We start from the raw sequence: 122,171 nt of genomic DNA on the forward strand, positions 1-122,171 counted from the left end.
GGCAAATTTTCTTGGATTGGATGGATGGAGGTACAGTAACTGGTAAGTACATTCCTAAAACAAAAAAAAAAAGAGGTGAGGCTGGTCTTGGGGCTTGCCAGTTACTACCACTGGTTTGTGGTCAGACCTGACCAAAAGGTGCCAAGGATCTTGTCCAGTGAATGGAGCAGTACCAGCTGGCATTTGTACAGGTAAAGAAGGCCCTCTATGGGGAACCCTTACTCTACACTACTCAATTTTCTCTCCCTTTTATTCATGAAATGCCTTGAATAGAGGGGTGGGGGCAGTTTTGTCCCAGCAGGTACTGGAGGTCGATTGCCTGGTCGTTTGTATCAGCTGAAAGCTGTCAGAGTGGGAAACCTTGTAGACTTTACTTTGCAGCCATTTAACACTCTAATAAAAGTTTACCAAGTTAACAATCCTTGAACCAACATTCTTTTAATAGCCAGCAGAGGGTGACTCCTGTGATTTCAGAGACACTTTTGATTGTATGTAAATCTATGAGAAAAGGGGCAAAAGTACTCTAGGTCTCCAAAACATGCATCTCAAAGCTTCTCTAACTAATTTTCTATGGTAGCTATCAACATCTTTTTTCCAATGACAGCTTTATCCTACCCTTATTAGTGAACATATAGTGCTTAAGAAGCAAACTTAGCTGTTGTAGCCATCCATTTTGTAGCTTTTGTCAAAAAGGTAATATAAAATAAAACTGATGATGTAGATCAGTGAATCAATTTGTTGTTCACGCTTGGCATTCAGCTTGGTGAAAGGGATAAAAAAAAAAATCTAGAACATCTTATACAAGATTTCAAATGTATTTCATTTGAATAACTATAGAATTAGCAACAGTAAATTCCTTGAATATCAGCAACTGAAATCCATCGTACAGGAAAAATTTAATCCCAGTCAACACAATCTATAAAAAGCTACTTGGGTAACAAAATCTCTGTATCCCCCAAATGGTAATCAAAAATGTATAAGGTGTTGTTTAAAATTGACAATTGTTCTTGCAAAAGCAAAATGTGTTCGTCACCACTGTGCATTCAGATCAAAATTCTGATTGCAAAAGGAAAGAGGACAAAATAATAAATAAATTAAACAAGTGACTTTCCAGAAGCCACAGTTGCACTTTATTTTGTTTACTTTGCTGTGACACATTTATGAGAAAAGAGATCAGAGACTACACCTTTACATACCTCTTCCTTTTCTAAGATCATTCATTACTTGAAGAAAACAAAACTGAACAAACTCAAATCAAACTAGATCTAGTCCCAGCATCACTTCCATCACACCTGTGAAGTGTGGTGGGTCAATTCCAGTACTACTTAACACAGGTTTGTTTTTGTTTTCCGCCGTCTGTTCCAAACAATAAGTCCAGCATTTACATAATGGTGATCATTTACAAATCACATCAACTTTTTTGATTTCTGCGTTGCCTCATCATTCCTGGATGCTCTCATAGACTTCAAATCGGTACTGAATCCCATTCTCCTCCTGCAGCTCATGTGGTACATCTGGAAACCTGTAGGAGAAATGATCTTTAACCTTTAATGCATCTTGATTCATCTACAAATGAAGTTTAGAGGCAAGTGCATTATTTCACATTCAAATACCCAATTTCAACATCATTCACATAACACTTTATTATATAATCAACCTTCAACATTTTCCTTACTTTGTTATGTGTGTACCAAGGAGTATTAGAGCTATTGATCATTTTGAGAAGGAGGTACAAATTTTGAGATAATTCTTGAAATAGTATTTTGACTATAAAGTTGAAATGTGTTGATTAGTTGTTTTTCCATGATGAACTGCCACGGCTGATGTGACCCTATACAAAATGCCCGGTGTAGAGGATCAAACAAATTATTTTCCATATAAAAAAAATTGTACTGCGATGATGCACTGCACTGCATTATTATTTTTTGTGTAGTGTCAGATACTCCCTCTCGACACTTGCATGGACAAAAATAGTCACACGGCTCCATTATAGAACTTGCAAAGATACAAGAATTTCATGCACTGGCCCACAATGGGACAAATGGGATTCTGGTGGAATACAGTAAAACTTCCAAATATCAGTGGCTCATGGTAGTGCCAACTCCAAGCAACAGTTACCTCAAGCTTTATATTATAAGGTAAAGACCCTACAATAATACAAAGAAAATAGAGAAAACAATCAGATGACCCCATTTGAGCAAACACTTTAGCAAGAGTGGGAAGGAAAAACTCCTTTTTAACAGGAAGAAACCTCTGGCAGAACCAGGCTCAGGGAGGGGCAGCCATCTGTTGCGACCTGTTGGGGGTGAGGGGAGGAAGACAGGACAACGACACACTGTGGAAGAGAGCCAGAGATTAATAATAACTAATCATTAAATGCAGAGTGGTGTATAAACACATAGTGAGTGAAAGGGAAACACTCTGTCCATCATGGGAATCCCCCAGCAGCCTAGACCTATTGCAGCGTAACTAAAGGAGGATTCAGGGTCACCTGATCCAATCTATATGCAAAAATATTCAAAATGAGACCTGGTTCCACAGAAGAGGGGCCTGGAAGCTGAAGTCTCTACTTCCCATTCAGTACTATATTTCAAAGATTTTCAGGGCCGAGTTCAATAACCTTAGTTTTATCTGATTTTAGAAGGAGTAAATTAGAGATCATCCATGTCTTTATTTCTTTAAGACATCACTGAAGTTTAATTAATTGGTGTGTGTTATCTGGCTTTATGGATTGAAAAAGTTGGATATCATCTGCATAGAAGTGAAAACGTTTGCTATGCCTTTTAATGATAGTGCATAAGCATAGTGTAAACAGAATTGGTCCTAGCACAGAATCCAGTAGAACTCCCAAAATTATCCTCTTTACACACAAGTAATTAAGTGTGTGAAGAGGACTCTCAATACAAACAAACAAACTGGAGACTGTTAGATAGATATGTTTCAAACAACTGCAGTGCATCACCTTACCTATCAGCATGCTCTAACCCAGGGGTGGGCAACTCCAGGCCTCGAGGGCCAGTGTCCCTGCAGGTTTTAGATGTGTCCTTGATCCAACACAGCTGATTTAAATGGCTACATTAGCTCCTCAACATGTCCTGAAGTTCTCCAGAGGGCTGGTAACGAACGAATCGGTTGATTCAGGTGTGTTGACCCAAGGTGAGATTTAAAACCTGCAGGACACCGGCCCTCGAGGCCTTGAATTGCCCACCCCTGCTCTAACCACTGTAATAAAATATAAGGATAAGCACAGAGACAAGTAAACTGACAGAGGCCATAAGAAGATCATTTTCCCTTCACTAAAGCTGTTTCTGTGCTGTGATGAGCTCTGAAACCTGACTGACTGTTTGACAACTACTCTTTCAAGAACCTTTGAGAAAAAACAAAGGTTGGAAAATGGCCTATAATTAGCTGACAGATGGGTCAGGTGATTGCTACTGCCAGCTCGACAGCCTGTGGTACGTAGCCAATTAATAGAGATAAGTTGATCATATTAATATTAATTGAAGCATTAATTAATGGTACGACTTCTTCGAGTAAGGGCCTGGTGGACGATAAATAAGAAATAAAACAGTTTTCTGGATTTTCCAGCTAGGGTGGACAAAGCTAAGCATCAGGGAAACTCCTCGGCCTGTTCTTCGAGGATTCCCGACAATTAGTGTGACTCAGGGGTATTTTAGTTCTGTTTAATGATTTGAAATGTGTGACAAATATGCATAAACTAGTGCCAAGCATGTGTGATGGTCTTACTCTGGCAGCAGACGATATTTGTCCAGACTGATCTCAGGTAAGAATGTGTCGCACTGAAACTGCTTCAGAATTTGAGTGACAAACAGTCTTCTCATTCCCGTGCTCCCCATCATCTCCTGGATGATCAAAACATAATTAAAGAGAAAGGTGTGTAGTTGCAGCTTCTCTTGAAGTGCTTCACTATATAACCATCAATAGTAGCAGTCACCAGTGTGACAGTAAAAACCACTTTGGAGTAACTATTTAGAGTCCAGCTGACTATTAATATGTAATCAGTTAGCCTGGCCTACTCTTTTTTGGTTAATTCAAAATGACCAATTTCTGACTCTAAAAAAAAGTGGAAGTGAATACAAACATACCTTGTAGAGAGAACTGCCCCCTATAACCCAGACCTGATCGGCCTGATCAGCCAGTTCTGTTTCGATTAGCCTGAGGGCTGAGCTGAAGTCTGACGCCAAGTAGTGTGCTCCTGCAGGGGGCACTCTGGACCAGAATGACCAGTTACAGCATGTCAGTTAGAACAGGGCAATACTTTGTGTAGCAAAACTCTGCACTGAGTAATAAAATATCCCCCCCACACACACACACACACTCACACAGACACGCAGGAAGTCAATGCACTGCACACTGGGCATTATGATAAAACGTGACACCGTGAAATGGCACTGTGTGTGACAAATACTTGCACTTCCTGCTGAGGACAATGTTGACTCTGTTGCTCAGAGGTCTGTTCTTCTCTGGGATGGAGTACCACGTCTTCTTGCCCATGATCACCACATTCTGCTTGCCTGCACAAAGACAGGTTTTGAATTCATTTAATCAATTATTATTATCACATGTTTTAGCGTGCAATCTCCAGTGCATGGAGTGTCAAACTCCTTTTATGTCACAGGCCACATACCGCCCATTTTGATCTTAAGTGGGACGAACAAGTGAAACTCCACTTTGTGTCTGTGTAATTAAGTTAAATATGTAACTGAAATTTGTCAGAACTCTTCAGACTTAAATTGTAAGAAATAAATGTGTAAAATTACAGAAAAAGTCCTGGTAGCTGACCACCCAGTCTTTTGTTTTGTCTTTTTTCTCCGGTCCTCTCCTCAATCAGGAGTGACATGTTTAGCTGCATGTTCTCCTTAAATTGCTGGCTGTCTGAGTGGTGTCCAAAAAAATGATGTGGGCTTTATAGTAGGGGTGCAATGATACTCGTATCGATATTGAACCGTTCGATACAGTGCTTTCGGTTCGGTACGCATATGTATCGAACAATACAAAATTTGTAATTTATTTTGAGCGCTCAGTGAATCTGCGTTCGACTACTCCGCCTAGGCTGCACTGTCGAGCGCAGATCCACTGAGCGTTCAACACAGACAGCATTGTCAGAAGGAAGAGCGCAGGGCAAGCTAGCGAGACAGAAGTTAAGCGCTCCTTGCAACATGGCAAATTGAACCTCCCCCACCCTCATTCAGATCTGGCGTTTGGAATTATTTTGGTTTTCATGTGACGTATGACCCTGAAGGTAAGCGCGTCATGGACAAAAGTAAAACAGTATGTTGGATGTGCCACGCAATGCTCAATTACATGGGTGGGAACTAGTGTGTTAGCGCAGTTAGCTCGTTAACATGTTGGCCGTCTAGCCCCACGCACGGGGTGATCCGCGGTAGCTCATTAACGGAGATTTGCCGTGTTGTGGCGTTAACGTCATTTCAACGAGATTAACGCTGACAGCACTAGTGGGAACACAACGAATATGACTGCACATTTACGCCGACATCATCCTAGTGCAAAATCAAGTGGAAGCAGACAAAAACAACAAGCATGCATGCTACAAACTTTACCAGAGTCATTTAGACAGCCGTTAGCACATGATTCTCCGGGGACCTGATATGTTTAATATTGTGGCGAGCTCAGACAAGGAGGAGACGGAGGTGTCGTTTGGTCTTGCTTCCCGTGAGCTAGCCAGGGAGCACAGCCATTTATTGACATCTGCAGAAGAACACTGCCGCTAGCTAACTGCTCAGCGCGGCAACCGCACAGCAACAACAACAACACACAGGGCACCCTCTGACCCCGGAAGGACACACCGTTGCAGCAAGAGGGCGTCACCCGTCACTATGGCAACATAAACAAAACATAACTGTACAAACAGAACCCCGAACAGCCCTGACCCGCTACAATATGCTGCTGAGAATATAGCCCAGAAGAAGCGGATAGTATTGCTTTTATTTTGGAAAGAGCCATTTCTCTGTAATAAACCCTTTTCCAAAGATGAGTGATTCCTCAATCAGATACAGGGCTTGCAAAATCGCTAGCCCGACGTCCTGGGGCTAGCGATTTTTCCAGTCGGGCTACCAAAATCTATCTCTGCCCTGCCCGTCGGGCTATTGAAGGAAAAATATATGTCAATGCTTTTGCATTCTTTCGGAAATGTAGCTGGGTAATTATGTCATTGGCATCGGTGAGCCACTGTCAATATGTGACATATTGGGGGGCAGGGATAGCTCAGTAGGTAAAGTGGTCGCCCCATGATCGGAAGGTCGGCGGTTCGAATCCACTTAACGGCTACCCTGAGGTACCCCTGAGCAAGGTACCGTCCCTACACACTGCTCCCCGGGCGCCTGCTTAGTGGGCTGCCCACTGCTTCACTGAGTGAATGGGTCAAATGCAGAGAAAAACAAGTAATTTCCCCATGGGGATCAATAAAGTATCCATTATTATTATTATTATTATTATTATATTGAAATCGCGTTTGAATTTGCGCTTGTTTTTTGCTTTCACTTTGCAATCGCGCAAACTGTGTATAGAGAGCGACAGTACTGATTGGTGAGTGATGATAATTTGCGCACCAATTCCTCTGACATCGTCTTATCAATCGTTCGCTTACTATGCAAACATGACAAGTGAAATCTCCCGCAGCTTAAACATGTGAGAGGTTGATCGCGCAGAGAATCGCTGAGCGTTATGTGAGTGCGTGTGTAAAAGCAGCAGGATATATATTTTAGTTCTGCTGAGCCAAATAAGACAGGTCAGGGTAAAGAAGTGACAGCCAAAGAAAAGCTTACCACAAAACGGAAAAGTTATGACAAATCAGACTATAAGGCAAAAAGAAAGTGCAGTTTTATGGTTTCATGGACAAAAGAATTTCTGTGGCTGCAATACGACAAGCTAAATAACCGGGGCTGCACATAAGTGGTCCGCAGGTGCGCATTCGCTGTCCAAAAAAACCCAAAAAAACAAAAAAAACCGCGTGTTTGCATACATAAGATTTTCTGGAGGAGGACAGACATTTGTTTAGAACTCTTAAAGATGTCGAAGAAACAAAATCCTTTAAGCAATTACTTTGGTGTTCCTCCACCTCCAAAATGTCAGAAGGAGTCCGAACCATAAAAACAGCACGTATTCTCGGAAAAGTGGTTGCAGGAGGTGAGCTGGCTTCAAACAAATGATGAACGCACAGAGATGTGGTGCAGAATGTGCCGTGAAAATCCCACTCTAGCGGACAAAAACAGTGCCTTTTATATGGACACAAACGCGCGTTGCAACTTCTTATCTGGTGCGCGTCTTTTATTTTGACAGCGAATGCGCACATGCGGACCACTTATGTGCACCCGTGTAAATAACATAATGTTCTGCCGAGTGTGTTGTTGGTTTTCTCTCGATTCCTGAGTCGACAAGCGCCTTTGTTACTGGGACCAGTCATTTTAAGAAAGGCCCCCATTAGAACCCATGAGAAATGCAAGAAATGCATTATTGCTCAGTCTACAATATCTTTCCCAGAACAAACACCAATTGCAAATAACATACTAAAAATAAACCTGAAAAATCTGTTTAGAACAGCGTACTATGTTGCAAAGAGTGAACTACCACTGGCAAAATTTAGCAGTCTTTGCAAACTTCAAAAAGCAAATGGCCTAGATCTTGGTTCCACTTGCCTCTTACCCGTGACTTCAGTGGAAATTTCAAATTCAGGATCTGACACAGACTGATTCCATGTCCTACACAGTTCTTACAAGTTCATAGAAATTTCTGTTCAATTAGAACCAAGTATTTGAGTTGATGATTGTAATTTTTATACAATGTTGTAATTTGTTTTTCAACAATTTTTTGACTGATGTTTTGTTTCCTTTACAATATTATACTTTAATGTATAATATTGTAAAGGAAACAAAACATCAATCACAAAATTGCTCTCTCTTTTTATTCGGGCTACTTACATTTATTTTGGGCTACCAAAAAATGCCCGAAGGGCTACCAGAGATTTTGAAATTTTGAGAGCCCTGAGATATATTTATTTTTTTAATTACTTTTGTTTCAGCAACATTAAATTTAAAAACTGTACTTTTGAGTTAAAATATATATTTATAAGTTTAATAAATGACAAATTAAAAAGGCATGAACATTTTTTTTGTATCGAAAAAATATCGAACCGTGACACCAAAGTATCGAACCGAACCGTGAATTTTGTGTATTGTTGCACCCCTACTTTATAGATAATTGGGAAACTTTCTGGAGCCAACCTGGACTTGTTAAGAGAGATGGCATCCATCCCACTTTGGATGGAGCAGCTCTCATTTCTAGAAATCTGGCCAAATTTATTAAACCACCCCAAAATGTGATTATCCGGAGTTGGGAGGAGGAAGCAGAGATGTCTTACATGCCTCTCTGCAGCTTCTCTCCTCCCATTATCCACCCAAAACCCTGACCATAATATCCTATTAAAGCATGCAGTACACGTATTACAGGTACTGTCCAACAGTGGTTTGTATCATATCTATCTAAAAGAGTTCAATTTGTTCATGTAAATGGAGAGTCCTCTTCACACACAGGTTAACTATGGAGTTCCATAGGGTTCCGTGCTAGGACCAATTCTATTTACATTATACATGCTTCTCTTTGGCAGTATCTTCAGAAGGGATTGGATACATTTTCACTGCTATGCAGATGACACCCAACTTTATCTATCCATGAAGCAACACCAATTAGTTAAACTACAGGAATGTCTTAAAGACAAAGACCTGGATGCTTTCTAATTTTCTACTTCTAAATTCAGATATAACTGAGGTCATTGTACTCGGCCCTGAAAATCTTCAAAATATGGTATCTCACCAGATTCTTACTCTGGATGTCATTATCTCAGCATCCAGTAACACTGTGAGGAACCATTTTTTTGACCAGTATATGTCCTTCAAACACACATACTAAACATATATACGACTGCTTTTTTCCATTTGCACAAAATCCCTAAAATTAGAAATATCCTGTCTCGGAGTGATGCTGAAAAACTAGTTCATGCATTTATTACTTCTAGGCTGGACTACTGTATTTTATTATTATCAGGATGTCTTAAAAACTCCTGGAGAAGTCTTCAGTTAATCCAAAATGCTACAGCAAGAGTAAATGGTAAATGGACTGGTTCATATATAGCACTTTTCTACTCTTCTGAGCACTCAAAGCACTTTATTGACAGGGACTAAAAAAGAGAGAACATATTTCTCCTATATTGGCTTCCCTTCATATGCTCCCTGTTAAATCAAGAATTGGTATGATGGTATGGTCCCAGTCTGTCTTTTCATGTGACTGGCCACATAGTGTGCCCCATCAAAATAAAGTCCCACCCCTACCTGCATAGATTCTCAGCAGGGCTGAAGATTCAGCTCCCACATACAAGCGGGCCATTAATAATTAATAATAATAACAACCAACTTCTGACAAGCTTCTGTTTTTTCACAAAACCCAAAGTATGGGTTTGACATAATGACATAATTATGATGGGTCTGGACAGAGGTAAATCTGTGCTAAAATCCTGAGCTACATCTGTTGAATTGGAGTGTGTTATGATACACAGTGAATTACTTTTCGATATATACTACTCTCCAAAATATGTAGTTTCACAATGATAGTGTAAAACACATTACATTATTTACCATGTTGTTTAGTTTATGTGGATGTTGCAAAAAAAAAAAAAAAAAGGAATGTCACACTTTCCACAAATCTGCTTGGATCCCAGTGACGTAAACTTCGTCATTGAGCAGTGAGTGAAATAAACCATGAGGTGCAATCAAAGCATTGTAAGATGTTGAAAGTAAGATGGTAAATCTTACTTTCAACATCTTACAATGCTATGATTGCACCCATTCCCCAACTCTCTGTGAATGGTACTCAAGGTCATTGATCAGTTTTTGATCAATGGTCATGACAATATGCATATTCATGATTAAGGAATTCTCAATAAAAATTTTTGACAACAAAAACAGAGTAGCATTCAGGTAGCTGTAGGGCTGCAGCTATCAGCTATTTTAGTAATCAAGTAATTATCGATTATCCCATAGATTATTTTACTCTGATGTGCTGTGTAATCCATTAATTTAAATGTTATTAGGAAAGGATTAGACAAAAGTAGGAAAACAGTCAGGAAATACTCTTAAGTGTTCAGTTTCTATGCCATATGTGCCAGATACAAGATCCAGAACAGGAGTGTCAAATGCATGGCTCGCGGGTCACATCTGGCCCATTTTTGTTTGACACAATTATATCTGTCCCACGATTAATTTCATAAGTCAGTTATTAATTGTCCATCGGTATGTGGGAGCCGAAATCTCAGCCCTGCTCATAATTCATGCAGACAGCCGTGGGACTTTTGATGGGCACACCATGTATGTCTCCCCACACACCAAAGAAAAAGTTAAATAAATGAGCTGCAATATCTGTAACTTGGTCAATCGTTTTTATAGTCACTATCTAGATGGGTTTTTTTCTGTAATTTGAGGTTATCACGTTTATTATTTTTACGTTTCAAAACAGTATTGCCAACAACCAGAGTTTGCTCCTCAACACATGAGGGTGGCTTCGGTCGCACTGACTACAGGTACAAGTATCATTATTACTAAAGGAGGCAGAGGAGTAACTAAACTTCTGACACACTGAGCAGGAAAGTGCAGGAGGGACGGGTGGAGAGGCCATGTTGCTAGAGATCTGGCTACGAGCTAAACTAAGCTAGCAAATCCAGAAAGACACACTGAATGAATACTGCGAATATAATTAGTGGGTGAATCGAATTATGTGCTTTGGCGTGTGTGAGCTTTTTATTAAAATTATAGGCCATTGTAACAGATAAGTTATACAAAAACACCATCATTCATAGTAACAGGAGCAGGGAGTGATACTCTACCATAGACAGCACCAACACCAAGTCGTGTTCTTTCACCAACATGTAGGTAAAATAACAGGTAACTAGTAGGTGTTGGATTAGTATGATCGGAGTCTGCGCTGTGGGACTGTTTTGATCACGCGGACTGGGAAATGTTTCACGTGGCTGCTAGGGACATTGATGAATACACAGACTCAGTCTGCGGATTTATCAGGAAATGCGTGGAAGATGTCGTCCCATCCAGAACAGTTAAATCCTTCCCAAATCAAAAACCCTGGATTAACGGAGATGTTCGCGGAGCACCGCCTTTGCCTCCGCGAACACATCGGACTACAAACACGCACATTACCAACTCCGGAAGACGATCAAAGCAGCCAAACGTGAGTACAGGGACAGGGTGGAGCAACAGTTTGACAACCCTCGGAGTATGTGGCAGGGACTAAACACGATCACAGACTTTAGAGGGAAAACCAGCACACCGCAGACCACGGCCTCTCTGTGTGAGGATCTAAACGTATTCTATGCTAGATTCGACACAGCGAACACCATGAGACCGGACAGTGTGCGCACCGCGGATGACGTCAGTGCGCACACTGTGTCTGAGGAGGATGTGCGGAGGTGCTTCAGGAAGGTGAACGCACGCAAAGCTACTGGTCCGGACGGGATTCCCGGCCGCGTCCTCAAGTCATGCGCGGCTCAGCTGGCTGGAGTGTTCACGCACATCTTCAACCTTTCCCTCTCTCTGTCTGTAGTCCCAGCCTGCTTCAAAATGGCCACCATCGTCCCTGTACCCAAATCCTCCACCATCTCTTCATTGAACGACTGGCGACCTGTAGCCCTGACCCCCATCGTAAGCAAATGCTTCGAGAAGCTGGTCAGGGACTTCATCTGCTCTGCACTACCCGACTCACTGGACCCTCTACAGTTCGCATACCGCCACAACAGGTCCACTGATGATGCCATAGCCCTGACACTACACACTGCCCTGTCACACCTGGAGAAGAGAGACACGTATGTGAGAATGCTGTTTGTAGATTACAGCTCAGCATTCAACACCATCGTTCCCTCGAAGCTGGACAGGAAACTGCAGGATCTAGGACTGAGCAGCTCCCTCTGCAGCTGGATCCTTAGCTTCCTGTCTGACATACGCCAAGTGGTCAGACTGGGCAGCATCACCTCATCCCCCATCACACTGAACACTGGTGCTCCACAGGGGTGTGTACTGAGCCCTCTCCTGTACTCACTCTACACCTACGACTGCACAGCCACTAACAACTCCAACATCATTGTGAAGTTTGCGGACGACACTACAGTGGTGGGTCTTATCACCAACAGTGATGAGACAGCTTACAGGGAGGAGGTCAGCGCCCTGACCCACTGGTGTCAAGACAACCATCTCACCCTCAACGTCGCAAAGACAAAGGAGTTGATAGTGGACTTCCGGAGGTGCAGAGAAGTACACACCCCCATCACCATCAGCGGCGCTGCTGTGGAGAGAGTGAGCAGCTTCCGGTTCCTTGGCGTACACCTGGCTGAGGATCTTACGTGGTCAGTACACACAAACAAAACAGTGAAGAAGGCGCAGCAGCACCTCTTCTTTCTCAGGAGACTGAAAAATATTTAGTATACACATCCAGAAATGCATATACTATTATATATTGTACATATATTTATTAGTTTCAGATGTAGCCATTCTTGTATTTTGCTTGTTTACATTATTGTATTTTGCACAACTCTGTTGCTTGTGAAGCTTGCACACAAGAATTTCACTCACATGTGCTGTACCAATGTACCTGCACATGTGATGTGACAATAAAAGTGATTTGATTTGATGTTAAGCAGAGAAATCCAGAAGGACGAATCTTGGTGAATTTTGCAAAGAAAAAAGAAGAAGATTGAAATAGCTGTGGTAGACATGTAGGCCTACCTCAAGAAGAGGGAGGGACAGGGTAAGGGTGGAGTAAGGTGCAGTCTTAAAGAGATAGGACACTGTAAGTTGGTATCAGGAAAGTTTGTAGCCAAGCAGCATTGTTTGTATATGTGTTTTTCTTGCTGCTGTTACAACCAAGGTTACGTCCACACGTACCCGGGTATTTTTGAAAACGGAGATTTTCCGTTTTCAAAAATACCCGGGTACGTGTGGACGTAGCCCAAATTTCCCCTTGTGGGACAATTAAAGAATTATTCTATTCTATTCAACCCTGGCCCTTCGATACAAGCAGCACACTTGTTGCTTTATGTTCATGTTTAAGTTAGGTCACTCAGAGAACTTTGACCTGTGACTAAGCAAAGACAAGGTGGAGATGAGTTACCTTTCACTGACGGAGTTGCTGTCATCTTTCGGAAATGTGCGAATTCCTTACTGTAAAAGAACATGTATGTTTACAGATGTACATTTTAACGTCGCTACATCAGCTCGCTTGACCTTAGGTTAGACTTAGCTTGTACCAACAAATGTCCCATATTTAAACTGTTGTGAATGAATTGTTGGCCTATAATCCGCCAAACACATCTCAGACTTCTCATGAATGATATTAAGTCACTTTGAGCCAGAAACAACATTTCTGTCACAGTGTAGAAGCTGCTGTCAGGTTTTGCCAAAGTCACTTGTACACGTCCATTACCCAGATAAGATATTAAAAATGTTTTCTTCACCAGAGATCTAGCCAAAGCATATTGATTGTCTGAAGATATGTACAGTGATTAAAAATGTAGCACAGCCGATGTACAGTGCCATACAAAACGGTTCATTTCAGAAATCCTGTCGATTAATCAATATAAACACAGATACTCGACATAAGAGATACAGAAACATCGGCCGGCGGGACTGACCTGAGCCTAATGGGGTGCCATGGCAGGTTTCCCTTGTTGCCGATTCCCCGGTCAGGGCACACGGCCACAATGGCGTTCAAAACGCGGGCCATCGTTACCGTGGACTGACACTGTACACTCCCGCCACAGAAACGCCGGAAATGACGACGATTGCTTCTCTTTTTTTTCTCCAACTTTATTTCAACAGAAACCTTTTTTAACAACAGCAAGCATAATACATGGAGAACACAATGTATTATTGTAGTGCAAAATTATAATACAGTGGAACAGTATGTATAATTAAACAAATAGGATAGAAATACAGGTTAAAAGGGGGACAAAAGCGAGAGATGCTTTGACGCCGAATAATTAAAGAGATTAAAAATATTACAAATATTTTTGGTTTTTAAAGCTTTCTTGTTGTGAGAGGAACAAATTGTAGTCAGAGATCTAATTCTTTCCTGAAAGGGGAGAAGTACGGTTTCTTGTTTGAGAACTTACATTTAATGGTGAAATACATCTTTCACTTTATTATTAGAATAGAATAGAATTTTATTTCGAACATGCAAATATAACTGAAATAACAAGAGAAAAAAGAAAAACAAAACAAAACTTAAAAATCATCAAATTTTCATGTATATATTTATGTCTATAGAATGTGTGTGCTCGAAAAGGAGTAGTTTACACTTCTACGGTTCCTACCCCCTTTACCCCCTTACTGATCAAATAAGTGATGATGATGATGATGATGATATATAGCGACAACGGTGTAAACTCTGTGCAGGAAAATACTATTGTACGCAAATTCAGCTTTTCTTCACTTCCAGTTAAAGTGGGTTTAAAGCGCACCGCCATATACTGCCCGCTTGTGGTCATCTTACAAACAATGTAGCATGCAGAAGCTGCATGTTGCATATAATGATGCAAGGAGAATCCTTCTTAGGATACCTAGAGGGTCTAGTGCCAGTCAGATGTTTGTAGCTGTGGGTATTTGGACTTTTACGGAATTTAAAGTTCACTTTTAGAGAACGACTGGACGGCTCTAGAAACAGTATAATTTTAGCACACACAGATCCGACAGTGAGCCATCCTTTTAACTATGGAAATAAAGTCTGTCAATAAAGACTGAATTGAAATTGAATTGAATTTATGGATGCGGTATTTGGCGAGGAGTAAAATCAGATTCATGAGGTAAAAAGCTCACTAGAGTCAGTATAACCAAATAAAAACGTGTTTTGATTACAATAAAAACATGGTACAAATTTTGATAAGATGCTGTAAGAGATGCAACTAGTGATATCTCTCCATAAAATCTGAGTAAAGGTACACAGCCAAAAGTAAATGCGAGCAGGTCTCTGGGACAATCTTACAAAAGGCGCAAAATGTGTCTATGTCACTTATATTTTTAAAGGAAGCTTTTAACAGGGTAAAATCTATGAATTAGCTTAAATTAAATCTCATTTTGTTAGTAAGGAGGATTTTTTGTTACAAAGACCAAACCTTTTTCCAGTCAGTGTCCTGACAAAATGAGTCCAGAATTAAATGGATGGAGGAACAGAGATAAGTGACTCTTGAAAAAGAGACCCAATCTTGGCATTCACACCTTTACAAGAGGAGAATCAAATCTGACCTAAAGGAGACTCTTTCAGAACAGGGTAAGACATGAACAGATGTGGGGAGACAGTGGTATTTCTAAACAACATGGATAGCTGAGATGGTATGGCATCAAAAACAATACAGAACTCCTTTGGGTGTATACCCAAAGGAGTTCTGTATTGTTTTTGAGTAATTATATAATAATCCTGCATTACTGAATACTTGACTTACAAGAAGAATCCCTTTATTAAACTCGTTTTCAAAGAATAGTGACTTATTCTTGTATAGAATGTTACAGTTGTTCCAAATATAATATCTTTGTGGAGAAAAGTTATGTTTATAGATCAAAGACCATGCCAAAAGAGCCTGTTGATGAAGGTTTGAGAGTTTAATTGGGATTTTCTGAATACTGTTAGTTGCAAAGGATAATAAAGTCCAAGCCACCCGAACATGAAAAGATACTGACGAGAGATGAAAGATGACTGCTTCTTCTTTCGGAGAGCTATACGGCTTGTCTTCTTTGTGAAATAACACAATTCTGCTGAAAACATTTGCATTTTTTTATTTAGTCAAAAAGCTGCCGTCTTAAAGTACATCAAAGTCAAAGTCAGTCCTAAGTATAAGGGTAAAATGTAAAACGCTTACAACTGACGAGTGGGTGGAACCCCCAAAATCCAAACTCAACGAAACCTGCTGAAATTTAGCTTGAAGTACAAGTGTTCAGCTATCATGCTACAGCCAGAGCTAGAGTACAAAAACATATTTTTACAATGCTTACCAAAGATATCTGACATATTTGATGACAGAAATCTTTATGTATGTGGTAATCTGATGACAGAAACCAATGCAGCAGCTCAGCAGCTGTATTTACAGGAGTCTCTCCACCTCAAATTATGGACTAAAAGCATCTCATACTCCCAGTCATCAGATCTCAAGTGTTCAGTGAGAAGCTCCATAAGAATCATCCTTGTTGGAAAAAAAAAAATCACGTGACCTCATTTTCATCCTATCAGATGTGAATAAAGCTTGTGTAGAGATTCAAGGAACAGTCTGACAGTAAATACAGCAGGGACAGCAGTGCAGAGACTCGTGGATGAAGAGATCACACTCCACACAGAACACACTGTGACACGATGGACAGCTGAACATCTGGAATGTCACAGGTATGCAGACAGAGCAAATAAATAAAAGGCAGATAAAGACATTATACAGTTTTTACAAGAAAAAATCTAAATGAATCCAGCAGGGCACAAAGTGTCACAGCAACTGAAGGCGGGCCCCTGATTTCACCAAAACTTAAGCTCTGCCAGCCAGCACATGTGGGTGGAAATGTGTGCTGCTTAAATCTGTAAATAATCAAGTAGTCTGCTGACTTATCCTATCTGCATTCATTCTCAGATGGGTATAAATTTATATTTACATATACTTTAAATAATTATTTAATCTTTAAAAAAAAACTAAATAATATACATATAATAACAACAATAATATTGATACAAAAGGGGCAGCATGGAGACACTTATATAATTATTATTATGAACTGAAGATGATGGCACAAGTCACAGTTTTGACAATTTCACAATGAGGTACATTAAAATTGTTCAAATTTTCAAAGATGCAGTTTTGTGCAGGTTGGTGAAACTATCCATCTTCACTCCTGAGAAAGTCTGTCTCTCGCCTTATTAGCAAATACCTTTTGTGAAACAATTTGCCTCTGTTTAAACATCTTGTGTTTTTCTGAATGAAATGTGTTTGTGATTGTTGCAATGTTTTTTTTCTTTTTTTAAATCTGACAGCATCCCAGCTTTGTGGAATTGGGCTTATATCCTCCTGAGAACCGAGGAAAAAAGGAATCTTCCTGTTGAACTTGTTGTGTGATTTCCTTGCTCTTTGGAGTGAAAAGATTCCACCCAAACACATGAGATATCTATGGAAAGCCCAGCATATCCTCTATTTAGCACATCAGGACTTAGTAGGGTAGCTCAAATAAGTCAAAAGATATAGACTAAAAACACTCTACATGTCCTCCTGGTTCTTAGGAGGACATGTAGAGTGGTCATGGTTTGGGATGCAGACAAATTTCAGCAAGAGTGAGATGATGGCTATCCACTGTATAAGGAAAAAGCAAAAATCTTGCAGATTCTGCATATTCATATGCAGATGCCTGCTGTATGAGATTGTAGGTGTGTTAATATATAAAACTGGTGAACCTCATGGCAAATTTAAAAGAACGGGTAACTATACTGGCTTGTCACAGACCACATTTCCCCCAGTCTTCGACAGAGATGCTGATCTTTAGAGCAAGCCAAACAGAAGCTGGATGTTATGTTTCTGAAACATTTTGTGAATTAAAGCCAATATTAAAGTGTGTCTTGTTATTCGCATACCCGTGAGCAGAAATCACTTGTAAACCTCGACAAATGACTCAATTTACACAGCAAAGACTGAGGGCAGTTGACTGTGACAGGCAAACTGGCTTTTATGAGTAAAACTGGAAGTTCATTTCACAACAAGAATAACACTGTGCTGTGCTGCACAGATATTCAGCCACTTACACTTTTATCCTTCAGCTCTGCTTGACATGCCTGACAGAACCTGAAACCAAACCACAACAGTATAAGACATGCAGTGAAACACCATCTGCATCTCAATGTGAGAGTAGATCACAGCTACCTGTCTCCTTGGAGGTTCTCCACTGGACTCTCTACAAAAGCTTGGAGGGGGAAGAGGTGGTGAAAGGATCTGGCGAGATGGGGGGCCGACACCAGAGTCAAACCTTGGAGATAAAACAGCACATAGGCCAGTCAACACACAACAACAAAAATAAAAAAAAATTTCCCATCTAATCCTTTAACTGAACAGTACATACCACACACTTTACACTCCACGGGAAGCTCAGTGTAAGTGGCGTGGCACTGTGGACACAAATATCCTCCCAGAGACAGACCTGGACCACTGCTGCTGTCCAGATGACTGGACAAACACAAAGACGAGCGTCAAAACAAATATTCATTTTAACCTGCAGTCTTAGCCATGCGGTTAATCGCACTGCTTTCTACTCACGACATGCTGAACGACGGCTTGGCATCCTGGTCAGTCACAGAGGCAATGGTATGCTGAGGAAAACCTGAGCAAACACAAGGTTCACATCAAGTGGATTCAGTGAGAATGACTTACTTTTTTTCTCCAAATCTTGGTTCTGTTTCAAAGGAATCATTTCAAAACGTCACCACAAGAAATAGCTATCAGAAACTCTGAAGGATTTCAACACTAATCTAACCATGAACAGCAACTTTCACAAGAGCTTAGAAGAAGCATTATACAGACACACAAAGCCACAAAAGCATACAAACACAATTCTAAAGACCTAAAGGTTCATCAGCACATAATAAGATCAACAGTTTACAGATGACACAGAAATAACCACTGCTTTATTTTGAAGGAAAACATCTCCAAAGTCTAGCAGCTGAAAGTGAGTCAGATTTGCTGATGCAGTGAGGGAATAAAACAAAGCAGAACACTACTTAAGAATCACCAGAGCAGCAGCAAGCACTGAAGCTTAACAGAACAAAGCTTCTGTGTTTAGACCTGCTGACAGCATGTACCCACATTGTACCCTGGACAGTTGGACAAGTGCGTTACTTTTACTGGTGGCCTCAATATTGGACGCAACGTACACAAAGAGCTTAAGTATATGAGAAGGTGAACGTGACACTTCCAGTGATTACTTGGGGTTCACCAGTGTCACTGGTTTAGTTCCATTGTTTTTATTAATAACTTTGATCCACAAGGAAATCCTACTAATTCCAAAGGCTTTTGCTGCAGCTGTAGGTAAGTGACGGGAGAGGAGCTGACTGAATACCAAGAGATGGAGACAGCGTCAGCATACTCACCCATGCGGATTAAAGAGCATTCAGAGGAGGAGCTGGCAGGAGGTGGTTTGATGTGAAGCATCAGCAGCTCTTTGAAGTGGCTCTCATCCAGGATCACGTGGTACGAGCCACCTGTCTCTCTCGTCAGCACTGTACATACCCGGACCTCTGCTGACAGACCGATGACAGACACCCGCACCTTCAGAGACTTCAGGGTCTGACGGAGGAGATGGAGCACAGAGCTGTCTCTGGACCTGAGCTAACTTGTCTATAAGATAATCAATGGACTGATGACTCTCAGCACAAAAAACAGAGTGGCTTCACCTTGATCAGCTCATAGATGTTGGCTGGGTCACATGTAGTGAGACTACTGAGGATGATCAGGATCTCCCGGCTCGTGTGTCCAGGCATGTGCCTTCACACAGAGGCAGACAGCAGCTCAATGACGTCTCACTACAGAAGCTAATCAAAAACAATGACTCTGCTAAACCTACTTGAGGGTTTGTATGGCCAGGTTGAGGGAATTGTAGAGGGACGGCTCTCCTACGCAAACAGTGTCCACAGCTTTTTTCAGAGCAGTGATGTGCTTCTTTGGATTTCCTGGTGATGCCGTGAAACAACACACACACAGTACATTTGCATTACAGAACAGATGACGTGAGGTTTAAAAAAAACAAAAAAAACAAAAAACTAACACTGGCACTGGCACACTGATGCTAATTTAAAAAAAAGAAAAAAAGAAAAAGGTTTAGTGGCAAATCAAAAAACATTGGTTCAAAGAGACCAAATCACAGATACCTGCCAGATCAGTCAGCTTCTCAGCCCTTTTGTTCTTTGTGGTGATAATACCAACCTACAAAACAAAACACAGCACAACTCACTTACTAGCAGTCACTCATTAGTCTCTGGAAGTTTGCTGAACATCCGCACACAGCCAAGTGTAACCCAGCAGCAACCTGGGGCCAATGCTGAAACTCTGGCACCTCCAGTGGACCCGTAAGACTGGCTTCGAAAGCATGTCAGGACACTCATATGTTAAACCTGACATATACAGATTAGAAAGCATGTTTACAACCCGGTCAACCTTCACGGACAGGACGTCTCTCCATTAGAACTGCATGTTGGGCCATTTCCACCAGGGTCTGTCACCCTCACTAATCTAAGACACCCAACTGTCTTTGTGCATTTTTATAAAATTATCAGGTGTTGCTTTGTGGTAGCATGAAGTCTGTGCTCCAGGTTGGCAAATCAAACTTTTTTTTGTCTGTCACAATCAGCAGGCGTATAAGCTGAGCAGCCCAGCCTTAGAGGGAGCATGAGGAATTCAGTAGTTTAGGAGGAGCTAAGAGTCAAAAGGAAACTAACTGGATTGGGCATCTGAGTAAAAGTATGAAACCAGTGTGTGTTTGTATACAGTGACAAGGGGCAGAATATGACTTATGGCATACCTGGCTGATGGGATTTTGGTCAAAATATTCATCAACAAATACTTCCATGAGCTGAGGAGGAAAGAAGAGATGAGATGAGATGGTTAGCAGACAATCACACTGTAGCTGCTGGTGTCCAGGGAGACAGCTCTGCTTTACCTTGAGAGTAGAGGTGAGGCGGTTTGGTTTTAAGTCCTGGTCTTCCATACTACGCGAACAGTCAATCACCACATACACGTGACGCATCTGAAGTACAAAACAACCTTTAACATCTTAACTTTCTTTTTCAATTTTTTCAAAAAAATAGATGTTATGCACAATATTAACCAGCGGGTATGTTGGGCTACAAATATAGAATGTGCAGCAGATCCTATATTGACATGAGAGCTCAGAGGCCTTGGCTTTGTGCTACGACAGGAAACTTCTCATTCATTTCAGGTTTATTTATAGAGCACCAAATCACATAAACAGTCACTTCAAGGTTTTAAACTGAAAAGTAAAGATCCAGCAGCATTCTGCAAACACATGATATTATACAGATATACACACAACTACTCACATATTTAGAATAATTAGTTAACTGTGTGTAAATTTTCTATGCTTTATTTCAGAGTGCTGAAACAGCACTCCACTTCAATAACGAACCACAAAAAGTGTTACGCATGTGGGAAACACAAGGCTCTGCACAACTCACCATTCCAAGCCTCACTTGCCCATGGCTCTCTATCACCCTGTGCAGCAAAGAAAGCATGAGATGAGGAGCAGGAGAAGACACAAGCATTTTCATCATGGGATGGATAGACAGACAGACAGACAGACACAAACACGCACACCTTTTCCGTTTGGACTGGTACAGAATCTCTTCCACTGTGGCTTTGAGTGAGCCTGACTCGTCCTCCTTCAGCACCTCCCTGAGGATGAAACATATTCCACAATAATCCAGGGAATGACGACACACAGCTCAAGCTGCAGATGCACATGGCTGAGCAGTCTCACCATGTCCTCTCATAGCCCCCTTCCCAGCGCTTGGCTCTCTCTGGTTCTTCATCCATTGTGTTTGGCGGCCAGAAATTCAACAGACGCTCCCAGCCAAATCACTGCCAAACCAAGTACACACATTCGGTACTACAGACTCACAATAACTCATGACACGCTGCATTAAGGATAGGACGTATGGCCACATTTCGGTTATTGCTCATTCTGCATTTAACCCATGTGCCTTGCTTAGAAGCACAGTGGCAGTTATCGATTACTGTAGATTACCTCGGTGACTAGCTACCTTCTAGGAAGTTGGCGGTAAATAAAAACATGTTAATAAAAACCCCATCATCAGACCAAACAGCACCTTTACGTACGGGTCGTTATCAGCGCCACAGACCTGCCTGTAAGTAGAGTCAAGCTAACAGATGTTGTAAGTGCAGTCCGCTGAGCCACAGCTCATAGCCCTCCATGTTCTTCCAGGACAGCGTGAGGCTGACACTGGGTTCGCTGACCTTACAGTGAGAGAAGCGACAGATGAAGTCGGGTTTTGAAATGAATTTACACTTTCCACCACCAACGAATTACTCCAGCTCGTCGACTCTATTCCGCCTGCTAGCTAGCTAGCTAAAAGTCCTGATAAATCAGTGATTTTCATGCAGTTCAAACAACAAGCATGATGCGGGACTCACATCATGCAGTTACACAGGACTATGATTTTAAACACCTTATAACTTACTATACTAACTAAACAATAAATATAAACACTCACCAACTCTGACTATACTGTAACGCAAGCTGTGCAACAAGACTTTTCCTCCGGATGGAAACGGGCAAAGAAGAGAAAGGATCCGGTGACATACTATTTATTATTATCGTAGCATGATGGCCGCGGCATTATAATGAAAGTTTACACAGTGTCATATACAAACAAATAGCTTTGTGATTTTACATCATACTGTACATATCAGGGAGAGTGCAAAAATCAGTGGGAAAACTAAAAAAATGACAATGCTTAATGGTAGTTTAATGCAGTATATGGCAATTGTTAGAAGTTATTAGCGCCCAGATCCATGAACATTTATGCTATGTGCTAATAACATAAGCTCTGCGCCCATACTAAACAGAGTTTTCCTTTATATCCATCATGCCAAGGTAATAAAGTATAGAAAAGTTTACTTCAGAACAATCGAAAGAATAAAAATAAACATTTACAAGAGCACATGCACAGCTACTCCGATACCGAACAAATTTATAAGTCTCATCTTAACTGTGCCCACAATTATGCAAAACATTTCGGATCACAAGAGAAAAACAATAAAGTCTATAAACCTTACTTGTTTTTCAAAATTTTACTTGTGGAACTGAGAGGTAAAAAAGAAAGAAAAAAAATCCACATTTTATTTATCCTTTTGTTGTAGAAAAACTCTTACTTGATTGGCTTATAAAAATGCATTTCATAGGCAAGAGCATCACTATAATAATAATCATACAGGAGTTCATCATAAACTGGACAGTCCAGTTCATAGACAGGGTCTTGGGTTGAAGGTTCAGGGTCGACGGTCATATTCACTGATCTTTCTCTTGATGTGCGACAGCTTGGATCTCAGATATTTACACCTCTTCTTCTTAATCTGGTACTCTGATGACTGTGGACAATACATAAGAAAGGTATTGTTGTTTGAATTCTTTACACACAAATTTCACTGCTGAGAATGTGAATAATAACCTTACCTTCTTGAAGTCCTTCAGCCTGTTATAGTCACTCAAGGCATCCTGAGATCAGATTACATATATTAGTTGGCTAAAGAAGTAAGCATCATCCCAAATTCTCACACAGAACTTTCTTTTATGCTAAAGTTTTCAAACCATTTCTAACACTTTATTACTGGATTTATTATTTGATTTTGAGTAGAATTATTTGAATATAAGCAAACACATAATGGATTGCATTTTTATAGTGCTTTTCTAGGCACCCAAAGTGCTTTACAATTCCACTATTCATTCACTCTCACATTCACACACTGGTGGAGGCAAGTTACAGTCTTAGCCACAGCTGCCCTGGGGCAGACTGACAGAAGCGAGGCTGCCATATCGCCCCTCTAGCCAACACCAGTAGGCGGTAGGGTAAAGTGTCTTGCCCAAGGACACAACAACCAGGACAGAGAGAACAGGGGGATTGAACCGGCAACCTTCCAGTAGATGAGCTTCCCAATTCCCCTGAGCCATGGTCGCCCCAACATATCAGTCTTATAAAGTTTCCTATAAAACCAGCCACCTCGCATCTGCTGTTAAACTGTTGACAGTTAGAAGCTAAATTGTTGCCTTGCACTGCAACTTGTACATTCACAATGAAATTGAATACAATGTAAATTTCATCAGATTTAAAATTGTAGGATTAATTGATGGCAAGACTTTTTTGAACAGTCTTTAGGAATGGAGTCTAAAACAAAACAACCCCCCCACCCCCACCCCCCATTTTGCTGGTTCAGAAAGTAAGGACTGAAGTTAACTCAGAAGGATAAATTCCAGTACTGAATTTTATGCCTGTGGCACATATTCCAGAATATGTGAATATTCTTTTGGTTAAAACTTTATTTGTGAAAAAAATTCATGAAGTCATTACTAGTTAAGGTTAAAGAACTAGTCAGTTCAACAGAGATCTGACTTTTTGTCAGCCTGCCTAAAATAGGGGTTGTTATTTTCTTTAATCTGAGATGAATAGTAAGATATTCTAGCTTTACAGGGTTGTTTTTGTTTTGTTTTTTGTTAAATAGAGCAGCAAACTCTTTTTCCAAGCTAAATGAAGATCTTCTAAATAAGTGACATGCCATTTCCTCTGTAACTTATGGGTTATCTGCTTTAAGGTGGACATGTGTGAGTCATTAAAAGGAGTCACCACTTCTGATTTGAGGCTTTTTTTTTTTTTTTTTCCAGAGGAGCTACAGTATCCAGAGTCATACGAGTAGTAATATACCTGTACTTTTTTTTGCCCCCACCCCCCCCCACCCCTCTCCCCCTACACCCCCCACACCCCCCACCCGGGCATTTCCCCCCCCTCCCCTATCCCCCTCCGCGTCCATGTGCGTGTGCGCGTGCGCGAGAACGGACTTTTTGCACGTGCATGTGTGTCCAGGGGTCATATGAGTTCACATGTGTTTAATAGAGTATTATTTAATGAAACCATAATGTGTTTTAATTAAACTCTTTTTAAAGGATTGTATAGGTCTCAGAGTTCTGTTATTTAGACATAGGTGATTTAATTGAACTACTTTAGGGGTATTTTAACTAGTTAGGAGCCTTTTGCATTTTCTTCAGTGCTATTTAGGAGCAAATAGTTTTAAAACAGAGGGCCGCAAATAACAGGTATCCCTTTAGAAATAAACAGTGATACTTCTAAAAACCGTGTATTCCCACACAGCATTTAATTTAGCTAGTTTAGGAAGATTTCACTTTTCTAATAGTTTCACAGGCTAATAGTTTTTAAATAGAGCACCACAAACAACATGTATCCCTTTAGAAATAAACTGTGATACTTCTAAAAGTACATATTCACACTAGCGCTGTATCAACCTCAATGTGGCTTTAATGCAACTAGTCTTATAATTATCTACTAGTCTGCAACAGTTAGACTCGCTGATTACACATAGCTGATTTAACTACTTTAGGGGCATTTCACTTTTCTAAAAGTTTCACAGGCCAATAGTTTTAAATAGAGCACCGCAAACAACATGTATTCTTTTAGAAATAAACTGTGATACTTCTAAAAAACACATATTCACACACTCTGTAACAGTTAGACAGAGGGGGGTACAGTTAGGCTCCCAACAGTCTGTAAAAAAGGTATGAAGCAACAAAAGAGGAGACCTTATCAAGAGCATCCCAGCCCAAAGGTGTTTCTTCACAAATAGTTAATTCCCACACTCTGCAACAGTTAGACTCGATGATTACACATAGCTGATCAGAGGGGGTGCAGTTAGGTGCCCAACAGTCTGCAAAAGAAGTCATGAAGCAAACAAAAGATGCTCCTTATCAAGAGCATCTCAGCCCAAAGGTGTTTCTTCACAAACAGTTAATGGCTTTAATGCAACCAGTCTTATCATGTCAGAGGCCAACAGAAACCATGTCCAACAGAGTCTCCAAAGGCCTGCCACCTTTCTTCCTTACATCATGCTCTTTTATCTCTACATCTCAGAGGTCAACTGAAAGTAGCCCCACCTATATAAAAACACCCCATCAGACACACAGTATTTTCCTCAGCACTTCACAACTGCCGCAAGGTATAGCGTTTTAACTTGTTATTTTTTCACCTGAATGTGCATTGGAGCCGACTTTGCTACCCGCACAGAGCGTTTCTGACAGTCGGACGCTGCTTATACAATAGAGAAAAGCAACAATACAGAGTGTTTCTCTGCTCCAAGAAATCCGAGGGCCTTTCACAAGGTAAGCATGTCTGTTATACCCAGGGCATAAATGTCTGTATGTCAGTGCTGATTATTCAAACATTGTTTAAAATGTGACACATATGTTGTCCGAAAACATTTCCTCTAAATTTGCAAAGTTACTGATTTAAAAAATATATATTTTCGAATTTTTAGTTGCATGTCAAACATATGATAGACTCTTGAGCATATTCGTATAGCTAAATTCACAATGGTATAACCGTGCTAAATAAAAGAGGCCCAAGCACCAATGCACTCTAATCCACTCCGCTAAACTGTATGTTGATAAGTACATGTAGCGTACCTCTACCTCTACAGCTGAAAACAGTTTGTATCCGCACTCTGAGGGTCTGCTGAATTGTTTTAATGGCACTTTTTGACGAACAGCAGATGATGAAATCCTATTTATTGTAGAAACTGTCCCTAAGCTATTGTTGCTCATACTTACTGAGGTCCCTAGCTACTTCCTTACTATGTCAGTAAACTTTTTTGAAAAGGAAGCTGTTGTAGATTTAAAGAAACATCTTAATTGAAGCAAAGGCAAAAAAAAACTGGAATGAATTTTATGTGACTGTTCATATTAAAGCCAACAACAAGTGAAAATCCAAAAACGGCTCCAATCCTTTGTATTAATGATCTCCCCCCCTCTCTCTCTCTCTCTCTCTGTGTGTGTGTGTGTGTGTGTGTGTGTGTGTGTGTGTGTGTGTGTGTGTGTGTGTGTGTGTGTGTGTGTGTGTGTGTGAGAGAGTGTGTGTGTGTGCCCTCACAGAAGGAAGGTCACAGCAGGAGCTTTTCTCAAACGCATTACCAATCAGTTTTTTACAAGAAGTGTAGCTCATACAATGGTATAAATGTATTCTTTGCGATACTTTATAAATATGAAGCTAAAGATTTTGAGTTCGTGCACATTATGAAGCAAGAATCTAAATATCTGTGTCACAATGATTTCTATAAAAGCGTGTTGTTTATGGGGATAATGTAACAAATCTTTTGTGCGTCCTATTAATGATCAATGATAATTGAAGAGGAACCCTGACTCAGGACATTTTCATGACAAGTGACAGCGCAGACAACTACTAATGAGAGAACCTGTTTTATCATCATAAACACGATGATATGAAGCATCGTTAAAGTGTCACTTCAGTAATGTTGACTCATGTTTTTAATAATGACATGTTTTTAATAATGACTTTAAAACACTAAACTCTAATTTCTGTGGTTTATTTTAAGTTTACAGAATATAACATGTTGTGATACTGGGGAAAAAGGGTAAGGTTTGATAGACTAAACCCTTACACACATAACGTGAAAAACCTAAAGAGTGTGTGAGACTGCTAGCTGTGTTGTTCAGCAATAAACTTATCTACAAATGTGTTAGTAAAGAGTGACTTGTACTTCTGTCCCATTAAGCAATGGTTTAACAAATTTCACTGCAAACTATAAAAGGAATCTGGATTTAAATAGAACACAGTAGTGCAGGAAACACTAGTATGTGTCTATGGAACAAATCTCCTTCAGCGTTCAAATGACCAAAGTGAGGCCTACAGGCGTTTCTCTCAGTTGGTTGTGTTCAGGGAAAAAGCAGCTAAATACACTGAGACTGCTCCACATTGTTAGTGAGTTAACTCTGGATATCTGTAGGTTTTGTCAAACTTGGAGTGAACAAAAGCAGAAAAACAGTAAAAGATGCAGACGGTGAAAGTCTGGTTTATTTCATGAACACAATGAAACATTTTACAGTCCACAGAGCAAAGTAGCACACATGATAAATAGATACACATAACACGGACAGTGAGAAGTAAAACTCGTCGTCTTACCACATGTTATATTCTGTAAACTTAAAATAAACCACAGAAATTAGAGTTTAGTGTTTTAAAGTCATTATTAAAAACATGAGTCAACATTACTGAAGTGACACTTTAACGATGCTTCATATCATCGTGTTTATGATGATAAAACAGGTTCTCTCATTAGTAGTTGTCTGCGCTGTCACTTGTCATGAAAATGTCCTGAGTCAGGGTTCCTCTTCAATTATCATTGATCATTAATAGGACGCACAAAAGATTTGTTACATTATCCCCATAAACAACACGCTTTTATAGAAATCATTGTGACACAGATATTTAGATTCTTGCTTCATAATGTGCACGAACTCAAAATCTTTAGCTTCATATTTATAAAGTATCGCAAAGAATACATTTATACCATTGTATGAGCTACACTTCTTGTAAAAAACTGATTGGTAATGCGTTTGAGAAAAGCTCCTGCTGTGACCTTCCTTCTGTGAGGGCACACACACACACACACACACACACACACACACACACACACAGAGAGAGAGAGAGAGGGGGGGAGATCATTAATACAAAGGATTGGAGCCGTTTTTGGATTTTCACTTGTTGTTGGCTTTAATATGAACAGTCACATAAAATTCATTCCAGTTTTTTTTTGCCTTTGCTTCAATTAAGATGTTTCTTTAAATCTACAACAGCTTCCTTTTCAAAAAAGTTTACTGACATAGTAAGGAAGTAGCTAGGGACCTCAGTAAGTATGAGCAACAATAGCTTAGGGACAGTTTCTACAATAAATAGGATTTCATCATCTGCTGTTCGTCAAAAAGTGCCATTAAAACAATTCAGCAGACCCTCAGAGTGCGGATACAAACTGTTTTCAGCTGTAGAGGTAGAGGTACGCTACATGTACTTATCAACATACAGTTTAGCGGAGTGGATTAGAGTGCATTGGTGCTTGGGCCTCTTTTATTTAGCACGGTTATACCATTGTGAATTTAGCTATACGAATATGCTCAAGAGTCTATCATATGTTTGACATGCAACTAAAAATTCGAAAATATATATTTTTTAAATCAGTAACTTTGCAAATTTAGAGGAAATGTTTTCGGACAACATATGTGTCACATTTTAAACAATGTTTGAATAATCAGCACTGACATACAGACATTTATGCCCTGGGTATAACAGACATGCTTACCTTGTGAAAGGCCCTCGGATTTCTTGGAGCAGAGAAACACTCTGTATTGTTGCTTTTCTCTATTGTATAAGCAGCGTCCGACTGTCAGAAACGCTCTGTGCGGGTAGCAAAGTCGGCTCCAATGCACATTCAGGTGAAAAAATAACAAGTTAAAACGCTATACCTTGCGGCAGTTGTGAAGTGCTGAGGAAAATACTGTGTGTCTGATGGGGTGTTTTTATATAGGTGGGGCTACTTTCAGTTGACCTCTGAGATGTAGAGATAAAAGAGCATGATGTAAGGAAGAAAGGTGGCAGGCCTTTGGAGACTCTGTTGGACATGGTTTCTGTTGGCCTCTGACATGATAAGACTGGTTGCATTAAAGCCATTAACTGTTTGTGAAGAAACACCTTTGGGCTGAGATGCTCTTGATAAGGAGCATCTTTTGTTTGCTTCATGACTTCTTTTGCAGACTGTTGGGCACCTAACTGCACCCCCTCTGATCAGCTATGTGTAATCATCGAGTCTAACTGTTGCAGAGTGTGGGAATTAACTATTTGTGAAGAAACACCTTTGGGCTGGGATGCTCTTGATAAGGTCTCCTCTTTTGTTGCTTCATACCTTTTTTACAGACTGTTGGGAGCCTAACTGTACCCCCCTCTGTCTAACTGTTACAGAGTGTGTGAATATGTGTTTTTTAGAAGTATCACAGTTTATTTCTAAAAGAATACATGTTGTTTGCGGTGCTCTATTTAAAACTATTGGCCTGTGAAACTTTTAGAAAAGTGAAATGCCCCTAAAGTAGTTAAATCAGCTATGTGTAATCAGCGAGTCTAACTGTTGCAGACTAGTAGATAATTATAAGACTAGTTGCATTAAAGCCACAATGAGGTTGATACAGCGCTAGTGTGAATATGTACTTTTAGAAGTATCACAGTTTATTTCTAAAGGGATACATGTTGTTTGTGGTGCTCTATTTAAAAACTATTAGCCTGTGAAACTATTAGAAAAGTGAAATCTTCCTAAACTAGCTAAATTAAATGCTGTGTGGGAATACACGGTTTTTAGAAGTATCACTGTTTATTTCTAAAGGGATACCTGTTATTTGCGGCCCTCTGTTTTAAAACTATTTGCTCCTAAATAGCACTGAAGAAAATGCAAAAGGCTCCTAACTAGTTAAAATACCCCTAAAGTAGTTCAATTAAATCACCTATGTCTAAATAACAGAACTCTGAGACCTATACAATCCTTTAAAAAGAGTTTAATTAAAACACATTATGGTTTCATTAAATAATACTCTATTAAACACATGTGAACTCATATGACCCCTGGACACACATGCACGTGCAAAAAGTCCGTTCTCGCGCACGTGCACACGCACATGGACGCGGAGGGGGATAGGGGAGGGGGGAAAAATGCCCGGGTGGGGGGGGGAATGCCCTCGGGGTGGGGGGGGGGGCAAAAAAAAAGTACAGGTATATTACTACTCATACGCAGTTAGAATGTAACACTATTAACAAGATAATCAACCTCTGTGGGAGTAGAGTTCAGGTAGCTCCTCTGCATTGTGCTGGCACATATCATTGAAGAAGATAACAGTGGAGGAATTATATCCTTTCACTAAGTTACAGCACTTTCAGAAAGACATCTACTGTGTAATATTGTAAATCTAAATATTATAAAGAAATGAACAGAAAAAAAACAGGTTTTTCTGGGAAGAATGTTATATGTCATATGTAAGAAGAAGATCCAGAGTGTGCTTCAAGTGGTGGGTGGGCTCGTTTACATTTTGAGTGAAGCCAGTTGGCTCTAATTACAGTTTAAATGCTATGTCATTTTTAGTATCTACATGGATGTTTAAAATAAATAACACACTGTAAATATTTTATCTGAACTGAAATCTAAATCACAGTCATTGTTAACTCATTTTGAGTGTTTGGTTTTTGTTAGATACTCATTAGGTCGCTTAACTGTTATTGTCTGAAAATTGTTTGTGTAGTTTTCATTGGTTTCTGTTTTAGATTTAGTTTTTTTTAAATTATTATAATATGGAGAATACTTTTTAAAAAGTGCAGTTTTAATTTTTATTTCAGTTACTTGAAATGCCTTGTGCTGGTTAAGTATAAAAACCTAGGGTACGGCATACATTTATGAAATGTAAGACTGCGTTCTTCCATTTGCGCAACATCTCTAAAATTAGAAATATCCTGTCTCAGAGTGACGCTGAAAAACTAGTTCATGCATTTATTACTTCCAGGCTGGACTACTGTAATTCATTATTATCAGAATGTCCTAAAAACTCCCCGAAAAGCCTTCAGCTAATCCAAAATGCTGCAGCAAGAGTGCTGACAGGGACTAAAAAGAGAGAGCATATTTCTCCTGTTTTGGCTTCCCTTCATTAGCTTCCTGTTAAATCCAGAATTGATACATTAAAATAACAGCCTGCATTCCATCGAAATCACTAATGAGATGTTATGGCACAGCAAGAACATTACTAACCAAAATAACAACGTAAATAACGTTTCAACGTCCCTCTTCTCAGCTGTTTCTCTTTCCCTCTTTCTTTCTCCCCTTCTTTCCCCCAGTCAAGTCTGTCCCGTATTCAGTAAGTGAAAATAAAATAAACAATAAAAGGTGAATCAAATGGACCATTACGGCAAGGCTGGGATGGTCAATTTGGTAAAGTAAATCCGTTGGGCATCTTTCTTTGCCTTTAGACAATAATTCTGATGGCAAAAGAGCCAAACGGGACAGGCAAAAGAAAAAAAAAAGAAAAAAAAAAAAAAAAGGGTGGACCAGCCACCTTCCCTTCAAAGAACCAGACAGATGCTGCCGCCCTTACCATGAACTCTGGACTGCCATCAGAATGTCGGTCCAGTTCTCGGTCCAGGTCGGCCAGGTCCTGGTTTATGCCGTCCAGCTCAGCCTGTAGGTTCTTGTATTCTTGGTGATCCCTATCAAACTCCTGTTTGTAGGCCAGACGCTCTTGCTCATCCAAAATGGGGGGAAACAAACTATATGCAAGAAGACAATTCAGTACATAACCAGTAAAACAAAAGAGATACGAATCAGTCAAGGTCAAAGACAAAGTTCTTTATTACCAGCTTTGATCTAGAAATAGCAGATTAATTGCAATCAGCTAATAACTGGCAATGGAATCACATGCACTCACACACTGAAATCTTCTTCCTCTAGGTCATCCCCAGATTCCACACCAGTGTCGTAGTCCCTCAGCCTGGGCTGCAGGCCTCCCACATAGCTGCTGATGTCAGAGTCTCTGCAAACAGGATTTACTGATTCATCCATTTTTGCAAAAGCCTTATAAGTATCTGCCATTAAAACAAACACACTTGAACCCTTGTAGCATGTTTACAGAGCCAACTGGTCTCAAATATGGTTAATATGGTTCCCCATTATCCTTCAGTACCTTAAACTTCAAAACTTATGGATGAGCTGACCCATCAGAGATGGATCACTGTGATCGAGTGCTACTACAGAGTTATGTGCACCTCTTCTCTTTGCACCAGACCTCATTTCAAATTTGGTACAGGGACACTGATCGTTTGTTGACCTGATTTGAACAGAAGTATCCCCGTCTGACCAGCTGGAGTTCCCTCTACACAGCACAGGAAACAGTTTCTGCAGCAGCTGAGATGTTCATCTTCGCAAAGTTGATAATGATGCACTTTTACACAACCATGAAGAACAGTTTCTTATTGACCCACACTCACAAATAAATGTATCTTCATTGTACATTTCTATTTGAAATGTTATTATTTTCTGTGTTTCAGTGAGTGTTTTTCACTACAGCACCAACAATACAATATAATACCAACAATCCCTTTTCTTGGGAATTTAGCGACGTTAAAAATATAATCAAAGAGGCTTTGGTGGTGGATTGTAAGTGTCATGGTCTGTGTGGAGTTATGTTCTCCCATGTCTGTTTGGGTACTGTGTGGGGCATTTTCAATTTGTCCCACAGTCCGAACACACAGATTGACCGTAGGTGTGGGTGTGAATGTGAAAGTGAATGGTTGTCTGTCTCACTGTGTTAGCCCCATCATAGACTGGTGACTGTTCAGCGTCTACCCCTCCTCACCAGCTGGGATAGCAGGTGCCCCACCCAGAAGTCTCCAAGCTGTTTTATTTTAGATGAACTTTGGTGGTTTACAGAGGAAAATTGTGTAACTAACTCCATCAGGCCACAGTCCTGATCATGTGAGCCCCCCCCCCGCCTCTGCACCCCACCCCAGAACATTTAGTCCTACAAAACTTCATTTACAAAAACAGACTGACAGTGATGCTGCATGTGCAAAAGGCCAGACACCCAAGGTAAGACTCTATCATGTTTTAAGTAAACAAATTATACACTGTTCAGTCATTTCAGTAATTTATTATTCAAGAATAAAAACCCAATAGAGCTGCTAGCATCACTATATCTGTAAAAAACAAACAAAACAAAACAAAACCCCAATTCCCCCAGTGCTTAATGATACCTTTTCATAACAATGAAGAACATGCTTACCCTGGTAGGTATAGAGGCTTGTTGTAGTCCAGCTGGTCTAAATAGTCTCTAGAGGCCCCAACTTTATCGTTATGGTCATTAACAAACACCTCTGGATCACCAGACACGTTGGTCACCTGAAGCAACAAACATAGTCAGCCTCAGAGTTTCTACAATGCCAGATTGAAATTAAAGGGACTTTTCCAAATGATGAGCAGTTTAAGGGTGGAAGTGGCTCTACAAATATTTTGAGTTTAGGTTTAAGGTGAAAATACCACGATTATGTCATCAAAGATTTTTCACATTAATGAGTTTCGTCCCATATCGTTAATGAGAGTGCCTTATCATAACCTAATGAGATACTACGCTCATACTTGAGGTCATGGAAACCTGTTTCCTCCATATGAAGCAAGAAGCATCCGCAGGGACCAACCGGTTCCTCTACTTGTCCCTGTATGTCTGAATACCACAAATACCTTCACTATTGTCAACAAGAAGTCTTAGTCAGTGCCTTTAACCAGCACACCTGATGAAATCTCAGGCCTGATGGTGCTACTTGGAAAGTACACAGCTGGAATTAAAGCTACATGGACATAATACTCAGATACACATTTTCCATTTTTATCACTACCATCGGAAGACAGGGAATAAATTAATTAATCTGAACATGTGAAAGATCTAATGAGTTAATGTTTAAAAGAATAAAAATATAACAACATGCTGTTTCACTTTAGATGACATCACAGTGACACCACAGCACATCATGCTGAAACTAAGAGTGGCTAAACAGACCACACCCAGAAACTACAGGTGAAACCTCCTCTGCCCAGTGTCTCTCTCACCTGTCACACACACACACACACACACACACACACACACACACACACACACACACACACATCAATTCTCAGCTTTTGTAACAAACAAGTTGTGTAATTTCTGAAGTAGTAGTAGTGGTTAGAATCTGCAGCCAATTACATGAATTATGCTCCTATGCATCTTTATTGCCATTTACAGTGCTGTTAGGATGTCCCAGACTGTTTTAATGTTCTTAACAGTCTGTTTAGAGATTACACAGATCAAAACCAAGCATTCTGAATAGTGGATAAGAGCAGATAACACATTATCACCCTGCAACTGACTTTAATGTTGTGGAAATTTTAAAGCCCTCTGACACACCTTAGAGATATTGTGTGTTCCAGCTCTTGACTGCAGATCTGTGTCATGTTTACAGTATTTAAAATATTCAAAAATATTCACAGAGAGTTGGAGACTGAGTGGGGAATTTGTTGAGCTGACCTGATATATTTAGTTCAACCTTAATTTGACTGAATAAAGTTACGCTGCAGCTGATACAGGCTTTTGCTATTTAGTAAACAGGTAAATGCGATGCTGATGTCAACACAGTCACACACAGACTCACCCACTCCCCGACGCTGTTGTGGTGACCAACATTGACAACCTTGACTTCCTCCCAGAGAATGCGTTCTGGGCCCCAGCGCCTGATCTGTTGGCGAGTCTTGACCGCAAACACGAGCAGGATGATGAGGGCAACAAACACCAAAAAGCCCATAACCACAGCGATGGCCTGCAAGAAGCACAACCAAGATCATGGAGCTGAAGTAATACCCATTATCAGGGATGTAAATGACAGGCAAGTTTCACACATTTCCCTAAAAATCTCAATCTTATAACACCTGCCACCAAACAATGAGTTGGCCAAAGGACATTTGCAGGTACAAGTCTGCCATGAAACAATGATTCCAAATTCATGTAGAACAAACTGGGTTTCCAGTATCACTACATGTACTAGTTGGTTTCCAACGGCACACTTGCTCAGTTCAGCTGATTGCTGCTTTAGTGCAAAAATGTGTAGAAACACACCCAATTCCTGATCACCAACATGTATTCTGCTGCTCAAGATATCTCCTGCCCACAAGCGACAGTCAGTGACGCCGTTTCTGTCAGGGTTATGGTGATGTTTGCAGTTCTTACAGTTAACATTTAATGGCGTCAATTTAACAAAAATAAGGCAAGCAAACACTGGTGTTCAGTATTTTCCCCAATTTAAGAAATGTGAAAAGTTTGGAGCTCAATTGCACCAGTCCCTGAGTGCACCCAGAACAAGCTGATTTAGTACTGAAAGAGGGGCACACACATTTGTCAGGTTTTTGTTTCTTTTGCTTTTAATAACTTTGAAGTAGACGAACACATAAAGTTCCAATAAAATGAACATTTGCAGACTTTTCTCTTCCTGACACCACTCAGTTCTATTGCATTTTTCTTCTAGTCTTTTGAAGTCGTAATTTCATCTTCATGTGTCCATTAACTGCGAGTTTAATTTACTGCTACCTCTCTGGCTGAAACTAAACAAACTCTCAGTATACACAGAGAAAGGAACTACACAGAAACCGCACATCCTGTGCCAAAGATCCAACCACACATTATTAGAGAAAAAGTGTCTCACCTCTTGGGGCTCCACCACGCAGTAATGGTAAAGGTATTGGTTTAAGAAGAGGCCCTGGGGCTGGACCTGGTTCTGGAACTGGGCACACATCTGTACCACCTGGTTGTAGTACATAGACCCCGTGGACTGTGCTGTTGGATTTATCGCCACCAGGTACACAATAGTGGCAATAATCATCAGGAATGCCAAGATGGCGCAGATAATGATTGATGCCAGGTAGAACTTTGATGAACGGGCAGTACCTTGCCTTGACACAACCATGATGAATATAATAAGCACAGCTATGAAGGTAATTGCAGAAATGGCAATGATAAAGCCTTTGCCAGATCTGGGATCCATTTTTGTTCCTCCATAGCCGGAATAGGAACCACCATATCCACCACCATATGAGCCACCATATGAGCCACCATACGCGCCCCCATAACCGGTTCCATATCCACTGCCATATGAGCCTGGCATGAGACCAGTTCCGCCCCCCATGAGACTCATTTCGTAATCCCAGGCCAGTGTGGAGGCCACACAGGCAAACACAGCCACACACATGATGATAATGATGATGCACATTATCTTCATCACACCAGGTGGTGAATTCCAGCGATAGAAGTGAAGCACCTTATTTCCAGAATAATAGGAAAATGCTGGGCTGGACATGACTTCACTGTGCCTGTGGCTGGAACAGAGGAGAGAAGATGAGTTGTGGTCATTGTCAAGACATGGAAAAGCAAACACCAAGTACTGATATAAAAATAGCAAGGCTACCCCAAGAATAAGGTCTAATATTGTCAATGTTTTCATCACAAGGGCAACTTCTCATAATGGTGTGATCTACTTCACGTCATTGAAATGAACAGGTTATCACTTTGAAAAAGAAAATCCTCATGTCATCTAAAACCCAACTAAGCCAAAGCCTCATTGATGTCCATCACACATTTTCCAAAGGCTAAAGATGATTTAAAAAAAAAAGTTTATTAGGGATGGATGCGTTTGTCAAATAGTTAACAAGAACAACAAAAAAAACTTGGTAGAACTCAAGTTTTTTTTAAATACAACAAATTGTTTATACACTAATAAGCCAAAGATCTATGGTTTGAGCCCAAAAGGTGACACTAATGCTGTTGGGCATCTGACGTAAAAATCTAATCAAACGTGAATCGGCCCACTGCAGCAATGCCTTGTGAATACTGGAGCGCTGGAAAATGGCAACTATGAAAACTATGCCAACAGTCGGGTGACAAAGAGAAATAGTGTGGGATTGAACACAGACTTTACTAACAGGAAAAGCACGCACAGCTAAAGACGTCAGAAAGTCCGGCGCGGAAGCGGTTTACCTAATAACAGAAAATATGCATTCTGTGGCCCTACAAATACAACAATCCAGTCATTTGAATTTTGGGTGGGGGCCACTCCTTAAAGAATACTGAGTTAGTTCCCAGTGAAAATGAAACTTTTTTTTGGATGCCTTAAATTGCAATGAAACATTTTTGTCATGTATTTGAAATTAATGTTAGAATAGAATAGAGTATAATAGAAAAGCCCTTTATTGCCATTGCACATGTACAATGAAATTATGGGTGCTCCATGTCAACTATGCAGAATAAAACATAAAGAGTAGGACAGCAGGAATAAATAACAAACAGGATAAATATATACAGTCAAGAGGAATATATACAAAACAAGAGAAAGCCACAAAATAGAAAGGCATAACTATTATTACCAATTGCCTGAATTTCATCACACAACCTTTTACGGTCTTCTGATGCCTATATTGAAGCTTTTTTAAATGTATTACTGGCAATTTAAAAACAAGCAAACGCTTGCTCAAAAATGATGAAATTTGTCACTTTTGTTATGTGAAAATCCTTTAAACCTTACATTAATTTAAAATCATTGAATTCTGAGGCTTTTCTTCGAACATGTCTACATTTCCAGAGGTTTATTTACCATAAACACTGCACTGAGCTTAAGTCAGCTGAGTCCATAAATGACTAGATGAAGCAGGTGTCTGTGCGTAGTGAATGATAAAGGGAATTCAGCTTACCGTTTTTTGCCACTGTGGTTGCTGTGTTTGTTGCTCGGCATACTTAAGGTCAACTTCCACTCACTCTAGTAGGACAACACACAAGAAGCAATGAGCATTCAAAAGCTTTTGTATAATGTCATGTGTCAGACTAGTTTTCCTGCTGAGGCACATACCAGCTCTCAGCCTTTTGTTACAAATGTGTGTTTGTGCAGATTTCCTAGCTCACATGATTTCTTTGTTTTTCTTGTCTAAGGTAACTGAATCAATTATGTGATACATACTTTTCAAAAGTCAACACTTCAAATTGCGTTTGATTTTCTGAAATGTGGGGCTAGGAATGATTAGAAATGATTGGCACTAATATTCATGAAGTGCCTTACTTTGACGCTTTGTTAAAAATGATATATTTTATGGTCATCTCAAACGATGAATGCGAAAATCTAACAAACTAGTGACGTATCAGGGGACCAATGTCTGGCTATGGAAAGCACCACGATGGAAAACAGCGCCTGTGTTTATGAGGAAGCCTGTTAATATGGTGGCCATTTCAGATTAAAAGCAGCTGTCTGAGCAGATAACACTGATCCATTCCATCACTTGTAAACTGACTTTAACATCAATGCTCATCTCTTCTACTTCAAACTGTCCGTAAACTCTAGTTACACCTTTAAGAGGGACCTACCTGTGTGATGATCGGCGTCCTGCTGATGAACACAATACACACTCACTGAAATACGAACGCAAACACTGTGCTCGCGACCGCCTCCATCCACAGCGCGCACTCAGGTAGCAATGAGACGGGCATATAGGCGTGTGCTCGTCACGTGGTCGCCTCCTCCTTGAAACAGGACTAACCTGTCCTCAGTGCCTGCATCTTCTGGAAACAGGCAGAAGATGCGTGTACTCTTCCAGGAACTGTTTGAGCTTTATTTCCAGTGCTCTTAAAACCAGATTATAAACAAATGAACTCTCAATCTGCTCCACTTAAAATAACAAACATAATCTCTTTTGAACATCTATTTATCCCGCAATTTCGACAAAAAGCAGGGTTACTATCAAGAAATGCGAATCCCGACGTGCCAGACTTGATCTCTGTTAAAATGCATACGTGCACTAATTCGATGTACCTGAAACCTGAGCCGATGTCCCCATCCCGTCTTCCTACTGTTGTGAAACTTGGTAGGACAAACAGTAACCTGTCAAACCTGTTCTGCAGGTAGAGCTTCTGCTCAGTGCACCGCTGTGAGTCCAGCAGCCACCTTGACCCCTGCATCAGTAGACCACTTCTAGTAGCCCGCATGTTTCTTTGCTTTTTGGACAGTTTCTAGCAGACACACCTTGAGAAAATATTCTATTCCTTTACCCATTTATCAGTGTCACTGCTGTCTTTGTATTCATTTTCATTTATACAAATACTCTTACTTAACACGTGAATGCAGAGAAACTCTTTGTTCAAAGTCCATTTTAAATTTGGTGTGAGTGACAATACTGAGTTTTTCAGGAACAGCTGCTGCAGGAAAATGTCGCTGGGTCTGCTGTTTTTGGATAGCTGTTAGTTTATTCATCAGAGTAGCTGCAAAATTAAAACCCCTGGAAGCAGAACTTATTACCAATCTTTCAATGGGCACCGTTTCAGGTAGGGGTCATGGGAGTTGGCATAAGGATTTTTGGCACCAAGAGTCATATTGTGTTCCTTGAACAGAGTGGTCGGCTTTAAAGGTTTTCCCATGAAATGAACAGTGAGTAGAAAACAACAACCTGGCACTAAAGGAAGGCACTGCAGCACACATTGATAGAAACAAAAAACTTTAATGAAGGTTACAAAAGAAAGGTACCAGAAGACAGCTTGGTGTTCATGGAGCTGTGCGGTCGGAGACAGGTCAGAGTTCAAATAGTCAACTGATTCAAGGTTCTGCTGGGAAACTTTAATGTCCTGTGATGCGTTCCCTACCTCCTCATCTCGCTTTAACTTCAAGCACCTAAAAGATCTCTTGTGGAGAATCTGTTCATCATGTGGACTGACCGTACCAACCATTGCACCACCATGTCAGCCAATTTTAAACACATATTTACTATGGCAAAGTTGTACAAATCACAAAGCAGAATTTACATTATAGTTAAAAATATAAATTCAGAGCACAGGTTTCATGTTTAAATGCAAAATAAGGCAAATACACATATCTATCATATGACCCCAAACCAAAACTACAGATAAAAAAAACAGTGTCCAGTCAGAGGAAAGCAGTCAACTATCTTTATTATCTTGCCCATGAATAAAAGTAACTGTATTAAAGTTTCCATAGCAACATCCAACATGAAGATTTCATCTCTTTGCTTGTCTACCAGTGTTCTTTTGAAGTTGCTGTTGTTGCTGTTATGCTAAGCTAACATGGCCATCTTACAGTCTCTAAAACAGCAAAATCCCCAATATGTTCTTTTACAACTATCGGGGAGTGCTGTGTGCATGTTCATTTACCAACACTCTGTTGAAGTTTACGGTTTCCGTGACTTTTACTATTCCCTCTATAATGACGACACATCCCAGACGATGTTCCTTCTAGTGACAGTGAGTCTACCATCCATCATGATGGAGTGACTGCAGTGTTTTCCACCTATTTCAATGTGATAATGTCACCTCTGTTGTCAGGAATTATGGTTCAGCAGTAACGGGGAGTTTCACTTGGAAGAGACAAGCGTCTTTTTTAAATTTACACCACAGTCCCACTGTTGTGTTGTCGCAGAGCACACCTGAGCACACCTGTGTTAACTGCTTAGTTGGCATCGCTGTAGCCCACGGACTTGTTGTACTCTTGAATCTTCTGTTTGATGTGAGAGAGCTTGTTCTTTAGATACTCACACCTCTCTCTTTTTTCCAAATATGTTGGGTCCTAACAAGGAAAACATAAATCAGTAAAATTGAGTACATTTCTTCACAAAGATTTCAGTAAACCACACAAGTATTAAGAAACCAGGCAGTACATTTGAACCCTAATGGTGACACACCATTAGAGGTCTCAAGTTGGGTTTTTCAGACTTTCAGTGTTCGTTTGCTTGTCAAAATATGAAAACAGGATAGATAGTACAAGAAAGCTGCCATGATTAATCTGAGCTAGAGCTCCAAATCACTGTCATTGTTATGGCCTTCTATCCTACAAAAGCCATTACCCATCACCTGCTATACCACACAACAGTAAGGTGATTTGGCATCTGCATTTTTCTGATTCCTGTAGTAGGATTTGTATGTACAGCAGCAGAGAGACTTAGAAAACCAACTCATCTATCATCTGTGACAGTGGATGTGAAGTAAATTTAAACAATTTACTTGTGCTTTTTCACTAAAATAAAAGGGAAGAACACTTTTTAAACTTTTTTTTTAATGATTTATTCATTTTAAGTGGTACTGTGCACTGGGTTTGGATATTCAGCAGGTATGACCCTTCTATGAGGAGTTTATATGTTTGCTTGTAGGTTTTATTTTTATTTTATTTGTTTTCTTGTCAGGGAGGTGAGGATGCTCCTGTAATAAAAAACCATGTTAGATTAATGCTGCGCAGTAAAGCACTAGATTATTAACCTCTGGGGTTTCAGTTCCTTGACTAAAGTCCAATTAAAAATGACTTCCCTTCTCAGACTGTTGCATTCGCAACCCAAGCCCAGTGAAGTGACAGAAAATGGATGGATAAAAATAAAACAATAATGAAACAAATACTGGAAACTACAAAAATATGAGTCTAACACAAGAACGATATATAATGGTTAGTGAGACAAGTGTGACTCAGCTGAAAAACTGCATTTATTTTCCAAACAAATTCATATGTTGTAAATAGATTCTTCTGAGGTTTGATGAGAGTTTGGAGTTATGCACTCAAACAAGTGTCTGCTAGGTTTTTTGGTTTATCCAAACCTTTCTGTAAAACATCCCCCCCCCCCCCAAATATATGAAAGCACAACAGAGTGTTAGTGGGGCAGCTCTTTGATCTAAGTATTATTAAAAATAATAACTGTTATTAACAGAGACATGAAGGGATATCTTTTACAGAAACACCCCTTCCCTAAGACCCCAGTCTGACAGACAACAATTCATGATGTATACTCACAGCTTTCTTCCTCTGATACTCCATTAAAATACCATTTATCCGCTCCTTCTCCTGAAACAAAGCAAACGTGTTACTGGATGTAATGTTACAATGTGTGTGTCTGTCTATCTGCTCGCTAGCAAAATTACCATTTGGCTGGAGGGCCGGGATGGAAGGTTCGCCATCATTTCATCCATCTCTTCGAACTTCTTGGCCATGGCCTGGACCTCAGCATGCAGTTCTTTGTACTCAGCATACTGGTCATTGAACACAGCCTTGTACTGGTCCCTCTCCTCATCTGTGTAAATGCTGGGATACTTCCTGTAGAAACAGCAAAGGAAACAATATTTCTTGGAGCACTGGCAGCTGAATGTGTCTAACACAGGTGTTTAACTGGGATACCCTCCTTTATCTTATCTTACTTATCTTATTCTTGATCTTAAACTGCTAATAAAAATCTGATTTCTGAGAATGGTTTAGAAAATAGTTAGTTTGGTAAACTGGTAACTGAATAAACTACTTTCTAAACCATGTGTGCACCTTTAATTTTTGTCTTACTGACACCAAATCCATGAAATTGTTTTTGAAGGCTTAGTAATGTTCTACTAGAGCTGGTCAGAGGAGTTTTTAGCAAACTGTTATCAAGCACAAGTAATAATGTACTATTTGTAGTGTGGATTTAACCCACATTTAGAGTTGTGCTGTGTATTTAGGCCAGCAGGACACTGTGTGATGACACTTTCTGGATAACAATGGAGTTCAGTGATAAAGGAATTAAATGTGTGGCAATACTTATTTTTGATTCTCCATAGGGCATTCTTTGACAGTGTAGCACATTAAATGCCAAAGACCAGCACTTCCTAGTCCTACCCACACTGGGCCAGAAGGTCTATCTGATGTGTGTCGGTGTTGTTCCTGGATCATCATAATAATATTTGTCCAGGATCAACATCGCATCTGACCAAACATAGTTATGATGTCATAGCTTTGCGGATGTCCACTCAAGAAAAAAAAAATCCAAAATGAGGGCTGTTAGGGCCAAGGTGTGATTGTGGTGAGGGTTTGGTGTGTGATGTGATGGTGTTTCCACATCGCAAAGCTATGACATCACTACAGTATGACTAGTCACTTGCAATGATGAAACCTGGACCAACATTAAATTTGTTGATCCAGTAACTGGACCGACAGGAGGACATCAGATGGTGTAAACAGAAACACGCGCAACAAGCTACACATGAACTGTATGCCACTTTGTGTGAGATGGGCCTAACGTGAAAGTGTGACAAACAGTAGCACTGGTGAAATGGTTATTCAGCCTTTGTAGCAGTGAGTTTTCTAGAAGAGCCATAATTCACATAGTCTGTACTGGAGTGTTCACAAACTAAAAGAGGTCACACCATTCTGGGTGGTTTGGAGTTATGTATTTTTCATTTACAGACGTAAGTGTGATACTGCTTTCCCAGAATACCCATGTACAAAAACACAGTGGTCATCATTGCACTGCTGGAGGTTTTATTTCTGTTAAAACACTTTAATTTAATTCTATTTTATTTATATAGCATCATATCCAATCAGCAGTCCCCTTGAGGCACTTTATAATGTAAGGTAAAGACACTACAATAGGGAAACACTGCAACACGAGAACAAAATTGGGGACTGTGTTTAATCAGTCTGTTTGTATGTCAAATGTACATGTGACATCTGATACTACACTAGGGCCTCCCTGTTAAATGCACAATACACAGCTGGAAGACGAAACCTAGATGGTAATACTCACGCCACATAGTCGGCTATAACAACAGGTTTGGGGATGTGTCCGGCTGGTATGTGACCACGGAGGATCTCTGGCTCTGGTGCCATGAGAGGAGCAGCTTTTAAGTGGTTGGGAGCATCCATGATGTCTGGCTGAATGGTGGGGAGAGGGGTCTGCTCCGACACCATGGAGGATGGACCAAGCTGCGGCAGGTAAACATAGACACATGTTCAGATCATACATACTGTGTGCACCTTGGTGTCTGCAGGAACATTTCAAACACTTTCTCATACTTACTATAGAGAGTGGGACAGATGAGCCAATGGTTCTTATCTATTGTGTAATGAAAAAGAGAAACAGGAGTTTACTGACATTGGGTAAATACACCCTCTCTGCAAAACCTAAGCTGTGATGCTATGTTCTCTTTAGATAGAAGAGGTTTTCTACTCCCAACCCTTCCAAACAAACCACGCTTGTTCAGTCGCCTTGAGGCGACTTATGTTGTGATTTGGCGCTATATAAATAAAATTGAATTGAATTGAATTGAATTAATTCTACTGTCATGAACTCTCACGTTCACTGAGGCCTGTACAATCTGACATGAAGCTCTTGGGTTGTTTTACTGTGTCTCTGAGCAGTGCATAATCTGATCTTGGGTTGAATTTGCTTTGACATCCACTTGTGAATAATCTTTCTCCTTGTAGAATGCTGGGCTTCAGTTTGTTTCTTAGCTTAATTTCCATGGTGAAATCATCAAGGTGTGCAACACACGAATAAACAAATGGACTGGCTCTTATATAGCACTTTTCTACTCCATCTGATCACTCAATAGAACTTGCCTTATTGACCCAATCATACAAGCACTTTTTTCTATGCTTTTCTATACACAATTGAATATTAGATTAGAATAAAAACTGGAGATAAAGAGAATAACAGCTGGCTAGTTCTTTGGGGGGCATAACTATTCAAAAACACAACAGGATAAGCATCACTGCTCAGTATTACTTTTCAGTTTTATTGTAGGGTTATTACCTAACAGTGTAATGCACTTTGAAATTGCTGTGGCTGTTGTTGTCATTTGGTGCAATAGAAATAACACTGAATTACACTGAAAATAAAATTGTTGCATGTAAAAAAAGCTCATCCAGTGAAGCAGGTGATTACTTAACATTACTTACAAAGCGGTCTTACAACAGCGTCCAGGAATGCTGACTCTATTTTCTAGAGGATTGATTGGCATTAGGTTTTGGTTTTGTATGTGCTGATCTCTTATCTTGGATATAAAAGCACAGGATGGGTGCAAAAACATGATAGTTTACTTACTGGGGTACACTGTCATGTAATAGAATTAATGTTTTATTACATGACAAATTTAACCCTAAGCCCCCAAAATGTTCTCTGGAGTATCTCCAGGCCTCTGCATTAAAGGTCAGATTAGGTATTTAGCTGTGAATATTATTTTTGTGCTTTTTGTGTGTGTGTCAGACCTCCTGTGCCAGCCCCTCTTTCCTCATCCTGGCTGCTTCATGTCTCCACAGCTTCACACACACCGCTGCACTAATAAAGTAGAGCACCATGGTGATGAAGATGAAGATAATGGCTGCTGTCTGGCCGGACTCGGTGCGACAGAATGCACCGTTCACTCCATTATTGAAGACTGGCGAGTAGCACAGCCCCCCTCGAGTTGTGTCATTCACATACACCAATCCTGCGGCTAAATAGAGCACACCCAGCACCAGATTTATGGAACACTCTGTTAGAGGCCACCATGAGGAATCCAGAAGGATGGCTCTGTAGTACAGGGTCATGCCAAGAACAACCAGAATAACTGTCACTATCCATGCAAGGCCAGCCACAACCAGAACAAAAGGCGTCTTGGGTCCTGTGTATAAATAACCCCCAGACCCATATGCAGCAGCGCCTCCACCAAGCCCTCCATACAGCTGCGGCCCAGAGTACCCATACATATTGAACCACTCATTGTCCTTATGAACGTAAGCGCAGACACAGGCAAACACTGCAGCTCCAAGCAGCAGCTGCACACCGCCCAGGATCCTTAGCAAGCCAGCCCATGACTTCATGTAGGAGTAGCGCGCATGATATTCTTCCACCCGCTCCTGGTACGTCTGAACTGAGACATTGGTGGGCACTGCAGATGCAGAGTCAAATGCTTCGGCACCGAGCAGCAGTCCATCTCGCTCCTTTTGAGATGTGTAGCTGCCTCCAGAGCCACCATAGCGGTCTCGATAGGAGCCTGGAAGGGAGGGAGATGGAGGGGCAGAGTGAGGCGGTGAGCAGGGGACTCCTGATGTGGTGTGGCACTTAGCACTCTTTTTGGATGAAGGAGCAGGGGAATCAGGGCCAGACCCACCCTTGCTACCACGGTTACTGCTGTTGCCACGGAAAAAGTTCTTGACAGAGTCAGGGATGAAGCGGCGAACTGGCTTAATGTCCATAGCGTCCCGGTCTTCGTCCATTGGGTCGTCATTGCTGGGGGGATAGAAAGCTTCAGGTCCAACAGGTGGCTGTTCAGGTAGAGGGGGAGGGGGCAGGGAGTCTAAGCTGACAGCTGGCACTGTCCCATGCAGGAGTTGTGGAGGTGGAGGTATTGCAAGGTCCCCATACAGGGAATCTGCTGGGACCTGGTCATAGAGTGGCATCTCCCTCACTCGGTCAAATCTGGAGACTCCTGAAAACATCGCAGCTTTGACTTTCTGCAAAGAGAAACAGAGAGGATTACAATGGCATAGTACCAAGATCTGAACTTACAGCACCTCTAAAATAAAAACACAGGCCTTAGTTTCATTCCTCATCTTCTCGCAGCTGCTTCCTTTAGGGGGTACCAAAGGAGATCATCTGCCTCCATCTCACCCTGTCCCAGCATCCTCATCTGTCACTACATCCATGAACCTCCTCTGAGGTCTTCCTCTTTTTCTCCTGCCTGGCAGCTCCATCTTCATTATTTCATTATCCTTTGGATAAACTGGACACTCTCCCTCCACTGCATATGTCCAAACCATCTCATCCCAGACTGAGCTGTCCCTCCAATGTACCTATTGCTAATCCTGGATTGCTCATCTGAGCATTTTCAGTTTGGCCTTCTGTCTTATTGTCAGTGCCACCGTCTCCAAAGCATACATCATGGCAGGTCTCACTACCTACTTATAAACCTTCCTTTTCATTACTGTACACTGCACCCTGCCTGCACTCTCTTCTTCATTTCTCTTGGGCACTGCCATTGGAGGTATTTAAACTCATCCACCTTGAATACCTCTGCTCCTTGCAGGTTCACTGATACAGTTTCACTGCTTTCCATAAATCATGACAGCACTGTACTTTTGAATTTTTGCCAAGGTCCAAGAAAAAAATATCAGCTACAGCGAGAACTTTAATAAATGATCAGATGACACAAATTGGATGAAACAAATTCAGAATGTAATGTAATTCCATTAATTGAGTCATAAATGCAAAACGTATGCTGTAAAGCCAACTGTTCGTCTGCTGGTGGGTGACCAGTCTTTACTCAATTTGAAGAACAGTAAACTGTTTGGATTTAAATGTCTACGAATTCCAAAATTATCCCTCTAAGATAATAAAAGTACTGTGATTATCCAGTCTGCACTGCTGTGTCAGTGCTCCACACAGGAGCTCCAATAAATACTTGGTATACCGAATACCCACCAACTCTGCTGTGGAGGAATTTTGGCTTGTTTTTCCTTTTCAGAACTGCTTTATGCTGGAAACACTGACCATTCACACCTCAGCAGGTTTGGGTCCAGACTGTGCTTAGGCTATTTTAAACTTAGTTTTGGAATTTTGTGCTTGGTTTAGATGAAAGAGGAACCATGTCTTCTTAAAAGATCATACAATAATCTCTCAACACCTTGAGGCGATTTTGAAGCATGGGAAAGTATCATCCACATAAATATTTCCTAGCTTTCTTGTTTTCTTATATGTGATGTACAAGAAAATGTCCTTCATCAACCAAGTCTATTTCTCGGTCACTGGAGTCTTTAATTCAGGTCCCCACTGTAGGCTTGTCTGCCACTAAGTGTGGTGCAGCTGACTGCAATCCACTGTGTCTCACATCTCATCAGTCAGGTCAAGGTTTCAGCGCTTGTCCTTCATTTGGCTGCAGAGCAGCACTCTTGCCATAATTAAAATGGTGAATGCCTCACACCAGCAGACTTTTCAGTCAAGGCTGTCTACATGAGGCATCTTCCATTTATTAAGTTAATATAACTGTTATTTGTAAAAACTGGGAAAGCTTAAGGGAACTGTAGCAAAACAGCTAATTCCATGAGTAAAATGACGAGAAATGAGCACAAGATCAGAGATTTTGTTTTGTTTTGTTGTTTTTGTTTAAACAGAGAACATTCACAATAATTTCATTTTTACGTTATTTGTGAATATTTCTAGAATATTCTCAGTATGACATTGCACAATAGGACGTTTTTTTCCTCTTGCTTCATGGCAGCACTCCTCAATAAGTAAACTAAAGGAGAGATTTGTAGTTTTACAGAGCTTAGCTCAGACTCCCCATGACTCAAGGCTCACAAAATATACACTATTTAGGACTCCTAGCTTAATCTCTTATGTTGGTCACAGGTTCTTCAAAGGGCGTCTGTACATCAGCACAAGGTACCGCCTTTACCGTCAGGTCCCAAAAGCGCACCGACACATGATGAGGGTGGCAGAGCTGGGAGTGCACGGCTTGACCACAACACACAGAGCACTTCAGACTGGAAGTCCATCTGTTCCCCTCCTATTCAAACTTCACTCATTCGCTGACTTACCTTCTCACTGGTGTCGGTGCTGGTCTGTGACACAGGCAACAGCCTCCTGTCTTTGTTTTCTCACACTTATAGGTCAGGCATCGCTATGAACAGTGGTTAAAGCGCAGTCAGGAGCCGGAAAAGCAAAGTGCTCGCACCTCCCCACCGCGGTAAAACTTACCTGACCTGTCCGGCCAGCCTCACGATGCGTTCACGGCCTCTTTTCACATCTGAATCCTCACTCTCTAATTCTTACGCCACATTGTTGTGTTCCCTTGAGTAAAGGCGACTTTCAACAACCGTTTTTATAAGTAATATTTTAATACATTTATTTTTATTCTTTTGCAAAAAAAAGTATCACTTATTATAACTGTAAAAAATGTTGATTGGAAACGTAAGTGATATCGGTAGCTTAGCCCCTTATTTCTTGATAGATGTGAGCGCAGTTTACTCTATAGAAATGTACTTCCTCAGCATAGGGTGATCCTTATGAGTCCTAATATCTGATCCTAATGAGTCAGAGACATTATGAGATGGTGATTAAAAATCTATAAAAAAATTAAAAATACAAACAAAATACCGCACTGTTGCAGAACATGTAATTAATGCTGCAGAAAACCACCAGTCTGATAGTTTAATGCACAGAGCAGTAAAATAAACATATTAATTCCAGTGACTCGTTTTTTGAATGGCCGATGTGATGATTAACAGGCAGAGTCAATCAATCTGCAGGAAAAAACATTTATCAAATACTGAAATCCAAAGGGACGCTGAAAAATGGCACCTACATCCATATAGCTATGTTGTAGGAATTTTAGGATTTAGGATTTTAGGGTAGTTTAAATTTCACTATTGACAATTTATGAGATTACATTTGATGGTTTTATACGTCTTTTACTTTGCACGTCTTCTCCCAGACACTTTGTGAGTCGATCCAATGTAAAAGTAAACCAAAGAAGAGAGAACCTAAATTCGGATTCTATTCTTTTCTTCTAGATTTAATTATTTTATTTTCTTTGCTATTTTGTTTATCCTTCTGTCTCACCCTCACCTGTTTCTTTCTCTCTTTGTGTGTGCATGTGTTAGAAATGAAGGATATTCCACCAGTGACCATTGCCAAGTTCTTTATAATGATCGGGTACATTACATTCAGTGTGTTTTTTGGATCAAATGAAGTACTCCCCCGTGCTCAGAGGGCAACTGGATTGTATCGATACAAAGTGACAATAACTATATTATTTAAAAGTTTCAGAAAGGCCAGAAGAGAGATCAGAGGCTGACAGCTGACTATCAATGATGACAGCATAATGATTCAGTGCACTGGCATGAACATAAGTGCACTTTCGTGGTCAAGACAATACATAATTAATACATAATTTTTTCTCTGTCTTGTATGTATAGAAATACGCTTCTAAATTAGATAACATAAACACATCTAGACTAGACAGGTTACTGTGTATGTTAAATTGTACAGGTGGTGGGTGCCATGTGTCCCATCTCCTCCCGCTCTCTTCTCCCTTCCCCTCACTGCCAACTGGTAGTAGCTGATAGCTATCTGGAGGAAGAGCCTTTGCAGTCAGCGACGACCTGAAACATCACCAAATGCTATTTCGTCTTTTGAGAAGATTTTTTATTTTATTTTACTGTTCACAGTATTTGTTAAGTAGATTTGACCTGAATCCATCTGAGTGGCAAAAACCACATCTTATCTTGTCTATTTCGGCTCATCTGAGTTCCCAGGCCAACTAATGTTTATGCCAATGTACCACGGTTATCCAATCATCATCATCATCATCATCATCATCAGAGGGACAGGCAGTTTAAATCGGGAATAACGTGTGAGGGGCGGAGCTGCTTCTGCATGAATCCTACTACTGTTTGTCGTTAACTGTTATAACGACGCATATGCCTATTCTGACCAATCACGTGTTGACATTGTCTTCCGTATTTTAGGACTTGTCAAGTGGTGATTGGTGGAAAGCAGCATTGCGGTTCGGAAGTGAGTGCCGGTCATGACAGCAGAGACACAAAGATGGAGGTGGTTGGTACTATCCGCGGGCTCATCAGGTCGTTGCTCTTCTTGCTGCTGTGGTCCAGCTGTGAAGGACGAGACTCGGAGCTCAGTTATGTGACCTGCGGCTCCCTAGTCAAACTGTTTAACACCAGACACAACGTCCGACTGCACTCCCACGACGTTAAGTACGGCTCAGGTAAGTGTTCAGAGAGCTGCCGGTGTACGGCCACAGCAGCTCTGAGGCGTCAGCATTGCGCTTACTGTGCTAGAAGAGCTTTGTAGAAGCAAAAAATACCCGGAAATTCAACCCGAGCACAACTTCCGACTACCTTTCCCCACGCTGAAGTTAAGAAGAGGTTCGCTCCATGATTGCATGTCTTAGTTAGTCTTTGGGAGCGTGCTGCTTTTGTGCTATAAGCACAAGAATGAGAAACTGATATTCCCATCAGTGCAGTTTGGCATTATAGAGTTACCTGCTTTATAAGAGCATCCATTAAGTCAGTGAGTTTGGGGTCGTCCCCATCAAGCACCAGGGTTAGGCTGACTTTCACATCTGCCATTTGGTAGAGAGGCTTTAAGTAAGGTTTGCATACTGTAACAGTGACTCACTGAAACTATGAAACTCACTTCTTTTTCATATCGTACGGTCCTAGCAGATGTTTCGGCCTTGTCCCTGAAAGTTGCTGGTTTGAAAGCGAGGTAATGCTTGTTACATGTGTAGCCAGCCTGGGACAAGTGCACATCCACTTTAGCCTCATGTGACGTCAAACTTTCTCAGATAAGTCATTTTAGAAGTGAATATAGCTGAAATCATAGAACAGCCTAGACTTTAACTGATGTCAAGTCAGCTTGCACTGACGTCTCTTTTGGGTCTCACATTTAAATGACAAAATCAACACTTTGAATTCAGATGTAGATATTATGTCTGCTTCATTTGTTATGGAATGACAGTTGAGCAGGCCTCACCCAGCTATCAAGCTACTTGTCAGTCAGTTTTCTGTTAATTTTTTGAACCATTGAAATCGGACATGTGTATAAAGATGACTGTGGATTTTGTAAAGCTGCTTAAATGAAATGTGGTGGTCTACAGGTATATTTGTCCCACAAAATATGGACCAAACTGTCCTGTAATAGTGGGAAAGGCAGGGCACACCTGGACAGGTCACTAGTCTGCACAAAGGGCAGTGGAGAACATTCAAACTCCACACTGAATCTAACTGTAGTCAGAACATTATAAGTTTGACAGGCTGCATCACAGAATAGAATATTCAATTTATTGAGCTTAACATAAAGGGTAATTGGCTCCACATATTAAGCACACAGTTACAAATCTGGGCTTTATATTGGATGGTGATTGTAAAATGGACAGACAAATGGCGTAGCATCTTTCATTTTAGAAAAACGGGTAAAGGTAAAAACCTATTCTCTGCAGGCAGCAGAGACCGTAAAACATGCCCACCCCTTCCTTATTGCGACTTTTAGTTAGGAGAAGTTGGAGATCATGCAGCATCATACAACAAAGTTGACATCCTGTCCACTGTTGCAAGCTGGCATTCCTGCAGGTCATGTACAGCTTGATTTTCGTAACCTGGCACATTGTGCCGTTACTGCTGCAGCTGGGTTGAAGACCGTATCATTTTGTCGGTTTTTACCCCTATTTTAATGACATATCAGTGCAGAAGCTCAAAGATGTACAGATAATACAGAAAGACATGTTGCAACAGTTTGAAAGGGTGAGACTTTGTGGAAAATACTTTGAAAACACGCACTGCAATGTCTTTGCTTCTAGTTTTCTTCTACTATATGAGTGCTGATGTGGCGGTATTGTCAGGTGGGAACATCTTGAGTCTCTAACCCATTCAAAACCCCAACTCACACCTTATGTCAAGTGACCTCAGTAGGTCACATGATAGGGTGGGCCAAGGTGTCACAGTGGTTTCAAGTGAAATCTCTGGGAAACGCAGCTAGCATCTCAAGCTTCAGTGATTTAGTAATGTAACATATTAGTTTTGTTTTTCTAAGCTCTAATGATGATGTTGATATTTATATAACAAAGGAATGGCCCACACCTGCCCATGAAATTCAGTTACAAAACAAATCTGGTTTCTTGCAAGTGTTGTTTGGGCAGAGCTGTAATGGCAGCTGCACTAGCTGCAGTCTTCCACGTGTATTTTTTTCCTGTGCTAGTGGTTGCTCTTTTCCTATCAGCATGTAAGGATGGACAAGAACAATTGTAAGTGTATGCTAGACTCATCTGTTCCGGAAAAACTGCAGCCTTGGTACATAAGCTCCCTACCATGCCAGTGGTACTTGACAGATAATTAAATAAATACACATTATTATAAATATTATATCAAAGGGTATCATAAGTATCAATTCTGGTGACATCCCTGATATATAACAATATAAAATATATACTTAAAGTCTGAACAGGGACGTCCACTTTTACACAAGATCTTCAACATGTGGATGTGACAGGATCTGATGTTGAATAATCTTGTGTACAGAGCGAGACTGATGGGGTAGCGAGCTATGTTGACCTTAAAGCCTTTCTTTCTATGTCAAAAAATTGGCCCTCTTTTTGCCCAGCTAAATCACCATAGCAACTTATTCACCATGGTAACCTGGTTGGGAGCAGGTTATGTGTTTTGGTTCAAAATTGTCTGCAAGAGATTCTTGAATGTTTAAGTGCATTAGACTGCTGTTCAACTTCACTGTCAGCTGTAAAGTACCAGCTGAGACTGCACTGTGTTGTCACTGGAATGTGCATGTGTTCAGCTGGTGCTGCAGAATGGCCAAATGTTTTCATACATAATTCTAAATACAGAATTAAGCTGCTTGTTCTCATTTATACTGCTAGAATTACAACTACTAGGACACAGGACATACACCAAGAATGAATGAATCAATGAATCTAATTAATTTCACTGTGATCTTCAGACAAAAGTGAAGTGTTTTCTACGTCTCCTATATTAGGCTGTGTGACAGTAACATTTTTACGCTATCAGTATTAATGTTAATAGTGATTTTTCTACTGCATTAAACTCTTGTCCTACTTGCAAAAGCATTACGTTTTACTGTTATATTGTCTTGATGTTCTTGTTTGGATTTTTGTCGTTGTCATCGTCATCTCTATCATCATTAGATCGTGTCTGATTGGAGTAGCCCACACTCAATGGGATGATGCAGTCCTTTTCTCGTGAGTGCGCTCAGAACCTGAAGTAGAGAGCCTGACTTATCACAGAAACCCAATAACAATCATGGCAATATACATTTCCTCCAAATAGCATTTCAGTTTTGTTATGGTAGTCAATGTTCAAAGAAAACTCAACTGTGTTGAACTTCCTTCATCGTTCACTCCTTCTGTCAGGAAGGCTTTATATCCTACGTCCCGATGAACAGAATTAAGTTTTTAGGATTTCATTACCTGGAAGATACCATAGAATAGTTTGTAACAACGCTGCTAGTTTCCTCTCAAGTATAAACCTACAGACTGCACACAGTCTCCAGCAATTTCTAACGGAAGAGTTTTATTCTATATCAAAAACCTATTGATTGTCCCTCAGCAGCGCCTGTTGATCTACTTGTTGTTTTCAGAGAGAAGTGCATATTCAATTCAATTCAATTTTATTTATATAGCGTCAAATCACAACAACAGTCGCCTCAAGGCGTACAGTAGATCCTACAATAATAGATACAGAGAAAAAAACAACAACAATCATATGACCCCCCCCCCCCCCCCCTTATGAGCAAGCACTTTGGTGACAGTGGGAAGAAAAAACTCCCTTTTAACAGGAAGAAACCTCCAGCAGAACCAGGCTCAGGGAGGGGCGGCCATCTGCTGCAACCGGTTGGGGTGAGAGAAGGAAAACAGGATAAACACATGCTGTTGAATAGACAGAGATGAATAACGGGTACGATTCAATGCAGAGAGGTCTATTAACACATTGTGAGTGAGAGAGGTGACTGGAAAGGAAAAGCTCAATGCATCATGGGAATCCCCCAGCAGCCTACGTCTATTGCAGCATAACTAAAGGAGGATTCAGGGTCACCTGGTCCAGCCCTAACTATATGCTTTAGCAAAAAGGAAGGTTTTAAGCCTAATCTTGAAAGTAGAGATAGTGTCTGTCTCCCGAATCCAAACTGGGCGCTGGTTCCACAGAAGAGGGGCCTGAAAACTGAAGGTGGGCCATTTATATGGATACACTGTAATAACATGGGAATGGTTGGTGATATTAAAGTCCTGTTTGTGGCACATTAGTATATCTGAGGGGGCAAACTCTTCAAGATGGATGGTGACCATGGTGGCCATTTAGAAGTCGGCCATCTTGGATACAACTTTTGTTTTTTTTCAATAGGAAGAGGGCCATGTGACACATCAAACTTATTGGTAATGTCACAAGAAAAACAATGGTGTGCTTGGTTTCAACGTAACTTTATTCTTTCATGAGTTATTTACAAGTTTCTGACCACTTATAAAATGTGTTCAATGTGCTGCCCATTGTGTTGGATTGTCAGTGCAACCCTCTTCTCCCACTCTTCATACACTGACAGCAACACCGCAGGAGAAATGCCAGCACAGGCATTACAGTATTCGTAGTTTCAGGTGCTGCACATCTGGTATCTTCACACCATAGACAATTGCCTTCAGATGACCCCAAAGATAAAAGTCTAAGGGGGTCAGATTAGGAGACCTTGGGGGCCATTCAACTGGCCCACGGCGACCAATCCACTTTCCAGGAAACTGTTCATCTAGGAATGCTCGGACCTGGCACCCATAATGTGGTGGTGCACCGTGTTGCTGGAAAAACTCAGGGAACGTGCCAGCTTCAGTGCATAAAGAGGGAAACACATCATCATGTAGCGATTTCAAATATCCAGTGGCCTTGAGGTTTCCATTGATGAAGAATGGACCCACTATTGTTTTACCCCATATACCACACCAAACCATCACTTTTGTTGGTCCAACAGTCTTGGAGGGATCCATCCAATGTGGGTTAGTGTCAGACCAATAGCGGTGGTTTTGTTTGCTAACTTCACCATTCACATAAAAGTTTGCCTCATCACTGAACAAAATCTTCTGCGTGAACTGAGGTTCCTGTTCCAGTTTTTGTTTTGCCCATTCTGCAAATTCTGTGCGCCAATTTGGGTCATCCTCGTTGAGATGCTGCAGTAGCTGAAGTTTGTAAGGGTGCCATTTGTGAGTAGCTAATATCCGCCGAAGGGAAGTTCGACTAATGCCACTCTCCAGTGACGTGCTATGCTGTGGGCTCTTGCTGAATGAAGCTAGGACAGCCACTGCTGTTTCTTCATTAGTGACAGTTTTCTTGCGTCCACATATTGGGCAAATCCAACACTGAACCAGTTTCGCGAAACTTAGCAAGCAGTTTGCTAACTGTAGCATGGGAGATGGGTGGTCTCGTAGGGTGTCTTGCATTGAAATCTGCTGCAATGACCCGGTTACTGCGTTCACCAGATATCAACACAATTGTGATCCGCTCCTCACGTGTTAACCTCTTTGACATGTCAATGGCTGTGAACAAAGAGAAACTTGTAAATAACTCATGGAATAATAAAGTTACGTTGAAACGTTATTTACGTTGTTATTTTGGTTAGTAATGTTCTTGCTGTGCCATAACATCTAATTAGTGATTTCGATGGAATGCAGACTGTTATTGAAGTAAATGGGCAGAGTTGGAGATCATCTGCAGAAGGTTTTGGTTATATTAGCAAACCTTGAGAATGAAATTGTATATAATGGGCATATAGCCTGTTCTATGAGCACAATGCTCAACAACAAGTCTTTATCTACTTGGCTGCTGAATCTTAACAGGCTTGCATGCACTGAGCACTCTGTGCTTCATTGGTGGAACAGTAATTAATAATTCAAGATCAAAAGTACTATAAATGCATGATGCCTCGATGCCACTTAATTGTATAATTTTGTGTGTGTGTGTGTGTGTGTGTGTAGGCAGTGGACAGCAGTCTGTAACTGGAGTGGAGAACGCAGATGATGCCAACAGCTACTGGCAGGTTCGTGGGAAGCCCAACAATCCATGTCTGCGTGGTGCTCCCATCAAATGTGGCCAGGCCATTCGCATCACACACATGAAGACTGGACGAAACCTCCACACACACCACTTCAGCTCTCCTCTGTCTAATAACCAGGTCAGACACACACAACTGTTTCTCTTGCTCTTTTAAACACATGTGGATGTTCACCAGGGTACAAATGCTTCCCTTCTCCTCTGCACCATCCACAGGAGGTGAGTGCTTTCGGAGAGAATGGCGAGGGTGACGACCTGGACGTGTGGACGGTTCAGTGTGAAGGCATTCACTGGGAGCGCGACGAGGCTGTGCGCTTCAAACACTTGGGCACAGACGTCTTCCTGAGTGTGACGGGCGAACAGTATGGCCACCCCATACGTGGACAGCGGGAGGTGCACGGCATGAGCTCCCCCAATCAGCACAACTGGTGGCGTACTATGGAGGGTGTCTTCATCCAGCCCAGCCAGGAACCGCTGCGCCACGATGAACTCTGACATCATCATCATCATCATCATTAGGAGACATGAGCATGGACATGCTTCTGCCTGGACCTGATGTATGACTTGACTGAGAAATCTTTTCTATGTGAAGCACTCGGGGTGTTTTGTGACATGAAGGGGGTTGGCAGGCATTATTTGTGTGTACGTAGTGTAGCCTCAATATGTTCTTTCAGCTTCTTCCTTGGAGAATGTGATGAGGGATAACATTGAGCCAGGGGAGATGCATGAGGATGGCTATAGCCCTGAAGAAAACTATCATTTGATTAATTTTGTCCAGAAATACATAATGACATGTACTGTATGTAATAAAGCCTTTCTTTATTTCATATTTGGTGTATATAGGTGTAATTAGAGCACACTTCACTGTCTGTCTTTTCGCCACTGTTCCTGTGTTTGCAAGGTTCTGGTATCTGGATTCTTTGCTGAGCTTATCTAAGCTTAGCAGGTTGTCTAGATGTCTCCTGCTACCTTAACTCTAGCTGCTGCATTGGGATTGGCACAACACAAGACTGGCTCCGTTATTGATCCTGTCAGCCTTTGTTTACACTGCAGTGTACAACCTGCCAGACTCACAAGGTGGCAGAATACTCCACCTCAGTGCTGAGTCCAATTACAATGCTTGGTTATTTATTGTAATGTGTAACAGTTGATTGTTTTACTGCGCTTTTGTAGAGTGTTGCAATGGAGGAAAACCCTTATCTTGTGACCCCATAGTCCCCCGTAGCACAATGTTGGAGGTCTTTCACAAAGGGACCACAAGCACTCTGCTCACTGTGAGTTTTCTACTGTGGCTCAGGAGATCGAGCAGTCTGGGCAAGATACTAACCCTACGTTGCAGTATGAAAGTGTGTGAATGTTAGAAAGCGCACTCTAGTTTTTTCATAAAGGCAAACTTTAAGAATGGCTCTGTGATGGAGATCAGGGCCCGTATCCCTAAAGAATCTTTGTGCAAAAAGTGGCTCCTAGCGGCCAAATTCTAAGAAAATTCTCAGAGTCATGACGTTTTCTTAGAATTTCCCCTAAAAGTGACACGACTATCCCAGTTAATATAAAAGCTATTCCTCAAGATTCCTAGCGCTTAAAAGGGCTCCTAAGGTGAGATCTGCTAAGAGCAGGGAAGAGGACTTTTAGTGGCTTAGGAGTTCCCCTAAGTAGCTGCACAAAATGGCCAACAGAAGAGGCAGGAGAGATGTCCTGCAAACACTGGATGACAGGGAATTATTGAGACGCTACAGATTGGATCGTGCAGGAATCATGTTTGTGGTGGATCTCCTTAGAGATGCAATTACTTCACCAACTCGACGCCACAACGCTATTACACCGGAGACTAAAGTAATCACAACCCTGAGGTATTTGGCAACCGGGAAAATGCAACAATGCAGCAGTGATGACTTGGGTCTGTCCCAATCCTCCGTCAGCAGTCATCACCCAAACACTGACAGCTTTGTCACAACCTAATATTGTGAGACAATTTGTTTCATTCCCGCTGGATGCCCGCACTTTACACACACATAAAAGGGCATTTATGGACATTGCAGGATTCCCTGGCGTTGTGGGTGTAATTGATGGAACACGTGAGAATAATTGCACCATCAGAGGACGAGGCTGTCTTTGTTAACAGGAGGAATTTCCACAGCATCAATGTGCAAATAGTATTCAATGCGGCCTGTAAGATTTTGGACATTGTGGCTAAATGGCCAGGCTCCACACATGATGCGAGAATGCTCTCCGAGAGTAGCATCAGACAGCTTTTTGAGAGACTCTATGTGCCAGCTAATTACCACTTGTTAGTGGACAGTGGCTACCCATGCAAACCATGGCTCCTTACACCTTACCTCCAGCCACGCCAAGGGCCCCAACTAAACTATAACAGGTAAGCCAAACAATACAAAAATCATGGAAATGAAATGCAAGCAATATGTTAGAGCATCCAAGTAGTGCAATATTTCCATCAAATAATTAAAGGTCTCTGTATTCTATTGTAGGGCCCACAAGACAACAAGAGCAGTGGTGGAGCGTGGCATAGGCCAGCTTAAGAGGCGCTTTCATGTTCTCCACAGAGAGGTGCGGCTGAGGCCTGAAAAAGTCAGCAAAGTCATCATAGCCTGTGCAATATTACACAATATTTGCAAGGTTAGACAGATTGCAGAACCTCTGGAGGATGGTGGTGAAGAAGATATTTACATTCCACAGGGGAACCTAGCCCAGAGTGGACTGCCTTACAGGGCAAACTTCACAAATTTACATTTCAGGCAAGCTGTAGCCCCATGTCTTTTGAGAACTTGTGATGGTATTAAGAACTACCACAGTTTTACTGCACATCACCTGCAATTGTTAAATGCAAGACACAGAACACAATCTGTAAATGGTTTATTTTTTAGGTGTTCAATTTTAAGGCGGTAGTACTCCTCCTGAAGGGAAAGGACTTTTTTTTTGTTGTTCAAACACATCAATTGTGAGTTGCAATCTGCTCTCCTGCAGGGATGCTGACAGAGCAGGTGCTGCGGATGGGAATGGTGTTTGATCCGCCGGGCTATCCTGAGTAGCAGCTGCAGATAGTTCAGGCGGCAATCTCATCGGCAAACTTGATGGGCCCGGTTCTTGTGATGGCTCCATGCTACAGAAATACATAGGCCTAGTTTAATTATTGTTTTGATTAAATTAATTTAATACAATGAGCATGGATAACACATGAAATGGCTTCTGCAATGAATAAACACTGTAGATATGAATAACCCTATGTCCTACCTTTGCTGCACTTCAAGGGCCTGCATCATTGATGTGTCAATGCCTGTTGGCAGCCCGGTGACACTGACCTCAGAGTGTCCCAGGACTTGAAAGACAGTGTCAGCCACCTGGGACAGCCGCTTTGCAGGTGGTCCACCCCCTAGAAAGAAACAGTCAATGAACACAGTACTTAGGCATGTAAATTAACTTTGCCAGCAGGCGCAAGTTGCCAGATTATGTGGTAGGCTATAATATTTTGCTCACCTGTGAGTGAGGATTCCTGCTTGTGTGCTGCAATCTCATCTTTTGCCTTGGACTGCAGCACATATCACCTTATCTCACAACCGTCGCCTGTCCGCACCACCAGTGGAAAAGAGGCATTGATTATTTGGGATATTGTGTCCCAGGCGCGCCTCTTGCCTTGGCTAGTGACAGTTGGGCCAAATTTTCCTCATAACATACCTTTATGTTCATTCACCAACTGGGCCAGCAACAAACCTTGCTCCTCAGTCCAGTTCGGCTTGCGAGTCCTTTTTTCTCCATTTTCTGTGTTTGTAGGATATTTGTTAACAAGCCTTTATAAATAGACCAGCCAGCAATCACAGACATTGATAAAAGCTGAGCCGTGTTACCCTCATTAAGACCACACTGGACTTGTAACGTTGTGATTTCTACTTCATTAAGGACAGCGCCTTGAGATAGGCCATCTTGTTTTCAATGGGGTCCATATGGGAGTGAAAGTACAAAATATGCCAGCTAGGATATTAATATGAGCAAATAAGACACGAATCATTATTTGAACAGGGTGTAATGAGTTTAAGTTTTCACATATTTTAGATTCTAATGTTAGGCTATAACCCCTACAGCTTACTATTCATTTTCCAGATATTTTCTTGAATGTGAAATATTATTCACAATTACAGTCAGCGTAAGATTAGAGTGTATAATTATGTTTATTGATTTGAGGGTACATCCTTTGCTCATTATCACCAAAAACTCATTTCCATCAAACTTGTAGGATCAACCAATCACGGCTTTTGAAATGATGACTCATACCTAGCAACGGGGTCAACCACACCTCCTCACTAAGATAAGATTTTCCATCCATTCCTTGCTCAGAGTTCACTGAAAATGTTCTGGAATCACTTCTAAGCTAAAGCTCCTGGCAAGGAATTTTTAGGTTAAGTTAGGAGCTCTCTGAGAGGATTCTCAGAATCTTTAGGGATACGGGCCCAGGATAGCAGCCTTTGATACTCGAGTAATTAACATAATTTTAAAATGCTTTAATTAGCCATTCATCTTAAATAGTAGCCTAAGTGAGGAACACGAGTCATTATGTTGTGTATTCATTCAGCATATTTAACAAATTCAGTAATACCGAAGCTCCAGTTTTTCAGTGCTGTCAGCAGATGTACTGTGCTCCATCTGTCAACAACCACCTCTGCTATATCAAGTAAAAACACAAAAGGACCAGCAAAATGATGAATGGATTGAACAGTGGAATGACATCAGTTTTATTATTAAATGTTAAAATATGGAAGATGATGGTAAACACTACTGCTTTTCGCTCTCTCATTTGTTACGTCCCCAGGCTAGTCTAGGGGTTAGAAGGGACCAACATAAAGGTAAATAGTGAAGGAAGAGCCAAGATGGTAAGTTAAAAGGTTTATTTCTTGCTAGAAATTCTAATTCAGTTCTAGTTCAGACTGAGGGTTAACTTCAGGGAGAGGTGAGACCAACATAGCAAACAAAACATCCCTGATATGAAAATAAAAGGAACTTACCTAACACAAAGAAAACAAAATATACAACCTGTAACAAGTGCCACCTGGCAGTTTGTTGCTCTCTGCCAGGTGATTGGCTGAAGAGCTTTGAAAAGGTAGTGAGTGTGTGGGGTGAGGTCAGTGCTCTTCTGTGGAAAAAAAACAGGTGATTAATTCACTCGGGTGCGAGTGGGTATATTGTCGTGTGACTACGAGTTTTAAAAGAAGAATTGATCAAGCCCTAGATTGACTGCGTGCAGGGAAACTGATCAATATTCTGTGCTGTCTCTGCTGTCCTTTTTCGTCCTTTTGATTGATTTGTAATTTTGTTTTGGTTAGTCCGTCCAGCTGTAAAGGGGGTTGTTGGTTGGGAGTGAGTTGTGTAAGGGTGGACTAACCTCCCTTTTTGTTTTTTGTTTGTGCCACTTCTCTTTATATCCCAGATTGCAGGTCATGCATTCCCAGCTGTGCTGAGACCTGAATTGTTTGCAGTGCGTGCCACAGATAAATCGATTGCAGTGTCGCTAAACGGGGTGTGACAGTTTGCAGTGTTGTTATTTTTTGCACTGTTTGTGTGGTAAGTCTCATGTGCTGCTGGGATATCAGCAGGACGTGTTTTAAGTTCTGTCTGAAAATAACTGGGAAATTGTATGTTTAATTAATGTAATAAATAAATTATCAATTTATTTCCTTGCCCCTTTTACTCATACCTTGTCCTCTGTTACAAACCTATAACCTACCTAACATCACATAAACAGGAGGAAACAGGGAATCAAAACAAAAGGCAGCTCTCCCCTACAAGCAGTCTGAACTCAGAAACACAAAATGCACATACAAGTCAAAAAGGCATGCAATCCTGCACAGGTACAGCAATCAAAATGGCCAGGGGGCCCAGAAAAACAGCTCCACAGGCATTAAGTAGTGCTCTGCTGATTGGCAATTAGGTGGATTCTGTGAGCAGCATCCAATCAGGACAGAGGAGGTGGAACCTAGACAGAACATAGGGCATTAGTTCATAAAGGAAAACCAACATCCTCCTGAACACATTTTAAATGGAATCTCATTGAAGTTTGGCCTTTAACAGTGTAGGGTATACCCTAACAGCTGTAGACTAAGAGCTGATTTAGGCTTCTGCAGGGACTCTGTAGAGACTCCCACATAACCTATATGATGTACAGCAATTGTTGCTTTTTGTTTACTTTGTATGGAAAAAGGTTTGCAACTTGTACAGAAGTTCTCTTGTGCAGTCCTCTGAAAATATAACACCTCAGTCTTATCAGAAGAGTTTTTGGTTATATCAAAAGTATATAGATTCTCCTTTGGCTTCCTGTCATTTATCTGAATTGCAGTGATGTTTTCAGGCTGGATTATTGATCCAGTAGTCGCATAATGTTGTTTTTTACTGCAGTGAACAAGCTGTATCTTTCTATATAAATTAAATTAAAGTACATTGCTGATAGGTCACCAAGCAACTGCAACATCACAATGATTTGAATTTAGTAAATCTATCCCATAGCACATAAAAATTAAATCAATCTTATTTTCTTATATTTTACTCTTGTGAACCAAAGTCATTTCTCATCTCATGTCCTCCTCCTTGTTAAGGATTAGGGGGAGGAAATTCCATGATCTGTGCAATTTTATTATACAGATTGTTTGTATGCCAGTGATCCATTACAATAATTTATGGGACAGCGTTTTCTCCTCCTCTTTCATAAATGATGCTCCAGTGTTTCCTATGCTAATGGAAGCACTGAAGCTCCTTTATTTTGTATTTAAAGAATAGAGATAGAGAAACAGCTCTTATTATTGCTACCACACAGATACCTCTGGCTCACCTTTCTCTCAGTTAGGAACCTTCTGAAGCAAAATGGACTGTGTAAAAAAAGTAAGTGGAAATGCATATGAGGGTTTGAAGGGACTAAACAGGCCGATCCCAATAGTTGCCACTGGATCAGTGTGACATGTTACCTTTCCAGGGAGGTGTCCGTTGGGATATGCAGTAGGTTATTTCAGAGGGGTTTGTGGTTGTGATGTACAAATGATGCAGATTTAACACTGAAGTATGAATGCACAATGAAATCTTCTCAAGAAGAAGGTATTCATTGTCTGCAGTTGCATTTAGTTTTTCAGCAGTTTGTCTCTATGGCCACAGTTATCAAATGGACTGGTTCCTATATTTTCTAGTCTGAGCACTCACCAAAAGTTGAGTCTCTTCATCTGGATGCAGTATTTTCAGTGGAACGTTTCGTCACTCGTCCAAGTGACTTCCTCAGTCTCCGCTGACTGCAAGTTTCCCAAACCTTATAAACAGTACATTTGCATAATGACTGACTTTGCATAATAACTAGCACCACTGAAGGAACAATGGGCTTGGAATTGAGTTCCTTGATCATTAATATGCAAATTCTTATGACATCAACAACCACTGATCAAAGACCACTGATCAATGGCCATGAGTACCATATACAGAGAGTTGGGGAATGGCTGCAATCACAGCATTGTAAGATGGTGACAGATGTACCCTTAGGCCCCCTCCTTGATTCAGAGATGGTCTTTCCCTTTTCACGTAAATGGCCTCTTTGACTCCCTTCTCAAACCAACGTTCCTCCCTGTACAGGATCTGTACATTCTTATTGCTGAAAGAGTGTCCACCGTAGGTGTAAATTGACTGAGTCCTAGCCTGACGAGTTGGCTGTTCTGTGTTCTGCCGTCCACTTTGCCAGAGGTTGTTTGGTTTACCTAATGTATGGCAGTCCTCCTGGCACTTAACAGTGTACACTATATTACTCTATTTGTGTCGGGGGACCCGATCCTTGCGGTGGACCAATTTTTGGTGCAACGTGTTTTGGGGTTTAAAAGCCACAGAAATGCAGTGTTTAGAAAAAATGCGTCTCAACTGTTCCGATACTCTTGACACATACGGGATTACTAGGTTTTTGTTTAGGCAGCAGTTGTCCTTCTCTCCTGGATCGACTGGAGCTTTCTTTAAGTGTCTTTAGGTGTCAAATAAACAATCTTGAATCTTCCCAGCTTTAACAAATGTCCGGCTGGGATAACCACATTAAATCAGGGCCTTCTTAATGTGATGTTCTTCTGATTCCCTGGCTGCTGTGTCTGTGGGGATGGTGTTCGCTCTGTGTTGTAGCATCCTCATGACACTCAATCTATGCTCCAGTAGATGATGAGAGTCAAACCTTAAATACGTATGCGTAGGTTTATGGTACACATCACCTTTTAGATGTCCCCCATTACTGATGGAAATCTCACAGTCTAAGAATGCTAACCTGTCACTTTTCATATCCTCTCTGGTGAATTTGATGTGTTGGTCCACAGAGATAATTTGATCTGTGAATTTTGGTAAGTCCTGAGACTTGATTTTCACCCAGGTGTCATCCACATACCTAAACCAATGACTTGGTGGTGTTCCAGGGTAGGATAACAAAGCCCTCTTTTCCACTTCTTTGATGGCCTGTCCCAGCAATGCAAAACCCCAGCATCCAACATCAGCACGGAGGAGACGAAGGCACTCATAAGTAGTCCTGGACTCAGCAGCTCCACAGTAGTTTTTCAGTTGCACATACAGCTAATTTTCAAATTCAGCACCTTGATCATGATGCGCTCGTGCTGGAAAGCCAAATCTTAGAGCATAGTCATGAAAGATTTTGCATGCAGCAGTTTTACCTGATTTGGAAGTTGTAGCCTGGGCAAAAAGTGTAAAATGGTCAATGACTACAATAATGTATTCATAACTGGTCTTGCACTTTTCAAGGTGTGGGAAATCAATTGATATGAGTTCAAAAGGTTGAGTATTGACAATATTAGTCAGTGGAGTTCTGATCTCATGACATGGCTTCTTCTATTCAATTCAATTCAATTTTATTTATATAGAGCCAAATCACAACAAAAGTCGCTTCAAGGCGCTTCATAGATACAGAGAAAAACCCAACAAGCAATTTGACGACAGTGGGAAAGAAAAACTCCCTTTTAACAGGAAGAAACCTCCGGCAGAACCAGGCTCAGGGAGGGGCGGCCATCTGCTGCGGCCGGTTGGGGTGAGAGAAGGAAGACAGGATAAAAGACATGCTGTGGAAGAGAGACAGAGGTTAATAACAGATATGATTCAATGCAGAGGTCTATTAACACATTGTGAGTGAGAAAGGTGACTGGAAAGGAAAAACTCAATGCATCATGGGAATCCCCCAGCAGCCTACATCTATTGCAGCATGACTAAGGGAGGGTTCAGGGTCACCTGGTCCAGCCCTAACTATATGCTTTAGCAAAAAGGAAAGTTTTAAGCCTAATCTTAAAAGTAGGTGTCTGTCTCCCAAATCCAAAAGGGAAGCTGGTTCCACAGAAGAGGGGCCTGAAAACTGAAGGTGGGCCATTTATATGGATACACTGTAATAACATGGGAATGGTTGGTGATATTAAAGTCCTGTTTGTGGCACATTAGTACTGTATATGTGAGGGGGCAAACTCTTCAAGATGGGTGGTGACCATGGTCAGTGTTGGGGAGTAACGGAATACATGTTACGTATTTAAAATACAAAATATGAGTAACTGTATTCCGTTACAGTTACCGTTTAAAAAGGTGGTATTCAGAATACAGTTTCTTTGTTGAAATAAATGGATTACACTGCGGTACTTTCCTGTTTCATATTGTCGCGGGTCAGGACTGTTTGGGTTTTCTTTGACAGCTACGTTCTTTTGTTCCAGGCGGCAGCGTTACGGTTGCCATGGTTACAGGGCGACGCTCTCTCTCTCTCTCTGCGACTGTGTGTTTCCTGGGTGAGAGAGCGCCTTTTCGTTGTTGTTGTTGTGCTAAGCTAACAGGCAGAATGCTACAAGCATAGCTCTAAAGAATGTAGCATCATGGGCAGTGTAGTCCGTGTTGCAGGGAGAATGGACTGCCATACACGTTATATGTCTGTGAGCGCGAGGAGGGAGAAAAAGGGGAGTGGAAAGGTACGAGTTGTCATCGAGCAAAAATGGGAGCTGGAAGCATGTAAATATAATAATAACCACTGCAGCCAAGAAGAGAGCGTGACGAGCCCAGTTGTAAGTAAGCTATTAAGACTCGACTGTACGCTGTGTTCGTGTTTTCCTCCGAAAACAATAAGTTCCGTTGGAGCAGCCTTTCAACGCCTCTCTCTGTCTCTCGCAAGAAAAGTTGACCCACACAACAAAGTAAAGCTATTTTTCGGCTACGAGCTGACAGGGACCCCGCCGTATTAGTCAGAGGTCCCTTTACTACAGTTCGGAGTCGCGGACCTTCAGTAATAGTAATAAATCACACAGCAATAGTACATTCACGTTGTTGTAAAAAGCATGATAATATATTAAGTAATCCAAAGTATTCAGAATACGTTACTGTCATTGAGTAACGTAACGGAATACGTTACAGAATACATTTTGGGGCATGTATTCTGTATTCTGTAATGGAATACATTTTAAAAGTAACCTTCCCAACACTGACCATGGTGGCCATTTAGAAGTCAGCCATCTTGGATACAACTTTTGTTTTTTTCAATAGGAAGAGGGCCATGTGACACATCAAACTTATTGGTAATGTCACAAGAACTTGTATTTTTATTTTTTATTTTTTATTCCTATTTATTCTATTTATCCCCTTTGTATATTTTATTTATATTTGTCTCTGTATTTATATATGTGTGTGTGTGTGTGTGTGTATATATATATATATATAACAGTTCTGTAACTAACTTCGGTCGTTGCTGTGCTTTTTTTGGAATTCGAATTTCCCAGAGGAACCCACCCGAGGGATTAATAAAGTTCTATCTTATCTCTCTCTCTTATCTTAAGAAAAACAATGGTGTGCTTGGTTTCAACGTAACTTTATTCTTTCATGAGTTATTTACAAGTTTCTGACCACTTATAAAATGTGTTCAATGTGCTGCCCATTGTGTTGGATTGTCAGTGCAACCCTCTTCTCCCACTCTTCATACACTGACAGCAACACCGCAGGAGAAATGCCAGCACAGGCATTACAGTATTTGTAGTTTCAGGTGCTGCACATCTGGTATCTTCACACCATAGACAATTGCCTTCAGATGACCCCAAAGATAAAAGTCTAAGGGGGTCAGATCAGGAGACCTTGGGGGCCATTCCACTGGCCCACGGCGACCAATCCACTTTCCAGGAAACTGTTCATCTAGGAATGCTCGGACCTGGCACCCATAATGTGGTGGTGCACCGTGTTGCTGGAAAAACTCAGGGAACGTGCCAGCTTCAGTGCATAAAGAGGGAAACACATCATCATGTAGCGATTTCAAATATCCAGTGGCCTTGAGGTTTCCATTGATGAAGAATGGACCCACTATTGTTTTACCCCATATACCACACCAAACCATCACTTTTGTTGGTCCAACAGTCTTGGAGGGATCCATCCAATGTGGGTTAGTGTCAGACCAATAGCGGTGGTTTTGTTTGCTAACTTCACCATTCACATAAAAGTTTGCCTCATCACTGAACAAAATCTTCTGCGTGAACTGAGGTTCCTGTTCCAGTTTTTGTTTTGCCCATTCTGCAAATTCTGTGCGCCAATTTGGGTCATCCTCGTTGAGATGCTGCAGTAGCTGAAGTTTGTAAGGGTGCCATTTGTGAGTAGCTAATATCCGCCGAAGGGATGTTCGACTAATGCCACTCTCCAGTGACGTGCTATGCTGTGGGCTCTTGCTGAATGAAGCTAGGACAGCCACTGCTGTTTCTTCATTAGTGACAGTTTTCTTGCGTCCACATATTGGGCAAATCCAACACTGAATCAGTTTCGCGAAACTTAGCAAGCAGTTTGCTAACTGTAGCATGGGAGATGGGTGGTCTCGTAGGGTGTCTTGCATTGAAATCTGCTGCAATGACCCGGTTACTGCGTTCACCAGATATCAACACAATTGTGATCCGCTCCTCACGTGTTAACCTCTTTGACATGTCAATGGCTGTGAACAAAGAGAAACTTGTAAATAACTCATGGAATAATAAAGTTATGTTGAAACGTTATTTACGTTGTTATTTTGGTTAGTAATGTTCTTGCTGTGCCATAACATCTCATTAGTGATTTCGATGGAATGCAGGCTTTTATTTTAATGTATCAATTCTGAATTTAACAGGAAGCCAATGAAGGGAAGCCAAAACAGGAGAAATATGCTCTCTCTTTCTAGTCCCTGCCAGTACTCTTGCTGCAGCATTTTGGATTAGCTGAAGGCTTTTCAGTGAGTTTTTAGGACATCCTGATAATAATGAATTGCAGTAGTCCAGCCTGGAAGTAATAAATGCATGAACTAGTTTTTCAGCGTCACTCTGAGACAGGATATTTCTAACTGTAAAGATTTTGCGCAAATGGAAGAAAGCATTCTTACATATTTGTTTAATATGTGCGTTGAAGGACATGTCCTGGTCAAAAATGACTCCAAGGTTCCTCACAGCGTTACTGGAGGCCAAGGTAATGCCATCCAGAGTAAGAATCTGGTTAGATACCATATTTCTAAGATTTTCAGGGCCGAGTACAATAACCTCAGTTTTATCTGAATTAAGAAGCAGAAAGTTAGCGGCCATCCAGATCTTTATGTCTTTAAGACATTCCTGCAGTTTAACTAATTGGTGTGTGTTATCTGGCTTCATAGATAGATAGAGCTGGTTGTCATCTGCATAGCAGTGAAAATTTATGCTATGTCTTCTAATGATGCTGCCTAGGGGAAGCATGTATAGTGTAAACAGAATTGGTCCTAGCACTGAACCCTGTGGAACTCCATAATTAACCTCAGTGTGTGAAGAGGACTCTCCATTTACATGTACAAATTGGAGTCTATTAGAAAGATATGATACAAACCACTGCAGCGCAGTACCTGTAATACCTACAGCATGTTCTAATCGCTCTAATAGGATATTATGGTCAACAGTATCGAATGCTGCACTAAGGTCTAGCAGGACAAGCACAGAGATGAGTCCATTGTCAGAGGCCATAAGAAGATCATTTGTAACCTTCACTAAAGCTGTTTCTGTGCTGTGATGAGCTCTGAAACCTGACTGAAACTCTTCAAATAAGCCATTCCTCTGCAGATGATCTGTTAGCTGTTTGACAACTACTCTTTCAAGGTTTTTGATATGAAAGGAAGGTTGGAGATTGGCCTATAATTAGCTAAGACTGCTGGGTCTAGAGATGGCTTTTTGAGTAAAGGTTTAACTACAGCCACCTTGAAGGCCTGTGGTACATAGCCGATTATTAGAGATAGGTTGATCATATTTAAGATCGAAGGATTAGTTAATGGCAGGACTTCTTTGAGCAGTTTTGTAGGAATGGGGTCTAAAAGACACGTTGATGGTTTGGAGGAAGTAATTATTGAAGTTAACTCAGAAAGATCAATTGGAGAAAAAGAGTAACTTAACATCAACGGTACTAAGAGTAGCTGTAGATAATATTACATCTGTGGGATGATTATTGGAGTTATTATTGGATTTTATTATTATATTATTGGATGATTAAGTTCATGAAGTCATTACAAGTAAACGTTAAAGGGATGGTTGGCTCAAAAGAGCTCTGACTTTTTGTCAGCCTGGCTATAGTGCTGAAGAGAAACCTGGGGTTGTTCTTATTTTCTTCAATCAGTGACGAATAGTAAGATGTTCTGGCTTTGCGGAGGGCTATCTTATAAAGCAGCAAACTATTTCTCCAGGCTAAATGATGATCTTCTAAATTTGTGATATGCCATTTTCTCTCCAGCTTACGAGTCATCTGCTTTAGGGTACGTGTTTGAGAATTATACCACGGAGTCAGGTACTTCTGATTTGAGACCTTAGTTTTCACAGGAGCTACAGTATCCAGAGTCGTACGTAGTGAGGAGGTAAAATTATTAACAAGATAATCGACCTCTGTTGGAGTAGCATTCGGATAGCTGCTCTGCTCTATGTTGGTACAGGGCATTGAAGATGATAACCGTGGGTGGATTATATTCTTAAACTTAGTTACAGCACTTTCAGAAAGACATCTACTTTGATAAAGTCTACTCTCCACTGCTGTGTAATCAATTATTGTAAATGTAAATGTAATCAGGAAATGATCAGACAGGAGAGGGTTTTCAGGAAACACTGTTAAATGTTCAGTTTCTACGCCATATGTTAAAACAAGATCTAGAGTGTGATTAAAGTGGTGGGTGGGTTCTTTTACATTTTGAGAGAAGCCAATTGAGTCTAATAACAGATTAAATGCCATGTTGAGGCTGTCATTTTTAGCATCTACATGGATGAATCACCCACAATAATTATTTTATCTGAGCTCAGAACTAAATCAGATAAAAAGTCTGAGAAATCAGACAGAAACTCTGTGTAAGGCCCAGGTGGACGATAGATGATAACAAGTAAAACTGGTTTCTGAGTTTTACAGCTAGGGTGGACAAGGCTAAGCATCAGGCTTTCAAATGAATTAAAAGTCTGTCTCTTCTGTTTCATGCAAACATCTCATCTGTAGCACAACGTTGTGAACCTGTGTCCCACTGTGCTGTTCCCTTCACATGCCTAGGTCTATGCCCTGGGTGGTATTTCTGTGCTGCTGTAGAAGGGTGCTGGTGGTAAAACGGGCTGCTGAGATGCTGGTGTTGAGTTTGAATGTTTTTTTTTTTATTTGGGTAACTTCAGCCCTCAAATCTTTTAGCAGCACCATGTCAGCATGCATTTCTTTTATATCTCTGAGAAGATCGGCGGGAAGGAGGAACTCTTTTCTGGGCTATGCTTCTCTTTCCCACTGGGGAATCATTAGACTGGACAGTATATACAGTAGCTACTCATGATGGAGCTGGATTTCCATTTCATTTGTGACTGGGATATTTAGCTTCTCTAGCAACAATTCATCTGAAGTATTTGTTTGCAGTAGCTAAGGGATCATATTTTAGATACATACATTCAACCCCCTGAGAAGCAAGCAGGATTTTCTATCTCATGTCCATTGTCCTGATCAAGAAATTGTTGGGCATCACTCTACTACTCTGAACCTCAGAGATGAGTTGTTTCTATAACTCTGTGGCACTTTTCTCCTGGTAATGAGACCTGAGAAGATAAGTTAGGTAACTCCTTAACTGCAAGCCTGGTGTGATAGCACAAATTATAGCATCAGTTATTTCTGATTCTGGGTAGCCTTTATTGATCCCATTTTCAATTTGTCTGGTCAGACTGGAAAATGTGAGTCTGTCTTTTTGCCCAGGCTCTCCTATTTGACCTGATATCTTAAAATCTTTGCGCCACATGGAGCTGTTCGTGCTTTTGGAACAATATTTCTCACTGGGGTGCGAAGACTTAAGCCAGGTTTCATGCTATTTCTCATCAAGTCAATGGTGATTGACAAGAGGATTTCTCTTACAGGTCAGGGATGGTCCTCAAGCCAAACATTGCAGTGCCTCCAACTTTTGTGCTCTTAAACAGGGGGAAAAATCAGGAGAGATTAATGAAGATGCTAATGTGCAGCTCTTGCTTTCACTCATCTGTGTTGAGTGTCAGTTACAAAAAAAGCACAACCAAAACCATATTTTCTCTGCAGACATTTGCAGACATTCTGGAATTAATTGATAAGCGATTTTCCAGCTTCGGCGCGAGGTTGTCTCTGGTCAACATTCTATATTGTGAATTCAATTTCTTGAGGGAATCTTTGGAATTCAGCCAGCAGCTGAAACACCATCCGGGTGTACATATCCGGTCGTCAAGTCTGACGTCACTAGCCGTGTCTGGGCCTAAACTCCGTTGCAGGTCCATATATCAAACGATCACTATGGCATTACTGAGAGTTGAAAAACTGTCTAAAGTCTTTCATCTTTAATAAAATGATCAGCGTTCTGCTCTACCAGGTGTAACAATTGAGTTTAACATCCAGGCATCCATGAAAACGGAATTTATGACATTTAACGGAGTTAGAAGTTACCAGGGAGTTAGCTCGCTAGCTTCTATCTAAATACAATATAGCATTTCCTGACTGCGGGGTTTTGGAAACAAATTAAAATGTACAGCTCTGTTATCACTTCCAACATACAGACAGAAAACTAAACAGCAGTGACATTTGTAGGGTTACTGAATGTAACCGAGGACAAGGGATGAGTAAACGGGGCAAAGAAATAAATTGATCATTTATTTATTACATGAGTTAGACATGCAAATTCCCAGTCATTTCCAGACAGGACTTACAACACATCCTGCTGATATCCCAGCTGCATATGAGACTTACCACACAAACTGTGCGAAAATAACACTGCAACCCGTCACACCCTGCTTAGCGACACTGCAATCGTGGCACACACTGCAAACAATTCGGGTCTCAGCACAGCTGGGAATCAGTGCTATGCATGGCCTGCAATCTGGGAGATAAAGGGAAGAGGCACAAACAATTAAACAAAAAACAAAAAGGGAGGTTAGTCCACCCTTACACAACTTACTCTCAATCAATAACCCCCTTTACGGCTGGACGGACTAACCAAAACAAAATTACAAATCAATCAAAAGAACGAAAAAAGGACAGCAGAGACAGCACCGAATATTGATCAGTTTCCCTGCGCGCAGTCGATCTAGGGCTTGATCAATTCTTCTATTAAAATTCGTGGTCACATGACAGTATACCCACTCGCACCTGAGTGAATTAATTGCCTCTGGTTTTTTCCACAGAAGTGCGCTGACTTCCCCCCACACACCCACTACCTTTTCACAGCTCTTCAGCCAATCACCTGGCAGAGAGCAACAAACTGCCAGGTGACACTTGTTACATGAAGTTTGGCTAGCTGGTATATAATGATGTGCTATGTGACCGCTAGCGACACAGCTATGTTAGCATAATATAAACAAGCTAACTTTTTTCTCCACGCAAAAGTTAACGTGAGTGTTCTTGGTGGTCAGGAACAAATGTAATTGCTTGGCAGGATGCTGTAAAAGTACCAAAGTTCAGCCAGGAGAACAACTGAGATAATCCATCCACAATACGAGGTTAGTCATTCATATACTGCTGCATGGGCTGGGCTGTAGTTACATCCTAAGGTTTTAAAAACTGAGCTTAAATAAATGATTTGCGGTAATAAAAGCCGAGGGAGGTCAACAGTGATCACTGACTGTTTTAGGAGCTTTTTGAGATTAAATAGAAGAAAATACAAAACATTAAACATGTTAACAACACAAAAGCCATATTAAACGCAGACTACTTTAGGCCCAGAAGTAGGATTCGTCACGTCATCACTTAACGACCGGATTGCACCCTTATGGAACCTCTTTTTGTTTGTTTGATTGTTTGTTTTGTTTTTTCCTCTCATTCATTTGAACATCGTTTAAAATAGTATATGATCCTGAAAGAAAAAACAACACTTTCGGGGTCTTTTACAAAGCTTTATACTCACAACAGACACCCATCTAAAAATGAAATTGATTTCCAGCAGAATTCTATAAAGAGATAACCCCCCTCATAATAAATCCTAATCAAACTGGTTTCATACATGGGAGGCATTCATCAACAAATACACGTTGATTACTTAATTTGATAGATTATTCATGCAGTAAAAACGCTGAAACTACAATGCAATTGCATCTCTAGATGCAAAAAACAAAAAAAAAACCAAACAAAAACTTATTTGCTAGAGTTAACTGGAAATTTTTATTTGTAACTTTACACAAATTTGGTTTTAGAAACTCCTTCATGAACTGGTTAAAACATTATATAGTTTCCCAACAGCTTGTGTCAGGACAAATGACCAAACATCCTCCAGCTTCTGTCTCCAGAGGGGCACCAGACAGGGATGCCCACTCTCCCTTTCACTGTTTACAATTTTTATTGTGCCATCAATTACACCGGCTATAGTGAGTGAAGAGTGTTGAACATAAAATCATACTTTATGGGAATTACATGTTGCTTTTTCACCACTATTCACAAACCACTCTGTGAGGTAATTATATTAATAAACTCTTTCTCAAGAGCTTCAGATTATTTGATAAACTGGTTCAAATCTATAGTTCTTACAATGAATTGCTCCTTCCATAATTCTTCTTCCACCCCACTGTAATCTGGAGATATTAAATATTTAGGTATTAATGTTTCTCCTAGTCATGCAGATTTAACTAAATTAAACCACATTTCACTTTTGAAGAAAGTACAAGATGATCTGACTAGATGGAAGTCTCTGCTTATATCACTCACGGATAGAGTTGCTTCAATAAAAGTGATGGTTTTGCCAAGAATCAATTATTTATTCTCAGTGATCACGAGTAAACCATTGCCTAACTCGTTTGTATCTCTGGAGTCCTTTACAAAAATAAACCACTGCATTTTAGCTTAAAAACCCTGCAAAGGACCAGGGATAAAGGAAGACTAGACCTGCCTTTCACCACTATTCCATAGCTAACAGAGTACAATACATCTCAGGATGGTTAAAACATACTCTCTCAATTCAATTCAATTCAATTCTTTATTGCCCCACAAGGGGAAATTAGTTTAGCAGCAAGGGCAGCAATAGGAATAAACAAAATGCTAATAAAAAGCCACAAGACATTTATTTGCAATTAAGGGGACGAGTTGCAGTAGGGATAAAAGAAACCTGGAGTCTTTTTGTTTTCCTCACAGGTACTCTAAAACAACGGCCAGAGGGCAACAAGTCAAACTCACCGTGAAGTGGACGGTTAAAACAATTAACAATAAAATGAGCCTTCCTCAGCTCATGCTTGTTATAAATGGCAGAAAGCCCATCTTGCCAACACCCTGAGATTTTACTGGCAGTTTTTACAAAAAAGTCCCAACTGATTCATGTTCTTCAGAGTCATGTTACCAAACCAAGCAGCGATACAGAAAGAAATAATAGATTCAATAAAACGTTCTTTAAAAGACCTAATTTTCCTTAAAAAGAACAGTCTTTGCTGAACTTTTTTGGTAGTGGTATCAACACGAGGCTCAAAACACAGTTTGTGGTCAAGAACAACCCCTGAATACTTGTAACTCTCTACAATCTCAATATCAGCAGCTTTAATAGGAGATGAGCAGCCCTGGGGAGGAGAGGAGAGTACATCAGAAAGAACACTGTTCACTTTTACGCATTGCGACCTATTTGTCAAAAAGCCAACTGATCAAACTAGGATCAAGAAATAAAATTATTCAGTACCTTACCTGGAACAATGACAGCCTGTTTTCTAATCTTAGATACTGTCTGTAACTCTAGAGAAAGTGAAAAAATATGATGGAAAAATCCCACTCGACTGATCAGCACAAGTTTTCAGTAACTGCCCAGAAATGTTGTGAGGTCCAGGACTCTTAATCTTAGTGTGTCTAAAGAGATTAGCTGCCCCTCTCTCATCAATAAAAAATGATGGGGAAGTGGTAGTCAGAATCATAGAAGGCAGAGTAACACGACTCTTCCTCCAAGGTTTTCTTAGACGCTGACACGCACTGCCTTTCTTCCCATGTTTCCTTGAAACCTCAAGGCTTTTCAAAGTTTGTTCTTGACCAGGCATGAGAAACAAATCAGGGAAGCAATCCGTTCCCTCACAAAGTTAAAAATTTGGTTGAAAACTAAGTTAGAAAACACAAAAAAATGCCTGCTGCAGGTCGCCAGAAGAGAAGTGCCCCTAAGGTCCTAATTAATACATACACATTATTAGATACTTACATGGAGAAATCATGGAAGACAAGCACAATCCCACGCACAAATGTACAAACATACACTATCACACTCTATCTTGATTGACTGCCTCCAAACATATATTGTATTATTAGCACTGTGTGCTGTTTAATAACATTTAATATTTGTTATTTACTGTTAGCTAAATTAATTATTTACTGTTAATGCATATGTCAGTTGTTTCTGTGGTTTTTCTGCTGTGTTGGTTGTTTTTTTCCCCCCCAGCAGGGACTGAAGCGGTGTTTCTGTTAACTTTCTTCCCAACTTCTCTTTCTTTCTTCTTTTTTCATTTCCGTCCCATGGTCTTGTCCATTGTGATTGTTATAACTGAAAATAAAACATCCTAGTAAAGATCTAATCTAATAAAATATGGCTATAAAGTGAACCATTTTGCAAATGCTATATGGGTCCACTTGGGAAAGTAAATCTGTTGGGCATTTTTGGCCTTTAGACAACAATTCTGCTGTCCTGCTGGACAGGCAAGCAAAAACAATTGTTTTTTTTGTTTATTTTTACTTCAGTGCAGTTCAGCTGGGTTAAGTGATGGATAGAAAGAAATTTTACTGCAGCCATAGAAACAGTTCACAGGAAGGCGGAAAGGAGTTTCACTGGATCATAACAGTAAAATATAAGAAAGTACCAATTCTATTCATCACAGATTCAATAGAAAGAATTTGCCCACTGTGTGCACACTGCTGAGGCAAAAACAAAGCTAATTTCAAGTAATTTCTGCTCTGTTTCAATAAAATACCTGTTTTATTGAGGAACAATAACTGGGGCTTACCTCTAAACACTCAACATGAGGACTGAATGAAGAGTTTTAGGACAGCCAAAGTTTTGGCGCTTAACTCACAGCTTTGAGCATCCATGCAAAGTGTCGATTCTAAAAATAAACTCCAAATACCAGCTATAACAACCATAATGGGCAGGATTTTTTTTCAGCATTAGATGTGTGCTGAAAAAGACTTTAATTCACATTTAAATATTCTCCTCCTGAAAGTAAAACAAATACATAAGTCAGAAGGCCAGCTGCAAATTATTCCTGTTCACAACTGTCAGCCACAAACTGACGCTGTGCCTCGTCAGTAAATCCAGCAGCATTTTAACGTTAAAAGAACTCTTTCGGCTGCTGCAAACATTAGTAAATCTGACCCTACGTTTTCCTTGTTTTTTATAATTCGAGTCGTTATAATAAAGGCTTATTTGCCACAGGCCATTCTTGTTTATATGACAAACAAGCCACTTTTAACACTGAGAGGGCAGGGAAGCTGGAGGATCTTCCTACACCCCTGTTTCTTGCACCATGTCTGGGTTAGGAGTTGGCTGCATTCCAGAGTCACTGCTGGCTCTGGGGGCATCTTTTTGTCTGCACTTCAGATGTTTGGGTGGCTGTGAATGTGTGCGCGTGCGTGCATGTATGGTTAGGCCTTGGTCTGAGGTTTGCTGAGACTTGGTCCCTTTGGGACATTGTTATTGTGGGTGGGGGTTCCCCTCCGTGCCACTCCCCACTGGTTGTTTGTCTGGGGCTGAGGTGGCTGGCCTCTCCTCTGCTGGGGTCGGCTGCCTACTGCATCTGACTCTCTGGTACTCTTGACCTTGGGTTATGGGACCGCCGTCTGGAGCTGCCCTCTTCCCTCTCTTGGGGTGGATGCACGATTGTCATTGAGATGTCGAGGAGAGAAGGTCGCTTCACAATCAGAATGCAGAGAAGGAGAAACGGATTGTCCTCATGGAAGCGGGCAGTTGCAGTCTGACACATACAGGATTAATGATGCATTGAATTGTGAAAGGACCCAGAAAACAGTGTGTCAGCTTTCTAGAAATACATTTCAAAGGAACAGTTGCAGAGGACAGCCACACCTTTTGTCCCACGGTGTATAGAGGAGTGGGAGATCTCCTCCAATCTGCCGTACAGCAAGCTTGTGTTGTAGTCTGAAGCATCGCCACCTTGGTCTGGCGCCAAATCCTGCTGCTGCGGTGCAGTTGGTCCTGGAAGCAGGATTAACCGAAACCAAACAGCAGAGCACGGATTCCAGTTGTTGGTTTGTCCTCTCAGTTTGCCCATTAGACTGCGAGTGATAGCCCAAGGAGAGGCTCACTCCCACCCCAAAGCTGTGCAAAACCCGCTTCCACACACGACACAAACTGAGGCCGTCATCAACAAGTAAGAGAGCAGTCTCAAAGGCAGAAGGGACTTTAGGCAAGGGAACAAAATGGTCAGCCTTAGAGAATCTGTCCACGATGGTAAGGATGACCAAGTGACCAGAGGAACGCGGCAGCCCCATGACAAAGTTCAAAGTGACCAAGGGCAAAAGCCTAGAAGTCGCCTGGTGACTGCTTTTAGAACGCGCACAACATACTCATGTGCATCCCCCTCCAACAAAGGCCATCAAAAGGACAGTTTCAACAAAGACACCATATGACGAATGCCAGGGTGACAGGCGAAGTGCGCAGTGTGCAGCCAATGCAGGACACACGGGCGCACGGTGGATGGAACAAATAGCTTACCCGGAGGTCCCGATCCCTGATTTCCCATACCAAGGCCCCCACCAAACAGGAGGGGGAACAATTGTGCCCACGTCCGAGGCCTCAGCTTCCGAGGAGAATTGGCGCAACAACGCATCTGCCTTCATGTTATGGGAGCCCAGACGGAAGGAAATCATAAAGTTAAAGCGGCTAAAGAACAACTGCCACCTGGTTTGCCTGGAATTAAGCCGCTTCACGCTTCGAATGTAGACGAGATTCCTATGATCGGTCCAAATCACAAACAGATGTTCTGCTCCCTCGAGCCAGTGGTGCAACTCCTCCAAGACCAACTTAAGAGCTGGAATTTTGCAGTTACCGACGCCGTAATTTCTCTTGGCAGAACTAAACCGCGGAGAGAAAGAAAGCGCACATCGTCCGGCGAAATTTGAGACAGCACAGCTCCTGCGCCCGCATCTGAAGCGTCAGCTTCAACAACAAACTGCCTGGACACATCGGGGTGGGTGAGGACGGAAGCGGAGCAAAATAGCTCCTTAAGTCGTGAAAAAGCTTGTTCGGTTTCCGGTGTCCACTGAAAACCACGAGTGGGGATGTCAAACTAGTGAGCGGAAGCACAACGCAACTGAAATTCTTAATGAACCGCTGATAAAAATTAGCGAATCCCAGAAACCTCTGTAATTGCTTGTGTGTGGAAGAGGTCGGCCAACTCACAATGGCTTACAGGGGTCAGCTCAAAGCCACTGTCCCTTTTCTAGTATGTAACCCAAAAAGGACACTGACTCGGCATGGAAGACACATAACTCAGCTTTCACAAAGAGCTTATTTTCCAGAAACCACTGTAACACACAGCGCACCTGCTGTACGCGGTCATCTAGTGATCTGGAAAAAATTAGAATGTCGTCCAGATATGCAAAGACGAAGCGGTTCAAAAAGTCCTGCAACACATCATTGATCAGAGCCTGAAACACTGCAGGCGCATTGGTCAGTCCAAGGTCCAACTTAGTGAAAACAATCGCTTTCTGTAACGGGGCAAAGGCGGAAGAAATTAGTGGAAGGGCATATTTATTCCTTACAGTGATGTTATTAAGTCCGCGTCAGTCAACACAAGGTCTGAGGGATCCGTCCTTTTTCCCTACAAAAAAGAAACCCCCAGCCACGGGTGAAGAGGATGGCCGAATCAAGCCTGCCTCCAGTGACTCTGTAATATACGCTTCCATGGCAGCCCTCTCCGGCCCAGAGAGATTGCACAGCTCTGGCAACAGTTCAATAGAACAGTCATACGGCCGGTGAGGAGGCAGAGGCAGAGTGCAACGTTTGCTGAAAACTGGCCTCAGATCATGGTACACCTCCGGCACAGACGACAGGTCCAAATCTTCTTGTGTCAATTCGGGACCACTGGCCACCGAAGGAGGTAAAGCAGACTGTAAACAATGTGACAAACAATGGCTACTCCAACTCTCTATACGACGGGTGGCCCAGTTGATATGAGGATTGTGGCACTCGAACCAAGGATAACCCAAGACGACGGGGGAGTCAGGGGACGCGAAAACAAAAAACCGGAGAAATTTAGGATGATTGCCCAAGAGAATTAATGAGAAAGGTTCCGTTTCATGGGTGACCAACGGCAGGGTCTGACCATTGACGGCAATAACCAAAACGGGGACCTTTAGAAGCCGTGTTTCAATACCAGTGTTGTACCAGACCGTTGTTGATCAAGTTCTGTTCAGCCTCAGAGTCTAAAAGAGCTCGAGTAGAGTAGGTCTTGGTGTATTTATACAAGATAGCGGAGAGCTGCATGTGGGGAACCTGAGACCAAGAAAAGGTGCCACCCACTAGTTACTGATGGGCCTCGCCCTTTAACCGAAGCTGGTAGGTAGATACAAAGTGGCCTGACTGACCACAATACAAGCATAGCCGCAAACATAGTCTCTGACGCTCTTCGGGGGCAAGTCTCATACCACCCAACTGCATCGGTTCCTCAGCATTATTCCCAGGAGGCGACCATGCTTGGACCGGAGCGGGATGGAGTGAAGGTTGAGCAACAGTGGGCATCCCCGGTAAATGGTACTAGGGCCGGAGGAGCAGGGTCGTGAGTCGAACCGGCATTCTGGTTCGGGTGGAGGGGGCGAAGGACCGGTAGTCAAGGGAGGAATGAGTCGGGCTAGTGTTTCCTGAATAGCCATCAGGGTATCATTAACCCGACCAGCCTATTGTTCTGACTCACGGAACTGATGGGTCAAGCTCAACAGAGATTCCTCGTGTCTCTGGAGCTCGTCACTAGGAACCCGATGTGTGCGCTCTGCAGAGTCCATAGAATGGTCGGAATCTTCTGTTAGGCTGAACGAGCGGACTCTATGGCAGAACACACAGAAACGCAGGGAATGCAGAGTGCTCTTTATTTACAAGGCCCGGATTATTTACACAGGGTGAGAGGTTGTGTACAGTGACAAATAAACTGAGGGAAACCAGGGAAGGGAGCTGACACGAACTCAGAGTGAATGGGGAAATCAGCGCACGCAGGATGCAGAGGTAAAGATGAAGTTGATCTCTGTAGTGATCCCGGAAATACGGCTTCACCAGCAGCTGACAGGCAAGCAGTTGACGGCAGTCAAGGAGGCGACAATATTCCAACACCAGACGTCTGTCACACTGCTCCTAAAAAACGCTCCATCAAATGACGTCTGATGTACCGCTGGTATGCCAACATCCTACCTGTGCTAAAAAAGGAAGCAAACCCATGACACCACACCAGAGAAACACCACCTAATAATATTGCCATATTTGGAATACTGTGTGGAAGTCTTGGGAAATACATACAAAACTTCACTTCAACCAAGGGCGTAGATTTGGTTTTGGCATTGGTGAGGACGAATGATTCAACCACCAAACCCTGCCCCGTTTCTTTTTTCTTTTTTTTTTTTTTCCTTTTTGTCTTTGCTTCTTGATAAAAAAAAAAAAAAAAAGAAAAAGGGAGAAATATACTTGCCTACATATGCTTTTCTACATGTTTTTAAACCATTTAAAATTACAATTCATAGTTCTATATGTGAATTATATCATGTTAAACTACTATTAAACAAATGACTAAGTATTTTAGACTTTATTTTACTTCAGCCATATTCCATATAAATCAGGTATCATACAAAAATAGCTTCAAATACAGTAATGAACCACCAAGTCATCATCCAGTTTCACCTGTGATCTTGTATCACCATTGCTCTCTGAGCTTTGTGTTGGTTCTTCTGTCACCTGACAAATAGGACATACATGACAATAAGAATAAAATGTGTAGCTGCTTCAGTGTTTCTGTCAATTATATTTGCAAAATCATGACTACCTCATGATATTTTGTCTCAAAAACTAACCACATGAATATCAGAATCAGAATCAGAATGGGGTTTATTGCCAAATGTTGAGCAGGTTTACAACATTAGGAAATTGCTGCGGTGCTTCAGTGCAAACATGCTGTCATAAATATGTCAGTGCCGTTAGGATGAAATTATTGTGTCACCAACATTTTAATGTTGGACATATACAGGGAGTGCAGAATTATTAGGCAAGTTGTATTTTTGAGGAATAATTTTATTATTGAACAACAACCATGTTCTCAATGAACCCAAAAAACTCATTAATATCAAAGCTGAATGTTTTTGGAAGTAGTTTTTAGTTTGTTTTTAGTTTTAGCTATTTTAGGGGGATATCTGTGTGTGCAGGTGACTATTACTGTGCATAATTATTAGGCAACTTAACAAAAAACAAATATATACCCATTTCAATTATTTATTTTTACCAGTGAAACCAATATAACATCTCCACATTCACAAATATACATTTCTGACATTCAAAAACAAAACAAAAACAAATCAGCAACCAATATAGCCACCTTTCTTTGCAAGGACACTCAAAAGCCTGCCATCCATGGATTCTGTCAGTGTTTTGATCTGTTCACCATCAACATTGCGTGCAGCAGCAACCACAGCCTCCTAGACACTGTTCAGAGAGGTGTACTGTTTTCCCTCCTTGTAAATCTCACATTTGATGATGGACCACAGGTTCTCAATGGGGTTCAGATCAGGTGAACAAGGTGGCCATGTCATTAGTTTTTCTTCTTTTATACCCTTTCTTGCCAGCCACGCTGTGGAGTACTTGGACGCGTGTGATGGAGCATTGTCCTGCATGAAAATCATGTTTTTCTTGAAGGATGCAGACCTCTTCCTGTACCACTGCTTGAAGAAGGTGTCTTCCAGAAACTGGCAGTAGGACTGGGAGTTGAGCTTGACTCCATCCTCAACCCGAAAAGGCCCCACAAGCTCATCTTTGATGATACCAGCCCAAACCAGCCCAAACTCCACCTCCACCTTGCTGGCGTCTGAGTCGGACTGGAGCTCTCTGCCCTTTACCAATCCAGCCACGGGCCCATCCATCTGGCCCATCAAGACTCACTCTCATTTCATCAGTCCATAAAACCTTAGAAAAACCAGTCTTGAGATATTTCTTGGCCCAGTCTTGACGTTTCAGCTTGTGTGTCTTGTTCAGTGGTGGTCGTCTTTCAGCCTTTCTTACCTTGGCCATGTCTCTGAGTATTCAAAGGAGCTTGCAAAGAAAAGCATCTGGACTTCTTTAAGTTGCTTGAAGACGTTTCACCTCTCATCCGAGAAGCTTCTTCAGTTCTAAGGTCAAATGGTGGAGAGTCCCAGATATAAACCTAGTGGGAGTAACCCCCACAGAGGGAGAAAAGGACCCCCTGATGATCCTCTAATCGCCTGAGCCAAGGTGTGAAACTGGGTGTGGGTCCCAATCAGCCACGACATCCCGGTGTATTTCAGACCCAGCAACACGCTCAGACAAAAACTGGTTCACCCAAAAGACAAAACGCCAAAACACAGACTTAACAATGTGGTGTATGCTGTACAGTGCAGCGAGGAATGCCCAGACCTCTACATTGGAGAGACCAAACAGCCACTTCACAAGCACATGGCACAACACAGAAGAGCCACCTCCACAGGACAAGACTCAGCAGTCCATCTGCATCTTAAGGATAAAGGACACTCTTTCGAGGATGCCAATGTTCACATTTTGGACAGAGAGGACAGATGGTTTGAAAGAGGAGTGAAAGAAGCCATCTATGTCCACTGTGAGCGACCATCTTTGAACAGAGGCAGGGGTTTACGACACCAACTCTCTGCCATCTATAATCCAGTTTTGAGATCCCTTCCCAGACGCCTTAACGCCCACTCACATCCTGGGCCATCTGACCTCAGGAATTCGCATGATAAGGTGGGGCCAGGTTTCACAATGAACACACCCGAAACTCTGGCTGATTGGGACCCACACCCAGTTTCACACCTTGGCTCAGGCGATTAGAGGATCATCAGGGGGTCCTTTTCTCCCTCTGTGGGGGTTACTCCCACTAGGTTTATATCTGGGACTCTCCACCATTTGACCTTAGAACTGAAGAAGCTTCTCGGATGAGAGGTGAAACGTCTTCAAGCAACTTAAAGAAGTCCAGACGCTTTTCTTTGCAAGCTCCTTTGACTACGATGACCTGGATGACTGAGAACCTTCACAGACATCTCTGAGTATTGCACACCTTGTGCTTTTGGGCACTCCAGTGATGTTGCAGCTCTGAAATATGGCCAAACTGGTGGCAAGTGGCATTTTGGCAGCTGCACGCTTGACTTTTCTCAGTTCATGGGCAGTTATTTTGCACCTTGGTTTTTCCACACGCTTCTTGCGACCCTGTTGACTATTTTGAATGAAACGCTTGATTGTTCGATGATCACGCTTCAGAAGCTGTGCAATTTTGAGACTGCTGCATCCCTCTGCAAGATATCTCACTATTTTTGACTTTTCTGAGCCTGTCAAGTCCTTCTTTTGACCCATTTTGCCAAAGGAAAGGGCGTTGCCTAATAATTATGCACACCTGATATAGGGTGTTGATGTCATTAGACCACACCCCTTCTCATTACAGCGATGCACATCACCTAATATGCTTAATTGGTAGTAGGCTTTCGAGCCTATACAGCTTGGAGTAAGACAACATGCATGAAGAGGATGATGCGGACAAAATACTAATTTGCCTAATAATTCTGCACTCCCTGTAATTTTAACAGCCTCTGTAAACTAATATCCTGGCTTGTTCAAGGCTGCCGTTTTTTCTGACAGTTTCAATCAAAATTAGAAATGCTAGGAGACTGAGATAACTAATAGTGCTGCCTGATGTGCAGTTAGTTTCCAAAACACGTTATTTATGGTTACATACAATTTTAGACTGATGTGGGCCAAAGCCTAGCATTGCCTGTAACGTTATTATGACGGACACATTTTATGAGTGAACTTGACTTTAAGTGACTTACAGGTTTCTTTGAAAAATACTTTCTTATATCCAGGTTCTTCTTTTTGCTGCCATCCTCCTCTCCTCCTCCGGGTACTCTCAGCGCAGGCTTGCCGCTGCTAAAACTAAACAGAGCTCCCTGAAAGGCACAGCCAATAACATTGGCCATATTTGTCACATGAGGTAGGACTCCAGTAGAGAGCGTAACTCTTTCTGCACCGCTAGGTGAATGAGACGTTGACAGATCTTTTTTTTTTCTTTCTATTTTTTTTTTTCTTTACTCGAAGAGATCAAATTATTGGTGGGGACAATTCAATAATCACTGGATATTGGTGGGGACATGTCCCTTCCGTCCATGCCAAATCTACGCCCTTGACTTCAACCATTATGTAAAATTTTGAAAAAAGCAATCAAGATGATTACTAAAGCAGGATTTAGAGACCACACTAACATTTTTTGAACATGTTCTAGAAATTAAAAATCCTGAAGTTTATGGATCTTATAAAATATAAAACTGCAAAAATTATGTACAAAGCCAGATACAATATGTTACCAGGAAATGTACAAAGGATGTTTTTTGACAGAGAAGGGGACTATGATTTGAGGGGAAAATTAAATTTGAAGACTCTTAAGCACGGACAAGGGTTAAAATGGTAATACTAAAGGTAATACCATTTGTGGGGTACAACTGTGGAACAGTTTTCCTGTGGACCTACAGCAATGTTCAAGCATTATTCAGTTCATAAAGATCTTTCGAAAACTGCTTTTGGAAGAATATGAAGCTGATAAAGTTGATGACTGACAGTATATATAAATCTGCCCAATTGTATCTGAATTATATCTATCACTGTAGCTATGGTTATACATGTCCTTGATTCCTTGTTTATTGTGTGGGCTAAGTGATAAGGGGAAGTTGGTTTAACACTTTTATTTGTTTTTGTTTGAGCACATACATTTGTATTGTCGTTAACAACGTGAATACTAAAAATAAACAAAACCGTTAGCAAGAGGAAGGTACAGATGGTCTACAGCGCTCAAAGCACTCAGACCATGATTCTGCCATTGAAATAACAGGACAGGTTATTAAAAAAACAAACAAAAACGTTTACAAGTGAGATGCACGTTTTGTGGTCTATCTTCTGCATATTGTAGTTTCAACACAGCGTCATATTGGGTTTACGAGTGTCGTTCCAATTCTCAACACACGGCTCTTCTCTTTTCCTAAGTCATTAGATTTTTCTCCTACTGAATTTTAGGTGAAAAAGTCACCAAGGTCAGGAATCCGGTCGTTAAGTGATGACGTGACGAATCCTACTTCCGGGCCTAAGTAGTCTGCGTTTAATGTTTTGTATTTTCTTCTATTTAATCTCAAAAAGCTCCTAAAACACTGAAACTCTCCACATCTCTCTTGTACACTCAGGAACTGTTATCTTGTACTCCAGGGTTTACTATTCGTATTATTAGATTGGACCCTTTCTTTTTTCTTTTTGTACACCCACTGGTACTCCTATAATTATGAGGTGGGAGTGTATGTTTCATATTGTTTTATGTTCTTCAAAAAGAAAACGGCACATTGTTCAATTTGTCTTTTGTAAAAATGGATGCAGAAACTTTAATAAAAATATCTGAGGAAAGCGGGGGGGGAAAAAGCTCCTAAAACAGTCAGTGATCACTGTTGACCTCCCTCGACTTTTATTACCGCTAATCATTTATTTAAGCTCAGTTTTTAAAACCTTAGGATGTAACTACAGCCCAGCCCATGCAGCAGTATAATAATAATAATGGATTGGATTTATATAGCGCTTTTCAAGGCACCCAAAGCGCTTTACAATGCCACTATTCATTCACTCTTGCATTCATACAGTGGTGGAGGCAAGCTACGGTTGTAGCCACAATTGCCCTGGGGCAGACTAACAGAAGCGAGGCTGCCATATCGCGCCATCGGCCCCTCTGGCCAACACCAGTAGGTAGTAGGGTAAGTGTCTTGCCCAAGGACACAACGACCAGGACAGAGAGCCCGGGGATCGAACCGGCGACCTTCCAGTTACAGATGCACTTCCCAACTGAGCCATACCCCGAGTATATGAATGACTAACCCCGTATTGTGGATCGATCATCTCAGTTGTTCTCCTGGCTGAAGTTTGGTCCTTTTACAGCATCCTGCCATGCGATTACATTTGTTCCTGACCACTGAGAACACTCACGTTAACTTTTATCGAGTGGAAAAAAAGTTAGCTTGTTTATATTATGCTAACATAGCTGTGTCGCTAGCGGTCACGTAGCACATCATTATATACCAGCTACCCAAACTTCAGTAACCCTACAAACGTCACTGCTGTTTAGTTTTCGGTCTTCATTTATGTTGGAAGTGATAACAGAGCTGTACATTTTAATTTGTTTCCAAAACCCCGCATTCAGGACATGCTATATTGTATTTAGATAGAAGCTAGCGAGCTAACTTCCTGCTAACTTCTAACTCCGTTAAATGTGTCATAAATTCCGTTTTCATGGATGCCTGGATGTTAAACTCAATTGTTACACCTGGTAGAGCAGAACGCCGATCATTTTATTAAAGATGAAAGACTTTAGACAGTTTTTCAACTCTCAGTAATGCCATAGTGATCGTTTGATATATGGACCGGCAGCGGAGTTTAGGCCCAGACACGGCTAGTGACGTCAGACTTAACGACCGGATAGTAGGTAGGAAATGCTTTTGGAACGTACCCTGTTAGGGTTAGCTTCACCCTAATGAAAAATGGCTCTGCGCTGCCAGCTACTGCGGTTCTTTTCCGTGTCCAGCATGTGGTGCTAAAGTGCCATAAAAGGCAAAGAGGGTCTGGCTCAGCAGCATGCAGCTCGTGCCTTTGCGCCGGTATCAGAGCTCAGCATAGTTGCAGACGTCAGGAGTCATGGATATCAGCCACATAAACACACGCATTAAATCGTTCCATTTTTGTCAAAACCTCTTAGTTTTGACCCGTTAATATGGACCGTTGTCTTTAAGGAAATTCTTTAACCAGCAGGAGTGAGGACTGTTAAGAAGCACAGCGTACGTTTGAGTGGAGTGGGGATGCAGAGATTCCCAGTCTCTCCTCGCATGAATCCCAGCAGGCAGTGCAGAGGAAATACAAATGTGACCACCCACCTATGAGAAGGAAGTGCAGTGTGTTGCAGTAGCTGGCCTGTGTGCCTCCAGTGTTTCACAGAAGCATCATGGCTGAAGATAAAACAGCGTGGTTTCTACATCATGGCTTCCTTTATAACGCAGGAAACCAAATCCGGTTTTATTAAATAAAAAAAAAAATAAAAAAAAAGAAACTCGTAAAAAAAAAAGAACAGGAAACAGAAAAAAACAATTCACAAATAAACAAGCTAATCAATTAGCAGGTGGAATGGTTAATTGGCTAGGACACAGCCCAAATAGGTTCTGGACTGAACCACTACAGATTAAAAAGGGGGAGTGGGGGGGAGAGGGAATTACCCACATGTCCAAAAGTAATTCATACTCAAAATTACACAGAAAAATGCAAACAGGTTGATATAACTTTTATTTAAATACAAACTGTTTGGTATTTTTGCAATAGCCTTGATGAAGGCCACAAGCCAAAATGCGTTGCTCACCTAATAAATTTGTTCCCCAATACTTTAAGTGTCACTGGAGTTTTCACATCATCAGATCTAGGAGTAGGTGAAGTTGTGCCAGAAAATTTTGTTCCCTTTTAGTTGAAGATAGTTCTTTTGTTATTAGCTCAACGCATGTAAAGCTTTTTTCCCCTTCTTCTTTTTTTAATCATAACTATACTTTAAAATCAAAAAACAAATTTAAATTAGCTTTAGCAGTAACTATTGGGTAAGCTTTCTGTGGCAGTGATCTACCATTATTTTTGTAAATTAAAAAAAAATTAAGGAGTGGGACAATGCTCTGAGGAAAAAAAATACAGCATTTTCTGAGAGAAATGTCAAAATGTGCTAAAGTCAGACAAAACTTCCCAGAAATTATGAGGTCTAAGACGGCAGCAGTAAATGGTCACGGCCACATAAAGTTATGAGTTACTAAGGTTGTAACCAGCAAGATCCCAAACACTGGTCCTTAGATTTGTGGTTCCAAATAAATAAATAACATCACATCATGCACCAGGCTCTTGTGAACAGGCCAGATTCTCACCTATGTCTCCACAGGTGCTTCTGATACATAACTCTGGGATAAAATCACAAGTCCTTTTTAACTGAGGATTCCAATTTCAAATTAGAATTGGATTGGAGAACACTGGGTAAACAGCCGTCTTTGATATATTTTGGTTTGTCTATAACAAAAAAATAAATAAATCTGTTTTTCATTGCATTTCACAGATGTTATAATTTCAGAATGATTTTGTTTTTTCCTGTACATTTGTAGCCATGGGATATTTTAACAATCTGTCTGCTTTAGTAAAGTAATAACATTTTCTGTGGCTTAACAACAGGACTGAAACAACACAGCACATAAGTTGTATGACATGCTGTTGGATGTGTCGTTGCCAAAGTAGCCCAGTTTTCTACACACAGAACAAAACGGTTACATTTTCTCAACAGGACTTTTATTGCAATAACCAGAGAAACCTACCACATCCACGTGCCAACATGTTACACTGTTCACCAACCAATCAAATGTTTTTCTATCCCATTTCACATTCTTTCTGAATTTCATCATCAATCAGTATCATCATCGCAGCTTGGAATTAAACACAATCATTTGATTCAGCTTTTTTTTTTTTTTTTTTTAAGTAACGGTCCTAATGAAAGTAAGGATACACTGAGTTACTAGTGTGTTTGCCTTGCTCAGGGGCCCACCTTAGGGCAGGATGTCAGGCTCAGCTGACTGATGCCCTTTCATTATTGCACTGCTTGCTGCATCTCCCACAGTAGTGCAACAGGGAAAGAGTGTCAAGCAGAGAGCATCCTGTCGCTGCCATGCCGAAAGCCAAAGGGCAAAGTGAAGAGGAGGATTTCCTCTTCATCAGGCTGTGAGTAAATCTCCTGTGCACACATCATGAACTAACTTTAGCCTTTGTGTTGTGCTACCAGAGACCTAAACATTCACAAAATACTGCAGCAAAAAGCTGAGGACACGTGTAACTGCACATACAAGCATAACAGGGGAAATGTACTCTTGCCAAGTGAGAATCGTGTAGGAGCAGAACGCTTTCATACGTGCACTGATGAGTGTCAGCAACAAGCCTCAGAGTTTAGAATGGAGTGGCAGTGTCCACAAGACCAGCTGTCAGACATGGACTGCTTCATTTGTATCCATTTCAACCCAATCAGTGAGCACAGCAATGATTTCAGTCACTGATGAGATATTTCTTCTCTCAAGAGCCTTTTATCAGTCTGATATTTAAAGGGTCAGTTCATGCCAAAATATAAACATTCAACATATCTACAGTGTTATTTTTGTCCAGGTTTTGTAACAACCCTCTTAAAGGTTACTGCATCCACACTCACACAATGCTATGACATCTTATTTCTGTGGATTTGTCCATGGTAAGGTCTCAGATGTTGCACAATATCTTTAAAATTAGAAACATCCTGTCTCTGAGTGATGCTGAAAAACTAGTTCATGCATTTATTACTTCTAGGCTGGACTACTATAATTCGTTATTATCGGTATGTCCTAAAAACTCCCTGAAAAGCCTTCCGTTGATCCAAAATGCTGCATCTAGTATAAAGACAGGGACTAGAAAGAAAGAGCATATTTCTCTCTATTCAGTCTAAAATTTAAAATCCTCCTTACATGCAAGGTATTGAATAATCAGGTCCCATCTTATCTTAAAGACTATATAGTACCGTATCTCCCCAAGAGAACACTTCAATCTCGGACTGCAGATCCCAGATGTGATCCTGAGGCCATTGAGTATAGACTCTTCATCGATTGACTGGGTCTAGAACTACTCTGCATAAAATTTATGACTAAAGTCTTTCACATAGGAAAGCAGTGGCAAAGAACAGTTGCTGGAATTCTTTTTTTTTTTATAAATTTATACAGCACCTAATCACAACATCAGTTGTGTCAAGGCATTGAGGCAACCTATTGTAAGGTAGACCCTACAGTAATACATACAGAAAACACCCAACAATCATATGACCCCCTATGAGCAAGCTCTTTGGCGAAAGTGAGAAGCCTTATCTTAAAAGTGGAGATAGTGTCTGTCTGATTCCATAGAAGAAGGGCCTGAAAACTGAAGGCTTTGCCTTCCATTCTACTTTTAAATACTCTAGGAAAAACAAGTATGCCTGCAGTGCGAGAGCAAAATGCTCTAATGGGGTGATACGATAAGGTCATTAAGATAAGATGGGCCCTTTGCTGGAAATCTATATTGTGACATAGGGAACGCAAAGAAATATAAACAGCTAAAGCTAAAACAAACTACAGACAGTTGCAGCACACAAATTTTCCTCATGCTATGCTTAGACTGGCTGTGACCAGAGCAGCAAACAGGTGTGACCTTCCTGTGTTTTTCTTAAGGATAAGACCTTTTCCAAGGAGATTTTCCAACTGAGTGTTAGGCAGCTGGAGGTTTCCTCACTCCCAGGAGGGTCAGTGGTGATCCAATCGGGGCTTGCAATTTTAACGTATCACCTCTCCTTTTCATTTGTGGCATGGCCAGGACATCTGTCTGCCTCAAGTAGATCTGCTGACATTGCAACTGTTTTGATAACTTCCACTGTGGGAAGCTCCCCATGCAAGATGAGTTTTTCTTCTTTAAAAAGATTGACAAAAGTACTCTTACCCCTCTTGATATTGTATGACACTTTAATTTAGAACCCGTGACAAACAGAAACTGAATGAATAGTTCGATTTATTAACATTAAATATTGTAGGTAGAGTTGTTTTTTGAACATTCGTATATTTAAAAGCAATTAACGAAGCAGAAATAAAAAACAATGACTGGCAAAGTTTGGAATGACAAAAACAAAACAAAAAACAACACATGTGAGATATGAACAAAAAAATAGATCAGGGGTCTGTGTGGACTCAGTCGGCTGGATGAGGGTTACGGCTCCCAGTTTACCAACAAGAGATTGACACTTTAAAACAACAAATTCACTGGAGAGCAGGCAGACTGCTCTTTCATCCAACATGCTTTGAAACACCTTCAGTAGCAGTAACGCTGACTTCCGTTACTGCAAGGCTACAATCCTGACAATCCTCAAAGCGTGCATTACACTGCATATTTAACGTAAGTGAGACCTGCAGCAGTGTAAAGGAATGGAAGGAGCAAGAGCACCAGCTGCACACTGACAGAGTAACAAACCTGAGGGCAGAGGAAGACCATCCCTCAAAGCCAAGACCCTATAAGCAATATTGCACTACTCTGTTAACTCTAGTGAAAGCAGAGGCAATACTGATAGGGGCTTGTCTGCAAGGTGACACACCATTCTTCTGTCAGTGTGAGGTGAGAGGAGCATCTGACTCTGCAGCCTAAATGCTTTCACACTCAAAGTTAGGAATACAAGGTTTAGTAAGACAACAGACCAATGCATGTGTTCACATTAACTTGAAATCTTGCAAAACAAAATCTTTGGTTTCTTTTATTCTTGCTAAAACTATCACTCTGAAGCAAAACAAAAAGTGAACAATTTAAAATCAAACCAAGTAGTAATTATCTATTTGAGATGCTACAGAGAAAAAAAAAAATGCAAATGAAAATTATTTTACAGTTCGCTCTCATATCACATAAATAGACAATGTCCCATACCTCCTGATGACTCCGTGGCCAATTCTGACTTGGTTTAATTAAAAATGGTAGAGCATCGTGGACTATTCAGATGAAAATTAAATACATTTAAAAAAACAAAACAAAAAAAAAAACACCCCAACAACTATTGCCCGCCTGCAGTGGACGACATAATCTAATTGAACTTCACAATTACATTTAGCAACGAGGGAATGCTCGTGATTTTTGTTAGAATCACCACATTATTAGAAGCAGCCACACTAAAGAGAGACCACTGTGAATGTGTTTTTTGTTTTAGATATCTATCTTGATTGTATACCTTTCTCCTGTTATTTGTTTCTGCTGTCTACTACTTATGAATGGTCCCATTAAAAATCAATAAATAAATAAATGTGGCTTAGGTCCTTCTTGTGCATGTCAAGTTGGCTGTGAATGCTTCTGGTTAGCACCTTTGCCTCTATGATGTTTGCTGGATTCCTCCAGTGCATCAAAACAGTGAGATTTAGAGGACTGGAGGAACTTCCAGGGAGGAGCAGAGCAGGTAATGACCAATGCACTACTAATGTTGTCAATGTGCTTTGTGCTGGCACACACAAAGAGGACACGTTACGTCCCCTAAGGAACACAAAATTTCATTCGTCTTTTTTTTTTTCCCTCATTTTTTGAAGTGAAGTGCACTACTTACCGGATAAGAAGACCTGGCTTTGGAAACTGGACACTTAAAATGAAAACCACTGAGCCGTAGCTGAAGAACGGCAATCACGACACCAGAAAACCCCCCAGAAAAACCAGAAAAAAAAACCAGGGAAAAAAAAAAAAAAAAAAAAAAAAAAAAAAGCTCAACATGAATGTCAGATCAGTTTAAAAGACAAGTTTGTGTGTTTTCTATTTGAGGTCCATGGTAAAATGGCAGACGGACCAGTGGAAGCTGCCATAATCTGACTTCTAGGGAATGATTTGAAAATATCACTATGCTGAAAGTAATCCAGAAATGCATGGTTTCACAGGAGAAAATCATTTTTAATGGGCTTATTTTCAGAACACACCACTTACTGAAAACAGTTTTATGATGAACTTTTGTATTTAAGTTCATTTCTAGCCCTCACAGTTTAATATACAAATTTGCAAAAGTCAATAAAACAAAAATCAATTTGTTTCACAGGTGATCAAGAAATGTACTTTTTTTGAAAGTCAAAAAAGGAAAAATGACATTAAGAGGTCGCAACAAGGAAAACAGAACTTTAAAAGAAGTGGCAAACAATATACTGAACTCAAACCTTGTTTTATACCCAACATAGTAGTTTTTATATTCTAATATAAGTTTTTGGTTTTTAAACTGACAATTAAAAAATATAAAGTGGAAAAATCAGTTATGTGTATGTAGTTATACAATGAAATTATTCCCATTTTCACTGTTCTATGTTTAACTCGGAAATCTTAATAAAATGATTATCATCATCATCATCTTATGACTTATTACATAACAAATGAGAGAACGAAAAAGTCTGTGAAGTGGCTATAAATGGTCATCCCCACATGAATACTTAAAAAAAATGTAAATCTGTTCTTTGATACAAATGTCACACACACATTTTTAAAATAATACATTTTTGCTCTAAATGATGTGTCAAAACAAGCGTTAATGGAGCGAAAGGGCTGGCTACCAAACCTCAAATCACTATTATTCACAAAGCCAACAAGTGCCAGACAGGTAGAAAAGTCTGATTTAAAATAAATAAAGCCAATTTAAAAAGTGAAGATAGTTCTTCTTTGTATCAAAAAGAGTGTTACCAAAACAATAACAACAACAACAACAACAACACTAATAATAATAATAATAATAATAATAATAATAATAATAATAGACAACACTCCTACAACTAGCTGCCACACCCATCAGTGATAAGCTGTGGGAAAATGATACAAGGATATTTTTGACAAACCACCCCTCCATGTATTACCACCTTACCATGGCCGTGTTGTTAGAGGCCTTTGCTCCTGGTAGGTTCTCCCAAAGAAAATTGGTAGATGGAAGTAGCTAAAGCCAAAAAAAAAAAAAAAAAAAATCAATACGTGTGGGAGGCATTTGGTGAGGGCATGGAACGAGACTTTTGGTTGGCCTCGAAAAGATTCTGCTAGGCAACATTCAATGCCTTTCGACTGGCAGATTAAGGTGGTTTAAGAGGAAGGACTGGAGGGTGTGCTCCAACTACAGGAAGACCACACTGCTCAGCTTCCCTGCTAATGTCCACATCAGGTTAACGGACACAAGAGCCCGTCAAACCTCAGATTCAGGAGGAACGATGCAGTTTTAGTTCTAATCATGGGATGCTGAACAAGCTCTTTGTCCTCTCCAAGATATTTATATGTGTGGGTGTGTGTCTCATTCAGTCTCTGTACAATTTTCTGCTTCCTGTTTGCATTACGATTGTCAAATTTTTATTTTAGAAGTTGAATAAAGGTAAGTGGATGCTTGGTGTGCAGAATTGTATTGCACTCTTCATCCAAAGCGACAGACATGTTTTTTGTTGTTGTTTTGTTTTTTAATCATAATTTATACAGTACTGACTACTGACAAAAGAACTCGGACCTTTCAACTTGCATTCGCATTAGGACCAGCAGTACAAGAATAACAGGCCAGGTTTCCAAAATTGTTATTTTCATAGAAGTTCAGCAACTGGTGTATACTTTTCATTTCATTTATTTTTATTTATAAACACTAGAGTTGTATGTTTTTTTGAAATGAAATTGGTGACATGAGGCTGGACAAAAGAAAAATAATTTTGGGGAACATGCACATGAGAAATGGAGTATTTCTAAACTATTTTTCTAGATTTCCAAAACTGTAAGACTGCATTGTTATATCCTAGTGTAACTGGGAGCAGACTCATGTCATCTTTCAACCGAGTAATGGCTGTAAGGGCTCCCTGTTAACTGAGGAACCTTTTTTTTTTTTTTTTTTTTTTTAAATGGAAAAAAGGAAAACAAGTGTGAAAGAATTTCAATTTAATTTCTTCAATTTATAGAACTTAGCTTACACACATTCGTTAACTTAACTCTTCTTTCACATTTTAGAAATGTTTAGAGAATTTTGAACTAGTAAAGCAATCACATTTTTTTCAGACAGACTGTATACTAATTTAAGTAAGTTGAAAGAGTTTATTTTTTCACAGGGAGTTTTCAAATGTTGGACTCTTTGCAGAAAAATTAAATTCAAATCTTCTTGAAAAAGGGGTGTTGTAGTGTTTTCCAATGGCTTTATTTTCCCCGTTTTATAAATATGATTTATTCCATTTTAGGTTAGTGTGTTTAAAGGGCTTCCAGCTTATTCACTGCATGATGAATAAATATCTTTGTTGGTCCTTTCAATGACCTCTCTCTCGCTCCCTCTTTTTTTGGTAACAGAAAGCATGTTAGGCAGACTACATCATTTTCAGTGACATTCAATAAAACCAAAGACATTCGAGACAACAGATGAATTTAATTCCACTCTTCTTCTCTCCCACTTTGTGCTCAAGAAATAGTCAGGGTCCTGACCACGTCGTTGATCTACTCCATAACCCCCTTCACGCAACAACAATAATAATACTACCATGGTTAATTTTCTTTCACAAATGAAGCAGTTGAATAATTGATCTAATCAACTGCAAACTGCATTTAAACTGAATTTATTCACAGCATAACATATGAACAGGTTGGGGTTGATTCCCAGTCCAGCTCCATCTGTTTTATTTGCTCATCATGCTAAGTGCTTTGTTTATACACATTTGATTCATATTTGCAGCAAATAAAATGGAAACTGAGAACAACACTACCAGGATGTGTTTGTGTGCAGCAACTTCCTGTGGCCTCCTTGAAGCATTTACACATTGACTTTTTAACTGGATGTCTCACCTCTGGAGGTGGTTAAGGTGCGTTTACACCTGGATCTACTTGCTGCTGTGCTTGAGGGGCTAGATATAGCTGGTCAGTCAGGAGACACATTAACAGAAGCTGCAGAATAACTCTCTCCTGCTTGAAGCGTCCCTATAGGCTGCATTTCACATGGAGCCAGTCTGCTCTGATATTTGCCTGTCATCACCATCACAGCAGCAAGCGTCTGCATGCTGGCCATCCAACCTCTCCCACTGTACTTTGGCATTTGTGACAGCACACAATTGGCTGATTGAAGCTTTTACTATTTCCATTTGGACAAAATGACAAAAGCTGCTGCTGTAACATTGTTCATTAAAAACAAGGGACTACTATGACATGCATATCCTGCTTTTTATTTTTATTTTTTTTTTAATAATTACCTCGTCTTCACACCCATGGGCAATTTGGAGTGACCAGTTAACTTAACCCCACTCACTGCATATCTTTAGACTTTAGGAGGAAGCTCAGAGAAAACCCATGGAAACATGGGGAGAACATGCAAACTCCACACAGAAAGACCCCGGCCTGATGGTAGAATTGAACTGTGAGGCAACAGTGCTAACAACCATGCTACCCTAAACATTAGCCATATTTACATAAAACTAGAAGGGTGAATCTCCACTAATAATTACCATGATATCCACCAGTGGTACAATAACAGGCCTTCCCAACACTAATAGTTTCTCGTTTTTCAGTCTTCTCATTACATTATTAGACACAAGAGACTGAACAAGCAGCTAAAGACACGACTGCAAACAATATCTCCAGTATACACCTCACTACAACACTTCCCCCTTGAGCCAGACAACAAGCAGCAAATTCCACAGTCACTTGCAAAATTGGCGCTCTCTCTCTCTCTCTCTCTCTCTCTCTCTCTCTCTCCCCAACCCCCTGCGCCCAACCAGAGTGGCCCTGCCCTCAACATTCCTTAACAAGGCCCACCACCCCCACCCTGACTTGCCTCAAATAGGAAACTTACCCCCCATGCCACCCACACCGTGACTTTTTCAAGCCTGCACACTTAAATTATGCTTTGAAAAGCCAATTGAAAGAGAAAGAGGGAAAAAAAGAAAAAAGAAAAAAAAAAGGGAGCGCTGCACTGCACCACTCACACTCTGAGGAACTAAGAAAAAGCGTGCAGCGTTAACCTACAGACTTGCATGTTTACAGCAAAGACATACACAGTTACTCTTTTAAAAAAAAAAAAAAAAACTAACATTTTCGCCAGGAAAACGTGCACATACCGTAAAGCCACACAAACTGCAGACAGTTATTTAAAAAACAAACAAACAAACAAAACAAACAACAGCAACAACAAATAAAAAAAAACATAACAACAAAAAAACAAAAACAAAGTACACAACCCAAAAAAGTTGGATGACTGGACATAAATCAAGACTAAGCACATTTCTTACACATTAAAATCTTTAAGGTTAATTCATACATTTTGGAAAGACCAGGTCTACAGGACTTAAGAAAAGGGTTTGTGCTAATATAAGCACACACTGCATTAGAAAAAGTTGTTGCATTTTCATTATCATCATCTCTCAATCATCTCAGTGTCATTAAATGAGCCGGACTGACTTTCACACACTGAGTTTAGAGACTGTGCTGTAAATATCATATGACTTTTACAAATAAAACAGTTTCCCCTTCTTCCGTGATTTTAGTCACTCCCTCCTGTGATTATCTGCTGACCCAGGAGGGTCTCAGTTCAGTCTGATTTCATACAATGGCGCATCATGGAAGCACAGTTCACTCCTAACAAAACGTGAGAAAAGTTGGCTCAGTTGACCTAAAAAAAAGTTACTTAGTATGAACAGCTGGTGTGAATGCAGACTGAGGCAGCCTGTGAACAAAATGTTCTCTTTTTTTTTTTGTAAAGAGGCAGGGTCCAGGAGAGAAGCCCTGGATGGCTCTGAAGAAATAAGGCAGCATTGTTGAATAGGAAAGCCACACACTCTTCCTGTCATAATAACCTCTGAACTTCGCCACTGGCTCCCAAATTGCCCCCTGGGGACCTGCAGGGGTTCTTAAGGGACTTTCCTAAATACAACTTTTTTTTTAGCTCAAGAAAAACAAAAGACTAAATTCATCGTTAAGCCAGGGGACTCTTTTATTTTAAAAAAAATGTGTAAAACTTAAAGTCATTACGTGCTACTTAGGAATTTAAATAAAACGCATTTCATCTCTCACTGGAAATTCACTGTATCACTGTAAGTGATAAAGAAAAATTGATTACAGGCTTTATTCCATTGAGCCTCACAGTTCACTGAGGGACCGAGCAAACATGGAACTACTATGCTGGAGCGTAAGTTATGGCTGCTCGCGGAAATGTTTGTTCGCTATTTTCCTCCGTTTGTCGGCATCCGTCTCCCCGCTGCTGGGAGTGGAGGGCGAAGGCCGAATGCTATGACAATACTATTGCACTGCTTCAGCGATGATACAGTAGTGCAACATCGTCAAAGCAGCTGACCTCTGCGCGCGCACGCACGCACGCACACACACACAGTAAAGACGGGGCAGTTTAAACTGTGACACAGCCGTAGCTTTACAACTAGCACTCCAGTCACCTTAAAGCTAACATTATGTCCTGTTACATGTAAGATTTGGACGAACGCGAAAAGGGGACCGACAAGTGTAAGGGGGATGGGGTGTGTGCGTGCGTGTGGTGGGGGTGTCAGCCAATGCCCTTTTAATATTGCACTGCTCATCTGATTTCACAGTAGTACAACAGAAAAAGGGCTTTGGACAACACGGTCCGTGCGGTCTCCATTGAACAGCCCGCATACAAGCCATCAGCTCCAGCCTTCCTAAACTATGGAGACAGGCCAGTGGCTCAGCGCGAGCCTCCACACGGCTATCGGGATTAACAGGTTGCAAACGCGGCCGTGCAAAAAGCAAGCAGGCTTTTTACAATAGCGTGCGGTTATACAGCGGAAAACACACAGGCCTAAGGAGGAAAGCATATAATCTATGCAAATTGGAGAGACATTGTTACGCTGGGTCCTGTGTAACACAGAACTGATGGCAGCACAGCATTTGCTGATGCTGGTTTCATGCGTGCAGCTTTCCTGTCATTTGTTCCGGTCAACATTAAAAGCTGCAAGACGCTGCACGCGGCAGCACGCGGACTTCGCTTGGAGGAAACGAGGGTGGAGAAGATGTATATAGGGCAAAGAGCAAATTCCGCGATACAATACCACAAACCTTCATTTAATACCTACTATTCCTGGCCCTTTAGCCAAAGTGGCCATTTGAAACCCTCCTCGTTTAGGAAACAGAGGGGCGGGGCTTGTGAGTGGAGGGAGGGAAGGGGGCTTGTTATTTTCACTGTTGAAACAAGTTTACAATCAGCTGAAGAAGCTCGCTTTCCCGTCTGAACTCTCACATCGCGTCACGCGCCAACTAACGAGAGCTTCAGCAGCAGCGCGAGCTAACACACGCGGCTCTACTTCTGCTGCTGAAAAACTTAAACGCCCCCAAAGAAACGCTACATGTCAGGTTAACGGCAAAAACGCAACGACGTCTCTTAACATATTTTAACCAAAATAAGAAAACCAAAATAAAATTACACACAGGACATTCCGTCCTGTGTGTAATTTGTGTGATATACATCTATATCCATCTCACACACGTTTCTTCAGTTCCTGCATGTTGTCTGCCGCATAACCAAAGCCCAGTCATCCACAAACTTGTCTGGAAAAATTTGCGCGAAGCTTCGGTCGTTCTAAAGTTCGAGGTGTGTATTGAAGCATTCTACTACTACAACTTCAACTGGACTCGCACTAACGGTTGCTTTGCAGCCGGGCTGGGCCCCGCTGACAGCCGTGGCGAACTACCGGGTGTCCCCGTAGCTCTTCTGAAGGCTGCAGACTAGCTCCAGTGATAGTAACTACTTAGTTTTCATATCTCCGTTGGCAAAGATTACTTGCACCCGCCTGTTAATCACGCTCTCTAAGACGCGTGTTCTCACTTTGCCCGCAATCTACGCCTCCCCCTCTCATACACACGCACACAAACGTACAATAAGTGCTCGACAGTTTTAAGCTAGGAGAGGCGGTGAAACCTCTCCACGGCCAATCACACCCACCGACATCCACGTCTGTTTGCGAGCTCCACGCTACCCCGCCTGCAGCAGTGGCTGGATTCTCTCCCCCCGCAGACAACGGTACCTGACGGAGGCAGGGCCGGTCCTTAACACACTGAAGAAGCACAACGGAACCAAGTTGAAGCACTTCAGTGGGAAAACCGTCCGAGCCGTCACCATCTATCTCCCACGCACACATCCGTTTCCACCGGCGTAACGGCTCCTCGGTTAAAACAAGGCTGTTTCGTCCATTGGCAACCTCACGGCCTCCCAGATCCGGACTCCATCTTTGACTAGTTGACATTCAGCTCTTGCCGAGACAAATTCCTTATTTGCATGCCAGCTTCCAATTGGTACGTTTCTGTGCCTGTGTTCTTATTGGTGGAAATATTATCTCATCACTTTCGGGATTGGTCACATACCAATGGAACGTCATTGTATAGTTTAATTTTAACAATGAGCACAAATTCTCTTATTCATTCACAAATTTTTCATTACCCGCCTGTGAGGTGCTACATCGTGTTATGGTGCTTGCGAGGAATGACGACTTAGAGCCGCAGTCAGCAACTTGTTCCATCAGTGTCCCAGAAAATGGCAGCTGACGGTGGACTAGAGTATGGTGTTCGCAGCGGGACCACCCTCACTTCAAACACATGCGGGTGCAATAACAGCCGAGGAAGTGTGGAATGTGTATTCCTGCAGCGTGGACATAACTGGTTCCCAGACCCTCGGTGGGCACAGACACGTATGGCTGCACCGGTCCCGGTAGCATGTGTCGGTGTGGTGTGGGCGGGTAACGGTTGGGGTGGGAAAAGGTTAAAGGCGGCTGGGCTCACTGGAGGCGCTGTGTCGACGCTCGGAGGAGGGCAACAGCCTGTGAAATGTGCCATTCCTGACCAATGGAGCCCAAATAATGCCATTGTCCGGAGGAAAAGACCCGCCTCCGTACAGGGACCAGTGCTGGGACGGTGCTGCCTTGCGCTAAATATCACGGCGAGAACACGTGCCCGTCGATATTTTCTCATGATGAATTGCAAGCCGGCGTTTCCCACTTCCTGTCACTTTAAACCAATGTGATCCCGGACTGTGACACATAAGTCACGCATTATAAATATGACACTGCCTTTCTTTTCTGCACGGATCTGTGTGCCATGACGTGCGGTAGATGGTATGTGAGAAACGCGCACTCACTTTCGTCTCTGCTTGACAGTCTGGGAGGTGTGTGGGTTCGCAGGAAGTTCCATGCCCATATTTAGTGGTGACGACCGCCGTTCGGGTCCACACACATCTGGGCTGTGTTCAAATCAAAGTTCAAACTTGTGTTTTCTTGTTTTTCTTTGTTCCTTGGAAAAATATCCACAAACAACCTCCAGCTGTGAGCCTCACTCTCAAATTCTGGCTGCGAGTGAATTTCTTTGTGATGAATATAATGCATCGTTAAATCTGTACAGTTTCCTATTTGATGAAACACAAAGTGTATGGCCAAACCATCCTCATGGCCACAGAACTGAAATTTCACTTGTAATTAAACTGGGGGGGAAATCTAAATCTAAAAAGAAAATCTAAAAATACACAAATAACAAAGAAAGAATACCAAATAACAAACACCAGAGTGAATGTGATTGGAATATGAAATGAGAAACATGTAAAGCATATTTTTTTAAAGATGGAATAGTGTTCTGACTGAAAAACTGAGAAGACATATGCCAGAATAGCTGTTCAGCACTAAAGTCATTAAGTGTTGAGCTGCTTGGAGTCACATTAAAAATATGGTGATAAAAATCTGAGCAGATAAGCAGCAGTTTGCTCTGGGTGCATGGCCCGTGTTTGTCAGTTTAGCTTTTACTAAACATTGTACAACAGATGGCACAAAGTTACAGATATTCCGTGTGGTAATGTGCTCTGGTTTTAGCTCAGTGAGTATTTTTCAACATTTCTGTGTAAAATAAGCACGTCAGCAGCTCAAATAGCTCCACTTCCTGAATGCATCTCTGTGAGGGGTTTCAGAGTCTTCTCAGCAGTGAAAGTAGCTGCTGGACACAAGATGACAGAAATAACAGGAGTTATGTTTTGGGAACTGTTCAGTTTTCATAGATCTGTAACAGCACAAAGAGTTTTCCAAAAACACTTTTGCAGTCACAGAAAGATTTAGGCCAAGCTTACTTTAATGAAAGGTTGCCACACTCTGAAGGGATCCCTGCCCTTCATTTTCATAGGAAATAAAAGAACTGGCAGCATCCTAAATAACAGCTCACCTTTTTCTTTGCCAACAGTGCTGCTGAAGGATAAAAGACAAGAACCATACATATCAGCCCGCTCTCATGGGACTTACCTTAAAACCAACAACAACAACAACAACAACTTGATTTCAGTGCATCCAATGGAGCCAAACGGAGCATTATCTCTTGTGAGTTGATTTTCTTTTTATAATTCATTAGTGTGGTGTAACAGAGCTGTTCATCCAGCCTGGTGTTGATAGAGTATCTTTAATCAAACTGGCTGATGTAACAACGTGTTGGAAAGCCGTTCTTTTAATCACATGTGACATTTCTTCTGAGGGCTGCAGACAAGCTTCAGTTTAGCCAAAACACACACAGCCAGATCTCCCAGACAGGGACAGGTCCTAAACTAAGACAAAAAGTTTTTATCCAACACTTTACCGGGGAAGACTTTAGCAAGAGAGCGAGAGTTGTATTTTCATGTTCAAAAAATCAGCGTCACAATTTCATAATCCTGTGTTGGTGTGGCATCAGGCTGACTGCAGTCTGGCTTCGTCTCCATACAAAGTACATGCTGTCCCACTGAGCATTTGTGCTTTTGTGGCCTTCAAGAAAAAGAAAATCCCTTAACAGTATTGACTGCCAGGCATCAATGTGTCACATTGTGACTCTGAGCCAATCACAGTTGCAAGAATTCATCAGCCCCCATGTGTGTTCTAGCTCCGCCCATGTACAGATCATGTGATCAGTCAGGGGCAGTAGCAGCAGGACACAACTCTGGCTCTGTCAGGAAAACAACGTAGGCAATGTTTGCTTAGTCATGTGGAAATGCAAGCCTGCAACATGGAAAAGGTGTGATTTCATCAACTCATGAATCCAAGCGTTTCAAAAAGTCACATCTGCATGTGAAAGCCCACAGAGGTAGTGACGGGCTGTCCTAACTCAGACTTACAGTAGCCATCTCACTGCTGCTCAGGTGACTTCGAGTAAGACACTTAGATCCTAAGAATTAAGCCTGCAGCAGAGTCAGAACAAAAAGCCATTGTGAAGGCAGTCAGACATGCTGATGTGTGGATCATTATTATTTAAAGGGATTCCATTAGAATATTTTTGCATTGCGACTTTTGTGATTTATGTCCCATGCTTTTTCCTACTTACAAATGCAATATTTAGCGGTAGTATTTATTGTATTTGTATGTGTGTATTCCATTGCACTTTACTGCTATAATACAAAAAGGAAAATTAATCCTTTTGGACTGATTAAAATAACACACTAAACCTTTTCCATAAAACAAGTTTTCTGATTTACTTTGTTGCTTTTATGTTGAAAATCTATAAATGACTCATGTCAATTGTGTCTATTACTTTAATAAAATAGATTTAATAAAATAAAAAGCTTGCATTGCAAATTGCTACTTAAGGCAAATGGAAAAATATGGCTAGTATTTGAAATCTATATAGCTGTAATTTTATAATTCTGTGTTTATAAATATGCAGCATTTTAGCTTTGCAGCTAGGTGTAATGATGCTCAGTGTAGGTACGTTATAGTGTTTGGAATCTTGAACTTTCACATAGTAGCATAAAATAAAAGCAGCATACTTTTTATGAGAGAGTAGTATAAGATTGTATTTTGTGACCAAGTGCTTAAATATGACCATAAATGCTGGCTCTGGGACTGATGTAACACAACAAGAGTATTAATGCTTGGAAAAAACAGTTAGCGAACATTTAAGAAATATCTTAAAATACTGTAAGAGAAAGTGAGAAACCAAGTATCGTTTCATGTTTATCATTACAGATATCTGGATGTGCTCTTTCATTTGGGTGTTCTGTGTGCTGGTGTTTGAGGGTTCTGCTGTTTTCTGTGTTATGATAGTCATAAGTCAATGTATATCTGCTGCCATGACATGACAATAACCCGGTTAGTTTTTGTCATCATAGGTTAGTTTGAAGACACTGGCAAGGTTGTTGTATTTGTGGTTCATTTATCTGATTTTCTGATTTCTGGGTCAACATGACCTCATTCTCTGTAACTCTTAGTGCTTTGTGTAAAGCAGTATGCTGTTATTGCAATCAGACTCATACTAGCACAATAGGATCAATACTTTGTTTATATCTTCTATGGAGCCCACTGAATTGTGTTCATTATTTAATGAAAAATGTACCTCAAACATGCACTATGAACAATGTCTGAACCTTTTGTTGTTGACTGTCACATCTATTTTATTTACAACCCAACAGAAGCTAACCCAAAGTGTTTAGAGACAGGCACATGAGCATTTCAACTCTGCAAAAATCCCAGGTGCAAAATACATGAAAAGCTGAAAATTGGGTTTTGTGGTATAAACTAATTACTCTGGGGAAAAAAGTGTGTTTATTTATAACTTTGGTCTTATTAAACAATTAATTCATTTGAGCATGGTCTCTTACACCTTTAATTAAAGAATTTAATTATAGTGGAGAAACTTGTCTTCAGGGCCTGTAGGTTATTCAGCATGAAAATAATTTTTATGTGTGTGTTTGTGTGTAAATCAAAATGCTGAGACTGATGCATTATTGTGTAAATAGCATAAGTTGAGTAAAAAAAAAAAGCAATAGTTCCATAGTTACTGCACCTGAATTGGGTCACAAAACAACTGTAGGGGTACAGAAATAAATAAAGATTTAGGAAAGAAGATAGCAAGGTTATAATGTATAATTTAACGCATCAGTTGATTTTTTATATATAAATGTAGAAAACAATTAATTTCTAAGAGAAAAAACAGAAATTTCATTCATTTCATACTTGAGGATACAAAATGAGTGTAACTTTACAAAGTGTCATTCATTTTGATGCTCTAGTGACGGAGCTATGACAACTTTAACCTAGGTTCTATTTAAAGAGGCAACAGTACATCATACCTGATCCTGTGTAGTTGCTGTGTTTATTATTAAATTTTTATTAATGAGAGGAGAGTGAACATCATTTGACTTCTAGACTATGCCACTGTTTGTTGTCCACAACACTGGTAAAAAAAAAAAAAATTAAATTAAAAAAAAAAAAAAACCCCAACAAAATCTCTGATTATGAAAACATGTGCAGACCAGCAGACCATGTTGTTTGATATGGTTGTATGCAGAACAGGGAATCAAAAACATTCACGGGTTTTTTTTGTATGTTTTATGGGTCCTGATAATCATCCGTATACTACTACATCTGTGAATAAAATAGTTCAAACATCCTGTGCCCCAAATCCCCCCCTCCCCCCCCTCCATGCAGTCGCGCAGGGGTGTGTTCTGAATAAAAAAAATTTCGCGAGGGGCGGGGTTTGGCCTCCTGGCATTCCGAGGACTGTAGCCTAATCGTGGTAACACCATGCTGCATTCACGTTGTAACGAAAGGTAGGAAATACAGGAGCCTAGAAAAAGCAGGAGCCAGTCCATTTAATTCAGTTTTATTTATACACCGCCGAATTATAACAACAGTCGCCTCAAGGCGCTTTATATTCTACAATAATACATATAGTCTGAGTCCTGACTAATATTTCTGAACAGAGCAGAGGAGAAAATTGTGTAAGGATTTATGAGGGTTTGTGTTTTGAAAATAGATCTACAAAAACATACTGTTACTTCCAGCTTTGTACTTAGTAATTTGGTAATAGGTTAAACTTTCATTCGCTGAAGAGGAATAATCACAGGTATAATCAGACAAGCCAGCAATCGGAGTTTTTAAATAGTAAAATGGCCGAATACTCGAATACATGATATCCCGCATTTGTTAATCTCTGTTCGTGACTGGCTCAGCCCTATTCTCCTGAAATAAATATCAATAAACCTTCAGCAAACCTAAACCACTCTTTGTTAATGGTGTCAATTTTCACAGTTCCTACTACAACATTTCTGCGGCGTTTTTACAATAAAAATCCTAAATTACGTGAACACAGCGTCAATTTACAAGGACCTAAATGCAACCCCACTCCCCACGCACACATATCAGTCCGCGCTGTGTACATTCTAGTTTTGTTACAGACGTATAGGAGTTCGTAACCATAGCAACATGCCAACGTGAACCGTGTACTGCTGAGGAACTATGTTTTCCGGCGGAGTGGAAAGCTAAAGCAACGTCGGGATTCGAATGCTCTTCCTACGCTTCATGGTTTCTCGAGGCACTTGGCACAGCCAGCACCGGCACCTTTAATGTCGCACAGTTATTAACCAACTGGAGTAGTTTTCGTCCGCGTGTTGTGTTAAAGCGAGAGAAAAGAAAACAGACTTCCTGACGGAGCCGCAGCACACGCCACCAGTGAAAGGGTTAAAGCGGGGAACTGCTGGACCACACATGTTGGAAGAAGCTGAGTACTGACCTAACCAGTTTAGATCAACCGGAGCTCCATTTAGTCAAGGACAGGCCAAACTAATGGAGTTGACAAGGATTAGCGCAATGAATGAAACCATAAAAGGTCAAAAATAATTCCTATGCAGCTTCCTCAGCGGGGGATTTTAGTGTCAGCGTGTCCGGGACAATTATCTTTAACGAAATTCAACGCGCCAGGAGGCTGCTCCAAATTATTTAGATATTTTTCTGATGTTAGGCCTGCTGTTTGGAACCTCTGTAGGTAAATAAATCAAACGTCATTCGTTTTTTCCGGACTCTCCTCTCACAGCCGCTTCCAGGACTTAATCACAGAGGTTGTGTAGGGTTAACTCTTTGAAATGAACACCTCTCTGTCCCTGGTTGTTCTCTCAAACACCACAAATAATTGTTTTGGGGGAACAGTTTCTCCGAGGCCTGCATGTCCAACACAGTGTATTTCAGGCCCACCAGCACTAAATAAATGGTCTATTAATTAATTTCATTTTATTGAATCTTCTGGTGTTTGGGGGGGGAGAAAGAAATGATGAGTGAGAGCAATATTGTTAATATTGCCTGTGTCAATGAGTTAAAGAATAAAGCAGAGCAAATGATTCTTGATTGAAATGAATCATCTCACAAATTGTTGACTCCATTTTATTTATATAGCTCCAAATCACAACAGCTGCTGCTTCAGATATACTGTGACAGTACATCTTAGTTTATTTGTGGTAATTGTTTAGCAGTCATGTCATTGTGAAGCATGAAATAGATCCAGACAACAACTTTTTCTCATCTAACAATAACAATTGCTGCTACTATACAAATAAAGACTACAATCAGAGGATTAAAACTGAGAATAAATTATCAATTATCCACTTTAACTGTAGAAGTCTCTATGCTAATTTTAGTCATATCAAAGAATATCTTAACCAGTTTTCACATCCATTTAGTGTCATTGCCTTATCAGAAACTTGGATCAATATGGAAAAAGGAACAGACTTTGAACTGGAGGGTTATGAATTCACATTTATAACTAGGCGAAACAAAGGAGGAGGAGGAGTGGCCTTGTATGTGGACAAATCCTTGAAATTTAATGTGGTGGAAAAGATGACGATGGTGATTGATAATGTACTAGAATGTATTACAGTTGAAATTTGTAAAGAAAAAAGTAAAAATGTAATCATTAGCTGTATATACAGAGCTCCAGGTAGTAGTATTGAGACATTTAAAGACTGGATAGAAGAAACATTTATTGAAATAGCTCGCAAAAAAGTTTTCATTTGTGGAGACTTCAATATTGATTTGCTAAACCCAAATAAACATAAAACCACTGAGGAATTTATAAACACAATGCACTGTATGAATCTATTCCCTAAAATTACTAGACCTACCAGGATTACATCACATTGTGCAACTCTCATAGACAACATTTTTGCAAATGACATTGAAAATAAGACTGTAAGTGGACTCCTGATTAACGACATAAGTGACCATCTTCCAATTTTTACAATCTATGATAGGAATTACAAGATCAATAAAATGGACAGTAAAAAAGAGTACAGACGAGTAAGAACAGAAGAAAGAATGAATGCATTTAAAAAAGATTTATCGAAGGAAAACTGGGGTGAAGTTTATCAGGAACAGGACGTTAATAGTGCTTATAATAAATTCCTTAGAATATTTACATTACTGTACAATACCAACTGTCCAATAAAGCAATATAGTAGGAAACAGAAATATATGGACTGTCCATGGATAACAAAAGGTCTGCAAAATGCATGTATAAAGAAAAATGCTCTATACAGAGAGTTCTTAAGAACGAGAACTAAAGATGCTGAAATCAGATACAAAAGATATAAAAATAGGTTAACTAATATACTTAGATTTAGTAAAAAGGAATACTATAAGAAGCAATTAGATATAAATAGAAATAATAATAAAAGATTATGGGAAATCCTGAACAGTGTTATAAAATGTGGGACTGGACAAAAGAACTATCCCAAGTATTTCATTTGTAATGACCATGAAGAATACAATATGGATGTTGTGGCAAATAGTCTCAATGAATTCTTTGTAACTGCTGGACCAAATTTAGCAAGAACAATCACTCATCCTGGGAAAGCACAGGAAAAACCCGATACACTGATTGACAGAAATCCATATTCTATGTTTCTCACAGCCGTTGATGAAAATGAAGTTCTTGAAATTGTCAAAAAATGTAAAAATCACAAATCTTTGGATTGTAATGATATTGATATGATAGTGGTTAAAAGAGTCATTGAGGCTATTATAAAACCATTTACATACATCTGTAATTTATCATTTCAAACTGGTCGATTTCCAGACAGAATGAAAATAGCAAAAGTTATACCTCTATACAAATCTGGAAACAAACACCATTTCACAAACTACAGGCCTGTCTCTTTACTACCTCAATTCTCAAAAGTTCTTGAAAAACTGTTTAAAAACAGACTGGAAAAATTTATAGATAAACATAAACTACTCACTGAGAGTCAGTACGGATTCCGATCAAGCAGATCAACATCATCGGCACTATTAGATTCAATAGAATACATCACAAATTCCATAGACAAAAAGCAATATGTGGCTGGGTTATTCATAGACTTGACAAAGGCATTTGACACTATAGATCATGATATATTAATAAGAAAACTGGAACGTTATGGTGTCAGAGGGGTAGTTTTAGATTGGGTCCGGAGTTATTTAAGTGACAGAAAGCAGTTTGTGAAAATAAATGGTGGTTGCTCCTTATGTATGGACATTGCTTGTGGTGTACCCCAAGGGTCAGTTTTGGGTCCAAAATTCTTCAACTTGTACATTAACGACATCTGTAAAGTGTCCAAAGTATTAAAAGTGGTTCTCTTTGCTGACGATACAAACATTTTTTGCTCTGGTGATGATCTGCAGAATTTATTGGAGGATATGACTAATGAAATAAGTAAAGTGAAGTTCTGGCTTGATAAAAACAAATTATCATTAAATTTGAATAAATCTAAACTTATGTTATTTGGAAATAGTAGTTTAAATACTAATGCAAAGATTCAAATAAATGGTGTTGATATTGAAAAAGTCAGTGAAAATAAATTTCTGGGGGTAATAATAGATGAAAAACTTAACTGGAGAGCTCACGTAAGATATATTCATTCCAAAGTATCACGAAGCATTGCAGTACTAAACAAGGCAAAACAGGTATTCGACAGAACATCACTTCATATTCTCTACTGTTCACTGGTTTCACCATACTTAAGCTATTGTGCAGAGGTCTGGGGCAATAACTATAAAACCACATTACATTCACTTTTTACTCTTCAAAAGAAAGCAATTCGAATCATCCACAATGCAGGTTATAGGGAACATACAAACTCACTATTTTTGCAGTCTGAAATATTGAAAATTGACGATATAGTGAAATTCCAAACAGCACAAATTCTATTCAAAGCAAAAAATAAAGAACTGCCAGGTAATATTCAGAGTATGTTTTTTTTGAAAGAAGGAAGTTATAATTTAAGGGGTTTTTGTAACTTCAAAACAATGAAGGTACGTACTACAAGAAAAGGCTTTTGTGTTTCTGTTCAAGGAGTGAAACTATGGAACAAACTGAATATGGAATTAAAGCAATGTCCAAACATAAAACTGTTCAAAAAGAGTTATAAAAATATGATCTTCTCGATCTATAAAGAAAAGGAAAATATTTAAATTAAGTGAATGTCTCTATTTAAAAACAAACAAACAAAAAATTCATGATGTGATATTATAGTATATAGTATATCAGAAATCTGTTCACTATTTTTATTACAAATTATATCAGTAAGGAAGCTGACTAAATATTCACTGATAATTTATGGGACAGGGGTGGGATTAAATAAGTGTATACTTCTTCCCACTCCCTTTCAACATGTAAATTAATCAGAATGTTTTTTTGTATGTAATTTGTATAGTATATTTTTTTTCTCTCATTTCTTTTCTAAATGTACTTGTATATTGTTCACATGTTGAAATAAATTACCAATCAATCAATCAATCAATCAAGCTGCACCCTGAAGATCGCATTTGCTCCCTTATCATGGGACTGCAAAAAAAGGACTAACTAATATATTCTATTACAAAAAAAACCTAAACTCAGTAGGACTTTGATTGAACTAAATTGTTTTCATCTGTACCATGTCTTATTTGTCCTTCACTCATTTTTCTCCACTAAAAGTACTGCATGTATGTAATCTTTAATTCAGCATGAGCACACATTTTGAACAGTATTTGTTTGTCATCAGGCTTTATGTAGTGGACATTTGTTTCCTATCTGAAGTGATTACAGGATTCAGTCTGGTTTTCAGCCAGCTTATGTGTTTTGTAGGAAGAAATCGTTAAATTAATAAAATTACTTTTTAATGTCACTCCTCTGATTGCCAAGACTCCGGAAAAGAATTTTCAGAAGCCAAAAATCCTACATTCTCATAGCACACAGGAATTATGGATTACTGTTCGGGTACTTATCATGGTCAGTGAAGATGTAACAGTAACTCGAGCCCTTAGCTAAATGTAGCTGAGCAAATACGAATACATTTCACAAACGTGAAAATCCCATGACATTATGTGCACTTATTTTTTTGTAGACAGTGAAATTAAAAGAACATAAAAAATGTTAAAGTCCTGCATTCAAAACTGGAATAAAATATATTTTTAAAAAAAATGTGTAAAAACTCAAAAAAAGTGTCCAAAATAATGTAGTATATATGCATATCACGTGTTAGCTGCTTGAGATTGTTTTCTTTAACTGAGGTTTTTGAATAGTTTATTTGTTACTATTATTATTTATTTACAATAGACAGCAGGACAGCGCTCTCCATTACCATAATCAAAAGACCAAATGAATATATTTTGGAAGAACGGTATATCATTCCTCCTACGGAGTTCCAGAGAATTACAAAATTATTTGTAAGGCTCACTGAATCTGTACTGGCAGAATGTGGTGGCTCAACACCTTTAATTTGTCACTCATCTTATTTCATAAAATGAAACAGATATTGTAAAGTAACTGTGGACTAAATGTACAAGAGCAATGCAAAAGTAAGGCTTTAGATTATCTTCCCTCTGATGACAGATGTTGTTGTAGATTTATGTTTACATTTATTTGTATTTTAAAACTAAGTCTTTAGAGGTGAATGAAGGATAACAGGAAAGCATGTGAAAGAACAGGGAATGGGGCTTGGAAGGCAGTGGGCAAGCAGCTAGGTACTTGGTCATGAAGGATGATGAAAGTATCAGTGGCGGTCAGTAGATGGCTGATGAGCAGGCTGGATGACACTGGGGAGTCTGAGAAGTAGGGAGAACCATGGTTAATACAGTGAAGATCCCACAGAAACAATCAGACTTCACCAGGTCTAGTGATTGAGGAAAATACTTTAACTTCCAGTGATGGTTTATAAAAAGAACAAGAAAGAAACATGTCTTATGCAAAAAAAAGAAAAAGAAATGAGCTATAAGTTGCTGAAAATAATTCTTTAAACTGAATAGAAAGTATAAATAGAGGTTTACAGGTGTGTACTATGTGTATTGTGCAGTAACAAATTTCAGTGTAGTTCAGTAACTAGGTTTCATGAGACATAAGCTATTAAAGATTTAAGAGCAAATAAGAATAGAAAATCAACACAATAAACAGTAAAGCATAACAAAATAGTGCTTCTTTATTTGTGAACTGTAACTTATATTTGGTTTGGATCTGGAGTGACATTAAACAGAAGTGTGGGAAGAGGGTGCCATTTAAATTAAAATGTTTATACATTTTAAATGTACTGCATGATACCATCTTGGTATAGTTTACTTTTGGCATAATAAACATGGGTAAATCAGCATGAAAGTATTAAGGAAGGCTCTAGTTTATTGTGAATTAAAGTGGTCATGGACTCACAGATCGTAACAACTGCTCTGCGACCAGACCTCGTCTTTTGGTCTAACTCCCCAAAACTTGTGTACGTCATTGAGCTGACGGTACCATGGGAGGACCTTGTCCTTTGGGATTGGCAGATGCAAGTGGACTTGGATCAGAGGCTAATTTTTCCCACAGAGATTGTAACAACTACTCTGCGACCACGACCAGACCTCGTCCTTTGGTATAACTCCCAAAAACATGCGCATGTCATTGAGCTGACGGTACCACAGGAGGAAGCAATTGAGGAAACATTAGAGCGTAAGAAGCTGCGGTATGCCAACTTGGCAGCTGAGGCAGAGGACAGAGGCTGCTTTGTTGCCAGTACAACAGCAAAACTGCTTAGAGAGATTGGGATCAGAGGACAGGTGCAACGGCAGGCTATAAGAAAATTAGCTAACACTGCTGAGAGGACCAGTCACTGGCTATGGTTAAAAAGGACTGACATCACTTGGGTAGCTAAGGCAGTCAGCTAACTGTGAAAGAAAAGAAAATATTCAACTCTTCTTCCTTCTGCTCTTCTTCTCTTTTCTGGGAGGCAGTGGGGAGGTAGAGCTTACAGCCCGATCCGGCGGGTAGGTGTGGGAAGCCAGATCGGGCGCCCCCCTTCCGGCTCTCCTTTCTGCTCTTTCCTATCTTGTCCCTTTTGTCCGTGTTGGGGAGTAACAGAATACATGTACTGCCGTTACATATTTAAAATACAAATATGAGCATTCCGTTACAGTTACCGTTTTAAAGGGTGGTATTCAGAATACAGTTACTTTGTTGAAATAAATGGATTACACGGTGGTCTCCTCCTGTTTCATATGTTAGGCTATGCCCTCTCTATTTTTGGTAATTCCACACCAGTGGAAACCCAAACATGCGGCCCACATAATGACGTGAAGAAATATTTAAAAAAAATAATTTAATATGAAGGCAATAGGCAGAGTGTTACAGGCATAGCCCTAAAGAATGTAGCCTTATGGGCAGTGTAATCCGTGCTGGAGGGAGAATGGACTGCCATGCCCCTTATGTTTCTGTTAGCGCCAGGGAGTGAGAAAAAGGAGAGTCGAAAAGTACGAGCTGTCACTGAGCAGAAAGGGGACATAGAAGCATGTAAATATAATAATAACCACTCCAGCCAAAAAGAGTGCCTGACGAGCCCAGTTGTAAGTAAGCTATTAAGACTCGACTGTACACTGTGTTCGTGTTTTCCTCCGAAACAATAAGCTCCGCTGGAGCAGCCTTTCAAGCCTCTCTCTGTCTCTCGCTAGCAAAGTTGACCCAGACAACAAAGTAAGGCTAGTTTTCAGTTACGAGCCCGACACGGAACCCGATGTATTAGCCAGAGGTCCCGCGGACTTGTTTTATATACTCGCGGAATAGTTTTCTATACGAAATCGCTGCAATCGCTATATTAAGATTTAAATATCTAGTTCAGATTGGTATGGCGAGGAACCTTCAGTAATAGTAATAAATCACACAGGAATAGTACATTCATGTAGTTGCAAATAGCATGATAATACAGTGGCTTGCAAAAGTATTCAGCCCCCTTGAAGTTTTCCACATTTGCTTTCACACACAGCCACAAACATGAATCAATTTTATTGGAATCCCACATGGAAGACCAATACAAAGTGGTGTACACTTCTTGAGAAGTGGAACAAAAATCATACCTAACCCCATGCTCTGGGGGTGCTTCTCTTCAGCAGGGATAGGGAAGCTGGTCAGAGTTAATGGGAAGATGGATGGAGCCAAATACAGGGCAATCTTGGAAGAAAACCTCTTGGAGTCTGCAAAAGACTTGAGACTGGGGCGGATGTTCACCTTCTAGCAGGACAATGACCCTAAACATAAAGCCAGGGCAACAATGGAATGGTTCAAAACAAAACATATCCATGTGTTAGAATGGCCCAGTCAAAGTCCAGATCTAAATCCAATCAAGAATCTGTGGCAAGATCTGAAAACTGCTGTTCACAAACACTGTCCATCTAATCTGACTGAGCTGGAGCTGTTTTGTAAAGAAGAATGGGCAAGGATTTCAGTCTCTAGATGTGCAAAGCTGGTAGAGACATACCCTAAAACAGTGGTCCCCAACCCCCGGGCCTCGGACCGGTACCGGTCCGTGAGTCGTTTGGTGCCGGGCCGCAAGAGTTGAGGCTCAGGTGTGAAATGTATGGTTTTCAGGGTTTTTATCGTTTTTCAGCGCTATTTTGTTATCGTTTTTATCGTTAACTCGGTTTTCCTGGGTCTTTTCACGTGTGTTATGAATAAATCTTTTTTTCGGTACCGGTACTAGTTTTATTTTGTTGTATTTATCCGCCACACCTTAAAGGCCAGTCCGTGAAAATATTGTTGGGCATAAATCGGGTCCGTGGCGCAAAAAAGGTTGGGGACCACTGCCCTAAAAGACTGGCAGCTGTAATTGCAGCAAAAGGTGGTTCTACAAAGTATTGACTCAGGGGGCTGAATAATTACGCACACCCCACTTTTCAGTTATTTATTTGTAAAAAATGTTTGGAATCATGTATGATTTTCGTTCCACTTCTCAAGTGTACACCACTTTGTAGTGGTCTTTCACGTGGAATTCCATTAAAATTTATTCATGTTTGTGGCTGTAATGTGACAAAATGTTGAAAAGTTCAAGGGGGCCGAATACTTTTAAAGAGATCTCCGATGTTGTTCCCGGGATCTGCTGGAGCCACTCGCCTAGCTTGGGAGTCACCGCACCTAGTGCTCCGATTACCACGGGGACCAGCGTTACCTTCACCCTCCACATCCTCTCGAGCTCTTCTCTGAGCCCTTGGTATTTCTCCAGCTTCTCGTGTTCCTTTTCTCTGATGCTGCTGCCATTTGGAACCGCCACATCGATCATACCCCTTATATATATATATATATATATATATATATATATATATATATATATATATATACAAAATTCACGGTTCAGTTCGATACTTTGGTGTCATGGTTCAATATTTTTTCGATACAAAAAAATGTTCATGGTTTTTTAATTTGTCATTTATTAAAATTATATATATATATTTTAACTCAAAAGTACCGTTTTTAAATTTAATGTTGCTGAAACAACAAAGTAAGAAAAAAATAAATCTATCTGATCGAGAAATCACTCATCTTTGGAAAAGAGAGTTTATTACAGAGAAATGTCTCTTTCCAAAATAAAAGCTATACTATACGCTTCTTCTGGGCTATATTCTCAGCAGCATATTAAACATATCAGGTCCCCATAAGGAGAATCATGTGCTAACGGCTGTCTAAATGACTTGGGTAAAGTTTGTAGCATGCGTGCTTGTTGTTTTTGTCTGCTTCCACCTGTCTTTGCACTAGGATGATGTCGGCGTAAATGTGCAGTCATATTCATTGTGTTCCCACTAGTGCTGTCAGCGTTAATCTGAAATGAGGTTAATGCCACAACACGGCAAATCTCCGTTAACAAGCTACCGTGGACTGCCCCGTGCGTGGGGCTGGACGGCGTTTGGAAAATAATTCCAAACGCCAGATCTGAATGAGGGTGGGGGAGGTTCAATTTGCCATGTTGCAACGAGCTTCTGTCTTGCTAGCTTGTGCTGCGCTCAGTGGATCTGCGCTCGACAGTGCAGTCTAGGGGGAGTAGTCGAACGCAGATCCACTGAGTTCTCAACACGGACAGCATCGTCAGAAGAAAAGTTGATAAAACAAATAAACATTTTTGTATTGTTCGATACATATGCGTAGCCAACCGAAAGCACTGTATCGAACGGTTCAATATCGATACGAGTACCGTTGCACCCCTAATATATATATATATGTATAATATATATATATATATATATATATATAAATATAGACAGTCTCGGTCGTTGTGTCCTTGGGCAAGACACTTCACCCGTTGCCTACTGGTGGTGGTCAGAGGGCCCGGTGGCGCCAGTGTCCGGCAGCCTCGCCTCTGTCAGTGCGCCCCAGGGTGGCTGTGGCTACAATGTAGCTTGCCATCACCAGTGTGTGAATGTGTGTGTGAATGGGTGGATGACTGGATATGTAAAGCGCTTTGGGGTCCTTAGGGACTAGTAAAGCGCTATATAAATACAGGCCATTTGCTATTAAATATTCCTAAATTGGCTTTTCAATATAAAAAATTGCAACTTCCACAAGACAAATAGTGACATTTTCTGAATGGTATATAGTTGAATTACACAATTTTACAAAATAAATCATGGGGAATGCTTTTTAGCATGAAATTCTTAGTCACAAAAATGAAGAAAGTGTCATTTTCATTCAACTGAGAAAATAGATAAATATCACAAAAACAAAGATATTGGTAGATTGTCTGGTACAATTGAAGCAATATACTGCATTTTCCAGATGGCACTCTAATTATAAATCAGAAAATAGTTAAATAAGTGGATTATTTCATTTTCAAGATGTGGGTCACTCTAATCCCAGGTAAAACATTTTCAGCTGAACCATATCCTATTTGCTTTTAAAAAAAAAGGTACAATTGTTGCATATAAAGCATAAAATTATCAAATGATGAATTCTTCTAATTTGTGCTACACACACACACACACACACACACACACACACACACACACACACACACACATATATATGGGATTTGTACAGCTTGTGGTATATATATATATACCACAAGCTGTACAAATCCCATTCTAATTCATTCTGATGGTAATTTCAGGCTTTAATATTTCATAGTTTTAAAGAAAATATGTTCAGACATTGCTCTAGATTTCAATGTGTAAAAGGAGGAGGATCAGAAAGTCATGTGGTTTTAAAGGTACTGAGCTCCCGTGGTTTTAATTGTATTTGTCTGATAGACTCCAAATCTTTTCCACGTAAACAGTCCTCTTCACACACTAAGGTTAATTATGGAGTTCAACAGGGTCCTGTACTGGGACCTGTACTTCATACATGCTCCCTGAGGGTAGTATTATTAGAAGGCACAGTACATACGTTTTCATTTTTATGCAGATGATACCCAGCCTTATCTGTCAATGAAGTCAAATGACACACACACCAATTAATTAAACTACTGGAATGTCTTAAAGACATAATAACTTGTATGACCTCGAATTTCCTTCTTTTAGATTCACTTGACAGTACAAACATATTAGAAACATGGTGTATTAAAATCACAAGTTTTAAACTCTAAGTTTACTGCACCAGTATACACCATATCCCACCACCTGTCAATCTGTTGGACACATCCAAGAGTCTATGGCTGTATCCCAATTCAGGGTCTGCAGCCTTAAAGGCCGATTTTTAAGGCCGATTACATCACAGCAACGCGACAAAGGCTGTCCCAATTCAAAGGCTGCTCGAAATGCGGCCCTCAAATGCGTCCCTGTATTTTAAGGATGGGTCCGTGTATCCTCCATGGCCCAACATATCCCAGACTTCATAGTGCGGCGGACAAACCACTATAAAAGCTACCCTAATTAGGTCAGTTTGTGAGTTGTGTCCACTTTATTTAAGTTTCTGGACATTACTTTTTGTAAAGTTATATTTAATTGACCTCTTTTATGGGCCAGCTAATTATGTTTTTGAATTTTCTCTTTTGAACTTTTTTGAGGGTTAAAATAGAACAGAAAAAACCCTTTTTGAAGACATTTTTTTCCCTGTGTCCCCTATGCCTTGGCTGCTTGGTCCCTCACACTGATTTTCTGAAGATTTTGTGAATGTGGTAACGTGAATAAGTTCATATTCATTCACTGTTTTAACATTTTTCCCCAACTATGTGTTTTTACCACATAGACCAATCTGAATTCAGTCGTTGGGTATTATTAATCTCTGGCTCTCTTCCATAGCGTGTCTTCATCCTGTCTTCCTCCCATTCCTGTTTCCTCCTCTCTGACTTTTTCCTTCCCATTCTTGCAAAGTATGCTCAAAAGGGGGTCATCTGATTGTTGGGATTAGGGTTAGGGGTTTCCTCTGTATTATTTTAGGGTCTTTACCTTACAGTGCCTCTTGGGATTTGATGCTATATAAATAAAATTTATCTGATGTACATTTTCCCTATTTGCTGTAAAGAGCCTTATGGGTACACATGAGATCTCGTGTATATGTTGCATTGACATCAATGTTCATCTGTCTGCACTGCACCAGTTTTGAAATGCTTCCCAGTTCTTTCTGCATGGGATCAATACCACAATATTTCTATTCTACAGCCCCAGATTTGAACTTGCTATCGGAGCACCATTCCAAATGGATCCGACATTGGAGAGGAAAAGGGGAGTATGTCACCATAGCAACACAGCCTGCAACAGCTATTCTAATGGTATAGAGAGAGGGAGGAGCAGCGCAGGCTAATGTACATTTAGCAGCTCTTTTGGTTAAGCAGTGAAGATGTGAGGAAGAAAACCAGGAGGGACACAAAGACCATCGGAAACCTGAACAGTAAAAGGGGCAATATTAAGCTCTATGCTCTTAAGCAGTGTTGTGTGCAGTGCTCAGATTGCTGAGCTTTTACAAAATTGGCAACATTCACAATATTGCTTCATAACTGAGTTAAGATTATGTAGTCACAAGCCTTAGTAGAATAAAAATAAAAACCAAATGTGAAACAAACAAATAAAATACGTATCATCATTTGGTTAATATATTTACTGAGTCTAGCATGTCCCTGTAACAAAGCATTTGCACCGTAAAGCCTGTTGTAAACGTCATAAATCTTGTGGCTGAAAACATCACAAAGCTAATCAAAACTCAAATAAAGTGAAATGCTTTTCAAACAACAAAAATTAAATTGAAATGAGCATACACATTTTCAAAACTAAGACTAAACTGAAAATAAAACTTTGAAATGAAATTAATACTAAAAACAATAACAAAATATAAAACCATAATATCTGTGAACACCAACGACCCACCCACAGGATTACACAAGTTAGTCTATCCCAAGTGCCTGTCCCAAAACTACAGGCAATTGTAGCAAAATCATTTATGTGTAACTCAAGCCACATTTACGTATTTAAATCTCTGTAGAGATGTATTAAACAAACAGAGATTGGAGTATTTTGTATACATTTTTGTATCGCCTCAGGTTGCTTGGAACCTAAGCTGAGTAGGTACTAAAAAAGTACCTGATACCAGGTACTACCACCTAATTACCACTTAATTAAATACTACCACCCTAAAAACTGAGTCGACTCAAGTCGAACCAAGCTGACTTGAGTAGGTACTGATGAAAAAGGACTAATCTATCTCGTATGTGGTGTCCCCCAAGGCTCAATACTTGGAATAATTATTATTATTATTATTATTATTTTTAAACGTGTTACATGTTACTCTGGGCCATCTACTTCATAGTTTTAAAGGAATCTTCTACTACTGGTGATAATTTTGACCGGATTATTAAGTGATCATTCTGGGCTTATGTACAGTTGATGGCCCATTCAAGAGGCAAATGACAAAAATACCAGTATTGTATTTTCTTAAATTTTAGATATTGGAACTATATATCATCAAAACAAAGATAATTAAATAATTTTTTATCAGAACACTTACATAATTGGTATTATACAATAGTATGCATTTTACCTGCCCCTTTAGAAGGGAAGCCTTCTGAGGGCTTCCCATGATACACTGACTGTTTTGTCTTCACTGACCTTTGTCACGCACTATATGTACACCTATCTGCAATTAATCATTAATTCTTAATAATCTCTGGCTCTCTTCCACAGTATGTCTTCATCTCGTCTTCCTCCACTCACCCCAGGCAGTTGTGGCAGATGGCCACCCCTTCCTGAGCCTGGTTCTGACAGAGGCTTGTCCTGTTAATAGGGAGTCCCTAAGGGAGACTGTGGAGATTAAGTCCAAATGGATCATGTTCAGCACTTCCATTGCCAAAGCAGCTACACTGAGCTGCAGCTGCAAAGTGGTTGGTGCCTGTCGTGGTGGTAACCCCTGGAAAAGGATTTGCAGATTGCCTCAAAGAGATTCTGGTAAACTGTCAGGCTACTTAGGAGAAAGTGGTGCTCTACCTGCCCTGTGTGTCGTGTGGGTGGAGCGCTGCTTACTTTGACTGAGAACATTGTCAGGCGGTGGAATGAATACTTCGACGACCTCCTTAATCCCACTGGCAAGTCTTCCTCGTAGGAAACAGAGACTGGAGACGAGGGGGACAACTTGGCTGAGGTGAGGTCACTAAGGCAGGGGTTCTGCCACCAAGGCACTCCTTGGTGGCAGAACCCCTGGGGTGGATGAGGTTCACCCTGAGCTATTTTGGTTGACATGCCTCTACAAAATTGCAATGAAACATGAAGCGGTACCTCTGGATTGGCAGACCGGGGCGGTGGTTCACATCTTTAAGAAATGGGACTGGAAGTTGTGTTCAGGGATCACACTCCTAAGCCCCCCTGGGAAAGTCTATGCCAGGGTGCTGGAAAGGAGAGTTCGTCTGTTAGTCGAACCTTGGATAAAGGAGGAACAATGCAGTTTTTGTCCGGGTCGTGGAACACTGGACCAGCTCTTTATCCTGTCAAGAAAATTTGAGGGTGAATGGGAGTTTGCCCAACCAGTCTACATGTGTTTTGTGGACTTGCAGAAGCCATTCAACTGTGTCCCCCTGGGTGTACTGCGGGTTGCTCCGGGAGTATGGGGCCCATTGCTACGGGCCATTCGATCCTTATAGAACTGTTGCAAGAGTTTGTCCGCATAGCCGGCAATAAGTCAGACTCATTCCTCGTGCGTGATGGGCTCCGCCAGGGCTGCCCTTTGTACCAATTCTGTTTGTAATTTTTATGGACAGAATTTCTAGGCACAGCTAAGTGGTGGAAGGCTTTCACTTATGTGGTCTCAGAATCTTATCTCTGCTTTTCGCAGATGATGTGGTTCTGTTGGCCTCATTGGGTGATGGCCTCCAGCT

General features: G+C 40.7%; 5 protein-coding genes across 8 annotated transcripts; 1 reads left to right on the plus strand and 4 right to left on the minus strand.

Moving 5' to 3' along the window:
- Positions 1-1,417: 1,417 nt before the first annotated feature.
- dhfr (dihydrofolate reductase) lies at positions 1,418-13,824 on the minus strand. Of its 2 annotated transcripts, none has more exons than XM_085367932.1 (6): positions 13,724-13,824; positions 13,204-13,253; positions 4,430-4,535; positions 4,107-4,230; positions 3,748-3,863; positions 1,418-1,522 (listed from the first exon to the last, which is right to left on the minus strand). In XM_085367932.1, the coding sequence occupies exons 1-6, from the start codon at positions 13,813-13,815 to the stop codon at positions 1,441-1,443; spliced, it is 570 nt and encodes a 189-aa protein (XP_085224058.1). In that variant the 5' UTR covers positions 13,816-13,824; the 3' UTR covers positions 1,418-1,440. The 2 variants fall into 2 exon arrangements, with proteins under 2 accessions (XP_085224058.1, XP_085224057.1); XM_085367931.1 differs by having other exon boundaries at positions 4,107-4,245; positions 13,724-13,815.
- Positions 13,825-15,700: 1,876 nt separating this feature from the next.
- On the minus strand, positions 15,701-22,396 carry gtf2h2 (general transcription factor IIH, polypeptide 2). 3 transcript variants are annotated; one of them, XM_085367933.1, is made up of 16 exons: positions 22,348-22,396; positions 21,976-22,090; positions 21,594-21,694; positions 21,431-21,508; positions 21,292-21,328; positions 20,757-20,843; positions 20,619-20,669; positions 19,969-20,023; positions 19,665-19,770; positions 19,495-19,585; positions 19,192-19,387; positions 18,362-18,425; positions 18,168-18,271; positions 17,972-18,074; positions 17,854-17,893; positions 15,701-16,447 (listed from the first exon to the last, which is right to left on the minus strand). In XM_085367933.1, exons 3-16 carry the CDS (start codon positions 21,647-21,649, stop codon positions 16,337-16,339), a joined length of 1,179 nt encoding a protein of 392 aa, XP_085224059.1. In that variant the 5' UTR covers positions 21,650-21,694; positions 21,976-22,090; positions 22,348-22,396; the 3' UTR covers positions 15,701-16,336. The 3 variants fall into 3 exon arrangements, with proteins under 3 accessions (XP_085224059.1, XP_085224061.1, XP_085224060.1); XM_085367935.1 differs by lacking the exon at positions 21,976-22,090 and having other exon boundaries at positions 22,348-22,392; XM_085367934.1 differs by lacking the exon at positions 21,976-22,090 and having other exon boundaries at positions 22,141-22,379.
- Positions 22,397-23,125: 729 nt separating this feature from the next.
- On the minus strand, positions 23,126-38,037 carry oclnb (occludin b). The gene is made up of 8 exons (XM_085367121.1): positions 37,997-38,037; positions 35,959-36,628; positions 34,915-35,079; positions 33,513-33,628; positions 32,160-32,264; positions 31,830-32,001; positions 23,310-23,351; positions 23,126-23,224 (listed from the first exon to the last, which is right to left on the minus strand). The coding sequence occupies exons 1-8, from the start codon at positions 38,035-38,037 to the stop codon at positions 23,126-23,128; spliced, it is 1,410 nt and encodes a 469-aa protein (XP_085223247.1).
- Positions 38,038-40,749: 2,712 nt separating this feature from the next.
- Positions 40,750-46,506, minus strand: marveld2b (MARVEL domain containing 2b). Its single transcript, XM_085367120.1, has 6 exons — positions 45,295-46,506; positions 44,105-44,140; positions 43,832-44,010; positions 42,204-42,375; positions 42,076-42,126; positions 40,750-40,866 (listed from the first exon to the last, which is right to left on the minus strand). The coding sequence occupies exons 1-6, from the start codon at positions 46,504-46,506 to the stop codon at positions 40,750-40,752; spliced, it is 1,767 nt and encodes a 588-aa protein (XP_085223246.1).
- Positions 46,507-50,593: 4,087 nt separating this feature from the next.
- Positions 50,594-57,410, plus strand: sdf2l1 (stromal cell-derived factor 2-like 1). The gene is made up of 3 exons (XM_085367936.1): positions 50,594-50,792; positions 56,568-56,764; positions 56,860-57,410. Exons 1-3 carry the CDS (start codon positions 50,615-50,617, stop codon positions 57,136-57,138), a joined length of 654 nt encoding a protein of 217 aa, XP_085224062.1. The 5' UTR covers positions 50,594-50,614; the 3' UTR covers positions 57,139-57,410.
- Positions 57,411-122,171: the final 64,761 nt, after the last annotated feature.

The sequence above is a fragment of the Diplotaxodon limnothrissa genome, linkage group LG12 (assembly GCF_057381915.1).
Source record: "Diplotaxodon limnothrissa isolate DT_005_m linkage group LG12, D_limnothrissa_male_GT1.1, whole genome shotgun sequence".
Taxonomy (NCBI): domain Eukaryota; kingdom Metazoa; phylum Chordata; class Actinopteri; order Cichliformes; family Cichlidae; genus Diplotaxodon; species Diplotaxodon limnothrissa.

Coding starts and splice junctions, on each gene's coding strand:
- dhfr (XM_085367931.1), bottom strand. CDS start 13,815: ATGGCCCGCGTTTTGAACGCCATTGTGGCCGTGTGCCCTGACCGGGGA. Junction 13,254..13,723: donor TGGCACCCCATTAGGCTCAG/GTCAGTCCCGCC, acceptor GTTCTTTTACAG/TAAGGAATTCGCACATTTCC. Junction 4,246..4,429: donor GTCCTCAGCAGGAAGTGCAA/GTATTTGTCACA, acceptor ATGCTGTAACTG/GTCATTCTGGTCCAGAGTGC.
- gtf2h2 (XM_085367933.1), bottom strand. CDS start 21,649: ATGGATGAAGAACCAGAGAGAGCCAAGCGCTGGGAAGGGGGCTATGAG. Junction 20,670..20,756: donor GCCTCACCTCTACTCTCAAG/GTAAAGCAGAGC, acceptor TTTCCTCCTCAG/CTCATGGAAGTATTTGTTGA. Junction 18,426..19,191: donor ATGCTCTTTAATCCGCATGG/GTGAGTATGCTG, acceptor GTGTTTGCTCAG/GTTTTCCTCAGCATACCATT.
- oclnb (XM_085367121.1), bottom strand. CDS start 38,037: ATGCCGAGCAACAAACACAGCAACCACAGTGGCAAAAAACG. Junction 36,629..37,996: donor AACCACAGTGGCAAAAAACG/GTAAGCTGAATT, acceptor CCTCTGTTCCAG/CCACAGGCACAGTGAAGTCA. Junction 32,002..32,159: donor GAGGAAGAAGATTTCAGTGT/GTGAGTGCATGT, acceptor TCTTGCATATAG/TTTGTTTCCCCCCATTTTGG.
- marveld2b (XM_085367120.1), bottom strand. CDS start 46,506: ATGTTTTCAGGAGTCTCCAGATTTGACCGAGTGAGGGAGATGCCACTC. Junction 44,011..44,104: donor CATCTGTCCCACTCTCTATA/GTAAGTATGAGA, acceptor TACCTGCCGCAG/CTTGGTCCATCCTCCATGGT. Junction 40,867..42,075: donor AGTATCAGAGGAAGAAAGCT/GTGAGTATACAT, acceptor TTTCCTTGTTAG/GACCCAACATATTTGGAAAA.
- sdf2l1 (XM_085367936.1), top strand. CDS start 50,615: ATGGAGGTGGTTGGTACTATCCGCGGGCTCATCAGGTCGTTGCTCTTC. Junction 50,793..56,567: donor CGACGTTAAGTACGGCTCAG/GTAAGTGTTCAG, acceptor GTGTGTGTGTAG/GCAGTGGACAGCAGTCTGTA. Junction 56,765..56,859: donor CTCCTCTGTCTAATAACCAG/GTCAGACACACA, acceptor CACCATCCACAG/GAGGTGAGTGCTTTCGGAGA.